Consider the following 115,394-nt stretch of genomic DNA (forward strand, 5'->3'; position numbering starts at 1 on the left):
CTGTTCATAATATCTTATTATTATCATTAGTGTCTGTACAATGTGTAGTGATATCCCATTTTAAGTGTACAATTCCATGACATCAAGTGTGTTCACAGTGTTGTACAACCATCACTCCTATCTATTTCCAAAAACATTTTCATCTTTCCAAACAGAAACTCTGTATCCATTAAACAATAACTCCTCGTTCCTCCCTCCCCTCAGCTCTTGGTAATCTCTAATTGGCTTTCTGTCTCTATGAATTTGCCTGTTATAGATATTTCAAAGAAGAAAGATCATACAACATTTGTGCTATTGTGTCTGGCTTATTTCACTTAGCATAGTATTGTTGAGGTTCACCCATGTTGTAGCATGTAGCAGAACTCTGTTCCTTTTTATGGCTGAATAATATTCCATTGTATGGCTACTGAAGGACACTTGGGTTGTTTCCGCCTTTTGGCTATTGTGAATAGTGCTGCCACGAACATTGGTGTACAAGCATTGTCTGAACCCTGCTTTCAAGCTTAGTGGGTATAATACCTAGGAGCAGAATTGCTGGGTCATGTGGTAACCCTCGGTAAGTAACTTTTTGAGAAACCACCAAACTACTTTCCACAGCAGCTGCACTATTTTGCGTTCCCACCAGCAATGCACAAGGGTCCCAATTCCTCCACATCCTCACCCCATTAAAAAAAGAAAAGAAAGCAGTCCTGCTTGAGTCGATTCCGACTCAGAGAGACCCTACAGGACAGAGTAGAACTGCCCCATAGGATTTCCAAGGCTGTAATCTTTATGGGAGCAGGCTGCATGGAGCAGCTGGTAGATTTGAACTGCAGACCTTTCAGTTAGCGGAACACTTAATCACTTGGCCACCAGGGCTCTTTACTCCCTAGCCAGCACTTGTTAGTTCCATTTTTATAACAGCCATTCTAGTGGGTGTAAACGGTATCTCATTGTGGTTTTGATTCGTAATTTCCAGAGGACTTAATAATTTTGAACCCTATCCCATGTACTTATTGGGCATTCTTCATCTTTTCATTTTTTGTAAAACATCTGTTTAAGTTTTAGCCCGTTTTCTTATTGGATTGTTTGTCTTTTTATTACTAAGTTCTAGGAGTTCATTCTTAATATACCCTGGATATATGCCTTTTGCCAGATGTCTGTATTGTGGATATTTACCCCAGTCTGTGGTTTGCCTTTTCATTTTCCTAACAGAACATTTTAATGAGCAAAAACATTTTAATTTTGATGCAGGCCAATTTGCCAATTTTCACTTCTGTAGTTAGTGCCTTCTGTGAACTAAGAAATTTTTGCTCAGCCGAATTGTGAAGATATTCTGTGTTTCAGCCTACAACCCATCTCACGTGAACTTGTGCGTGTGCTGCCAGGTCAGGGTTGTGGCTCACCTTTTCTGTGTGGCTATACAGTTCCCGCACCATCCCCTCAGACTTGCTTTGGTCGAAATCACATGGCCCCATATACGAGGGCTTTTGGAGGTCACACTTGCGGAGGAGAAGCAGGGTGGGGGGCAGAAAGTTGCAGTCTGGGCCTGTGTCTGTAATACCTGGATTGCATCTGGGCATCCTGGGGGACCGTGGATACAGGAGCATTTGGAGGGCAGGGAAGGTCTGGGGCCTGCATGTAGGAGATGCCCAGGGGTGGGGAGCATGCAAGCATGGAGGTCTGGGCCTCAGGCCCCACTTCCCCGTGGAGAGCTTGGGGAGTGGCAGTGCGCTGGGGAGAGGCGAAGCCGAAGGGAGAGAAGAGTGGCCGCCTGAGTGACCGGTGCTGCGGGAGGCCAGGATGGGGGCAGGGGACGGGTGGGAAGCAACCCATTGGCCTGGACACCCTGATTCTAGCATGTGCTGTGTCTGGTGGAGCCCGACAGAAGCGAGTTCTAGAGACAGGGGATTGGGGAGATGGATTGGGAGCTGGTGAGGTGTGTGGGTACAAAGAAGAGGTGTTTGTTTTTTAACATGGGGGTGTGAGAGGAGGGGTCTGGGAGCAGGGGCATGGTAGAAGGTAGGAGGGGGCATGGGAGGAGGTAGGAGGGCACGTGGTAGGAGAGGCATGGGAGGAGAGGCATGGGAGGAGGGGCATGGCAGGAGGGGTCTTGTAGGCTGGTGCAGACGGTGGGCTGATGGGACTGCAGGTGGGCCCTGGGGTGGGTGGTGGAGCCTCCTGAGGTCCTTTGCTCTAAAGCAGGAGGCCCAGCAGGTGGTAGGTGTGAGCTTGGGCTGAGGGCAGGGGCAGGGCAGAGGTGGGAGGGACGACGGCATCGCTTAGACCTTGGTGTCCCTGGTGTCTGGATGTCCCTCGGTTAGAGCGCTTTGATGTCCTTGCTTTTGCCTTGAAGTTTGTTTCTCTTTTGCAGGATTAAAACGAGGAACTTCCCAAGACTTGGCCTCTTCCCCCAAATTAGACAGATACAAAATAGCAAGACAGTTAACTGAAAAAGCCATCAAGGTAAATGCCCTTTAGGACGCGATGGGGACGGGGACTCTTTTAAAAACGGAAATTTGTCTTGAAATTTGGAGAGTGCAGTGGGTGCCCCCCGGGTGGGTGCCCCAATGGCCACCCACTCTGGCCTCTGCCCTGCCGCCCGGCCTGCCGGCCACAGTCACAGCCACCAAGCCAAGGCTGCGCTAGCATTATTTTTTATTTCAGTTGTACCTTTTGAAACAAGTAATACTTTCAAAATTCAGAAAGTACAGAGGCAGGAACTGTAAAAGGCCCCTTGCCCAGCCACCCAGGGGGGTGTGTCCATTGTGACACAAGTGTGCGCCCTGGGTTCCCCTCTTTAAGAAGACAGTAACCAGCTCAGCACCGTGCTTTGTAACGTGATTTTGCACTTACGGTATCCTGGGCCGCTCTGAATCGGAATCGACTTGATGGCAGTGGGTTTACCGGGTTATAGCCTGGAGATTGTTCCATATTGTTAAGCTTGTGTATCTGCATTTGTTTATTTATTCTAGCAGGAAACACGTGGTTTCTGGCTGGAGGACAACTTTTAATGACTTAGAGCATCTTGTGTCCCTTCCCTACACCCTGCCACCCCAGGAGGGGCCAACACGGTGGGGGCAGATGTCACCTGTGTGTGGGGGGGGTTTGCACCTGAGGAGAGAAACCCCAGAATTATGTCTCTTGGAGCTTATATGGATCAGCTGGTACACCTACCCCTCCTCTCCTGGAGAGAGAGACCTCACGTTTTACCCTAGGATGTGAACAGACCCCCTCTAGGGAGAGGTGGAGAAGGCCCCCACTGCAAAATGTGTGCACTTGGTTCTGGGGAAGATAAGGAAGGCACTGTTATTCTTTGATAAGGAGCCCAAGTGGTGAAATGGTTAAGTGCTTGGCCACTAACCAAAAGGTTGTCAGTTTGAACCCACTATTGGCTCCATGGGAGAAAAGACCTGACAATCTGCTCTGGTAGATTACAGCCTGGGGGCAGTTGTACTCTGTCCTACAGGGTCGCTATGAGTCGGAATCGACTTGACTGCACACAACAGCGACAACAATGTTATTCGTTGAGTGGGAGCCACCGTCTTCTCATCTACCGCTCTAAGGGACCTGAGGAGCGAATGCCCTGGGGAAAGGAGGCAGTCTGTACCTTCGTAGCACGTCGATGTCCGTCACTTGGGAGGCCTGGGCCATACCGAACACCAAGACATCCAGGAAGGGTTGCCTTCTAACTCATGTCAGGGCATGAAAAACTTCCTCCTCCTCTTAAATTTCTTCTGAAATACAACCCACAAGAAGTACCACATCCTAAGTGCACTCTCGATGACTTCATAGATTAAACCCACCCAGGCAGAGAAGCAGAACATGACTAATCCCCCAAAGCCACCCTCTTCCCATCATTCCTACCCTCCCATCAAGGGAAGCTGTCATCCTGACTTCCTCACTGGTTTTGCCTGGTTCCAGACTTCATATACATGGAATCATACGTCATGTACGTGTTTTTATCTGTTTTCTTTCTCTTAAAATTATGTTTGTGAGATTCATCCACCTTGCTGGTCATTTTCGTTGCTGTGTAGAACTCCACCCCACAGGTATCACATGGATTTAAATGTTCCACTGTTGTCAGGACCTTGGGCAGTATCCACTCTGCAGCTACTATGTATAATGCTGTTAGGTCATCCAAAATAGCCCCATAGTAGGTTGTATGCATTTCTGTTGAGTTTGTTCAAACCAGGAGTGGAATGGGTGGATCATAGGGCACGCGAGTGTCCCACTTTAGTAGTTGCATTACAACACAGTTTTCCAGGGTGGGTGTCCAATGTGCACGCCTGCCAGCAGCGCAAAAGAGTTGCTTTTGCTCCACGTCCTCACCCTCACTTGCTATTTTAGTCATTTTGTGGATGTATAATGGTACCTAATTGTAATTGTTTGAGCTACCGTCAACTGGAATTTCCCTGATGATCTGTGAGGTTAAGGACCCTTGACTGGAGATGCTTTTTCATGTTTGAGGTCTCAGAGTGTTCCAGTGCAACCGTACCAATTCACCCTTCTCTCTACAGGGTGTGAAAGTCCCAGTTATTCTGCGTCCTTGTCAACACTTGGTATTGTCAGACTTTAAAATTTTAGCCATTCTGTTGGGTATATAGTAGTATGTCATTGTGATTATAATTTACAGCTTTCTGATGACAAATAATGCCATCAGTTTGTGATAATGTTGTTGGCTATTTATGTATCCTTTTTGCAAAGTGCCTGTTCAATTCTATTCCAAGTTTCACTTTTGGCTTGTTGTTTTTTATTGATTTGTAGGATTTAAAAGTATACTTGTCTTGGATACAAGCCCTATATCAGTTCATATTTTGCACATATCTTTTTCCACTCTCCGGCTTTCTTTTTTATGCTTTAAAATGGTATCTTTTAATGAATAGACCTTCTTTATTCAATGTCATCTAATTTACCAGTTTTTCCCTTTATGCTGAGTGCCTTTAAGGTTTTGGTGATTAAATCTTTCCCGGTGCCTAAGTCTAGAGGATGTTCTCACGTTACCTTTTAGAAGCTGTTTTTTCTTTTTTTGGTTTCTACATTTAGACCTTCACGCCATACTTTTCATTAGATTTATTCCATATATATATATATATATGGATGATATTTTACAGTATTTTTATGCAAATAATGTGAGCCTTCTGCATTTGTTTGCCAGCTGAGCCCTCCCCTCACGAGGCATCCTCATGAACACCTCTATACCAGCCCTCTTCCATATGTTACCATAAAAAAAGTGAGCATAATGCGCTTACGATATCAGTAGTTCCTTCCTTTTTATTATTGAGAAGTATCCCGCTGAGTGAATATAAAACTGTTGATTCATTCAGAAGCTGATGAACATTTAGGTTGTTTCCAGTTTTGGGCTATTCTGAATAAAGCTTCTATGAACATTCAAGTACAAGCCTTTGTGTGAACACATGTTTTCGTTTCTCTTGGGTAAAAACGAGGATCATATGGTAAGTGTATGTTTAATTTTATAAGAAACTGTCAAATTTTCTTCCAAGTGGCTGCACCAATTTTCACTACCACCAGTAATATATGAGAGTTCTAGTTGCTCCACATCCTTGCCAACATTTGATATCGTTAGTCTTTAATTTTAGACGTTTAGCAATGTGTAGTGGTATCTTGTGGTTTTAACTTACATTTTTCAATTGACTGATGATGTTGAGAATCTTTTAATTCATTAGTCAGTTTACATCATCTTTGATAAAGTGTCTAGGCCTTTTGCCCGTTTTGAAAAAATGGGTTGCTTGTCTTCTTATTGATGAGTTGTAGGAATTATTATTTATTTTGAATACATGTATTGAAACCTCTTCTCCTAGTCTATGGCTTGCTTTTTGATTTTTTTAATTATGTTGAGTAGAGGTGGTGAGAATGAATATCTCTGTCTTGTTCTTGATCTTAGAGGGAAAGCAGTTGATCTTTCACTATTAATCATGATGGTAGCTATAGGTTTTTCTAAGATATCATTTATCAATGTCTTAGTTCTCTAGTGCTGCTATAACAGAAATACCACAAGTGGATGGCTTTAACAAACAGAAATTTATTCTCTCATAGCCTGGGAGGCTAGAAGTCTGAATTCAGGGCACCAGCTCCAGGGGAAGGCATTCTCTCTCGTTCGGTTCTGGAGGAAGGTCCTTGTTATCAATCTTCACCTGGTCTAGGAGATCAGTGCACTAACCCTGGGTCCAAAGGATGTGCTTCTCTCCTGGTCCTTTGGTCTTGGTGGTAGGAGGTCCCCCAGCTCTGCTCACTTTTCTCTTTTATGTCTCAAAAGAGATTGATTCAAGATACAACTTAATCTTATAGATTTTGTTCTATCTCGTTAACATAACTGCCTCTAATCCTGCCTCATTAGCATCATAGAGGTAGGATTTACAACACATAGGAAAATCACATCAGATGACAAAATGGTGGACAATCACACAATACTGAGCATCATGGTCTAGCCAAGTTGACACACATTTTGGGGGGACACAATTCAATCTATAACAATCAGTTTGAGAAAATTCCTTTCTAGGCATAATTTTCTGAGTTTTATCATGAACCATGGTTTCATTTTGTCAAATACTTTTTTCTGTATCTATTGAGATGGTTGTAGTTTCTCTCTTTTTTTTTTAATTTGTTGACTTGATGAATTGCATTCATCTTCAAATGTTAAGTCATTTTGCATCCCTAGGATGAACAATAAATGGTCATATGTATTATGTTTTTTGCATATTGCTGGATTCGATTTCCTAAAATTTTGTTAAGGATTTTTGTATCTATGCTCATGAAGAATATTGGCCTGTATTTTTCTCTTGTAATTTCCTTGTCGGGTTTTGGTGCCAGGGCAGTGCTGGCCTCATAAAATGAGTCGCGGCATGTTCCTTCCCCTACTATTTTCTGGAAGAGTTTTGTGTAGGATGGCCACTATTTTTTAAACATCTGATAGAATTCACTGGGGACGTCATTTGGCCTGGAATTTTCTTTGCTGGAAAGTTTTGAACTGAACGTTCAATTCTTAAAATAGATTTAGGGTTATCCCAGTTATCTATTTCTTTTTGAGCGAGCTTTGGAAGTGTTCAAATTTGTTCATTTCATCTATGTTGTTCAATTTACTGGCATACCATTCATGGTATTCACTCATTGTACTTCAGTATCTGTAAATTCTTAGTAATGTATTCTTTTATTCCTGATAAAGGTAATTTGGTTCTCTATTTTTATCCCTGATTAGTCTGGATAGAAGTTGATCAATTTTATTGATTTCTCAAGGAACCAGAATTTTGCTTCCTTTTTCCCTATTGTTTGCTTATGTCATTGATTTCAGCTCTGATCTTTATTATTTCCTTTCTTCTCTGTACTTTGGGTTTAATTGGTTTTTATTTCTAGTTTCTTAAGGTAGAGCTAAGGTTATTTGTTGATTTGAGACTTTTCTTCTTTTCTAATATAAATGATTCTTCTTGTTGTTGTTGTTACGTGCCATCGAGTTGGATTCAGCTCATGGTGACCCCATCCACAACAGAAAGAAACCCTGCCTGATCCCGCACCATCCTCACAATTGCTGTTATGCTTGAGCCCATTGTTGCAGCCACTGTGTCATGATATAATCAATTAGTGCCATAAATTAGTTGAAATTTATAAACAATAAAAATTTATAATTTATAAAATTGATATAGTAATGCTATAAGTTTCTCTTTAAGTACTGATTTAGGTGCATCTAATACATTCTGATGTTGTGTTTTCATTTTTACTTAGATAAAAATAATTTCTAATTTCTGTTGTGATTTCTTTTTTGAACCATGGGTTATTTTGAACGGTGTTGTTTAATTTCCAAAAATTTAGGGATTTTTCAGAGATCCTACTGTTATTAATTTAATTCACTTGTGATCAGAGAACATATAATTTGAGGAATTCTAAATTTTTTGAGGCTTGCTTCATGGCCTGGAGCCTTGGTGGCACACCGGTTAAGAACTGGGCTGCTAACCAAAAGGTCGGCAGTTTGAGTCCACCAGCCACTCCCTGGAAACCCTATGGGGCAGTTCTACCTTGTCCTGAAGGGTCGCTATGAGTCGGAATCTACTCAACAGCAATGAGTCATGGCCCAGCATGTGATCTAGCTAGGTAAAGGTTCTGCGTGTATTTGAAAAAGGTATATATTTCGCTGTTTTGGTTGAGTCTTGGAGTGTTCTATAAATGTCAGTTAGTCCAAAATGGTTGATTGTTTTTTATGTACTACATACCCTTGCTGATTTTATGTCTACTTGGTCTATCAGTTAGTGAGAGAAGGATGTTGAATTTCCAACAATAATTGTGGATTTGTCCATTTCTCCTTCTCATGTTACCAGTTTTTACCTCATATATGTTGAAGCTCTATTATTAGATGCGTAAACATTTAAGATTTTTATGACCTTATGATGAAATTGGGGCCCTGGTGGTGCAGTGGTTAAGAGCTTGGCTGCTAACCAAAAGGTTGGCAGCTCGAATCCACCAGCTGCTCTTTGGAAACTCTGTGGGGCAGGTCTACTCTGTCCTGTAGGGTTGCTATGAGTCAGAATCGATGGGAACCAGTACAGGTTTGATGAAATTACCCTACTTTATCCCTTTGTTTGTAATATTCTTTGTCCTGAAATCTGATGTTTGTTGTTGTTTAATTTTTTATTATGCATTAGGTGAAAGTTTACAGGGCAAATTAGTTTTCCATTTGGTAATTTGTACATAAAGTGTTACGTGACATTCATTTCTTTCCCCACCAAGTATCAGCACTCTCCCCATTTCCACCCCAGGTTTCCCATTTCCTTTCATCCTGATTTTCTACCTCTTCCTGCTTTTGGGCAAATGTTGCCCTTCTGATCTCATGAAATTGATTGTTCTAAGGAGCACGTTCCTCTTGGGTGTTATTGTTTATTTTATGGGCCTGTCTATGGTTTGGCTGAAAAGTGGTCTCTGGGAATGGCTTCAGTTCTAGTTCAGAAGGGTGTCTTTGGGCCACAGTCTTGGAGGTTCCTCCAGTCTCTGTCAGACCAGTAAGTCTGGTCTTTTTTGTGAATTTGATTTTTTGTTCTACAATTTTTCTCCTTCTCTGTCTGGGACCCTCTGTTGTGATCCCTGTCACAGTGGCCAGTAGTGGTAGCCGGGTACCATCTAGTTCTTCTGGTCCTGGGGTCACGTAGGCTGTGGTTCATATGGTCCATTAGTCCTTTGGACTAATTGCTCCCTTTGGTTTTCTTCACTCTCCTTTGCTCCGAATGGTAAGAAACCAGTAGTTGTATCTTAGGTGGCCACTTGCAAGTCCTTCAGACCCCAGATGCTACTCGCAAAATAGGATGCAGAACTGTGTCTTTATGAATTGTGTTGTGCCAATTGACATAGATGTCCCCCAAGTCAATGATCCTTCGCCGTTGAGCCTAGGAACTTTGTCCCATGAGGTGTTTAGTTATGTCTAAAAAGTTACATTGACTGTGGCCCTTGAGTGCTCTATATAAATATATAAGCAACACCTACAGTTATGTATGTGGAAATATCCACCACCAAACCTGTATGTGCAGGTGGGCATATTCCGTTACAGCCTCCCACACTTCTTGGCATATCTATCTACCCATGTATCCATTTGTAAATTAGCCTTTATTAATACTATTTTTGCAGAATTGTCTATGCTATGGTAATTACCGTTAGTGCCCTTTGTTCTCGTGTTCCTCTTAGTGTCCTCCCAAGCCTTGGTCATGTTTTGCTGACTTCCCCCATTTTGTGTATTTCCTCTCCCTTCACCAACATTAACATGTGTCTTCTATCTAATTAGGAATTTTCCCTCCCTTTCCCTCTCAACCCTGGTGACCATCAAAGATTTTTTTTTTCTGTGTGTAAACATTTTTTTTTTTTTTTATAATAGTGGTCTTATAAAATATTTGTCCTTTTGTGATTGACTTATTTCACTCAGCATAATGGCCTCCAGATTCATCCATGTTGTGAGATGTTTCACAGATTCATGGTTATTCTTTTATCATTGTGTAGAATTTCATTGTGTGTTATGTATTTCAGTTTGTTTATCCATTTTTTCCACTGATGGGCACTTATGTTATTTCCATCTTTTTACTATTGTGAATAATGCTGCAGTGAACATGAGTGTGCATATGTCTATTTGTGTCATGGCTCTTATTTCTTTAGGGTATATACCCAGGAGTAGAATTGTTGGGTCATATGGTATTTCTATTTCTAGCTTTTTTTTTTTTTAATTAACTTTTATTGAGCTTCAAGTGAACGTTTACAAATCAAGTCAGACTGTCACATATAAGTTTATATACATCTTACTCCGTACTCCCACTTGCTCTCCCCCTCGTGAGTCAGCCCTTCCAGTCTCTCCTTTCGTGACAATTTTGCCAGCTTCTAACTCTCTCTATCCCCCCATCCCCCCTCCAGACAGGAGATGCCAACACAGTCTCAAGTGTCCACCTGATATAATTAGCTCACTCTTCATCAGCATCTCTCTCCTACCCACTGTCCAGTCCCTTTCATGTCTGATGAGTTGTCTTTGGGGATGGTTCCTGTCCTGGGCCAACAGAAGGTTTGGGGACCATGACCGCCGGGATTCCTCTAGTCTCAGTCAGACCATTAAGTATGGTCTTTTTATGAGAATTTGGGGTCTGCATCCCACTGATCTCCTGCTCCCTCAGGGGTTCTCTGTTGTGCTCCCTGTCAGGGCAGTCATCGATTGTGGCCGGGCACCAACTAGTTCTTCTGGTCTCAGGATGATGTAGGTCTCTGGTTCATGTGGCCCTTTCTGTCTCTTGGGCTCTTAGTTGTCGTGTGACCTTGGTGTTCTTCATTCTCCTTTGCTCCAGGTGGGTTGAGACCAATCGATGCATCTTAGATGGCCGCTTGTTAGCATTTAAGATCCCAGACGCCACATTTCAAAGTGGGATGCAGAATGTTTTCATAATAGAATTATTTTGCCAATTGACTTAGAAGTCCCCTTAAACCATGGTCCCCAAACCCCCACCCTTGCTCCACTGACCTTTGAAGCATTCATTTTATCCCGGAAACTTCTTTGCTTTTGGTCCAGTCCAATTGAGCTGACCTTCCACGTATTGAGTGTTGTCCTTCCCTTCACCTAAAGTAGTTCTTATCTACTAATTAATCAGTAAAAAACCCTCTCCCTCCCTCCCTCCCTCCCCGCCTCGTAACCACAAAAGTATATGTTCTTCTCGGTTTATACTATTTCTCAAGATCTTAAAATAGTGGTCTTATACAATATTTGTCCTTTTGCCTCTGACTAATTTCACTCAGCATAATGCTTTCCAGGTTCCTCCATGTTATGAAATGTTTCACAGATTCGTCACTGTTCTTTATCGATGCGTAGTATTCCATTGTGTGAATATACCACAATTTATTTACCCATTCATCCTTTAATGGACACCTTGGTTGCTTCCAGCTTTTTGCTATTGTAAACAGTGCTGCAATAAACATGGGTGTGCATATATCTGTTTGTGTGAAGGCTCTTGTTTCTCTAGGGTATATTCCGAGGAGTGGGATTTCTGGGTTATACGGTAGTTCTATTTCTAACTGTTTAAGATAACGCCAGATAGATTTCCAAAGTGGTTGTACCATTTTACATTCCCACCAGCAGTGTATAAGAGTTCCAATCTCTCTGCAGCCTCTCCAACATTTATCATTTTGTGTTTTTTGGATTAATGCCAGCCTTGTTGGAGTGAGATGGAATCTCATCGTGGTTTTAATTTGCATTTCTCTAATGGCTAATGATCGAGAGCATTTTCTCATGTGTCTGTTAGCTGCCTGAATATCTTCTTTAGTGAAGTGTGTATTCATATCCTTTGCCGACTTCTTGATTGGGTTGTTTGTCTTTTTGTGGTTGAGTTTTGACAGAATCACATAGATTTTAGAGATCAGGCGCTGGTCGGAGATGTCATAGCTGAAAATTCTTTCCCAGTCTGTAGGTGGTCTTTTTACTCTTTGGTGAAGTCTTTAGATGAGCATAGGTGTTTGGTTTTTAGGAGCTCCCAGTTATCTGGTTTCTCTTCGTCATTTTTGGTAATGTTTTGTATTCTGTTTATGCCTTGTATTAGGGCTCCTAAGGTTGTCCCTATTTTTTCTTCCATGATCTTTATCGTTTTAGTCTTTATGTTTAGGTCTTTGATCCACTTGGAGTTAGTTTTTGTGCTTGGTGTGAGGTATGGGTCCTGTTTCATTTTTTTGCAAATGGATATCCAGTTATGCCAGCACCATTTGTTAAAAAGACTATCTTTTCCCGAATTAACTGACACTGGGCCTTTATCAAATATCAGCTGCTCATATGTGGATGGATTTATATCTGGGTTCTCAATTCTGTTCCACCGGTCTATGTGCCTGTTGTTGTACCAATACCAGGCTGTTTTGACTACTGTGGCTGTATAATAGGTTCTGAAATCAGGTAGAGTGAGGCCTCCCACTTTCTTCTTCTTTTTCAGTAATGCTTTGCTTATCCGAGGCTTCTTTCCCTTCCATATGAAGTTGGTGATTTGTTTCTCCATCACATTAAAAAATGACATTGGAATTTGGATCGGAAGTGCATTATATGTATAGATGGCTTTTGGTAGAATAGACATTTTTACTATGTTAAGTCTTCCTATCCATGAGCAAGGTATGTTTTTCCACTTGAGTATGTCCTTTTTAATTTCTTGTAGTAGAGCTTTGTAGTTTTCTTTGTATAGGTCTTTTACATCCTGGTAAGATTTATTCCTAAGTATTTTATCTTCTTGGGGGCTACTGTGAATGGTATTCATTTGGTTATTTCCTCTTCGATGTTCTTTTTGTTGATGTAGAGGAATCCATGTGATTTTTGTATGTTTATCTTATAACCTGAGACTCTGCCAAACTCTTCTATTAGTTTCAGTAGTTTTCTGGAGGATACGTTGGGGTTTTCTGTGTATAAGATCATGTCATCTGCAAATAAAGGTAATTTTACTTCCTCTTTGCCAATCCGGATGCCCTTTATTTCTCTGTCTAGCCTAATTGCTCTGCCTGGGACCTCTAGCACAATGTTGAATAAGAGCGGTGATAAAGGGCATCCTTGTCTGGTTCCCGTTCTCAAGGGAAATGCTTTCAGGTTCTCTCCATTTAGAGTGATGTTGGCTGTTGGCTTTGTATAGATGACCTTTATTATGTTGAGGAATTTTCCTTCAATTCCTATTTTGCTGAGAGTTTTTATCATAAATGGGTGTTGGACTTTGTCAAATGCCTTTTCTGCATCAATTGATAAGATCATGTGGTTTTTGTCTTTTGTTTTGTTTATGTGGTGGATTACATTAATGGTTTTTCTAATATTAAACCAGCCTTGCATACCTGGTATAAATCCCACTTGGTCGGGGTGAATTATTTTTTTGATATGTTGTTGAATTCTATTGGCTAGAATTTTGTTGAGGATTTTTGCATCTATGTTCATGAGGGATATAGGTCTGTAATTTTCTTTTTTTGTAATGTCTTTACCTGGTTTTGGTATCAGGGAGATGGTGGCTTCATAAAATGAGTTGGGTAGTATTCCGTCATTTTCTATGTTTTGAAATACCTTTAGTAGTAGAGGTGTTAACTCTTCTCTGAAAGTTTGGTAGAACTCTGCTGTGAAGCCGTCCGGGCCAGGGCTTTTTTTTGTTGGGAGTTTTTTGATTACCTTTCAATCTCTTTTTTTGTTATGGGTCTATTTAGTTGTTCTACTTCTGAATGTGTTAGTTTAGATATGTAGTGTATTTCCAGGAATTCATCCATTTCTTCTAGGTTTGCAAATTTGTTAGAGTACAATTTTTCATAATAATCTGAAATGATTCTTTTAATTTCAGTTGGGTCTGTTGTGATGTGGCCCTTCTCATTTCTTATTCGGGTTATTTGTTTCCTTTCCTGTATTTCTTTAGTCAGTCTAGCCAATGGTTTATCAATTTTGTTAATTTTTTTCAAAGAACCAGCTTTTGGCTTTGTTAATTCTTTCAATTGTTTTTCTGTTCTCTAATTCATTTAGTTCAGCTCTAATTTTTATTATTTGTTTTCTTCTGGTGCCTGATGGATTCTTTTGTTGCTCACTTTCTATTTGTTCAAGTTGTAAGGACAGTTCTCTGATTTTGGCTCTTCTTTTTGTATGTGTGCATTTATCGATATAAATTGGCCTCTGAGCACTGCTTTTGCTGTGTCCCAGAGGTTTTGATAGGAAGTATTTTCATTCTCGTTGCATTCTATGAATTTCCTTATTCCCTCCTTAATGTCTTCTATAACCCAGTCTTTTTTCAGGAGGGTATTGTTCAGTTTCCAAGTATTTGATTTCTTTTCCCTAGTTTTTCTGTTATTGATTTCTAGTTTTATTGCCTTGTGGTCTGAGAAGATGCTTTGTAATATTTCGGTGTTTTGGATTCTGCAAAGGTTTGTTTTATGACCTAATATGTGGTCTATTCTAGAGAATGTTCCATTTGCGCTAGAAAACAAAGTATACTTTGCAGCAGTTGGGTGGAGAGTTCTGTATAAGTCAATGAGGTCAAGTTGGTTGATTGTTGTAATTAGGTCTTCCGTGTCTCTATTGAGCTTCTTACTGGATGTCCTGTCCTTCTCCGAAAGTGGTGCGTTCAAGTCTCCTACTATAATTGTGGAGGTGTCTATCTCACTTTTCAGTTCTGTAAAAATTTGATTTATGTATCTTGCAGCCCTGTCATTGGGTGCATAAATATTTAATATGGTTATGTCTTCCTTATCAATTGTCCCTTTTATCATTATGTAGTGTCCTTCTTTATCCTTTGTGGTGGATTTAAGTCTAAAGTCTATTTTGTCAGAAATTAATATTGCTACTCCTCTTCTTTTTTGCTTATTGTTTGCTTGATATATTTTTTTCCATCCTTTGAGTTTTAGTTTGTTTGTGTCTCTAAGTCTAAGGTGTGTCTCTTGTAGGCAGCATATAGACGGATCGTGTTTCTTTATCCAGTCCGAGACTCTCTGTCTCTTTATTGGTGCATTTAGTCCATTTACATTCAGTGTAATTATAGATAATATCAAAATGACAACACTAAACACTTATATATATATAAGTGTTTAGTGTTGTCATTTTGATGCCTTTTTATGTGTGTTGTTGACAATTTCATTTTTCCACTTACTTTTTTGTGCTGATACGTTTTTCTTAGTAAATTGTGAGATCCTCATTTTCGTAGTGTTTGACTTTATGTTTGTTGAGTCGTTACGTTTTTCTTGGCTTTTATCTTGAGTTCTGGAGTTGTTATACCTCTTTGTGGTTACGTTAATATTTACCCCTATTTTTCTAAGTAAAAACCTAACTTGTATTGTTCTATATCGCCTTGTATCACTCTCCATATGGCAGTTCTATGCCACCTGTATTTAGTCCCTCTTTTGATTACTGTGATTTTTTACATATTGACTTCAATGATTCCCTGTTATGAGCATTTTTTTTTAATTAATCTTAATTTGTTTTTGTGATTTCCCTATTTGAGTTGATATCAGGATGTTCTGTTTTGTGACCTTGTATTGTGCTGGTATCTGATATTATTGGTTTTCTGACCAAACAATATCCTTTAGAATTTATCGTAGCTTTGGTTTGGTTTTTGCAAAGTCTCTAAGCTTGTGTTTATCTGTAAATATCTTAATTTCGCCTTCATATTTCAGAGAGAGTTTTGCTGGATATATGATCCTTGGCTGGCAGTTTTTCTCCTTCAGTGCTCTGTATATGTCAACCCATTGCCTTCTTGCCTGCATGGTTTCTGCTGAGTAGTCTGAACTTATTCTTATTGATTCTCCCTTGAAGGAGACCTTTCTTTTCTCCCTGGCTGCTTTTAAAATTTTCTGTTTATCTTTGGTTTTGGCAAGTTTGATGATAATATGTCTCAGTGTTTTTCTTTTTGGATCAATCTTAAATGGGGTTCGATGAGCATCTTGGATAGATATCCTTTCGTCTTTCATGATGTCAGGGAAGTTTTCTGTCAGCAGATCTTCAACTATTTCCTCTGTGTTTTCTGTCCTCCCTCCCTGTTCTGGGACTCCAATCACACGCAAGTTATCCTTCTTGATAGAGTCCCACATGATTCTTAGGGTTTCTTCATTTTTTAAAATTCTTTTCTCTGATTTTTTTTCAGCTATGTTGGTGTTAATTCCCTGGTCCTCCAGATGTCCCAGTCTGCATTCTAATTGCTCGAGTCTGCTTCTCTGACTTCCTATTGCGTTGTCTAATTCTGTAATTTTATTGTTAATCTTTTGGATTTCTACATGCTGTCTCTCTATGGATTCTTGCAACTTATTAATTTTTCCACGATGTTCTTGAATAGTCTTTTTGAGTTCTTCAACTGTTTTATCAGTTTGTTCCTTGGCCTTTTCTGCAGTTTGCCTTATTTCGTTTGTGATGTCTTGAAGCATTCTGTAAATTAGTTTTTTATATTCTGTATCTGATAATTCCAGGATTGTATCTTCATTTGGGAAAGATTTTGATTCTTTTGTTTGGGGAGTTGTAGAAACTGTCATGGTCTGCTTCTTTATGTGGTTTGATATCGACTGCTGTCTCTGAGCCATCACTAAGATATAAAAAAAAGTAGTGGTTTATTCTATAATTGCTCACTAAGTCTTATCTTGTTTTGTTTTCTTTCAATATATGTGGATGGGCTACTGGATTGTGTTGTCTTGTTTGTTGTAGCCCTTGACTTACTTATGACCTATTACCAGCTGGTTTGGGCTATTGCCAGATATATATGCCTGAGTCTATTCACTATTCTTGAGTAGAATCTGATTTTGGGTCATCAAGTGTGTGCTGCACCCTAACACCTATCCACCTCGAGAAGTAGTGGTGATAGTTGTGTGCACCAGTTTCTACTAGCAGCTGGGGTTCACCTTCCGGGGGGGGGCAGGATGCTGACAGGCTTCCTCCAAGTGTCAGTGAGGTAGGTGTGTCTCTATTCCTATAGCACCTTGGTGGGAGGGCACTGCAGCTGTACCTTAGGCCCCCAATGCAAGTACCTCTACTGATTGGTAGATGTCACCCTCCTTAGACCCCTGAGGCAAGAGGCTAGGTGGTCTGGGGGGAGCTTCAGCCCTCAGTTCCCTGTTGTCTGTCAGTTAGGGCTCTGTTGAATAAGCAGAGATATCAGACCTGGGAAACTTGTTTTTCCAGAAAATCTGCTAAAAAAAAAATGCAGTCAGATCCCTATCAGAACTGCCTTTGGATTATAACCGCCACCTTGTTCCTTGTAAGGATGAAAGTCCAAGATTTGGATCATATATGCTTGGCTGTAGCTGGTTCTGTGTTTTTAGTCCAATTAGGGATGGATTTCCGGTCCCTGGGTTTTTTGTGGTTCCTTCTCTCAGGCCGGAAGAATGGGTTAGGAAAAGACCAAAAATAAAAAGGGTGGGGGGGAAGCAAAGCTGCCGCAGAGCCGGAGCCATTCTACCTCTGGCTCAGGAAATTCCAATGTTAATGAAGCCGCCTGGGAAGGGTGGGGGAGGGTTCAGAGAAATAGGAGAGTAGCCCCTCGGAATATAGCCAAAGTTGCTTATCTTGCTTGGAATGACTATTGTATCTGAGATTCCCGAGGGGTGTGTCGCCTATGTGTGCTGGCTGTGTGGAGATTGCCCCTGAGGGTCTGGTCCACTGAAGCCGCAGTCAGATCCTCCGCTGCCAGTCCAAAGCCCAGCGTTAAGGTTCCACTGCTGGGACGCTGCACTTCTGGCTCCAAAATCAGTCACTGCCTCCTGGGGACTTCTCATCCCGCCAGCCCCGTCGCCGCGCCACCTCCGAGGACCGGCTGGGCCCCCTCCCAGGGTTAGTTCAGGGGAGTAGGGCCGCGCCCCGTGCTTGCGCCGTGAGGGCGCCCAGTCAAAAGCCCGGCGCCAAGGTTCCCCGGCTGGGATGCTGCACTCCTGGCTCCAAAACCGGTCACTGCCTCCCGGGGACTTCTCCCACCAACCGCGTCCCCATGCCGCCCGCACGGACCGGCTGGGCCCCCTCCCGGGGTGAGTTCAGGGGGGTAGGGCTGCTCCCCTTGTTTGCACTGTCATAGATTTTGAATTCAGCTCTCCTGGGCCCAGACCTACGCCCGGCGCCAAGGTTACCTGACTGGGACGCTCGCTCCAGGCTCCGCAAACAGTCGCTGCTTCCCCGTATTTGTTCGTTCTCCGTCTCTAAATCTGTGTTTGTTGTTCAGTGTTCGTAGATTGTTATGTAGGTGATCGATTCACTTGTTTTTCCAAGTCTTTGTTGCAAGAGGGATCCGAGGTAGCGTCTACCTAGTCCGCCATCTTGGCCCCACCTCCTATTTCTAGCTTTTTAAGGGAGTGCCATACCATTTTCTGTAGTGGTTGTACCATTTTACATTCCTACCAGCAGTGTATAAGAGTTCCAATCTCCCCATAACCTCTCCAACATTTGTTATTTTCTGTTTTTTATTAGTGCCAGTAGTATCGGGGTAAGTTGGTAACTCATTGCATTTGATTTGCATTTCTCTAATGGCTAATGATTATGAGCATTTCTTCATGTGTTTGTTAGCAGTCTGTTTTCTTTTGTGAAGTGTCTGTTCATATCCTTTGCCTACTTTTTAATTGGATTGTTTATCCTTTTGTTGCTGAGGTGTTGAAATTTTCTACCAATTTTAGAGGATAGACCCTTGTTGGATATATTGTCACCAAAAATTTTTCCCAGTCTGTGAGTTCTCTTTTTGCTCTGTTGGAGAAGTCTTTTGGTAAGCACAAGCAATTAATTTTTGGGAGATCCCATTTATCTAGTTCATCTTCTGCTTGTTGTGCATTTTAAATTATGTCTGGCATTCCATTTATGCCGTATATTAGGGCCCCTAGCTTTGGCCCTATTTTTCCTTCCTTGATCTTTATAGTTTTATAATTTATATTTAGGTCTTTGATTCATTTTGAGTTAGTTTTTATGTATGGTGTGAGGTGTGGCTCCTGTTTTCATTTTTTTTTTTCACAAATGGACATCTCATTTTCCCAACACCAGTTGTTAAAGAGACTGTCTTATTCGCACTTAATGGACTTTGGCCCTTTGTCAAAGACCAGCTGTCCATAGGTGGGTGGATTTACATATGGGTTCTCAATTCTGTTCCACGGGTCTATGTGTCATTGTACCAGTACCACGCTGTTTTGAGTACCATGGCTGTAGAGTAGGTGTGATGGTTATGGTTGTGTATGTCAACTTGGCTGGGCCATGATTCTCAGTGGTTTGGCAGTTATGATGTATTTTGGCAGCTGTATAATGATATAATCACTTCCATGATGGGATCTGATATAATGTAATTACCTCCATGATGAGATCTGTTCTGAGAAGCCAATCAGTTGAAAGGGAGTTTCCTTGGGGGTGTGGCCTACCTCTAATATAGGTGGACTCTCTGGCAAGGCCCTTGGGCTTTTGCTCACTCTGGATCCTGCAGCTGGCTCCTGTTCATCTGATCTCTGGTTCTTGGGACTTGAGCTAGCAGCTTACCTGCAGATCTTGGGATTCATCAGCCTCTGCCGTTTGTGAGCCAGAAGCCTGCCAACTTACCTGCCAGTCTTGGAATTTGTTGGACTCTGCAGCCTGTGAGCCAGAGGTCTCTTCTCTGAATTGCTGATCTTGGGTTCACCAGCCCCTGCAGCTATGTGAGTCAGGAGAAGCCTCCAGCCTGACCTATGGACTTGGGACTTTCTAGCCTCTGCAACTCCGTGAGCCATTTCCTTGATACAAATCTCTCTCCCTCCCCCCGCATCTGTCTATCTATCTGTCTGTCTATCTATCTGTCTGTCTGTCTATCTATCTATCTCTATCTGTCTATCTATCTGTCATCTATCATCTATCTATCTACCTGTCTGTCTGTCTGTCTGTCTATCTATCTATCTACCTACCTACCTACCTACCTATCTATCTACCTATCTATCTATCTACCTATCTACCTACCTATCTATAGAGAGGCAGAAGCAAAAGCATATATAGATGCTTCACTGTTTTTGTTTCTCCAGAGAACCCAGCCTAAGACTCTAGGTTCTGAGATCAGTAGTGTGAAATCTCCTACTCTGTTCTTCTTCAGTAATGCTTTACTTATCCAGGGCGTCTTTCCTTTCCATATAAAATTGGTGATTAGATTCTCCATCTCTTTAAAGAATGATGCTGGAGTTTGGATTGGAATTGCATCATATCTATAGTCACTTTGGGTAGTATGGACATTTTCACAATGTTGAGTCTTTCTGTCCATGAGCATGGTGTATTTCTCCATTTCTGTAGGCCTTTTTTGGTTTCTTGCAGTAGTGTTTTGGTAGTTTTCTTTGTATAGGTTTTCTACATCCCCGGTTAGAATTATTCCTAAGGATTTTATCTTTTGGTATTGTTTTCCTGATTTGCTTTTCAAAGTTCTCTTTGTTGGTGTAGAGGACTCCAGCTGAGTTTTGCATATTGATCTTGTATCGTGCTACTTTACTGAATCCTTCTGTTAGTTCCAATAGCTTTCTTGTGGAATCTTTAGAGTTTTCTATGTATAGGATCATATCATCTGTGAATAGGAATAGTTTAACTTCTTCTATACCAGTTTGGATGCCCATTTTTTCTTTTTCTTGCCTTACTGCTCTAGCTAGGACTTTCAGCACAATGTTGAATAAGAGTGGTAATAAAGGGTATTGTTGTCTGGTTCCCATTCTCAAGGGGAATGCTTTCAGTCCCTCTCTGTTGACAATAATGTTGGCTGTTGCTTTTGTATACCCCAAAAACCAAACTCAGTGCCGTCGAGTCAATTCCGACTCATAGCGACCGTATATGACAGGGTAGAACTGCTCCATAGAGTTTCCAAGGAGCGCCTGGCAGATTCGAACTGTGACCTTTTGGTTAGCAGCCATAGCACTTAACCACTATGCCACCAGGGTTTCCTGCTTTTGTATAGATGCCCTTTATTATGTTGAGGAATTTCCTTTCTGTTCCTATTTCCTGAGAGTTTTTTTTTAAATCATGAATGGGTGTCGGACTTTATCAAATGCCTTTTCAGTATCGATTGAAGTGATCACATGATTCTTTTTTCATTTTATTTATATAGTGGATTACATTGATTGACTTTCTAATGTTGAACTTTCTTTGCATACCTGGTATGAATTCTGCTTGGTCATAATATATTATTTTTTTGACGTGCTGTTGAATTCTATTGGCTAGAATTTTGTTGAGAATTTTTACGTCTGTATTCACAAGAGATATTGGTCTGTATTTTCTTTTTTTGTGGTGTCTTTTCCTGGCTTTGGTATCAGGGTCATGTTGGTTTCATACAATGAATTTGGGAGTATTCCTTCTTTTTCTATATTTTGAAATAGTTTGAGTAGTATTGGTGTGAGCTCTATTCTGAATGTTTGGTAGCATTCTCCAGTGAAGATATCCAGGCCAGGGCTTTTTTGTTGCTGTTCTTGGTGTTTTTTTTTTTTTAAACTACTTCTTCAAACTTTTGTTATGAGTCCGTAAAGTTTTTCTACCTCAGTTTGTGTTAGTTTAGGTAAGTAGTGTGAATTTCTAGAAATTTGTCCATTTCCTCTAGGTTTTCAAACATGGTTGGAGTCCAGTTTTTCATAGTATTCTGTTATGATCCTTTTTATTTCAGTTGGTTCTGTTGTAATGTCACCCATTTCATTTCTTATTTGCTTATCCTCCTGCTTTTCTTTTGTTAATTTTGCCAGTGGTTTGTCAATTTTGTTGATCCTTTCAAAGAACCAACTTCTGATCTTGTTGATTCTTTCTATTGTTTTTTTCTTCCCTATTTCATTTCTTTTGCTCTACTCTTTATCATTTCCTTTCTTCTGGTGACTCGGGCTTCTGTTGCTGCTCTTTTTCTATTTGTTCAACTTGTAGGGTTAATGTTTTGATTTTGGCCCTTTCTTCTTTTTTGATGTATGAGTTTATTGCTATAAATTGACCTCTGAGCCCTGCATTTGCTGTGTCCCAAAGGTTTTGGTAAGATGTGTTTTCACTCCCATTTGATTCTAGGATTTTTTTTACTCCATCATTGATTTCTATTACCCAGTGGTTTTTAAGCAAGGTGTTATTGTTTCCATGTATTTGATATTTTTTCCTTGTTGTTCCTGTTATTGATTTCTACTTTTATGGCATCATGATCCAAGAAAATGCTTCATATTATTTTGACGTTTTGGATTTTTTTAAGGCTTGTTTTATGGCCTAAAATGTGGTCTGTTCTGGAGGATGTTCCATGTACATTGGAGAAGAGTGTAATACTTTGCTGCTTTTGGGTGGAGTGTTCAGTACATGTCTATGAGGTTGAGTTGGTTGATCGTGGCATTTAGATCTTCTGCATCTTTGTTGAGTTTCTTTCTAGATGTTCTGTCCTTCACCGAAAGTGGTGTGTTGAAGTCTCCTACTGTTACTGTGGAGCTGCCTATTTCCCTTTTCATTGCTGTTAGAGTTTGTTTTATGTATTTTGTATAAGAAGAGTGCAGCGTCAGGATTGGAGGAACACTCATTAACAGCCTGCGATATTCAGATGACACAGCCTTGCTTGTAGAAAGTGAAACGGACTTGAAGCACGTACTGATGAAGATCGAAGACTACAGGCTTCAGGAGGGATTGCACCATAAAGAAAACAAGAAGACAAATCAGCACAAAGAAAACAAAAATCCTCACAACTGGACCGTTAAGCAACATCATGATAAATGGAGAAAAGATTGACGTTGTCAAGGATTTCATTTTATTTGGATCCACAATCAATACCCATGGGAGCAGTGGTCAGGAAATCAAACCACATGTTGCATTGGGCAAATCTGCTGCAAAAGACCTCATTAAAGTGTTAAAAAGCTGTCAAGGATTGAATTGTGACCCCCCTGCAAAATATGTGTCAGCTTGGTTAGACCATGATTCCCAGTATTGTGTGGCTGTCCTCCATTTTGTGATTGTAATTTTCCTGTATGTTGTAAATCCTAATCTCTGCCTGTGGTTAATGAGGCAAGACTGGATTATGTTGAAGAGAATTAGGGTGGGATGCAACACCCTTGCTCAGGTCATATCCCTGATTCAATGTAAAGGGCGTTTCCCTGGGGTGTGGCCGGCACCACCTTTTATCTTACAAGAGATAAAAGGAAAGGGAAGTGAGCAGAGTGTGGAGGGACCTCAAGCTACCAAGAAAGCAGAGCCAGGAGCAGAGCACGTTCTTTGGACCTAGGGTTCTGGTGGAGAGAAGTTCCTAGACCAGGGGAAGATTGAAGGCAAGGACCTTCCTCCAGAGCCAACAGAGAAAGAAAGCCTTCCCCTGGAGCTGATACCCTGAATTTGGACTTGTAGGCTACTGGACTGTGAGAGAATAAATTTCTGTTTGTTAAAGCCATCCACTTGTGGTATTTCTTAGATAAACTAAGACAAAAGCAAAGATGTCACTATGTGGACTAAGGTGTGTCTGACCCAAGCCATGGTGTTTTCAATTGCCTCATATGCATGCAAAAGCTGGGCAGTGAATAAGGAAGACTGAAGAAGAATTGATGCTTTTGAATTATGGTGTTACCGAAGAATATTGAATATACCAAGGACTGCCAGAAAAATGACCACTTCTTTCCTGGAAGAAGTACAGCCAGAATGCTCCTTTGAAGCAAGGGTGGTGAGATTTCATCTGACATACTTCGGATGTGTTATCAGGAGGGACCAGTCCCTGGAGAAGGACGTCTTGCTTGGTAAAGTGGAGGGTCAGTGAAAATGAGGAAGACCTTCAGTGAGATGGATTGATACAGTGGCTGCAAAAATGGGCTCAAGCATAACAACGATTGTGAGCACGCTGCTGGACTGGGCAGCATCTCATTCTGTTGTACATGGGTCACTATGAGTAGGAATGGACCTAAAGGCACCTAACAACACCAACAACATATCTTTATTACCGTTATGTCCACCTGGTGGATTGACCCTTGGGTCATTATATAATGTCCTTTCTTATCTTTTTGCCTTCAAGTCTATTTTATCAGAGATTAATATTGCCACTCCTGGTCTTTTTTAGTTATTGTTTGCTTGATATGTATTTTTTTCATCCTTTGAGTTTTAGTTCGTGTCTTTGTGTCTAAGGTGTGTCTCATGTACACAGCATGTTGATTGGTCATGTTCTTTATCCATTCTGCCACTCTTTGTCTCTTTACTGGTGTATTTAAGCCATTTACAGTCAGTGTGATTATCGATAGGTATGAGTTTACTGCTGTCGTTTTCTTATACTTTTTTTGTGGTGTTGATGGTTTCTTTGTTCCTCTTAATATTCTGTGCTGAGTTCCTTTTTCTTTTCTTTTTAATAATTTTTATTGAGCTTTAAGTGAACGTTTACAAATCAAGTCAGTCTGTCACATATAAGCTTATATACACCTTACTCCATACTCCCACTTACTCTCCCCCTAATGAGTCAACCCGCTCCCTCCTTCCAGTCTCTCCTTTTATGACAATTTTGCCAGTTTCTAACCCTCTCTACCCTCCTATCACCCCTCCAGACAGGAGATGCCAACACAGTCTCAAGTGTCCACCTGATACAAGTAGCTCACTCTTCGTCAGCATCTCTCTCCAACACATTGTCCAGTCCCTTCCATGTCTGATGAGTTGTCTTTGGGAATGGTTCCTGTCTTGGACCAACAGAAGGTTTGGGGACCATGACCGCCAGGATTCCTCTAGTCTCAGTCAGACCATTAAGTCTGGTCTTTTTATGAGAATTTGGGGTCTGCACCCCACTGATCTGCTCCCTCAGGGATTCTCTGTTGTGCTCCCTGTCAGGGCAGTCATTGGTTATGGCCAGGCACCATCTAGTTCTTCTGGTCTCAGGGTGATGTAAGTCTCTGGTTCATGTCCTTTTTCTTTTCTTATTGAACTTTAGATGAAGGTTTATAGAACTAACTAGTTTCTCATCAAACAGTACACGCATTTTCTATGACATTGGTTAACAACCCCACGACATGTCAACACTCTCCCTTCTCAACCCTGGGTTCCATATTACCAGCTATCTTGTTCCCTCCTACCTTCCAGTTCCTACCCCAGGGCTGGTGCGCCCCTTTAGTCTTGTCTTGCTCTATGGGACTGTTCAATCTTTGGCTGAGGGTGAGCCTCAAGAGTGGCCTCATTACTGAGCTGAAAGGGTGTCCAGGGGCCATACTCTCAGGGTGTCTCCAGTCTTTGTCAGGCCAGCAAGTCTGGTCTTTCTTTCTGAGTTAGAATTTTGTTCTACATTTTTCTCCAGCTCTGTCTGGGACCCTCTGTTGTAATCCCTGTAAGAGCAGTCTGTGCTGAGTTATTTTTGTTTGTGGATTTTCTTGTCATTTCTTTCACTGTTGTTGATTTTGTGTTTACTGAGTCTACGTTTTTCTTCTTTTTTATTTTGATGAGTTGTTTTGTTCACTTTCTTTGTAGTTACCTTGAAATGTACCTTTATCTTCCTAAGTTTAAACCAGTCTTTTATTTCTTCTTATCGCCTTGACTTCCTCAGCATATGAAAGTTCTATAAGTACACTGTTTATTTCCTATTTTTTGTTTTGATGTAGTTGTCATTTACAGATTGATGTTTATGATTCCCTGTTTTCAGTTTTTATCTTTGTTTTATTTCTGAGAATTTTTTTTTTTAATCTAGCTGGGTACCTGGCTGATGCTTTGTCCTTTGTCTTAATCTCAGGTTGTTGTCTGATGTTGTTGATTCTCTAACCAAAGGATTCCCTTTAATATTTCTCACAAGTTTGGACTGGTTTTTACAAATTTCCGTTTATCTGGAAATGTCCTAATTTTGCCATTATATTTGAGACGCAGTTTTGCTGGATATATAATTCTTGGTTGGCATTTTTTTTCTTTCAAGTTTTTGTATATGTCATCCCATTGCCTTCTTGCCTGTATAGTTCCTGCTGAATAATCAGAGCTCAGTCTTATTGGTTCCCGTTTGTAGGTGACTCTCTGTTTTTCCCAAGCCACTCTCAGAATTCTTTCTCTGTCTTTGGCTTTGGTGAGTCTGATTATGATCTGTCTTGTTGACTTTCTTTTGGGGTGTATCCTGTATGGAGTTCCTTGGGCTTCTTGGGTGGATATCTAATTGACTTTCATGATATCAGGGAAGTTTTCTCCCAGAAAATCTTCAACAATTCTTTGTGTATTTTCCACTGCCTCTCCCCTGTTCTGGAACTCTAATCATGCACAAATTTTTCTTTTGATGGTATCCAACATAACTCTTAGGCTTTCTTCATTTCTTTTTTTCTGATTTTCCTCAAAAAAATTGGTGTCAAGGAATTTGTCTTCAAATTCACTGATTGTGTCATCCAGTGTTTCAATTCTGCTCTTATATACTTCTATTGAGTTGTTTATTTCTGAAATTTTATTATTAATCTTTTGGATTTTTAGTTGCTTTTTTGGTATGGTTTCTAATTGTTTTGTTCTTGTTTTCACGAATTCTTCTATTGTTTTGTCTTTGTTTTCCTTGATTTCTTTCTTGATCTCGTGCAGAGCCCTGTATTTTTGTCTTTTGAATTCTTTATCAGGTAGTTCCATTGCCATTTGTTCCTCTGGAATATCTTCTGGCTCTTTATTTGGTTCACTTGCTGGAGCCAACTTGTCCTACTTTATGTGCTTTGATATTGTCTGCTGTCTCTGAGGCATCAAGAATTTATTATATTTATTTATTTATTGTATGCTTGTTTGCTACATCCTGAATTTTTCTTTTGTTTTGATAAATCCAAGTAGGCTTGGCATGTGTGCTACCCTGGTCACTAATCTGGCCCTATTGAAGCTCTCACCTCCTCTGTGTGGATGGGGCAGCAACTGGGTATGTGAGTGCTACTCTCTATTTACTGATGTTGCAAGGCTGCTAAAGGTGTAGGTGATGTTTCTGGCGAGGAGATGTATCTGTCTGGCTGATCACCTTGCCATGGGTGCAGGGGGCGTTCTCCCTGGTTGCGGGGTTGGGTGTTGTGTGTGCGCTTGGCCAACTGCCAGGTGTTTGGGGCAAGGGTGCCCTGATCGTTGGTCACTGGGCAGATAGTGTGAAAACTCTCACCAACAGTCCCAAGCATGCAGAGCTGCATGGGGTTGTTCAGAGCAGGCACAAGCCTCCACTTGTAGGGGGAGGGTGATGTAGGGATGAGGCAGGGGAGATGTCGCCTGTCCATGGGTGCCTGGTTGGAGGTCATGCCCTGTCCACTAGGGTGCGTCATGGGGGAGCTTTGCAGCCAGTCCTCAGGCTCCTGGTGGAGGTAGCTGTAGGGAATAGGAGGCACTGCCAGTCCTCGGTTCCCTCACACAGGTGGCTGGAGAGAGTGGGGGAGGTACAGCCAGTCCTTAGGCCCCTGGCACAGGCAGCTGGAGGGAGTGAGAGGCACCACTGGCCCTCAGACCCCTGGTGCTGGTAGCTGGAGGGAGTGGGAGCACTGCTGACCCTCAGGCCCCCAGTGCAGGTGACCGGAGGGAGTAGGGGACATTGTTGGTCCTCAGGCCCCTGACAAGAGTTTCTGAGCAAAGGGTGGGTGCCTTCAGCCTGTGGGTTCCTGGGTCGGGGGCAGGGCAGTGGTGGGCGCTGCTGGACTGTGATCATAGTTGGGGAGAGGGATGAACAAGAAGGGTAGGGGCCCCACAGGTCTGTGGGCTTCTGGCATGGGGTTTGGGGTGGGTGCAGTGGGCGGGGTGCATGCACTTAACTTTCTTTTGCAGGGCAGGAAGCACTCCTTCCTGGCTCTGGGCGTGAATGCAGAGTCAGTCCTGCTTGGCTGTACCAGGTGATGGGGGTTTCAGTTGGGAACACTGTTTGCTTTGTCTCAATATGGCCGTGCTGCGCAGGTTCAGCTAGCAGGGCACCAGTGATCCATATTTCTCCATGTCCACTGTTTTTATACTGCCTCTCCTTCCACTTCGTGCTCAGTCCAATTCTTCAGCATTGTCTTTGATGCTTGGGCTCCAAAGTTGTCATTTATATCTGATTCATTTGTTTTCTTGGGTCTTTGTTGTAAGAGGGCTCTTATGAAGTGTCTGAATACTCCGCCATGTTGGACCACCTCTGAAATCTGTCCTATTTGATATTAATATAGCCACTCTAACTTTCTTTTGACTAGTGTTTACATTGTATATCTTTTTCTTTTAACTTATTTGTGTCTTTACATTTAACCTGTGTTTATCGTAGACAGCATATAATTGGGTCCTGCTTTTTAAAGAACGCAGTCTGACGATCTCTGCCTTTTGATTGATTATTTTAGACCATTTACCTTTAATGTGATTTAATGTGATATGGTTTGGTTAAATCTAACATCCTGCTACTTGTTTTCTATCTGTCCAATTTCTTTGTTGTTTTCTCTTTTTCTGCCTTGTTTTGGATTGATTGAGCATTGTTTATAATTTCTTTTTACCCCTTTTATTGGATTATGTAGTATGCTTCCTTTGTTTATTTACTGGTTGCTTTAAGGTTTATGGTATACAACTTTCATTTATTATGGTATACAACTTTCATTTATTACTGCCAGCTTTTTTTTTACTTTAAATGTTATTATACCACTTCGTGTGCAGCATAACAACTTACGATAATATATATTTCCATTTTCCCTTTGCTGTTGTTAGCATTCATTTTGCTTCTATATATGTTTTAAAAAAACTACGTACACAATTCATTGTCATTATTTTTGCTTTAGACAGTCAATCATCTTTTACAAGACTGGAAAAAAAAAAAAACTTCTCAAGTTACCTGCTGTCTTAGTCATCTAGTACTGCTGTAACAGAAATACCACAAATGGGTGGCTTTAACAAACAGAAGTTTATTCCCTCACAGTCTAGGAAGCTAGAAGTCCAAATTCAGGGTGTTAACTCCAGGGGAAAGCTTTCTGTGTTGGCTCTGGATGAAGGTCCTTATCGACAATCTTCCCCTGCGCTAGGAGGTTCTCCGCACAGGAACCCCAGGTCCAAGGGATGCCCTGTGCTCCCAGCGCTGCTTTCTTGGTGGTATGAGGTTCTCCTTTCTCTCTGCCCACTTCTCTTTTACATCTCAGAAGAAATTGGTTTAAGACACAATCTAATCTTGTAGATTCAGTTTACAAAACTGTTGCTAATTCCACCTCATCAATATCATAGAGATAGGATTTACAACACATAGGGAAATCTCATCAGATGACAAAGTGGTGGACGATCATACACTACTGCGAATCATGACCTAGCCAAGCTGACAGATATTTTGGGGGGCACACAATTCAGTCCATGACACCTATATATTGGCAATGTCAAGTACTCTTCATCCTTTTTATAAATCCAGTCTGGCACTTTGCCTTTAACTGGAGCATTTCAAATTAAACTAATGCTAGTATATCTGATGTCTTAGTTCATTCATTTGTTATGACCTGTCTGCTTGGTTACTTGGTCTCCTTTTTCTCTCCTTTCATACCTTCTTTTGGACTGATTTTTTTTTCTCATTCCATTTCTTTTTCTCTTATGAGTTAGATATCATACACCATTTTTATTCTTTTTGTGGTTCCCTTAAGAATTGTATTCTGCTGACTTATTAAATTTAATCAGTTTTCTAAAGTTAATCAATTTAATTAAAACTAAGCAGAGTGTTGGGGGTGGCCAGGCAACCTTGCCAGAGCTGAAGGACACAGACACTGATCAAGTCTCTCCATATCGCTGCTGTCCACCTGGACAGCCACATTGAGGAGAGGAGACATTGGATCCCTTTTCCCAGCCATGTAAGGAGTCTCAGAGATGTCCTCTAACCTACCAGGTCTCTCTTGTGGGTGCTGGGACTTGAACTCACAGCTTCTAGCAGCAGGAACAAACTTTCTCTTGTACATGCGCCTGGGTGTGGGTGTGCAGGTCCTCCTACTGGGGCCCATGTCAGTTAGCTATTGCTGCATAACAAGTTACCACAAATACAGCAACTTAAAGCAACATCCACTTACCATTTCACAGTTTCTGTGGGTAGGAGTCTGAGCGTGACTTAACTGGGTCCTCTGTGCAGGGCCTCACAAGGCTGAAATCATGGTGTCTCCTGGGCTGTGATCTCATCTGGAGGCTCAACTAGGAAAGGATCCTCTTCCAAGCTCCCTCTGAATACTGGCAGAATTCATTTCTTTGGGAATGCAGAATTTGAGGCAGGTTGCTTTTTGAAAGCCAGCAACAGAGAGAGAGTCTCTGCTGCTTTGAGTCTGTATCATCAGGGAAGGCTTGGACCCTCGTTTAAAGGACTCACCTGATTAGGTCAGGCCCACCCAGATTACCTGTGTTTAGATTAACTCAAAGTCCACTGATTAGTGACCTTAATTACATCTGAAAAATCTTACTGCCTTTGTTCTATACTGCAATATAATCACAGAGTGATATCCTACCTCCTTTGCAATGTCCTTTTGGTCGGAAGTAGGTCACAGTTTCCATCTGCAGTCAAGGCAAGGGGACAACATGAGGGAAGGACCCATTGGGCTCCGTCAGAGTCTGTCTTGCTCACACAGACTTCCATGGTAGCTGGGCAGCTTCCCAGGACAGCTGTCCCCTAGACACCTGCTCCCACACACTTGGGGGACTCTGCTGCTGTCGGAGCTACTTCTCCTCTACTGACTCTGGACAGCTGATGACCCTCCATCTCCCTGTCCTCATATCTCAGGCACCCATACACCCCTCCCCACTCACAGAGCATGAGGGATGCTCACCCTTCACAGAGAAAAGACACCGCTCTGTGCCCGTCGCCATCCACAGGTCTCCTGACTGCATGGCCCTGCCATCTCTGCTTCCACTTCCTGCATCCAGACCTTGCCTGGAGTTCAGGATCATCTCCAGAGGTGTCAGGAGAGGCTGCATTCCTTTTTGCACCGTGGTGTCCTAGCCTTGTGTATGTGTGTGTGTATGTGTGTTTATCTGTGTGTGAGTTGTGTCTGTGAATGTATGTGTGAGTTGTGTGTGTGACTATGAGTGTGTATGGGTGTTAGCTGTGTATGAGTGTACATGTATTGGATGTGTGTGAGTTGAGTGTATACAAGCATGTATGTTTGAATGAGTGCACATATTATGTGAGTTGTGTGTATGAATGTGTGTTTGAGTGTAAGTATGTACGAGTTGTATGTGACTGTGACTGTAAGTGAGTGTGTGTGTGAACACTCCTGTGTCCAAGACCCCATGATGAAGCAGGAACACACAGAACAGAGTGACTCTCCTTCATAGCCCCTCTCCTGTCCCCTCCTGGTGGCAGACTGCCCACTGCACACCTGTGCCTGCTGCACACCTGTGCCACACACCTGTGCCCACTGCACACCTGCGCCTGCACACCTGTGCCCGCACACCTGCACCTGTGTCCATCAGATGCTTCTGGAGTTTTTCTTTTAGCAGAACCATGGTATCTTCCCATCGGTGCAAAGAGTCAATCTCATTCCTCTTTGAGAACTTCTGCAGAGAAATATTTACCTTGCTTTTCAATTCTTTAGCTTAAAATATGTTCTTATGATTGTAGGAAAAAAAGATTTTTTCTATCTATGGACACTATCCAGTGATCCGGGCAGTTCTGCGAAGGAAGGGCTGGGTGGAAAAGAAGTTCCACTTTGTGCCCAAGGTCATTCCACATGTGGAAGATGAAAGTGAAAGAGTGACTGGTAGAGTATTTAAGATGTTTTGTCTCACTGTAAGATGTGTGGTGTGTGCTCTGTCACAAAGACAAGAAGTGGACCCTGTCCGGGGTTGCGATGCTGGCCTCTCTTGGCGTGCTGTGGTCTCTTGGCTTCATGTCTGAGTCTTACTCGTCCCTTCCTTTGGGGGCAAAGCACCTTGGAGAGACCCTTTCGATCCTTAGTGTTGGCCACATCTCAGTGTCCTAATGTTCATGCCCAGGCCAGGTCTCATTATGTGTCTGGGCAATTTCTGCTGACCTCCAGACCCCCGGCCATCCTTCCTCCACCAGACACCCTTCCTCCCTTGGACACCCCTCCTCCACAGAATGTTCCCCCCATGGAACAACCCTCCTCCAATGGGATGGTTTTCCATCAGATGCCCCTCCCCCAGTGAGCCGCCTCTCCTCCATCAGATGCCCTGTCACCAGTGGTTGCCCCTCCTCCAATGGGACACCCCTCCCCTGATGGGATGTCCCTCCTCCCCATCCCATCGCTGTCCATCACTCTGGCACCGCAGGACATCTGGGCCTCGGGAGGGAGAGCGCTGCTCCAGGCAATTGCCCCAGCATGGTGTCCTCAGTGGAGTTGCCCTGAGCCCAACTTGGGGTGGTCAGGTTAGCACCATGCCCTCAGAGGGGTTCTGCTCTGAAGGGGGGGGTCTACCTGTGACCAGGTGCTCAGCCCTCACTGTCTCCGATCTCTTGCCCTGTGTTTTGTTTGCAGATAGCAAAGGCACTGAATCCAAAGAGAGCCAGAAAGGGACTTCCGAGAAGACAGAGGACATCCACGATGTGATGGTAGGTCCCCGGTTTCATACTTGTGGGGCACAGGGAATGGTGCCAGAGCCACCCCAGGACCAAGCTGAAGCCAGGAGGGTAGGCAGGATTCACCCTGTGGCTGTGGGGGGCAGGTGGCTCCCCATCACTTGTTCCTTCCTTACACCCCGACTGGTCTGAAGGATGTGAACTGAGTGCTGGGTACTGATAAAGGGTTTTTCTTGCCAGTCTAGGTTGGTAAATCATGAAATGCCTTACTTCCTTTGGACCATCAAAAGGGACGTTGTAGATTATCACAGCCTGAACTGTGACCAGATGCTGAACCACTATGGGAAGACAGCCTCATTCACCACCAAGGTGAGTGGAAGTCTGCACACCCACCAGAGAAGGTTCCAGAAGGGCCCAACTCTGCCGGGGCCAGGGGGTCTAGCACTGAGTTCCCACTCGCCCCCAGGAGGGCAGCAGACGGGCTGCTTTGAAGAACAGATACCTGTTCTCTCACAGTCTGGAGGCCAGAAGTCCAAGTCAGAGCCTTGCCTAGTTGAGTCCTTCTGTGGCTCTCTCCCAGTTCTGGTGTTTGCTGGCGACCCTTGGTGTTCCTTGGCTTGTAGACAGACCCTCACATGGGGCCTTGCCATCCACTGGGAGTGGTAGAGAGCCTCCCTCAGGGTGCGGGGTCACATGCAGTCTTGGGGATGAAGTCTCCACTCTTGCCATGTCCCAGGGGACCCACCTCGATGTTTGGGCAGAATGCCCGTCCCTGGTCACTGCCCCCACAATGCAGGGGTCAGTCCACACCCAGCTACCCCCAGGCTTCTCTGCTGCGCAGGGTTGCCCTGTGGTGGGCCCTGGGCTGATGTGTGCAGCCGTGCCCTTAGGGACCCATAAAGGGGGGCAGCCATTGGCCAGGGGTGGATGCCCTGCTGTGCTGGGGTGACCAGGTGTGGCCAGGGGTGGTTTGGCCAGCTCTCGAGGCCAGACAGGTGGGACCAGGGCCATGCCCAGACACCATCCACCCAGCCAGACTCCTTCCTGCCCCTTGCCTTACGCCCCGTTGGTGTCCTGTGTGGCCCCAAGGGCCAGGGTGGGAGGGTGTGGCAAGGAAGAGTTTGGTGTGGCTGGAGCTGGCTGGGGGCGTGAGAGTGGCGTGAGAGTCCCCAGGCTGCCTGGTGAGTGAGTGAGTGTGGGGCTAGGGAAGAGCAGGAGGCCCTGCAGGCAGGAGTGGTGGACAGGCTGAGCTAGAGGAGAGTTGTGGGGAGGCTGGTAGGCAGCGGGGGAAGCAACTGGCTTCTGAAGTGCAGGGCCGGGCATGGGCCGAGACGCCCCAGGAGCTGGGAGAGCAGCTGTGGGGACTCGCCTCCTGCTGGCCAGGCGGGCATCTGTGGCCATGGCTGCTGTCCATCATGGATTGGCACTGCCCCAGCCACTTGCCACCCCCAGGGCCCCACTGTGGCCCTCATCCTGTGTCCTGGACCCGAGTGGACTGAGTGGACATGAGGCCACAGGCAAGCCTTCCCAGAGGGGCTGCTCCTGGGCCTGGGGGTGCCGGCCTGCATGGCTGGGGGCGGGGCTGGTCTGGGGGCCTGGGATCCCCTCCAGGAGGCAGGCCCAGGGAGCACCCAGTCTGTCGGTGGAGGGCTGGCCCTCAGCTCTGTGCGCAAGGCGGCCCTGACATCCCTCTGTCTCCGGAGATCGGGCTGTGTGTGAGCATGCGAAGCCTGCCCTGGTACGTCCAGGCCAACCCGGACTCCTTCTTCCCGCGCTGCTACGGCCTCTGCACTGAGAGCGAGAAGCAGGAGTTTCTGGGTGAGTGGACGGCTGCCCAGAGCAGGGTCACCCTCACAGGGCTTCTTGGTCTATGTCCTCTGCAGAAGGGGCCGCAGGCTGCCTCTAAATGGACAGTGTGACAGGTGGGGACATGCGGGGGGCTGGTCAGAGAGGGGGGTGGGAGGCTGGGAGCAGGGCGTCTCCGTCTTGCTCTGCTGACCTCAGGGATGGCCCACGGCCCAGCCTGGCATCCAGGGAAGGTGTGTGTGTCAGAAGTCAGACAGCTGTCAGGACCCTGGTGGGGACAGAAGGGAAGGGTACCTGGTTTGACCTGGTCAGGAGGCCACAGGAAAGAAAAGGGGAAAGTCAGAGCAGGTGGAGCGGGTCTGCTCCGGGGAGGAACCCCATATCCCCCAAGCACCTGCCTGCACTGCTGTGGCCCTGACCCCGCCCTTGGGCACCTCAGGGAGCCAATAGCTGCAGCCCCACCGACCAGGTCCCCTGAGGCGCACATTCTAGCAGGGAGGGAGCAGGAGAATGACTAATGAGCAGAAGAGGGGGGCCACATGATGGGGGTGCTGGGTGGGGACAGGGAGAGAGAGGGTGGGGGAGCAGCAGGAGACCTGTGAGGGGGCTCAGAGGGGGGCATGGTGAACTTGTTCTGACTGCAGGCAAGAGAAGGATGGGGTGAGCTCTGTGTGTTTTGGGGATGGCAGCAGCATTGTTGAGGGGAGCAGATACCCGGTGCAGGCTCAACAATGGAGGGAGGGGCTGCCTCTACTTCCATGGGGAAGGAGCCTACTTGGGCAGGAGGATGGGGGCCTGGGAGCTCCACAGATGTCCAGAGGGGGCAGAGGGGGCAGCAGGCAGTGGGAAGCAGAGTCTGGAGGGGTGGTGCTAGGGGCACGAGGAGGCGTGCAGAGAGCTCTCAGTAGCCTTGCCTGCCTTCCCAGCATGCTTACCTGCTGTGTGCGGCCACCCTTTGGTCAGAGCCAGTCCAGCACTGCCTTCTGCCTTCTGTGCTTGGTGGGCATGGGCAGGAGAGCTTGAGTGTCCAGGGAGGACCTGGGGAGGGTTGGCTTCCTCAGATGGGAGCCGTTGGTCCTGGCGCTGTCAGCCAGGGAGGTTCTAGAAAGATTCCTCTGGTGCAGTGTGGAGGACAGACTGATGGGGGCGGTATCTGAGGACAGAGGACCGGGGAGAGGACCTCATGGCCGTGGCTGGGCGAGGTGATGAGAGTGTACACAGGAGAGTGGCCCTGGGAGGGAAGAGAAGAAGCAGGTGGAGAATGAGAGGGGTCCAAGCTCTGGGCCTGTTCTGTTGCTGGGGGCTGGAGGCCTGTTGGTGTGACCAGTCAAGGCAGAGCCTTCTCCAAGCCTGAGCCCCATCCAGTAGAGTGGGAGGGAGGAGGACAGAGTTTGGGGGAGGTGGGGGCCCTGGGGTAGCAGCTGGGCTTTGGAGCGGGAGTGAGGCCGATCTGCCCCTGGAGCCGCCGTGACCCAGTGGGCAGAGGGGGCGAGGCCTGGTGTCCTTCCAGATGACTTCCGGCGCACTGTGGCTTCCAGCATCCTCAAGTGGGTTGTTAGTCACCAGAACTGCAAGGCCAAGTCCAGGAACAGGCGGGAGGAGGCCAGTGACAGTGACCCCAGCCATAGGAAAGGTATGTGGGCACAGGGCAGGTGTAGATGGGACTTCCCCCGGGCATCTCCTGTCTCAATCCCAATGCCAGCAGGGTTGGTTCCTTCTGGAGGGTCTGAGGGAGAATCCGTTGCATGCCTTTCTCTCAGCTTTTTGTGGCTTCTGGTAATCCTTGTTGTTTACCGGCACAATCTACAAACTGAAGCCTTTGACTTGTAGCTGCATCACTCCTGCCTCTCCTCCACCTATACTCTCTGACGTGTCATATTCACCCTTAAAATGGCATCTGCTCAGCCTGGGTACTTTCTAGTGACCTGTTTCAAGTTCACCGATCCTGTCCATGCCTTACCCAGGCCTCTGTTAAGCCCATTGAGTGAATTTTTCATTTCTCGTATCATATTTTTCATTTCCAGTATTTTCTTTAGGAGCCCTGGTGGCACAATGGTTAAAGCACTTGGCTGCTCACAGAAAGGTCAGCGGCGTGAACCCACATCTGCTCTGTGGCAGAAAGATGTGGCAGTCTGCTTCTGTAAAGATTACAGCCTTAGAAACCCTGTGGGACAGTTCTTCTACTCTGTGCTCTAAGATCCCTATGAGTCTGAATTGACTTGATAGCAATGGATGTGGGTAGTACTTTAATTTGGTTGGTTTAAAAAATAACCTCCACAAAGATTAGACTGGACTATAAGTCATAAAACGATACTCATGAAGAGTGTGCTTCTTAGTTCAAGATGTTGTCGTTAGGTGCCATCGAGTCGGTTCCAACTCATAGCGACCCTATGCACGACACAATGAAACACTGCCCGGTCCTGCACCATCCTTACAATCATTGTTATGCTTGAGCCCATTGTTGCAGCCACTATGTCAGTCCACCTCATTGAGGGTCTTCCTTTTTTCTGCTGACCCTGTACTTTGCCAAGCATGGTGTCCTTCTCAAGGGACTGATCCCTCCTGACAACATGTCCAAGATATGTAAAACGTAGTCTCACCATCCTTGCTTCTAAGGAGCATTCTGGTTACACTTCTTCCAAGACAGATTTGTTCGTTCTCTTGGCAGTCCATGGTATATTCAATATTATTCTCCAGCACCACAATTCAAAGGCATCAATTCTTCTTTGGTCTTCCTTATTCATTGTCCAGCTTTCACATGCATATGATGCGATTGAAAATACCATGGCTTGGGTCAGGGGCACCTTAGTCTTCAGGGTGACATCTTTGCTTTTCAACACTTTAAAGCAGCAGATTTACCCAATGCAATGTGTCTTTTGATTTCTTGACTGCTGCTTCCATGGGTATTGATTGTGGATCCAAGTAAAACGAAATCTTTGACAACTTCAATCTTTTCTCCATTTACCATGATGTTGCTTATTGGTCCAGTTGTGAGGATTTTTGTTTTCTTTATGTTGAGGTGTAATCCATACTGAAGGCCGTGGTCTTTGATCTTCATTAGTAAGTGCTTCAAGTCCTCTTCTCTTTCAGCAAGCAAGGTTGTGTCATCTGCATAATGCAGGAAAAGCTCAGTGTCATCAGTCAGAACAAGGCCAGGGGCTGACTGTGGGACAGACCATAAATTGCTCATTTGCAAGTTCAAGCTGAAACTGAAGAAAATCAGAGCAAGTCCACGAGAACCGAAATATGACCTTGAGTATCAAATAGATACATGAGACTAAATGGGCAGCTTCTGTCCAGAGGCAAGATGAGCAGGCAGAAAGGGACAGGAGCTGGTTGAATGGACACGGGCAATCCAGGGTGGAAAGGAGTGTGCTCTCACATTATAGGAAGAGCAATTGGGGTCACATAACAATGTGTTTATAAATTTTTTATGAGAAACTAACTTGAGCTATAAACTTTCACTTGAAGCACAATAAAAAAGAAAAAATATATAGTCTCCATTTATCTGATCAAATTCTTATCTCTTTAAGCATGTTGCCTTTTTCCACTAGACCCCTTAGCCTTTTTATCTTAGTTATTTTAAAGTACCTGTCTCATAATTCCAGAGATCAGGGCCATTTGTAAGTCTTTCCCTTTTGACTGCATCCTTTCTTGGTACCCATTTTGTTATTTTTTTTATGTATCTTATAATTTTTGATAATATGCTAGACAGTTTGCATTAAAGAACATTAGGGACTGAAATGAACGGTATTTATCCCTGTCTAGCCTCCAGAGTGGGGATGAGCCCATCTGATCTGTAGTTGAGCTAAGTGTGGGCTTTGCAGAAGCTTTAATTTTATTCCATTCATCATTGGCTTCCAAATGTTTTATGGTGGGATCAGGGCTTTCCCTTGAACAAGACTTGGGATCTGAGCACTTGTGAGATTTTGGAGATCTGCCTAGGCTTTACACCAAAGCAGGTAGTTTCATAACTGTGGGATAACTCCCTGCCTTCCAGGTTTTGGGGTTACTGGGGAGTTCTCTTTGCTCTCAGCTGTGCCCTTCTTTCTGTACCTGGGAGATCTCTTTCAGGCCCACTGCCCTTTCCCACCTGAGCTCAATGAAGGGCTGGGATGCCTGGAAGAAATTTTTCTCATTCCTCTTGTCCTATCCCAGTCTTTCCTAGCTAAAATCCTGGAATACTTGGAGACTCCCTTCTATTCTCCTTCTCTGCTTTCCTACCCTCTTCTGGGGATTGCAAACTTGTACTCCAGGGAGGTATGTCTGGGGGTACCTCTCTCAGCTCTCTTTCCCTGGCCCCAACTTTTGGCATGTGATCCCTGATACTTGGAGAAGAGCCATGGGAGTTCCTTGGGGTTAGAAACTGTCATGCCAGCACATGTGTGTTCACTCATGATCACCAGACTCCTTATGGCCTCCTACCTGTACCTCTGGTGGATTCCTCTTTCCCCTACTGTCCCATCTGGGATGAGTGCATTCCTGCGTCTCCCCTCTCTATGAAGATCTCATCTTTTTTTTTTTTTTTCTAAACACTTTATTTAGGTTTCTTTGCCTCCTCAGTTCTTTTATGGGTTTTAAAAACCATGATTTTGTAGTATATCCAGACTATTATGATTGTTAGGGTTGGAGCCATGGTCTTTTCGGGTTTTCTACATCAGAACAGAAACAGAGCTGTCCCATTGGGCTTTTAATTTGCACTTTTCTATGATTATTAAGGTTGAGAATTTTATTTGTCATCCATATTATCTCTGTAAGGTGTCTAAGTCTTTTGCCCAATATTCTATTATGATGTTTGTCTTTTCTGATTAATTCTTAGAAATTCTTTATATAATCTGGATAGAAATCCTTTGTCAATTATATGTGTAGTAAATATTTTATCCCAGGTTGTGACTCATCTTTTCATTTATGGTATCTTTTTTTTTTTTTCTTGATGAATATAATTTCTTAAATTTAATAGAGTCAAATTTATCATTCTTTTCTGTTTGGGTTTGTACTTTGAGAGTCTTGTTTAATAAACCTTCTCCTAAGCCATAAAGATATCCTTTTATACTTCTCTAAGTTTTCAAGTTTTTCCCTCTTTGAATATTTGATTCATCAAAAATTGATCTTTGTGGATGAGGTAAGGTAAGGATCCAATAGTTTTCCTCCAAGTGGACAGCCACTTACCCCAGCACAATTCATAGAGCGATGCAGCCTTTCACCTGGAATGCTATCTCTGTCCCGTGGAAGGTTTTCATATATTCATGAACCTGTTTCTGAGTTCTGTTTTCTGCAATATCACTGCATTTGTCTACCCCTTCACCACTATCCCATAGTGGTGCTCTAGTTCCAAGGTATCTTGATATCTGGCAGGAAAAGTCCACTCGCCTTGTTCTTTCTCTTCAAAATTGTCGTTTTCTTGGCCCTTGCTCCTCAACTAGCCAAGTTCCATTAAAATTCTGTTGAAATTTTGATTGAAGTGACAATGAATCTATAATTTGAGGAGATACGGTATCTTTACAATATTGAACTTCCTCACACATAAACATGGCGTTATTTTGCATTTGTTTAAGACTCCTTTAATATTTGTCAACAAAATTTGGAAATGTTTTCCCACGAACATCTCTCACATTATTTTCAAGTTTTAGTCCTAGATACCTTTATATTTTGTTGTTGTTCAAAATACCCTATTGTTTAAGTTTTGTTGTAGATATAAAGAAATGAAATTTCTTTTCAATATTATGTACAGTATCTTCGCTGTAGAGTGTCGTTGGGTTGGTTCTGGCTCATAGAGACCCTGTGTACAACAAAAAGAAACACTGCCCAGTCCTGCACCATCCTCACGGTTGGTGCTATGTTTGAGCCCGTTGTTGAGCCACTGTATCATTCCATCTCATTGAGGGTCTTCCTCTTTTTCTCTCACCCTCTCTGTACCAAGCATGATATCCTTCTTCAGGGACTGGTACCTCCTGATGACATGCCCAAAGTAAGTGAGAAAAAGTCTCGTCATCCTTGTTTATAAGGAGCATTCTGGCTGTGCTTCCTCCAGGACAGAGTTGTTCATTCTTCTGGCAGCCCACAGTATAGTGATATTCTTTGCCAGTAACAGAATTCAAATACATCAGTTCTTCTTCAGTCATCCTTTTTTATCATCTAGCTTTGGCATATGTGGCGATTGAAAACACCGTGGCTTGGGTCACACTTTAGTCCTCAAATGACATCTTTGCTTTTTAACACACTAAAGAGGTCTTTTGCAGCAGATTTTACCCAAAGAAATATGTTCTGTGCTTTCTTGACTGCTGCTTCCAGGGACGTTGATTGTGGATCCAAGTAAAATGATCCTTGACAACTTCAATCTTTTCTCTGTTTATCATGATTTTGCTTTTTGGTCCAGTTGTGAGGAGTTTTCTTTTCTTTATATTGAGGTGTAATCCATACTGCAGGCTGTGATCTTTCATCTTCATCAGCAAATGCTTCAAGTCCTCTTCACTCTCAGCAAGCAAGGTTGTGTCATCTGCATACCACAGGTTGTTAGTGAATCTTCCTCCAATCCTGCTGCTCTGTTCTTCTTCATATAATCCACCTTCTCAGATTATTTGCTCAGCATACAGACTGAATAAGTATGGAGAAAGGATGCAACCCTGACACACACCTTTCTTGATTTTAAACCATACTATATCTTCTTGTTCTGTTCGAATGACTGCCTCTTGATCTATGTACAAGTTCTGCATGAGTACAATTAAATGTTCTGGAATTCCCATTCTTCGCAGTGTTATCTATAATATGTTACGATCCACACAGTCGAATGCCTTTGCCTAGTCAATAAAACATAGGAAAACATCTTTCTGGTATTTTCTGCTTTCAGCCAAGATCCATCTGACATCAGCAATGATATCCCTTGTTCTATGTCCTATTCTGAATTCAGCTTGAATTTCTGGCAGGTCCGTGTCAAGGTACTGCTACAACCATTTTTGAATTATCTTTAGCATAATTTTACTTGCATGTGATATTAGTGATATTGTTCGATAATTTCTGCATTATGTTGAATCACCATTCTTTGCCATGGGCACAAATATGGGTCTCTTCCAGTCTGTTGGCCAGGTAGCTGTCTTCCAAATTTCTTGACATAGACCAGTGGGCACTTGCAGTGTTGCATCTGTTTATTGAAACGTCTTAATTGATATTCTGTCAGTTCCTGGAGCCTTGTTTTTCCCCAGTGCCTTCAGTGCAGCTTGGATTTCTTTTTCACTACCATCAGTTCTTGATCACATGCTACCTCCTGAAATAGTTCAACATCGACCAATTCTTTTTTGGTACAGTGGCTCTGTGTATTCCTTCCATCTGCTCTTGATGCTTCTGTGTTGTTCAATATTTCACCCACAGAATGCTTCAGTATTGCAACTTGAGGTTTGAATTTTTTCTTCAGTTCTTTCAGTTTGAGAAATGCTGAGCGTGTTCTTCTGTTTTGATTTTCTAATTTCAATCTTTGCACATTTCGTTGTAATACTTTACTATGTCTTCTCGAGCTACCCTTTGAAATCTTCTGTTTAGATCTTTTACTTCATTTCTGCTCACTTTAGCTATTCTGCATTCAAGAGCAATTTTCAGAGGCTCTTCTGACATCCCTTTTGGTCTGTTCTTCCTTTCCAGTCTTTTTCATGACCTTTTACTTTCTTCATGTACCATGTCCTTGAGGCCATCCCACAACTCATCTACTCTTCAGTTATTAGTGTTCAGTGCATCAAATCTATTCTTGGGATGGTCTCTAAATGCAGGTGGGATATACTCAAGGTCGTATTTTGGCTCTTGTGGTCTTATTTTGATTTTCTTCAACTTCAACTCGAACTTGTGTAGGAGTAATTGATGGTTTGTTCCGCGGTTGGTCCTTGGCCTTGCTCTGACTGATGATATTGAGCTTCTCCATTGTCTCTTTCCACAGATGTAGTTGATTTGATTCCTGTACATTCCATCCAGTGAGGTTCACGCATATAGTCACTGTTTATGTTGTTGAAAAAAGGTATCTCCAATGAAAAAGTAGTTGGTCTTGCAAAATTCTATCATGTGATCTCTGGCATCACTTCTATCACCAAGGCCATATTTTCCAACTACCAAACTTTCTTCTTTGTTTCCAATTTTCGCATTCCAATCACCAGTTATTATCAATGCATCTTGATTGCATGTTTGATCAATTTCAGATTGTAGAAGTTGGTAAAAATCTTCAATTTCTTCATATTTGGTATAAGTTTTTGGTGCGTAAATTTGAATAATAGTAAAATCAGGTCTTCCTTGTAGATAATGGATATTATCCTATCACTTACATCATTGTATTTCAGCATAGATCTTGAAATGTTCTTTTTGATGATGAATATGATGCCATTTCTCTTCAATTTGTCATTCCCTGCATAGTAGACCATATGATTGTCTGATTCAAAATGGCCAATGCCAGTCCATTTCAGCTCTCTAATGCTTAGGATATCAATGTTTATGTGTTCCATTTCATTTTTGACGATTTCCAATTTTCCTAAATTCATATTTTTTTCATATTTTGTACAGACCACATTGCAATTATTAATGGATGCTTGCAACTGTTTCTTCTCATTTTGAGCTGTGCCACATCAGCAAATGAAAGTCCTGAAAGCTTGACTCCATCCACATCATTAAGGTCGACTCTACTTTGAGGAGGCAGCTCTTCCTCAGTTGTCTTTTGAGTGTCTTCCAACCTGAGGGCTTATCTTCCAGCAGTGTATCAGTGTTCTGTGGCTATTCATAAGGTTTTCACTGGCTAATTCTTTTCAGAAGTAGACTGCCGGGTCCTTTTTCCTAGTCTGTCTTAGTCTGGAATCTCAGCTGAAACCTGTCTGCCATGGTTGACCCTGCTGGTATTTGAATACCAGTGGCATAGCTTCCAGCATCACAGCAACATACAAACCCCTACAATAGGACAAACTGACAGACACGTGGGAGCTTTTCATTATAAGAGGATTAAAGGCTATGATTTTACCTCTGAGTACAGCTGAGGCCACATCCCATGGATTCTGAGTACACCGTAGTTGGTGGAGTTGTTTTCATATGTCTTCCAAGCAGCACTTCCAGCCTGTTTCTGGGTTCCTCTTCCTACTCCATAGCTACTTAGGTGGTTGGTTGTTCTTAGCCCATCCTTCACACTCCTAATATGGGGGCCAGGTTGCTTTGAACAGTCTAGGCAGTCCCAGATTTGTCTTCACCTTGATAATGGACACCTACCCTGCCAGTGTTTCCACAGGTTCTGAGTGGAGGGTGAGAGGCTGTGTGAGAAATTGGAAGCAGGGGACCCACACAGCCCACAGGTGTGAGTGCTCTGAAAAGCACTGTAGAAATACAGGAAGGTGACTCCTCCTAACAGCCCAGAGGGCTTGTGGGCATCAGTACAGCTTAGGTTTGTTCACAAACTATTCAATAAATACCAAGAATGTGCTCAGAAAATTAGAGGCTTTGTGGAGAGTTCCTAAGAAGTACTTTCTCATTCCTACCCTAGGGAGCTGAGAGTCTCTATGCAGGGCATGTGTGTGGGCAGAGAGGGGCTGTATACAAAACAGTTGGACGGCAGATTCAGGAGCAAGGAGTGAGGTTACCTGCCCAGACGCAGGTGTGATGTCCAGGTGTCTGTCCAGAGAAGCCATGTGGCACAGCTAGAGTGGGGCAGCCTCTGTCCAAGGTGTCTGGTGACCCTCTGCCCATTGACCAATGCCCAGGTGGCACCACTCCACTGGGGCAGGATGGCTTCCCCGTGGCAGTCTGCACTTCACGTGCCTGTGCTTGGGTTTCAGATGCCGAGAACAGTGAGGCCAAGATGCTCACAGGCCTTCCAGGGCAGCTCATTGATACCGCATGCAAGGTGTGCCAAGCCTACCTGGGGCAGCTGGAACATGAGGACATCGACATCTCTGAGGACACCGCTGAGGACCTCACTGAGGATGAATGGAATGACCTGACCCAGCAGTACTACTCCCTCGTCCAGTAAGATGCGCCCCGTCAGAGCCCTCAGAGTACGGCGTGTATCAGTGTGTCACTCAGGATCGGGGGGGTTCAGGAGCGGCCTAGGAAAGTGCAGCCTGTGGAGCATCTGGGGTGCCCATCTGGTCATGTGGGGTACCCAGGCCACCTGCTGGCTGATAGGAGGGTGACATTCCCTTTAGGGGTGCCTTTGGGTAATAGCCTTATGTGCCTTCCAAACCCCTTTCGAAAAAAAAGAAAAACCAAACCAACTCATAGCAATCCTATAGGACAGAGTAGAACTGCCCCATAGAGTTTCCAAGGAGTGGCTGGTGGATTCGAACTGCCGACCTTGGTTAGCAGCCATAGGTCTTAACCACTACACCACCAGGGTTTCCTCCAAACCCCTTTAGTGTCTATTATCTCATTTGAGCCCCACGACAGCCCTACAAGACAGGCAGAGCAGGTAAAACACGGCCCATTTTGCAGCCATGCCTCCTGGCTCAATCGGGAAGATCGGTGAGTGGCTGGCAGCGGTGCTGCTTGTTCCCAGGCCTCCTGGCTCCTTACCTTCCATCAGCCTTGCTGCCCTGGGGATCCAAAGGCTGCCTGGGCTTTTCTCCCCTCTCCTGAGGGCCAGGGGTCCAGTGCCCCCTTCACAGTGGCCAGCAGAGAGTGGAGCTGGGGCCAAGGGGACACAAGTCAGAAAGTGGGGCCATGTTTCTGAGGCTCTGCCTGCAGCCCACACACGCCACCTCAGTTGGTTCCTCCGGTACTGCCTCCTTTTGAACTAATCAAGCAGTTTTTTTTCTTTTCATTTTTATTGAGGTTAACATAGATACAGTTAAGTGCATAAAGTGTACAAAACATGCTCGTTCAGCGTGATGAGATTTTACCTATGTGCTCACCTGTGTATCCACCATGCCGATCAGGGTATAGGACATTTCCAGCCCCCTGGGCCCTCTCGTAGCCCTGCCCTAGCAGAACCCCTGGTAGGCGTCCTCCATCCTGATTCCTACCCGCATCGTCCTGATGGAGTTGTACAGTCTGCACTGTCTGGCTCGCCGCTGCTTTAGCTAGACACGAAGCCTGTGAGAGTACCCTCTGGTGCACGCAGCAGCCGCCTGCTCTTTCCATTGTTGTGTGGTGCCCGTTCTATCAAGATGCTGTTGTTGTTAGTTGTCATCGAGTCATGCCCGACTCATGGCGACCTTATGTACAACAGAACAAAACGCCGCCCAGTCCTGCACCATCTTCATGATTGTTGGTATGTTTGAGTCCATTGTTCTATTGTGTCAACCTGTCTCATGAAGGGTTTTCCTCATTTTTGCTGACCTTCTACTTTTTTTTTTCTACTTTACTGAAGATGATATCCTTTTCTAACAATTGGTCTTTCTTGATGATGTATCCAAAGTAAGTGAGCCGAAGTTTTGCCACCCTCGTTTTTGCTTGTTCTTCTGGCAGTTCACAGTATATTCGCTGTCCTTCACCAACACCGCGGTTCAAACACATCTATTCTTCTTCCCTCTTGCTTTTTCATTGTTCAGCTTTCACATACATATGAGGTGACTGAAACAGCCACAGCTTGGGTCAGGTGCACCTTAGTCTCCAAAGTGACATCTTTGCTTTGTAAAACATGCCCGAGTTTAGTCACCTGTTCCAAGGTGGGCGGACACATGGGTGACTCCCAGTGTTTGAACAGCTTCGAAGTGGTTCTGCAGACCTACACTCTGATGGCAGTGTACGCACTGTGTGTCACAACCCCAGACAGCACCTGGCTGCCATTGTTCCAACGTTCCGCTCTGGCCATCTCATCGTGGTTTGAGTTTGCACTTCTCTGACGACCAGTGATGCTGAACACGGTTTCACATGTTTATTGGCCATTTGACTATCTTTTGTTGTGAAGTGCTTGTTCAAATCTTTTTTTCCCATTTTAAAATCAAGTTGGTTGTCTCTTTCTTAGTGATTTGTAAGAGTTCTTTGTGTATTTCTCATAAAGTCCCTTGCTGGGTATCTGTGGTAAGAATCACTTTTCTCCATTGATGTGTGGCTTGTCTTTTTACTCTGTTAATGGTGGGTTTTCTTTTCTTTTTTGTTTTGTATTTTACATAATACATTTTTTAAAATAATTTTTATTGTGCTTTAAGTGAAAGTTTACAAATCGAGTCAGTCTGTCACATATAAGCTTATATACACCTTACTCCATACTCCCACTTACTCTCCCCCTAAAGAGTCAGCCCGCTCCCTCCTTCCAGTCTCTCCTTTCATGACAATTTTGCCAGTTTCTAACCCTCTCTACCCTCCTGTCTCCCCTCCAGACAGGAGGTGCCAACACAGTCTCAAGTGTCCACCTGATACAAGTAGCTCACTCTTCGTCAGCATCTCTCTCCAACCCATTGTCCAGTCCCTTCCATGTCTGATGAGTTGTCTTGGGGAATGGTTCCTGTCCTGGCTAACAGAAGGTTTGGGGACCATGACCACCAGGATTCCTCTAGTCTCAGTCAGACCATTAATTCTGGTCTTTTTATGAGAATTTGGGTTCTGCATTCCACTGTTTTCCTGCTCCCTCAGGGGTTCTCTGTTGTGCTCCCTGTCAGGGCAGTCATCCATTGTGGCCGGGCACCATCTAGTTCTTCTGGTCTCAGGATGATGTAAGTCTCTGGTTCATGTGGCCCTTTCTGTCTCTTGGGCTCATAGTTACCATGTGACCTTGGTGTTCTTCATTCTCCTTTGATCCAGGTGGGTTGAGACCAATCGATGCATCTTAGATGGCCGCTTGTTAGCATTTAGGACCCCAGACACCACATTTCAAAGGGGGATGCAAAATGTTTTCATAATAGAATTATTTTGCCAATTGACTTACAAGTCCCCTTAAGGCAGTCACCAAACTCCCGCCCTTGCTCCGCTGACCTTTGAAGCATTCAGTTTATCCAGGAAACTTCTTTGCTTTTGGTCCAGTCCAGTTGAGCTGACCTTCCGTGTGTTGAGTATTATCCTTCCCTTCACCTAAAGTAGTTCTTATCTACTAACTAATCAGTAAATAACCCTCTCCCACCCTCCCTCCCTCCCCCCTTCGTAACCACAAAAGTATGTGTTCTTCTCAGTTTATACTCTTTCTCAAGATCTTATAATAGTGGTCTTACACAATATTTGTCCTTTTGCCTCTGACTAATTTTACTCAGCATAATGCCTTCCAGTTTCCTTCATGTTATCAAATGTTTCACAGATTCGTCACTATTCTTTATCGATGCGTAGTATTCCATTGTGTGAATATACCATAATTTATTTACCCATTCATCCTTTGATGGGCACCTTGGTTGCTTCCAGCTTTTTGCTATTGTAAACAGAGCTGCAACAAACATGGGTGTGCATATGTCTGTTCATGTAAAGGCTCTTATTTCTCTAGGGTATATTCTGAGGAGTGGGATTTTGGGGTTGTATGGTAGTTCTATTTCTAACTTTTTAAGAAAACGCCAGATAGATTTCCAAAGTGGTTGTACCATTTTACATTCCCACCAGCAGTGTATGAGAGTTCCAATCTCTCCGCAGCCTCTCCAACATTTATTATTTTGTGTTTTTTGGATTAATGCCAGCCTTGTTGGAGTGAGATGGAATCTCATCATAGTTTTAATTTGCATTTCTCTAATGGCTAATGATCGAGAGCATTTTCTCATGTATCTGATAGCTGCCTGAATATCTTCTTTAGTGAAGTGTGTGTTCATATCCTCTGCCCACTTTTTGATTGGGTTGTTTGTCTTTTTGTGGTTGAGTTTTAACAGAATCATATAGATTTTAGCGATCAGGCGCTGGTTGGAGATGTCATAGCTGAAAATTCTTTCCCAGTCTGTAGGTGGTCTTTTTACTCTTTTGGTGAAGTCTTTAGATGAGCATAGGTGTTTGATTTTTAGGAGCTCCCAATTATCTGGTTTCTCTTTGTCATTTTTAGTAATGTTTTGTATTCTGTTTATGCCTTGTATTAGGGCTCCTAAGGTTGTCCCTATTTTTTCTTCCATGATCTTTATCGTTTTAGTCTTTATGTTTAGGTCTTTGATCCACTTGGAGTTAGTTTTTGTGCATGGTGTGAGGTATGGGTCCTGTTTCATTTTTTTGCAAATGGATATCCAGTTATGCCAGCACCATTTGTTAAAAAGACTATCTTTTCCCCAATTAACTGACACTGGTTCTTTGTCAAATATCAGCTGCTCATATGTGGATGGATTTATATCTGGGTTCTCAATTCTGTTCCATCGGGCTATGTTCCTGTTGTTGTATCAATACCAGGCTGTTTTGACTACTGTGGCTGTATAATAGATTTTAAAATCAGGTAGAGTGAGGCCTCCCACTTTCTTCTTCTTTTTCAGTAATGCTTTACTTATCCGGGGCTTCTTTCCCTTCCATATGAAGTTGGTGATTTGTTTCTCCATCACAATAAAAAATGTCATTGGAATTTGGATCGGAAGTGCATTGTATGTATAGATGGCTTTTGGTAGAATAGACATTTTTACTATGTTAAGTCTTTCTATCCATGAGCAAGGTATGTTTTTCCACTTAAGTAGGTCCTTTTTAGTTTCTGGCACTAGTACTTTGTAGTTTTCTTTGTATAGGTCTTTTACATCTTTGGTAAGATTTATTCCTAAGTATTTTATCTTCTTGGGGGCTACCGTGACTGGTATTGATTTGGTGATTTCCTCTTCGATGTTCTTTTTGTTGATGTAGCGAATCCAAGTGATTTTTGTATGTTTATCTTATAACCTGAGACTCTGCCAAACTCTTCTATTAGTTTCAGTAGTTTTCTGGAGGATTCGTTAGGGTTTTCTGTGTATAAGATCATGTCAGCTGCAAATAGAGATAATTTTACTTCTTCCTTGCCAATCTGGATGCCTTTTATTTCTTTGTCTAGCCTAATTGCTCTGGCTAGGTCCTCTAGCACAATGTTGAATAAGAGCGGTGATAGGACCTCTAGCACAATGTTGAATAAGAGCGGTGATAAAGGGCATCCTTGTCTGGTTCCCGTTCTCAAGGGAAATGCTTTCAGGCTCTCTCCATTTAGAGTGATGGTGGCTGTTAGTTTGTATAGATGCCCTTTATTATGTTGAGGAATTTTCCTTCAATTCCTATTTTGCTGAGAGTTTTTATCATAAATGGGTGTGGGATTTTGTCAAATGCCTTTTCTGCATCAATTGATAAGATCATGTGGTTTTTGTCTTTTGTTTTATTTATGTGGTGGATTACATTAATGGTTTTTCTAATATTAAACCAGCCTTGCATACCTGGTATAAATCCCACTTGGTCGTGGTGGATTATTTTTTTGATATGTTGTTGAATTCTGTTGGCTAGAATTTTGTTGAGGATTTTTGCATCTATGTTTTCATGAGGGATATGGGTCTGTAATTTTCTTTTTTTGTGTGATGTCTTTACCTGGTTTTGGTATCAGGGATACGGTAGCTTCATAGAATGAGTCATTTTCTATGCTTTGAAATACCTTTAGTAGTAGTGGTGTTAACTCTTCTCTGAAAGTTTGGTAGAACTCTGCAATAAAGCCGTCCGGGCCAGGGCTTTTTTTTGTTGGGAGTTTTTTGATTACCTTTTCAATCTCTTTTTTTTTGTTATGGGTCTATTTAGTCGTTCTACTTCTGATCGTGTTAGTTTAGGTAGATAGTGTTTTTCTAGGAATTCATCCATTTCTTCTAGGTTTTCAAATTTGTTAATGTACAATTTTTCATAATAATCTGATATGATTCTTTTAATTTCAGTTGGGTCTGTTGTGATGTGGCCCATCTCGTTTCTTATTCGGGTTATTTGTTTCCTTTCCTGTATTTCTTTAGTCAGTCTGGCCAATGATTTATCAATTTTGTTAATTTTTTTGAAGAACCAGCTTTTGGCTTTGTTAATTCTTTCAATTGTTTTTCTGTTCTCTATTTCATTTAGTTCAGCTCTAATTTTTATTATTTGTTTTCTTCTGGTGCCTGATGGATTCTTTTGTTGCTCACTTTCTATTTGTTCAAGTTGTAGGGACAGTTCTCTGATTTTGGCTCTTTCTTCTTTTTATATGTGTGCATTTATCAATGTAAATTGACCTCTGAGCACTGCTTTTGCTGTGTCCCAGAGGTTTTGATAGGAAGTGTTTTCATTCTCATTGCATTCTATGAATTTCTTTATTCCCTCCTTAATGTCTTCTATGACCCAGTCTTTTTTGAGCAGGGTATTGTTCAGTTTCCAAGTATTTGATTCCTTTCCCCTAATTTTTCTGTTATTGATTTCCACTTTTATGGCCTTGTGGTCTGAGAAGATGCTTTGTAATATTTTGATGTTTTGGGTTCTGCAAAGGTTTGTTTTATGACCTAATATGTGGTCTATTCTAGAGAATGTTCCATAAAATGTGCACTAGAAAAAGAAGTATACTTTGCAGCAGTTGGGTCGAGAGTTCTGTATAAGTCTATGAGGTCAAGTTGGTTGATTGTAGCATATAGGTCTTCTGTGTCTCTATTGAGCTTTTTATTGGAAGTCCTGTCCTTCTCCGAAAATGGTGTGTTGAAGTCTCCTACTGTAATTGTGGAGGTGTCTATCTCACTTTTCAGTTCTGTTAAAGTTTGTTTTATGTATCTTGCAGCCCTATCATTGGGTGCATAAATATTTAATATGGTTATATCTTCCTGGTCGATTATCCCTTTTATCATTATGTAGTGTCCTTCTTTATCCTTTGTGGTGGATTTAACTTTAAAGTCTATTTTGTCAGAAATTAATATTGCTACTCCTGCTCTTTTTTGCTTGTTGTTTGCTTGATATATTTTTTTCCATCCTTTGAGTTTTATTTTGTTTGTGTCTCTAAGTCTAAGGTGTGTCTCTTGTAGGCAGCATATAGACAGATCGTGTTTCTTTATCCATTCTGCCACTCTCTGTCTCTTTATTGGTGCATTTAGTCCATTTACATTCAGTGTAATTATAGATAAGTATGTGTTTGGTGCTGTCATTTTGATGCCTTTTTATGTGTGTTGTTGACAATTTCATTTTTCCACTTACTTTTTTGTGCTGAGACGTTTTTCTTTGTAAATTGTGTGTTCCTCATTTTCATAGTATTTGACTTTATGTTTGCTGAGTTGTTATGTTTTTCTTGGTTTTTATTTTGAGTTATGGAGTTGTTATACCTCTTTGTGGTTACCTGAATATTTACCCCTATTTTTCTAAGTAAAAACCTAACTTGTATTGTCCTATATTGCCTTGTTTCCCTCTCCATATGGCAGTTCTATGCCACCTGTATTTAGTCTCTTTTTTTGATTATTGTGATCTCTTACATATTGACTTCAATGATTCCCTGTTTTGAGCATTTTTTTTTTAAATTAATCTGAATTTGTTTTTGTGATTTCCCTATTTGAGTTGATATCAGGATGTTCTGTTCTATGACCTTGTGTTGTGCTGGTATCTGATATTATTGGTTTTCTGACCAAACAATTTCCTTTAGAATTTCTTGTAGCTTTGGTTTGGTTTTTGCGAATTCTCTAAGCTTGTGTTTATCTGTAAATGTTTTAATTTCACCTTCATATTTGAGAGAGAGTTTTGCTGGATAACTGATCCTTGGCTGGCAGTTTTTCTCCTTCAGTGCTCTATATATGTCATCCCATTGCCTTCTTGCCTGCATGGTTTCTGCTGAGTAGTCTGAACTTATCCTTATTGAATCTCCTTTGTAGGAGACCTTTCTTTTATCCCTGGCTGCTTTGGAACTTTTCTCTTTATCTTTGGTTTTGGCAAGTTTGATGATAATATGTCTTGGTGATTTTCTTTTTGGATCAATCTTAAATGGGGTTCGATGAGCATCTTGGATAGATAACCTTTTGTCTTTCATGATGTCAGGGAAGTTTTCTGCCAACAGATCTTCAACTATTCTCTCTGTATTTTCTGTTATCCCTCCCTGTTCTGGGACTCCAATCACACACAAGTTATTCTTCTTGATAGAGTCCCACATGATTCTTAGAGTTTCTTCATTTTTTTAAATTCTTTCATCTGATTTTTTTTCAGCTATATTGCTGTCAACTGCCTTGTCCTCCAGATCCCCCACTCTGCATTCCAGTTGCTCGAGTCTGATCCTCTGACTTCCTATTGAGTTGTCTAATTCTGTAATTTTACTCTTAATCTTTTGGATTTCTGAATGCTGTCTCTCTATGGATTCTTGCAGCTTATTAATTTTTCCACTATGTTCTTGAATAATCCTTTTGAGTTCTTCAACTACTTTATCAGTGTGTTCCTTGGCTTTTTCTGTAGATTGCCTTATTTCGTTTCTGAGGTTATCCCTGATGTCTTGAAGCATTCTGTAAATTAGTTTTTTATATTCTGCATCTGGCAATTCCAGGACTGTATCTTCATTTGGGAATGATTTTGATTCTTTAGTTTGGGGAGTTGTAGAAGCAATCATGGTCTGCTTCTTTATGTGGTTTAATGTCGACTGCTGTCTCCGAGCCATCACTAAGATATTGTAGTGATTTGTTCTATATTTGCTCACTAAGTCTTATCTTGTTTTGTTTTCTTTCAATATACGTAGATGGGCTACTAGATTGCGCTGTCTTGATTGTTGTAGCCCTTGAATCACTTATGTCGTATTACCAGCTGGTTTGGGCTGTTACCAGAAATATAAACCTAAGAGTCCATTCACTATTCTTGAGTAGAATCTGATTTTGGGTCATCAAGTGTGTGGTGCAGACTGTCACCTATCCACCTAGAGAAATAGTGGTGAATGTTGTGTGCACCAGATTCTAGTAGCAGCAGGGTTTCACACTCCGGGGGGGCAGGATGCTGACAGGCTTCCTCCAAGTGCCAGTGAGGTAGGTGGGTCTCTATTCCTAAAGCACTTTGGTGGGTGGGCTCTGCAGCTGTACCTTAGGCCCCCAGTGCAAGTACCTCTACAGATTGGTAGGTGTCACCCTCCTTAGACCCCTAAGGCAGGAGGCTAGGTGGTCTGGGGGGAGCTTCAGCCCTCAGTTCCCTGTTGTGGGTCACTGAGGGCTCTGTTGAATATGTAGAAATATCAGACCTGGGAAACTTGTCTTTCCAGTAATCCACTAAAACAATTACAGTCAGATCCCTATCAGAATTGCCTTTGCATTATAATAGCCACCTTGTTCCCTGTAGGGATGAAAGCCCAAGACTGTGGATCACATATGTTTGGCTGGAGCTGGTTCTTTGTTTTTAGTCCAATTAGGGAAGGATTTTTGGTCCCTGGGTTTTTTGTAGCTGCTTCTCTCAGGCCAGGAGAATGGGTTAAGAAAAGACCAAAAAAAAAAAAGAAAGAAAGAAAACCCGCAGCGCACTTCACTCTCTGGTTCAGGAAATTCCAATGTTAATGAAGCCGCCTGGGAAGGGGAGGGGAGGGTTCAGCTAAAATAGGAGAGAGTAGCACCCCGGAATATAGACAAAGTTACTTATCTTGTTTGGCGATGACTGTTTTATCTGAGATTCCCGAGGGGTGTGTAGCCTGTGTGCGTTGGCTGGGTCGAGATTGCCCCCAAGGGTTAGGCCCGTGTCCCGTGCTTGTGCTGTCTCAGAAGCCGTGGTCAGTTCCTCTGCTCCCAGTCCAAAGCCCAGTGCCAAGGTTTCCCGGCTGGGATGCTGCACTCCAGGCTCCAAAACCAGTCGCTGCCTCCCGGTGACTTCTCCTTCTGTCAGCCGCGTTGCTGCACTACCTGCGTGTACTGGCTGGGCTTCCCCCAAGGTCACTTCTGGGGGCTAGGGCTGTGTCCCATGTTTGAACCATCTCAGGATGCCGTGCTCAGCTCCCCTGCGTCCAGTCCAAAGCCCGGCGCCAAGGTTTCCTGACTGGAACGCTAGCTCCAGGCTCCGAAAACAGTCGCTGCTTCCCCATGGTTGTTCGTTCTCAGTCTCTGTCACTCAGGTCAACTCTTTAGATCTGTGTTTGATGGTCAGGGTTCGTAGATTGTCATGTATGTGATCGATTCACTTGTTTTTCCGAGTCTTTGTTGCAAGAGGGATCCGAGGTAGCTTCTACCTAGTCAGCCATCTTGGCCCCCTCCCCCCACATAATACATTTTTACTATAGTGAAAATATACATAATGAAATAATTTCTACACGTACAATTCAGTGACACTGATTAGATTCTTCAATTAATGGTGTTTTTTGTGAAGTCCAGTTCATATTTTTCCATCATAGTTAGTGCTTAGAGTGCCTTGTTTAAGAAATCTTTGTCCAAGATTGTGAAGGTGATATTCTGTGATTTTTCTCTAGAAAGTTTACTCTCTCCCTTTTCATATTTAGCTTTTCATGGCTTATCTTGAATTAATTTTTGTGAGAGTGGGGAGTAGGGATCAGGTCCTTTTTTTATACAGATAGCCACTAAGGATAAAGAACAAACATGAATTTTGTTGAGACTTGCTTTTGGCTCAGCACATGATCTGTTTTGACAACTGTTTGATGCACACTTCAGGAGACGGTGTTTCCTACAGTTGCTAAGGGGTGTGCTCTGTTCTGAAAATGTCAGTTAGGTCAAGTTCATTGATAATATCACTCACGTCTACATCCTGATTATCCTGCCTGCTTGTTCAAGGAGATGTCGAGAGAGTTAAGTAAAAATCCCCAGCTATGTTGGAGGATTCTCTGATTTCTCTTTCTAATTCCCTGAGTCCCTGGGTGGTGCAAACAGTTGGCACTTGGCTACCAGCCAAAAGGTTTGCTGTTCGAACCCACCCAGAGGCACCTCAGAAAAAAGGCCTGGCAACCTGCTTCTGAAAGGTCACATAGCCTTGAAAACTGTATGGAGTAGTTCTTCTCTGCATACATGGGGTCACCATGGGTCAGAATCAATTAGTGAGCAACTAACAACATGTGCTTTAGATATTTTGATGCAGTGTTATTCAGTACATCCAATTTTGGATTGTTTTGTTTTCCTTTGATTGAATCATTTTATCATTATGAATGTCCCTTTATGTCTATTAATACTTCTTGCCTACATTTTACTTTTCTGATATTAGCTTTCTTTTGGTTAATGTTTGCAAGGTGTCTCCATTTCCACCGTTTACTTTCAACCTATTGGTGCCTTTATATTTAGAGTGGGTCTGATATAGAGGGCACATGATAATGTGGAGTCTTGTTTTCATTGTCCAATCTTACAGGCTTTTTCTGCTCTTTGTTGGAGTGTTTGTCCCATTTTTTTTCTGTACATCTCACATCTTTTTGGTTCCTCTATTTTTTAATGACTCCTTTTTTGTTGTTGTTAAATAGATATTTTAGTGTATCATCTTCTTTGTTATTTCTCTATGGTATTTTTGGGTTAGTGGTTGCTGAAAGGATTACAATATGTATCTTCACTTACCAAAATCTACTACTTAATTCTGGTAAAATATGGCGACTTTGCTCCAGTATAACTCTGTTCCTCTCATCTCTTTGTGTTATTACCATCCCATATGTTATATCTGTGTATGCTACAAATCCAACAACACAATGTTATAAATATTGTTTTACGGTTTTCAAAGACTTTAAAAGACTGTATGTATCCCAAACCCAAACCCACTGCCGTTGAGTTGATTCTGACTCAGTAACCCCTTAGGGGTTGCAAGGCTATAAATCTCTACAGAAGCAGACTGCCACATCTTTCTCCCACGGAGCAGCTCGTGGTTTTGAACCACCAGCTTTTGAGTTAGCTATGGATAACTTTAACCACTGCACCACCATGGTTACAGTGATTGACTGTGTATTGACTGTGTACACGTATACAGTCTTTTAAATTTGCCCACATGTTTACTGTTTCCTGTGTTCTTCATTTCTTCCTGTGAATTTGAGTTACCATCTGGTGTCATATCTTTTCAACCTGAAGAACTTCCTTTAGTATTTCTTCTGCCATCTCACCTCTGCTGTTGAACCCTGTAGTGAATTTTTTAATGATTATACTTTTCAACTCCAAAATTTCCATCTTGTTCTTTTTAGTAATTCCTACATTATTGAAATTCTATATTTGTTTAATCATTTGCATCATAACCTATAACCCATTGCCGTCAAGTTGATTTTACCTCATAGTGACCCTATAGGGCAGTAGAACTGTCCCATAGGGTTTCCAAGGAGTAGCTGATGGATTGGAACTGCTGGCCTTTTGGTTAGCAGCCAAATGTTTCACCACTGCACCACCAGGGTTCCATTTCCATCATAAAAAACCAAAAACCCATTGCAGTCCAGTTGATTCTGACTCACAGTGACCTTCTAGGATACAGGTGAACCTCGCCATAGGGTTTCCAAGAAGCAGCTGGTAGATTTTAACTGCTGACCTTTTTGTTAGCAGTTGAGCTCTTAACCACTGTGGCACCAGGGCACCATTTCCATCATACTTTCCTTTAATTCTTTAAAAACATGGTGTCCTTTAGTTATTTCAACATGTTTATAATAGCCAGTTAAAGACAATATCCGGGGCACTCAGAGATATTTCCTATTAACTGCTTTTTTTCCCTCAGTAGGGTCATACTTCACTGTTCTTTGCATGCCTCATAATTTTCTGTTGAAAATAGGACATTTTAAGTAATATACTGTAGTAAGTCTGAATTCTGACTCTGTCCACCCCCTGCCGAGGGTGTTTGATGTTATTTGTTTGTTTAGTAACTTGCCTAAATTAAATCTGTGGAATCTGTCTCCCTGTATTGTATGGGCACTATTGTCTCTGCTCAGTTTTAAAAAAATTCTTATGTTTATTTTTAAGCCTGGCTTCCTAGGGCTTGACCCTGTGTCCACATAGCCTGGTAGGCAGCCAGTGATTGGCCAGCAGTTGTGCCCAAATGCCTCCAGCCAGTAAGGTTCCACCCAGTGACACAGAATCTACTGTGGGTTGGGGAATGCACTCAAAACTCAAGAAGTATCTAAGTCTGTGCAAGCTTTCACTTTCCCCTGTGCCCTCTTGCATCTCCCGTGTGTGTGCATGGAGCCTTCCAATCAGCCAGGAGGATGTGGAGAGCTTATCAAAGGCCCTTTGTGGCTGTCTCATTTATTGACTCTTCCTGTGAAATTTCTGGCTACTCATGTGGTCCATTGCTCCCCCTCACCAGCACCACAACCTCAGACTGAGCTGAGGCATTGATCCTCTCATTCATTTGCCACAAAGATTGCTATTACTACATACAACTCCACTAAGCATGGGATTTCTGTACTCTGTTCCAAGTCAAGTGAGCCCCTCCAGCAGAGTTTGTCTACCATAATTAAACTACTGCACCAGTCAGTACAGGGGTGTGGGAGAACAGGAAAATGCCCTGGCAAGAACACCACAGATTCCCACTATTCTTACCACAGGCCCAGTACTTCATCATGAGTAACTGCTTCTCACTTTGTCATATGCCTTTGGTTGACTTTCAGAGCCCTGAAATGACTGTTTTTGACAATTTTATCCAGTTTCATCATTGTTTTATGGGAAGAAGATTTGCTGAGCTTCTCACTCCACCACACTGGAAGCCTTGCCTCTATTGTTTGTTTTGCCTTGGTGATTGGTCATAAGGTCCTTTCTCTTTGCATGCCAAGTAATTTTTCACTGGAGTGCTGACTTTACATACTAGTGGCACAGTGGTTAAGAGTTTGGCTGCTAACCAAAAGGTCGGCAGTTTGAAGCCACCAGCCACTCCTCGGAAACTCTATGGGGCAGTTCAACTCTGTCTTATAGGGTCGCTATGAATCAGAATCCACTCGATGGCAATGGGGTTCCCCCCCCCCTTGGTGCTGACATATGTTCTGTGTAGAAACTTTACCTTTTCCTCTACTTTGCAGATAGAGTTGGAAGAATTATAAACTTACTTCAGGCATGGACTGAGGGCTGTTGAGGCAGTGTTGCGGCTTTGGAGTGTGTGTGTGTATCATGTTCAGGTTCGTGGCTTGGAAGACTCAATAGTGTAGAGATGTTAGTTCTTCCCAAACTATAGATTCAGTGTAATACCTTCAGGAATCTTTTGGGGGAGGTGAGAGGAATTGACAAGCTGATTCTAAAATTTGTATGGAAATTTGTATGATTCAGAAGAGCTAAGACAGTCTTGATTTAGAACAACAAAGTTAGAGGATTTATGCTCCATATTTCAATACTTACTATAAACCTACGATAATCAAGGCAGTGTGGTATGGAGATAAGATAGACAAGTATGGCCTTGTAACAGAAGAGAGAGTCTAGAACTAGATCCTCGCGTATATGGTCATTGATTTAAGACAAAGGCACCACTGCAGTTCAGTGGGGAATGGTTGGTCTTTCCAGTGAATGTTGCTGAAGAGATAGGCACCCATATAAAACAAACAAAAAAACCCCTTGAAACCTGCCTCACAAATACAAAAAAATTAATTTGAGATATATAGTAAACCTAAATGTGAATGTCATAAAAATAAGAAAACACCACCAAGTAGAAGACAAAGAATTTTTAAAGAGTTCACAAAAAGTACCAATGATAACAAAATTGACAAATTGGACACCAGTGACATTAAGAACTGTTTATGAAACAATACTATTGAGAGAAGGAAGGCATCTTCACATGTGTATACAACAAACACCACTTGTCTGTCAGTTTGTCTTACTGTGCTGGCTTGTGTGTTGTGATGCTGGAAGCTACGCCACCAGTATTTCAAATACCAGCAGGGTCACCCATGGTGGACAGGTTTCAGCTGAGCTTCCAGACAAGACAGACTAGGAAGAAGAATCTGGCAACTTACACCTAAAAAAAATTGGCCAGGGAAAACCTTATGAATAGCAGTGGGACATTATCTGCTATGATGGAAAAAAAAAAAAAAAGAAACACGGAAAATCAACTCCTCAGGTTGGAAGGCACTCAAAATTGGCTAGGAAAGAGCTGCCTCCTCAAAGTAGAGTTGACCTTAATGAAGTGGATGGAGTCAAACTTTCAGGACCTTCATTTTTTGATGTGACAAGACTCAAAATAAGAAGAAACAACTGCAAACATCCATTAATAATCGGAACATGGAATGCATGAAGTATGAATCCAGGAAAACTGGAAGTCGTCAGAAATGAAACGGAACGCATAAAGATCAATATCCTAGGCATTAGTGGCCATTTGGAATCAGACAATCCTGTGGTCTACTATGCCTGGAATGACAAATTGAAGAGGAATGAGGTCACATTCATCACCAAAAAGAACATTTCAAGATCTGTCCTGAAGTACAACTTTGTCAGTAATAGGGTAATATCCACACACCTACAAGGAAGACCAGAATATACGATGATTATTCAAATTTATGTACCAACCACTAAGGCCAAAGATGAAGAAATTGAAGATTTTTACCAACTTCTGCAGCCTGAAATTGATCCAACATGCAATCAAGATGCATTGATAATTACTGGTGGTTGGAATGCAAAAGCTGGAAACAAAGAAGAAAGACTAGTAGTTGGAAAATATGGCCTTGGTGATAGAAACAATGCCAGAAATAGCATGGTAGGATTTTGAAAGACCAACGACATCTTCATTGCAAATACCTTTTTCACCAACATAAACAGTGATTATACAGATGGACCTCACCTGATGAAATACACAGGAATCAAATTAACTACATCTGTGGAAAGAGATGATGGAGAAGCTCAATATCATTAGTCAGAACGAGGTCAGGGGCCGACTGCGGAACAGACCATCAATCGCTCATATGCAAGTAAAGTTGAAACTAAAGAAAATTAAAACAAGTCTACGAGATCCAAAGTATGAGCTTGAGTATATCCCACCTGAATTTAGAGACCATCTCAAGAATAGATTGAAGCACTGAATACTAATGATCAAAAACCAGACAAGTTATGGGATGACATCAAGGACATTATACATGAAGAAAGGAAAAAGTCAAGACCAAAACGAATGTCAGAAGAGACTCTGAAACTTGTGCTTGAACATAGAATAGCTAAAGCAAATAAAGAAATGTTGAAGTAAAAAAGCTGAACAGAAGATTTCAAAGGGAGGGTTAAGAAGACAAAGAATTATAATGAAATGTGCAGAGACCTCGAGTTAGAAAACCAAAAGGGAAGAACATGCTTGGAGTTTCTCAAACTGAAAGAACTGAAGAAAAAATTCAAACCTCAAGTTAAAATATTGAAGAATTCTATGGGCAAAAAATTGAATGACGCAGGAAGCATCAAAAGAAGATGAAGGAATACACAGAATCACTGTACCAAAAAAAATTGGCTGATGTTCAGCCATGTCAGGAGGTAGCATATGATCAAGAGGCAAGAAATGATAGTGAAGTAAGAAGTCCAAGCTGCACTGAAGGCACTGGTGAAAAACAAGGATCCAGGAATTGACAGAATACCAATTGGATGTTTCAACAAAGGGATGCAGCGTTGGAAGTGCTCACTGGTGTATGCCAAGAAATTTGGAAGACAGCTAGTGGGCCAACTGACTTGAAGAGATTCATATCTGTGCCCATTCCAAAGAAAGGTGATCCAACAGAATGTGGAAATTATTGAATAATATCATTAATATGTAAATAAAATTTTGCTGAAGATCATTCAAAAATGGTTGCAGCAGTACATGGACAGGAAAGTGCCAGAAATGCAAGCCTGATCAGAAGAGGACATGGAACCAGGGATATCGTTGCTGATGTCAGATGAATCCTGTCTGAAAGCAGAGAATACCAGAAAGATGTTTAGCTGTGTTTTATTGGCTAGACAAAGGCAGTCAACTGTGTGGATCATAAAATTATGGATAACATTGTAAAGAATGGGAATTCCAGAACACTTAATTGTGCTCATGAGGAACCTGTACACAGATCAAGAGACAGTCATTTGAACAGAACAAGGGGATACTGCATGGCTTAAAGTCAGGAAAGATGTGCGTCAGGGTCGTATCCTTTCACCACACATATTCAATCTGTATGCTGAGCAACTAATCCGAGAAGCTGGACTGTATGAAGAACAGAGCATCAGGGGTGGAGGAAGACTCATTAACCTGTGAAATGCAAATGACACAACCTTGCTTGCTGCAAGTGAAGAGGACTTGAAGCACTTACTGATGAAGATCAAAGGCTACAGCCTTCAGTATAGATTACACTTCAACATAAAAGAAAACAAAAATCCTCACAACTGGACCAATAAACATCATGATAAACAGGAAATACTGAAGTTGTCAATGATTTCATTTTATTTGGATCTACAACAACGCCCATGGAAGAAGCAGTCAGGAAATCAAATGACCCATTGCATTGGGCAAATCTGCTGCAAAAAAAAACCTCTTTAAAGTGTTAAAAAAGCAAAGGTGTTGCTTAAGGACTAAGGTGAGCCTGATGCAAGCCCTGTTGTTTTTAATGGATTCACATACATGCAAAAGCTGGGCAAGGGGAATAAGGAAAACCGGAGAAGAATGATGCGTTTGAATTATGGCGTTGGTGAAGAATATTAAATACAGTATGAATTAACTGCCAGAAGAACAAGTCTGCTGTGGAAGAAGTACCGCCAGAGCGCTCCTTGGAAGCGAGGATGGCGAGACTTCGTTTCATATACTTTGGACATGTTACCAGGAGGGGCCAGGCCCAGGAAAAGGACATCATGCTTGGCAAAGTTTTTATTGTTGTTAGGTGCCATCGAGTCAGTTCCAACTCATAGCGACCCTATGTACAACAGAATGAAACACTGCCCGGTCCTGCGCCATCCTCACGATCCTTGTTGTGCTTAAACCCATTGTTGCAGCCACTCTGTCAGTCCATCTCATTCAGGGTCTTCCTCTTTTCCACTGACTCTGTACTTTACCAAGTATGATGTCCTTCTCCAGGGACTGATCTCTCCTGCTAACATGTCCAAAGTATGTGAGACGTAGTTTCATCATCCTTCCTTCTAAGGAGCATTTTGGTTGTATTTCTTCCAAGACAGATTTGTTCATTTTTTTGGCAATGCATGGTATATTTAACATTTTTCTCCAACCCCACAATTCAAAGGTGTCAATTTTTCTTACATTTTCCTTATTCATTGCCCAGCTTTCATATGCATATGAGGTGATTGAAAATATTTTTTGGGTCAGGCACACCTTAGTCCTCTAAATGACATCTTTGATTTTTAACACTTTAAGGAGGTCTTTCACAGAAGATTTTCCCAATGCAATACGTCTTTGGGTTTCTTGACTCCTGCTTCCATGGGTGTTGATTGTGGATCCGAGAAAGATGAAACCCTTGACAACTTCAATATTTTCTCTGTTTATCATGATTTTGCTTATTGGTCCAGTTGTGAAGATTTTTGTTTTATGTTAAGATGCAATCCATACTGAAGGCTGTAGTCTTTGATCTTCATCAGTGTTTCAAGTTGTCTTAAGTCATTTCGTGCTGCCATAACAGAAATATCACAAGTGGATGGCTTTAACAAAGAGAAGTTTATTCTCTCACAGTCGAGTAGACTACAAGTCCAAATTCAGGATGTCAGCTCCAGAGGAAGGCTTTCTCTCTCTGTCTGCTCTGGAGGAAGGTCCTTACGATGCAACAGCCTTCCTTTGGTCTGGGAGTATCTCGGAGCGGTAACCTCAGGTTCAAAGGATGCGCTCTGCTCCTGGCACTGCTTTCTTGGTGGTATGAGGTCCCCAACTCTCTGCTTGCTTCCCTTTCCTTTTATCTCTTGAGAGAGAAAAGGTGGTGCAGCCATACCCCAGGGAAACTCCCTTTACATTGGATCAGGGATATAACTTGCTAAGGGCGTTACAATCCCACCCTAATGTTCTTTAACATAAACTTACAATCACAAAATGGAGGACAACCACAGAATACTGAGAATCATGGCCTAATCAAGTTAATACATACATTTTTGGGGGGACATAATTCAATCCATGACACCAGTCCTCTTTACTTTAAGCAAGCAAGGTTGTGTCATCTGCATAGTGCAGGGTGTTGATAAGTCTTCCTCCAATCCTGATGCCCCGTTCTTCTTCATATAGTCCAGCTTCTAGGATTATTTGCTCAGCATACAGATTGAATAAATCTGATGAAACGATACAGCCCTGATGCACACCTTTCCTGACTTTAAACCACGCAATATCACCTTGTTCTGTTCAAATGACTGCCTCTTGATCTATGTACAGGTTCCCATGAGCCCAATTAAGTGTTCTGGAATTCCCATTCTTTGCAGTGTCATCCATAATTTGTTATGATCCACATAGTTGAATGCCTTCAGCCAGGATTCATCTGACATCAGCAATGATATCCCTCTTTCCATGTTCTCTTCTGAATCCAGCTTGAATTTCTGGCAGTTGCCTGTCAATATACTGCTGCAGCCACTTTTGAATGGTCTTCAGCAAAATTTTACTTGCATGTGATATTAATGATATTGTTCTATAATTTCTACATTCAGTGGGATCACCTTTCTTAGAAATAGGCGTAAATATGGACCTCTTCCAGTGGGTTGGCAAGGTAGCTGTCTTCCAAATTTCTGGCATAGACGAGTGAATACTTACAGTGCTGCATCCGTTTGTCGAAATATTTCAGTTGATATTCTGTCAATTCCTAGAGCCTTGTTTTTCACCAATGCCTTCAGTGCAGCTTGGACTTCTTCCTTCAGTACTGTTGGTTCCTGATCACATGCTACCTCCTGAACATCGACCAATTCTTTTTGGTATAGTGACTCTGTGTATTCCTTCCATCTTATTTTGATGCTTCCTGCATCTTTTAATATTTTCCCCATGGAATCCTTCAATATTGCAATTCGAGGCTTGAATTTTTTCTTCAGTTCTTCTGGTTGAGACATGCTGAGCGTGTTCTTCCCTTTTGGTTTTCCATCTCCAGGTGTTTGCACATGTCATTATAATACTTTGTCTTCTTGGCCTGCCCTTTGAAATCTTCTGTTCAGCTCTTTGACTCCCTCATTTCTTTCTTTTGCTTTAGCTATTTGACATTCAAGACCAAGTATCAGAGTCTTTTCTGACATCCATATTGGTCTTTTTTTTCTTTCCTGTCTTTTTAGTGACCTCTGGCTTTCTTCACATATGATGTCCTTCCACAACTCTGGTCTGGTCTTTGGTCATTAGTGTTCAACACATTAAATCTATTCTTGAGATGGTCTCTAAATTCAGGTGGGATACACTCAAGGTTATACTTTGGCTCTTGTCAACTTGTTCTGATTTTCTTCAGTTTCAATTTGAACTTGCATATGAGCAATTGATTGTTCCACAGTTGGCCCTTGGCCTTGTTCCGACTGATGATATTGAGATTTTCCATCGTCTCTTTCCACAGATGTAGTCAATTTGATTCCTCTGTATTCCATCTGGTGAGGTCCATGTGTATAGTTGCCATTTATGTTGATGAAAAGATATTTGCAACGAAGAATTTGTTGGTCTTGCAAAATTCTATCATGCGATCTCCAGCATTGTTTCTATCACCAAGGCTATATTTTCCAACTATCAATCCTTCTCCTTCGTTTCTAACTTTTGCATTCCAATCACATGCAATCTTGATTGCATGTTTGATCAATTTCAGACTGCAGACATTGGTAAAAATCTTTAATTTCATCTTTGGCCTTAGTGGTTGGTGCATAAATTTGAATAATAGTCGTATTAACTGGTCTTCAGTGAAAAAGAGGAAGGCCCTCAACGAGGTGGATTGACACAGTGGCTGCTGCAATGGGCTCAAACATAACAACGACGGTGAGGATGGCGCAGTATTTTGTTCTGTTGGACACAGGGTCACTATGAGTGGAAACTGACTGTACCACACCTAACAACAGCAATGTATCCAAGTCTCATGCCCAGAAAGTATAAAGAATGCCTATAAGTCAGTATGAAAATATAAGCAATCCTATTGAATATGGTCCAAAGACTTGTGTTGGTGCTTCCAGAAAGATGTCCAAATAGCCGAGAAGCACATGGATAGGGCACTGTCCCTCAGGACAGGATCTTATCCCTCAGTGAAAGGGAAGAAGTGCCCAGAGCCACCGCAGGGTGGCAGCATCAGGCCCTGCACACTTCCTTATGGCAGCCACATCCCAAGTCCTTTTGGACGAGCTCCCTGGGGCCCTTTCTGCCTTTGCCTGCTATGGCTCTTCCTTGGAGCCCGCTGGGTTACTTAGGGCCCCATTCAGGTCAGTCCGTTCCCAGCTCCTTTACCCATGGAGGCACAGGGCCCCCCGTGGTCTGTATTGGTCAGAAAGGACCCAGAGGGCCCTGGGATGCTGTGGCCATTTACCCCAGGATCTGACGATTAGTCGATATATCTGACGGTGTTGGCTCAGGTTATTCCAGAAACGTGCCTGCTAGCTCCTGAAACTTGGCCGGCTCGCACCCGCCTTGCTGTTCTTAGAAGGCATCATGGCTCTGGAATGCTCCATCATCTTCCTCTCAGGCAGAGACCAAAGGCAGTACATGAGCTGCCGTGGCGTCCGCTTTGACTCCTGGCAACCCCGTGTGTGTCAGAGTAGAACTGTGCTCCACAGGGTTTTCAGTGGCTGATTTTTCACAAGTAGATTCCCAGGCCTTTCCTCCCAGGCTACTCTGGGTGGACTCAAACCTCCAGCCTTTTTGTTGGCAGCCAAGCATGCTAGCTGTTTGCACCACCAAGGGGCCCCAAAGCAGAAACTACACCATGTTTACTAATGCGATGGTGCTCACATCCGAACATCATCTCTGCTGGGACCTCTTCCAGGCCTGGGGACTTTAGGTGTCCTTGGGGAGGGACTACGGGGACACTGTATTACCTCCCACATGAAGGCAGCTGCATCTCTTCTGAGGGAGCTCAAGAAGCAAGCCCTAGCTAAGGCCATGTTAGCATCCAGGTCAGCTTGAGCTCGAGGGACCCCTCGGGCAGCTGTGTCGTGACCAGCACATGGACACTGTCAGTGGCTTACCAGAGCTGAAATCGTTGGCAGCCAGGCCTCACAACCAGGTAGGGCTGCCAGAAAGAACCAGTGGGGACGGGTGCCCCCTCCGCCGTGTCCTAGCAATGGATGAGCACTTGCCCTGTCCTGGGGTCAGACCCTGCTGGGCAGTTGCTGCAGAGGGAGGCTTGGCAACCCTAGGGGCCCCTCTCAGCATGTTCAGTTAGAACCAGGGAGAGTGGACCAACCTGGCCTGGCCTCTGCTCACACGCCCAGGGAGGGCTGTGTGCCCTGGCAGCTCTTATATCTTTTCACAGCCCAGCTTTGTGGTGCCATGGGGCCTCCCCAACAGCAGGGTCCCTTCATGCCTCACTGGTCCTGTCATATTCTCTCCCACCCCCAGCAGATGTGGTGGAGCGCCCCCCTCCAACCTTGTCATCCCCGTTCCAGGGGTGCAGTGCAGCCTGTAGCCTTGGAGCTAGCCACGACACCCATCTGTTGCTTCAGTGCTTTGTCCAGCAGCGTGGACTTAGCCCTGTGTGGCTGGGTTTCTCCATGAATGGGCTGGGTCCAGTGGGGCCCTGTGGGTGGCTGATGGTGCTGGGCAGGTTTCCCTGTCCCAGGCAGTGACAGTGCACCCCGAGCAGCACAAAAGCTGCTGAAGCAGCTACACCGGCAGCCTTTTCTTTATCCCCCTAAATCCATCATGGCCTCGTGAGTCATCCTCATTGAGGTATGGTCAACGTGGCCACTAGCAGGGGCCTTGAGTCCCACTGAGAATCAGATTGGAGGGACAGCAAGTGGCTAAAGAGACACAGGGCAGGCCAGCACAGGCAGTACCACCTGTCTCAGGGGAGACTCTCACGGGATGAGGGTAGCTGTGAGCCCAGGTCAGCACCTGGGGGCAGGGACCCTCACAGGGACCCCTGGCCTTGCTCCCAGGGCCTTTCACGGCCCCCGGTACCCAGCTCCTTGGGTCTGTGCACAGCCCACAGCTACAAATAGGCATTCTGTGCACTCTCCCTGTTATCTCAATGCAGTGGCTGGGAAGTGGACTCAGGGCATGTTTCCGGGTGTCCCCAGGTTGGTGGGGGAAAGTTCTAGGGCTGCCGTTCCCCTGTTCCCACTGGGCCGTCTCCTGGTACATTCCTAAGCAGCCGGCCAGGGGCCCGCACCCTCCCCACCTCACACTGACACTGCTCTCTGACTCTTGCCTCCTAGCGGCGACGCCTTCATCCCCAATTCCAGGAATTACCTATCGCAGTGCCAGGCTCTGCTGACTAGGATCACGGCCGTTAGCCCACAGACGGAGATCGATGGGGTCCGTAACATTTGGATCATCAAGCCTGCTGCGAAATCCCGGGGCCGAGGTAAGTCCCTGTGGAGTGGGCTTTCTCTTGGCTCCGGCCCAGCGATGCGTTCAGGTCAGAAGGTCAGTCGTTCGTTCATTCGTTCATTCGTTCATTCGTTCATTCGATCATCAAAGGTTTTGGACGCCCACTGTATGCTTTGCACTGCCATATAGACTAGAACGGTCTCAGAGGCCACAGCTCTGAGGGAGCAGACACCTGACGGGTTAGAACAGAGTGCTGAATGCCAAGTTCTAGGCAGGCTCGGGGCCCCAGGACAAGCAACTGAACACTTCAGGGCGTCAGGATTATGTCCTGGAGGAAGAAGTGTCTAAACTGAGACTGGTCTTCAAAGCTGATGCTCCAAACAGTGCTGGATACAACTTTGGTAATATTTAATTAGGATTTTCCACCTTCAGTGTTATCTGTTGTCGGTAGCTGCCATCAAGTCAGCCTTTGACTCATGGTGACCCCACGCACAACGGAATGAAACAGTGCCCAGTCCCGCGCCTCCTCCATGATCAGTTGCAGATCAGACCTTTGTGATCCATGGGGTTTTCACCACCTGGTTTTCAGAAGTCCAAGCTGCACTGAAGGCATTGGTGAAAAACAAGGCTCCAGGAATTGACAATACCGACTGAGATGTTTTAACAAACAGGTGCAATGCTGTAAGTGCTCACTGGACTATGCCAAGAAATTTGGAAGACACCTACTGGGCCAACTGACTGGAAGAGATCCATATTTGTACCCATTTCAAAGAAAGGTGATCCAACAGAATGCAGAAATTATCAAACAATATCACAGGCAAGTACAATTATGCTGAAGATAAATCAAAAATTGTTTTAGCAGTACAGCGACAGGGAACTGCCAGAAATTTAGGCTGGATTCAGAAGAGGATGTGGAACCAGGGATATCATTGCTGATGTCAGATGGATCCTGGCTGAAAGCAGAGAATACCAGAAAGGTGTTGGCCTGTGTTTTATTTACTGTGCAAAGGCATTCGACTGTGTGAATCATAACAAATTATGGATAACATTGTGAAGAATGGGAATTCCAGAACACTTAATTGTGCTCATGAGGAACCTTTACCTAGATCAAGAGGCAGTCATTTGAAAAGAACAAGGGGATACTGTGTGGTTTAAAGTCAGGAAAGGTGTGTGTCAGAGCTGTATCGTTTCGTCAGATTTATTCAATCTGTATGCTGAGCAAATAATCCTAGCAGCTGGACTATATGAAGAAGAACAGGGCATCAGGATTGGAGAAAGACTTGTTAACAACCTGTGTTACGCAGATGACACAACCTTGCTTGCTGAAAGTGAAGAGGACTTGAAACACTTAATGATGAAAATCAAAGACCACAGCGTTCAGTATGGATTGCACCTCAACATAAAGAAAACAAAACTCCTCACAACTGGACCAATGAGCAACTTCGTGATAAAGAGAGAAAAGATTGAAGTCGTCAAGGATTTCATTTTACTTGGATCCACAATCAACAGCCATGGAAGCAGCCGTCAAGAAACCAAAAGATGCGTTGCATTGGGAAAATCTTCTGTGAAAGACCTCTTTAAAGTGTTAAAAAGCAAAGATGTCACTTTGAGGACTCAGGTGTGCCTGATCCAAGCCATTGTATTTTCAGTCGCCTCATATGCATACGAAAGCTGGGGGCAATGAATAAGGAAAATCGAAGAAAAATTGATGCATTTGAATTATGGTGTTGGCGAAAAATATACTAAAATAGACTACCAGAAGAGCAAACAAGTTTTTCTTGGAAGAAGTACAGCCAGAATGCTCCTTGGATGCAAGGATGGCGAGACTTCTTCTCATGTACTTTGGATATGTTATCAGGAGGGCTCAGTCCCTGGTGAAGGACGTCGTACTTGGTAAAGTAGAGGGTCAGCAAAAAAGAAGAAGACCGTCAACAAGATGGATTGACACAGTGGCTACAACGATGGGCTCAAGCATAATAATTGCGAGGATGGTGCTAGACTGGGCAGTGTTTTGTTCTGTTGTGCATGAGATCGCTGTGAGTCAGAACCAACTCGATGGCACCACCACCGCCACACAACAACATTTATTCCAGATACGAGTCTGTTGTGGGAGGTGATTTGCGGCTCTTCTTCCCAGTCTTCTCGTCCTCCTCACAGGGTCTTGGCAGAGCATTCTTTGCATTTTGAACCCTTTCAATAACTTCACATTGCTTCTAGAATTAGCCCAAAATCCTTGTCACAGCCCGAGGCCCTCTGTGGAGCCTATGACTTCCCTGGCTTTCTGCTTTCCTGCCCTGAACTCACTGTCTATCTTCTGGCTCAGGCTCTTCAACTTGAGTCCTCCTGGGGAGAGAGTCTTGTGGATGCCGGCTGCCACCTCCTCCGTCGTGTAGCCCAAACTTGTGAGGCCCAAACCACAGGACACATCCCCCAGGTGAAAGCCCTAAACCAACGATGGGTGTAAATGGAATACAACGGGTATGGATGCCATTTGGAGCCTGTGCTGGGTGTTGCCAAAGCCACAGGTCTCCAACTCTCTCCCCTTCCCAACCTTCTGGGAAACCTGGCTCATGCTGGGCTCTAAATACAACTGGCCCTTGCTTGGCAGGGAGGCTGCTGCCACCTCAAGTTGCCTCTGTTTTTTTCTGCTTTAACTCAGGAGGGTGACCCTTGGTATGCACCTGGATGTCCGGCCTGTCAGTGAGCAAGGGCTGCAAGGGCAGGCACATCATGAGAACCATTTTAGCCTCACTGACCAATATCTAACGGACCAGCCTCTACTTGCCCAGCCTCTACCAGAACAGCCTCACCTGACCAGTCTTTTCCTGACCAGCCTCACCGACCAGTCTCTAATAGACGGTCTTCTACCTGGCCAGCCTCACCTGACCAGACTCTACTGAACCAGTGTCTACCAAACCAGCCTCTACCAGCCAAGTCTCTACCTGATGAGCCTCTACCTGGCAAGTCTCTACCTGATGAGCCTCTACCTGGCAAGTCTCTACCAGACCATCCTCTACCTGACCAGCCTCACCTGACCAATCTCTACTGGACCAGCCTTTATCTGACCAGCTTCACCTGACCAGTCTCTACTGGACCAGTCTCTACCTGACCAGCCTCACCTGACCAGTCTCTACGTGACCAGTCTCTACCTGACCAGTTTCTACCTGACCAGCCTCAACTGACCAGTCTGTAATGGAGCAGCCTTTACCTGACCAGCTTCACCTGACCAGTCTCTACTGGGACCAGTCTCACCTGACCAGCCTCCACCTGGCTGATCTCCCTGGCTGCAATGCAAACTGCCCACTTCCTTTGAAACAAGTCAGAAACAAACCAAGGAGTGAATTCCTTTCATTTGTTGCCCCTCCCCCTGACCTCAGCCCTCTCTTCTGAGGGGTCCTGGGCATTGGTCAGGTAGAAACCCAGGAGCTGTGCCAGATGGGAGTGCCACCTGGCCCCTACTCCACTTCCTTGCCTTCCCCTCTGTCCTCCAGTCCCTCCCATGCCTCAGTTTACTGTTCTCTCCATTATTCCTTGCAGCATTCAGTGACACTTAGAGTCTCCAAAGGCACAGCATGCCAGGAGGCCTGAGAGTGCCCCTCCCTGTCAGCCATCAGCCAGTCCAGTGCCTGGGGCTCTCTGCCAGCCATGTGGACGTGGGAACCTCAGTGGTTTGTTGTTTTGCGCTGAGCTCCTATTTCAGGATGACCAGGTTGCAACCAACCACAACTTAGTACACTAACGTCTTATACTATGGGGCATCTTTAATTTCAAATCATTGCTGCAGAGGGGAGTTTGACTTTATAACGGGAGAAGAATCTAACCCGAGAATGGTGTCACACTTTCACGATAGAAATTGCTGGTCTGACACTGGAGCAAGGACGGAGCATGCTCATGCTGATGTTTGGGATTTGTAGGTCCTGGAGAAGCACATGGTCTTCTTGCACGTGAAAGCTGGACAATGAAAAAGAAAGAGCAAGGGAGACTTGAGTGCATTAGAACTGTGGTCTTGGCAAAGAATATTGCATATACCAAGGACTACCTGAAGAACAAACAAATCTGTTTTAGGAGAAATACAACCAGAATGCTCCTTACAAGCAAGGATGGTGAGATTTCAGTTTGTTTTCTTTGGACACATCATCAGGAAAGACCAATCACTAGAAAAAGACATCACAGTTGGTAGAGGGTCAGCAAAAATGAAGGAAACCCACAATGAGATGTGTTGACACAGCAGATACAATGGACTCAAACATACTAACGATCATGAATATGGCATAAAACAAAAAAAACCAAACCCACTGCCATTGAGTCGATTCCAACTCACAGTGACCCTATAGGACAGAGTAGAACTGCCCCATAGGGTTTCCAAAGCTGTAAATCTTTAAGGAAGCAGTCTTGCCCATCTTGCTCCCACGAAGCAGCTGGTGAGTTTGAACCACTGACAATTTGGTTAGCAGCTGAGCACTTTAATCACTGTGCCACCAGGGCTCCTTGAAGACAGCATACGAGCAGGCAGTGTTTTGTTCTGTTATACATAAGGTCACCATGAATCTGAGCCAACCCAGTGGCAACTAACAACAAAAACGGGAAAGCACTTGAGATATCTGAGCAGGGAGAGCTCGATGCGTCCTATACCTCTGGGCCTCTGGGCCTCAGCGGATGGAGCTCCCCTCCACCCCTGCATCAGCCAGGAGAAGCTAGATTGTGCCACATAACAAACAGCCCCAAAGTCTGGTAGCTTTCACCAAGTTCATGCTTGTCATCCGTTGTGGGTTGGCAGGGGAGGATGGCGGGGGGGCTTTTCCCATCTCAGTCCCCCCACACCATCTGTGATCCTTCCATTGAGACTTCAGGTTGTCACCATGGGGGAGGAGAGGGCTGAGGGTCTGTCGCTGGCGTTAAATGCTGCAGCACAGAGATGCTCCTGCCACGTGTCACCAGCTACCATTCACCACGCGGCATGTCTGAATCTGGGGGGGAGGGTACAGAGGGTTGGGAAGTTGTAAGCCTCCTGTGCAGGTGAGGGAGAGCAGATGTGTGGGACAGTCATGTGCCCGCCCAATCCTACCCTTCCTCCCACTCGTCAAAGCACCCTTTGTTGCCAGGCATCATTGGACCCCAGGGCCCCTAGGTCCCCCAACCCTGCCTGGTAGCCATTTTGTGAGCCCCGTTAGAGCCCCTGTCCCTGTTCACACCACGTCCCAGAGTGTGGCATCCAGCTGGCGCTCAGCCACTGCTCCCATCTCTGAGTATATGTGTGCTTTGGAGCTGGCCTCAGTGGTTAGCCTCCCCACCGCCAGCCCAGCTGTCCTGCCTCCTAGTCCCTGAACGAGCAGGTGTTTGGTGCTGGGTGCAGGGTGGGCCGCCCCAGGAGGCTGCATGCTTGGCTGACAGCGATGTCTCACAGACATCGTGTGCATGGATCGTGTGGAGGAGATCCTGGAGCTGGTGGCTGGAGACCAGCTTTCCACCAAGGACAACAGGTGGGTGGCCCAAAAGTACATCGAGACGCCGCTCCTCATCTACGACACCAAGTTTGACATCCGGCAGTGGTTCCTGGTCACCGACTGGAACCCCCTGACCATCTGGTTCTATAAGGAGAGCTACCTGCGCTTCTCCACGCAGCGCTTCTCCCTGGACAACTTGGACAGGTAGGTAGGCCAGGCCACTGCCCAGGTGCCGTTACATCCACCACAGCAAGAGGAGCGCAGAGGGGGAAACTGAGGCTCCAAAGCCGGTGCTCCACACCCCACACCGTGTACTTCCCAGGGGACGTGTGTTAGAGGCGCCAAGACCCTGTGACAGGCCAGCCTCATGCTGCACAGCTCAGCAAGGCTCGGGCCACCCTGGTGGGAGATACCATGTCCTTGCTGGAGAGCGAGTGACCAGCCGCTGGCCCTGGGTCTGCATGCCCTGTGGGCTGCCCTGTGCTCCCAGGGCCCATGGGGCTCAGGATGCCCCACGGAGTGGGAGGGGCCGGTTCCTGCGGAGCATCAGGGGGACACAGCCCCTCTGCTATTTGCAGCCCCTCTGGCCTCTCAGTAGCTGGGTGTGGCCTGTAGTCCCTGTAACAGACTGTGCATCAATCAGACCCTTCCCTTGGGAAGCCCAATGACCTCTGGGGTCGGGCCACAGCAGGTGTCAGCTGTCTGAGCTGCTGAGCAGTAGGGACAGCCTCTGACGAAGTGGCCTGTGGGACCAAGGAAGTGGCTAAGGTGGCCCCCAGGGGGCCTTGGCCAAGCCCTGGGAGCCCCACCCACCGCCACAGCCCCCAAGATGTGAGGGGGTGCCCGCCCAGGCCAGGACCAGAGGTGCCGAGACAGGGCTGGCAGTACTGGGGCTGAAACCCTCCAGATGGGGAAACTGAGCCTTGAGGAGGTCGTTACTTGCCAGAGGCCTCTAGTTGGTTGCACCAGCCTAATAGGCTCCTAGGAGTCCCTGGGTGGTGCAGACGATTACCATGTTCGGCTGCTAACTGAAAGGCTGATGGTTCAAGCCACCCAGAGGCACCTTGGAAGAAAGGCCTTCAGCCACTGAAAACCCTGTGGAGCACATTCTACTCTGATGCACACGGGGTCATCATGAGTCAGGGTTTGGCAACAACTGCTCCATCTCCCTCCCTGGTACAGTCCCTAGCATCCCCCAGCCAGACCGAGGGCTGTCCTGGGCTGATTCCTGGGCATGGGAGCTGATGGGGGCCTGCTTCCCTCCGCCTGAGCCCTCCTGGGGCAGGTCCCCCATGGGGCAGGTCCCTGATGCTCTGTCCCCCACAGCGCCATCCACCTGTGCAACAACTCCATCCAGAAGCATTTCAAGAACGCCAAGGACCGCAGCCCACTGCTACCGTGCCACAACATGTGGACCAGCACCAAGTTCCAGGAGTACCTGCAGCGCCGGGGCCGTGGTGCCCTGTGGAGCAGCGTCATCTACCCGTCCATGAAGAGGGCCATCACCAACACCATGAAGGTGGCCCAGGACCATGTGGAGGCCCGCAAGAACAGCTTCGAGCTCTACGGCGCTGACTTCATCCTCAGCAGGGACTTTAAACCCTGGCTGATTGAGATCAACTCCAGCCCCACCATGCACCCCTCCACGCCTGTCACTGCCCAGCTCTGCGCCCAGGTGCAGGAGGACACCATCAAGGTGGTGGTGGACCGCAAGCTCGACCGAAACTGTGACATCGGCAACTTTGAGCTGCTCTGGAGACAGGTGAGTGGTAGACAGGTGAGTGGGCACCTGCCCCAGGCTCTGGACCCCTGAGGCTCCCTTTCTGGGGCTCCGTCTTGCAGCTCACATGGTATGGATGCCTCTGTCCCCTGTCACTGGGACAGGACAGATCTGCCAGCTGCCAGCTGGCTGGGCCATGGAGGACATGGACCATGTCACATCCTGAGGGGTGAGCACTGAGTGTGACACCAACCCCTCTCACCATCAGCCACGTGCCTCAGCAGAAATGAGTGGAGGGATGGCCCCAGATCCCTCAGGCTGCCTGGGGGCCTGGTCATCATCCCAGCCACCTGCATGCCTGCCAGCCGCCTGACTCCACCTTCTCCACTCATCCCAGCCGCCTGACTCCATCTCCTCCACTCGTCCCAGCCGCCTGACTCCACCTCCTCCACTCGTCCCAGCCGCCTGACTCCATAGTCAATGGGACGGGGGTCCCCTGGGCACACCTCGGCCTCCGGGCCTTCTGGACTGTCCATTCCAGACCCACTGGTCCTATCCATGTGTGAATACCACATCCACCTCCAGGGTGAGCCCAGGTCCCTCCCCTCCCTGGAGCCCTGCTTGGGGCACGGCAGCTACCTTACATAGCCTTTGAACCCTATGCTATGCCACTGGACCACGAGTCCTTGGGGCTGGCTCTGCTCCTGGAGGACACTTTCAGGTCTCCTTGCCGGAAGCCCCCGCAGGCAAACGAGCCTTCGAGAGTGTGGACAAGCCTGTTTGTGACCTTTATAAACTGGCCCCTCAGAGCTACAGGGAGGGGCATGTGGTCCCTGGGTGTGGGGCCACACCTTTGGCTGCAGGAAACCTGCTTGGTTTCCACCTGGAGGGAGGGCTTCCTCTTTACATAGGCTGGCTTGGGATCAGGAGTCCCTGGGTGGTGCAGTTAAGCTGTCAACTACTAACTGAAAGGTTGGTGGTTCTAGTCCACCCAGAGGGACCTCAGAAGGAAGGCATGGCAATCTGTTCCAAAAGATCAGCCAAGGAAAACCCTGTGGAGCACAATGGGGTCGCCAAGAGTCGGGGTTGACTCCACAGTAGTTTAGTTTGGGATGGGCAGGTGTCCCCCTGTGGGGCCCCCTCCCCCACCCGGTCACAGCCAGCGCCCTTGACTGCTGCCCCCTCCCCAGCCGACCGTGGAGCTGCCGCCGTTCAACGGGTCGGACCTCTGCGTGGAAGGCGTCGGCTTCAAGAAGGCCAAGAAGCAAACCTCTCCCATCTCCAACTTTAACTTCGCTGTGCCGCTCTCAGGTACTCAGCTTCTAAAGGGGAGGTGCCCCTCGGCCGTTCCGGACCAGGCGCGAGGACTGCCCCGAGCCACGCCACCGCAGGACTTGAGACTGAAAGACTGCAAGGTACTTCCGTGCGCCTTACCTGCGCCCCTACGGCGGCCGTCCGAGCGGAGCTGCGCTGCGCGGGCCTGCGGCCCCGAGCCCGGCGACAGGGTAGTGCTCCCCGCCTTCCACTTCCAGCGCGTAGACGGTCGGGCCCCGAGGGCCTCGGTGGCCAAAGCCGCGTCCGTGAGGCCCCCGGAGCCAAACGCATTAAAGGCGCACCCACTGGCGGCCACGCCCCGCGGCTGGAAGGCTGTGGAGGGCTCTTTATTTCAGCCACCCAGAGCGCCAGGTAACAGCCGCGGGGGCGCTTGGGGGTTGTCGCGTCGTGTCTCCCGAGGGGCTGAGACCCTCCGTGTCCTGGGCTCTGGTAGCCAGCCAGGAGCGTCCCCGTCCGGGCGCTTGCCTGAACTGGGGCAGGATTTGGATGCGCGCACCTGTCTGGGCCGGCACAGGGCTTCCGTCCCCAGTGTGATTCGGCCAGCGTGGACTGGCCGCTGGGATTCAGGGACCTGGGCCCTCCGCAGCAGTCCCAGAGACCGGCCGAGCAGCCGTGGGCTCTTCACTCTTGGGGTCTCAGGGTCCCCTCTGACGAACCAGGCGGTCGCCTCCGCATTGCTGCCTCCCGGCGGCTAGTGCAATCAGGGGGTTGAGTAGCCATTCCAGCACAGCCCAGGGCCACGGGGGGCGGGAGTGGGAGTAGGGGCCGGGGGCAGCGACCGCTGGGCTGTGTGTTCTGTTTTCTGAAGCTTGATGTGGCCGCTGCCCGCCCCACGCCCCCGCCCCTCCCCGCCCTTGGGCTGGGCGGCTCAGCCCCGACCCAGGTGAGGGGCGCTGGTGCCAGCTGGGCTGCAGCCGGGATGCCGAGGTCAGGCTAGGCATGTTTGCAGCAGCAGAGAGCGGGTGTGATGGACAAGTGCAAACCCACCCTCCACCTTGTCTGCCCCAGGAGAGGGGGTATGTGCACTTCCATCCCTCCCTCAGACACCCTTCCCCTTTCACTGTCACCCTCCCCGACCCAACTGCCTCTGCCTGCTTTGCGTCTTCTGGGAAGTATTCACCCACACTTTGTCCCTCTGTGGGTTGCCTGTACCACCTACCACACTGTCCACCTGTCAGTCTGTGGGCTGTCTGTACCACCTATCACTCTGTCCATCTGTCAGTCTGTGGGCTGTCTGTACCGCCTACCATGCTGCCCACCTGTCAGTCTGTGGGCTGTCTGTACCGCCTACCACGTTGTCCACCTGTCAGTCTGTGGGCTGTCTGTACCGCCTACCATGTTGTCCACCTGTCGGCCTGTGCACTGTCTGTACCGCCTACCACGTTGTCCACTTGTCAGTCTGTGCGCTGTCTGTACCACCTATCACTCTGTCCATCTGTCAGTCTGTGGGCTGTCTGTACCGCCTACCACACTGTCCACCTGTCAGTCAGTGGGTTGTCTGTACCGCCTTCCACGCTGCCCACCTGTCAGTCTGTGGGTTGTCTGTACCGCCTACCACGCAGTCCACCTGTCAGTCTGTGGGCTGCCTGTACCCCTAGACTGTAAGCTCCCTGGGACAGGGGCCCCTGAAGCTCTCTTCACCTGGCATTCCAGCACCTGGGGCCGTGCTTGTAGGTAGCAGATGCACAGCCCATGGAGGACGGTATGAATAGATTGTCCTGCCAGAGGCTGAGACCAGCCTGGCTGCCTCTCACCCCAGAACCTCCGATGACCGAGGTCTATCGCCTCTTCCTCTGGGCACCCACCATCCCCATTCAGGTAGTTTCCAGTTGTACTTTCATAAAAAGGTGTCTCCTGGAACACTGGGCAGACTTCCTACGGGCCCATCCTAGAGCGGAGCGTCGGGGTCACAGGGGCACACCTGTGCAGCGGAACTGGGTGATTGCTCATTGTTTTTGTCCAATTATATTGTCTACGTGGGCCTATTTTCAGGCTTTCATTGGCTATCGGGGTTCCCTTTCCTGAAAAGTACCTGCTGAAATCTTTTGTCTAGTTGCCGTGGCGTCGTCTGTCTCAGTAGGCATGCTCTCTGCCCTGGATTCTTGTCCTTTTCAGTTAATTTTGTGTTGCACATATTGTCTCCCACTTTGTGCAATAAAGCTGATTGCTAATTTGGGGTGTTTCTACTTTTTAAGGAGAGCATCATCTTATGCACTGTTTGGGACCTCGGGTTTTCACTACCTCTCACATGGCTAAGATTCTCCTGTGTCGTCGTAGGTCACGCTGTAGCTGATCCTTTTGTGTGAATGTATCACAGCTGCTTTCCTTGGCTGTGCGTTAGGTTGTTCCCAGGCTTTGCTGTTGTGAAGAGTGTTGCTGTGAACGTTCTGATGTGTGCCCCTTGTTACACATCGCGAGAGCTTCTCTTGTGAACGCACCTAGGGATGGAACTCCCAGATCATGAGCTATCTCAATGCTCAGCTGGAGGAGGTAACAACCCTTTTCCAGTCTTTGGAACAATTTCTACTCCCACCGAGAACGTATGTGCTCTCGGATGGGTCCACAGAATCATCCGCCCTCGCAGTGGTCACACCTTCCAATTTTCGCCAGTCACATGGGTCTAAGAAAACATCTTGTTGTGGCCTTGAACTGCACTTTATTGATTCCTGGTATTAAATATCTCAGCACTTGTTTGTTGGTTATGCAAATTTTTTTCTCTGTGAAATGTCAGTTCATTTTTGCCCATTTTTCTGTAGGGTCTCTGTACTCAGAGTATCTATTGTGAATAGCCCCTCCCAGTTTGTAACTCATGCTTCCAGGTTTTTAAAGGTGTCTTATACAAAACAGAAATTGTTCATTTTAATATGGCCAATGTTATCAATCTATTTGTTTTAGTCAATGCTATTTTTGTCTTAAGAAATTTTTCCTTGCCCCAACACCTAAACGATTGCAAATTTTTGTTTTTGACATGTAAGTCCTCACTCCATCTGGAGTTGATTTTCATGTATGGTGTGAAGTATAAATTTTTTTTTCTTTTTCTATATGGATAACCATTTTTTCCAGTCATTTATTTTAAAATCCTTTCCTTTTACCCACTGCACTGATATCCCACTTCTGTATAGTTGTACGACTATTTCTGGAGTTTCTATTCTATTCCACTGGTGGATCTGTAGATCCCTGCACCAGTGCCAGCTGTCTTAATCACCACATATTTATATCCTATATAGATCCTGGGTGGTGCCAACAGTTTGTGTTCAACTATTAACCTAAAGGTTGGTGGTTCAAACCCACCCAGTGGCACCTTGGAAGAAACACCTGGCAACCTGATTCTCTAAAGATTACAGCCAAAAGAACATTACGAAACAATTCTTTAACATGGGGTCTCCTTGAGTCAGAATCCACTTGACAGCAATGGATTTCATATCTGGTAGGTAAGTTGCCTGTCTGTGCTTGTCTTCATAATTGTCCTGGTTCTTTTTGTCTTTATTATTTTCTACATAAATTTCATACTTGTCTTATCGATTCTGCACACACACACACACACACACACACACACTCACAGATCCTATTGAAGTTCTGATTGGAATGGCACTGAATTTACATATAAATAAATTTGGGGAGAATTGACAAATTAAGGAAACTATGTTTTCCTATCCATGAACATCCAGAGTTTGTCACGGTTGTAGCCTTTCACCATACCTATTCAATCTGTATTCTGAGCAAATAATCCAAGAAGCTGAACTGTATGAAGAAGAACACAGCATCAGGATTGGAGGAAGACTCATTAACAACCTGCATTATGCAGATGACACAACCTTCTTGCTGAAAGAGAAGAGGACTTGAAGCACTTACTGATGAAGATCAAAGACCACAGCCTTCAGTATGGATTGCACCTCAACATAAAGAAAACAAAAATCCTCACAACTGGACCCATAGGCAACTTCAGGATAAATAGAGAATTGAAGTTGTCAAGGATTTCATTTTGCTGGGATCCACAGTCAACACCCATGGAAGCAGCAGTCAAGAAACCAAAAGACGCATTGCACTGGGAAAATCTTCTGTGAAAGACCTCTTTAAAGTGTTGAAAAACAAAGATGTCATCTGGAGGAATAGGGTACGCCTGACCCAAGCCATGGTATTTCAATTGCCTCATATGCATACAAAAGCTGGATGATAAATAAGGAAGACCAAAGAACTGACACCTTTGAATTGTGATGTTGGTGAAGAATATTGAATATACCATGGACTGCCAAAAGAACGAACAAATCTGTCTTGGAAGACGTACAACCAGGATGCTCCTTAGAAGCAAGGATGGTGAGATTATGTCTCACATATTTTGGACATTTTATCAGGAGGGATCAGTCCCTGGAGAAAGACATCATGCTTGGTAAAGTGGAGGGTCAGTGAAAATGAGGAAATCCCTCAATGAGATGGATTGACACAGTGGCTGCATCAGTGGGCTCAAGCATAACAATGATTGTGAGTATGGCACAGGACTGGGCAGTGTTTTGTTCTGTTGTACATGGGGTCACTATGAGTTGGAATCAACTCAGCAGCATCTAACAACAACAATCCATGAACATTTCCTTTCTTGCCTGTCCTTTTTTAATGACCTTTTGTTTTGTTCATGTATGATGTCCTTGACGTCATCCCACAACTCTTGTGGCCTTTGGTCATTAGTGTTCAATGAGATGGTATCTAAATTCAGGTGAGATATACTCAGTGTCGTACTTTGGCTCTCGTGGACTTGTTTTAATTTTCTTCAGCTTCAACTTGAACTTGCACAGGAGCAATTGACAGCCTGTTCCACAGTCAGCCCCTGGCCTTGTCCTAACTGATGATATGAGGTTCTCTGTCATTTCTTTCCACAGATATATTTGATTTGATTCTTGTGCGTTCCATGCAATGAGGTTCATGTGTATAACCGATTGCTGTCAAGTCAATTCTGACTCATAGTGAATCTATAAGACAGAGTAGAACAGCCCCATAGAGTTTTTAGAAGCAGACTGCCACATCTTTCTCTCGTGGAGCAGATGGTGGGTTCAGACTATTGAACTTTCAGTTAGCAGCCAAGTGCTTAACCACTGTGCTACTGAGGCTTCTCGTGTGTATAGTCGCCATTTATGTTGTTGAGGAAAGGTATTTGCAATGAAGAAGTCGCTGATCTTGTAAAATTCTATCATGCGATCTCTGGCATCGTTTCTGTTACCAAGGCCATGTTTTCCAACTACTCATTCTTCTTTGTTTCCACCTTTCACATTCCAATTGGCAGTAAGTATCAATGCATCTTGATTGCATGTTTGATCAATTTCAGACTAAAGAAATTGGTGAAAATTTCTTCATCTTTGACATTAGCGGTTGGTGCATAAATCTGGATAATATTCGTACTAACTGGTCTTCCTTGTAGGCATATGGATATCATCCTGTTGCTGACTGTGTTGTACTTCAGGATTGATCTTGAAATGTTCTTTATGATGATGAATGTGATGCCATTCACCTTCAATTTATCATTCCCAGTATAGTAGACCATATGATTTTATGATTCAAAATGGCTAATACCAGAACACTAATGCCTTGGATTTTTTTTCTTTCTCTAGGTATTACTGAGCTGTAATGGACTGGTCTTGCCCATTTTGAATCAGACAGTCATATACATGTGAAAGCTAGATAGTGAATAAGGAAGACTGAAGAAGAATTAATGCCTTTGAATTATAGGGTTGACGAAGAATATTAAATATATGATGGACTGCTAGAAGAACGAACATATCTGTCTTGGAAGGAGTACAACCAGAATGCTCCTTACAAACAAGGATAGCAAGACTATGTCTTACATACTTTGGACATGTTCTCAGGAGGGGGCAGTCCCTTGAGAAGGACATCATACTTGGTAAAATAGAAGGTCAGCGAAAAAGAGGAAGCCGCTCAATGAGATGGATTGACACAGTGGCTGCAACAATGGGTATAACAACAATTGCGAGAATGGCAAAGGACCAGGCAGTGTTTCATTCTGTTGTACATAGGGTCACTATGAGTTGTGTCGTGTCCTGGATTGAACTGTGGTCCCCCCAAAATACCTGTCAGCTTGGCTAGGTCATGATTCCCTTGTATCACTGTATGATTGTCTACCACTTTATCATCTGATGTGATTTCCCTATGTGTTGTAAATCCTATCACTATGATGTAATAAGATGGATTGTTGTTGTTAGGTGCCACCAAGTCAGTTCCAACTCGTAGTGACCGTATGTACCACAGAATGAAACACTGCCCAGTCCCATGCCATCCTCACAAACGTTGCTATGCTTGAGCCCATTGTTGCAGTCACTGTGTCAATCCATCTCATTGAGGGTCTTCCTCTTTTTCACTGACCCTCTACTGTACCAAGCATGATGTCCTTCTCCTGAGACTGATCCCTCCTGACAACATGTCCAAAGTATGTAAGATGCAGTCTCGCCATCCTTGCTTCTCAAGAGCATTCTGGTTGCACTTCCTCCAAGACAGATTTGTTCATTCTTTTGGCAGTCCCTGGTATATTCAATATTCTTCACCAACACCATAATTCAAATGTGTCAATTCTTCGGCCTTCCTTATTCATTTTCCAGCTTTCACATGCATGGGAGGCGATTGAAAACCCCATGGCTTGGGTCAGACACACCTTAGCCCTCAAGGTGACATCTTCGCATTTCAACTCTTTAAAGAGGCCCTTTGCAGCAGATTTGCCCCATGCGATGCATCTTTTGATTTCTTGACTACTGCTTCCATGGGTTGACTGTGGATCCAAGTAAAATGAAATCCTTGACAATTTCAATCTTTTCTCCTATTATCATGACATGGCTTACTAGTCCAGTTGTGAGGATTTTTGTTTTCTTTATGTTGAGTTGTAATCCATACTGAAGACTAGTCTTTGATCTTCATCAGTAAGTGCTTCAAGACCTCTTCACGTTCAGCAAACAAGGTTGTGTCATCTGCATAGTGCAGGTTGTTAATGAGTCTTCCTCCAATCATGATGCTGTGCTCTTCTTCATATAGTCCAGGTTCTCAGATTATTTGCTCAGAATACTGATTGAATAGGTATGGTGAAAGAATACAACCCTGATGCACACCTTTCCTGACTTTAAACCATGCAGTATCCCCTTGTTCTGTCTGAACAACTGCCTCTTGATCTATGTAAAGGTTCCTCATGAGCACAATTAAGTGTTCTGGAATTCTCATTCTTCGCAATGTTATCCATAATTTGTTATGGTCCACACAGTCGAATGCCTTTGCATAGTCAATAAAACACAGATAAACATTCTTCTGGTATTCTCTGCTTTCAGCCAGGATCCATCTGACACCAGCAGTGATATCCCTGGTTCCACGCCCTCTTCTCAATCCAGCTTGAATTCCTGGCAGTTCCCTGTCGATATACTGCTACAGCCACTTTTGAATGATCTTCAGCAAAGTTTTGCTTGCGTCTGGTATTAATGATATTGTTCGATAATTTCCGCATTCGGTTGGATCACCATTCTTGGGAATAGGCATAAATATGGATCTCTTCCAGTCGGTTGGCCAGATAGCTGTCTGCCAAATTTCTTGGCATAGATGGGTAAGCACTTCCAATGCTTCATCCATTTGTTGAAACATCTTGAATGATATTCTGTCAGTTCCTGGAGACTTGTTCTTTGCCAATGCCTTCAGTGCAGCTTGGGCTTCTTCCTTGAGTACCATCGGTTCCTGATCATATGCTACCTCTTAAAACGTTTGAACATCGACTAATTCTTTTTCATATAATGACCCAGTGTATTCCTTCCAACTTCTTTTGATGCATGCTGCATCATTTAATATTTTCCCCATAGAATCCTTCACTATTGCAACTTGAGGCTTGAAATTTTTCTTCAGTTCTTTCAGCTTGAGAAATGTGGAGGGTGTTCTTCCCTTTTGGTTTTCTATCTGCAGTTCTTTGCACTTGTCATTATAATACTTTTTCTTCTCAAGCCGCCTTTTGAAATCTTCTGTTCATTTAGTTTACTTCATCATTTCTTCCTTTTGCTTTAACTGCTCAACATTTGAGAGCAAGTTTCAGAGTCTCCTCTGAGATACTTCTTGGTCTTTTCTTTCTTTCCTGTCTTTTTAATGACCTCTTACTTTCTTCATATATGATGTCCTTGATGTTATTCCACAGCTTGTCTGGTCTCAGTCGTTAGTGTTCACCACATCAAGTCTGTTCTTGAGATGGTCCCTAAATTTGGGTGGGATATACCCAAGGCCATATTTTGGCTCTCATGGATTTGCTCTGATCTTCTTCAGATTATCTTCAATAAGATGGATTAGCAGCAGTTATTTTGATGAGGTCTACAAAATTAGCTAATGTCTTAAGCCAATCTCTTTTGAAATACAGAAGAGAGAAGTGAGCAGAGAGACATGGGGGCCTCATACCACCAAGAAAGCAGTGCCAGGAGCAGAATGCTTCCTTTGGACCTGAGATGCTCCCAGACCAGGGGAAGACTGATGACCAGGACCTTCCTCCAGAGCTGACAAAGAGAGAAAGCCTTCACCTGGAGCCGGTGTCCTGAATTCAGACTTCTAGCCTACTGGACTGTGAGAGGATAAACTTCTCTTTGTTAAAGACATCCACTTGTAGTGTTCCTGTTATAGCAGCAGTAGATGACTAAGACAAGTTGGAATCAATTCCATGGCACCTAACAACAACAAAAACAATGCCTAAGATATCAGTCATCAAGCATTTCATTTCATTTTTGACAACTTCCAATTTTCCTTGATTCATACTTCATACATTCCACATTCCAGTTACTGTGAACATTGGCAGCTCTTTTTCTCATTTTGAGTCATGCCATATCAGAAAATGAAGGTCCCAAAAGCTTTACTCCATCTATGTCATTAAGATAGACTCATTTTGAGGAGGCAGCCCTTCCTCAATTGTATTTTGAGTACCTGGGGGGCTCATCTTCCTGCACTCTATTAAGACAATGTCCCACTGCTATCCATAAGATTTTCACTGGATAATTTTTTCAGAAGTAGATTGGAATATCATCATTCCCAATCTTAGAAAGTTTCACTGAAACCTTTTCAACACAGGTGACCTTACTGGTATTTGAAATACCGGTGGCACAGCTTCCAGCATCAAAGCAACACTCAAGCCACTGCAGTATGACAAACTGACATGAAGAAAGCAAAAAAGTCATTAAAAAGACAAAAAAAAAAAAAAAAGACCAAAATGGATTTCAGAAGAGACTCTGAAACTTGCTCTTGAACATAAAGTAGCTAAGGTGAAGAGAAGAAATGATGAAGTAAAAGAGCTGAACAGAAGATTTCAAAGGGCGGCTCAAAAAGGCAAAGTATTATAATGAAATGTGCAAAGACCTAGAGTTAGAAAACCAACAGGGAAGAAGATGCTCGGCATTTCTCAAGCGGAAAAAATGAAGAAAAAATTCAAGTCTCAAGTTGCAATATTGAAGGGTTCTCTGGGCAAAAAAGTTGAACAACACAGGAAACATCAAAAGAAGATAGAAGGAATACAGAGTCACTGTACGAAAAAGAATTGGTCGACATTCAGCCACTAAAGACGGTATCAGATGATCACGAACTGACGGTACTAAAGAAGAAATTCCAAGCTCCACTGAAGGCACTGGTGAAAAACAAGGCCCCAGAAATTGAACAAATACCAACTGAGATGTTTCAACAAATGGATGCAGTGCTGGAGGTGCTCACTCATCTATGCCAAGAAATTTGGAAGATAGCTACCTGGCCAACCAACTGGAAGAGATTCAAAGTTATGCCTATTCCCAAGGAAGGTGATCCAACAGAATGCAGAAATTATTGAACAATATCATTAATATCACACACAGGAAAATTTTGTTATCATTCAAAACCAGTTGCAGCAGTGTATCGACAGGAAACTGCCAGAAAGTCAAGCTGGATTCAGAAGCGGACCTAGAACAATTGTATCATTGCTTATGTCAGATGGATCCTGGCTGAAAGCAGAGAATACCAGAAGGATGTTTACCTGTGTTTTATTGACTAAGCAAAGGCATTCAACTGTGTGGTTCATAACAAATTATGGATAACATTGTGAAGCAAGAGAATTGCAGAATACTTAATTGTGCTCCTGTGGAACCTATATGAGTCATTTGAACAGAACAAGGGGGTACTGTATGATTTAAAATCAGAAAAGATATGCGTCAAGGTTGTATTCTTTCACCATACTTATTCAGTCTGTGTGTTGAGCAAATAATCAGGGAAACTGGAATATCTGAAGAAGAATGTGGCGTCAGGAATGGAGGAAGACTCATTAACAACATGGGTTATGCAGATGACACAACCTTGCTTGCTGAAAGTGAAGAGGACTTGAAGTACTTGCTGATGAAGATCAAAGACCACAGTCTTCAGTATGGATTACATCTCAACATAAAGAAAACAAAAATCCTCACAACTGGATCAATAAGCCACATCATGATAGAGAAAAGATTGAAGATGCCAAGGATTTCATTTTACTTGGATCCACAATCAACACCCATGGAACCAGCAGTCAAGAAATCAAATGACACATTGCATTGGGCAAATCTGCTGCAAGACTTCTCTTTAAAGTGTTAAAGGGCAAAAATGTCACCTTAAAGATTAAGGTGTGCCTGACCTAAGCCATGGTGTTTTCGATTGCCTCATATGCATGTGAAAGCTGGACAGTGAATATGGAAGACTGAAGAGGAATTGATGCCTCTGAATTATGGTTTTGACAAAGTATTGAATATACTATGCACTGCCAGAAGAGTGAACAAATCTGTCTTGGCTTAAGTACAGCCAGAATGCTCCTTAGAAGCAAGGATGGCAAAACTTCATCTCACATACTTTGGACATGTTATCAGGAGGGATCAGTCCCTGGAGAAAGACGTAAAATAGAGGGTCAGCGAAAAGAAGACCCTCAACAAGATGAATTGACACAGTGGCTTCAAGAATGGGCTCAAACGTAGCAACGATTTTGGGGATGGTGCAGGACTGGGCAGTGTTTCTTTCTTCATTTCCCTGGTGAATAATGAAGTTGAACATTGTTATGGATTGAATTATGTCCCCCCAAAGTACGTGTTGTAAATCCTAACTTCTATGCCTGTAGTTTTAATTCCATTTGGGAATGGGTTGTCTTTGTTATGTTAATGAGACAGGATTAGTGTGGGCTATGTCTTGAGTCAATCTCTTTTGAGATATGAAAGAGATTAAACAAGCAAGCAGGAGAAGCAGAGATGGAGGAAGAGAGATGCCAAGCCACATGAAGATTACCCAGGAGCAGAAGCACAAAGAGACAAGGACCTTCTTCCAGAGCCAACAGAGACAGAAAGCCTTCCCCTAGAGCCGGCGCCTTGAATTTGAACTTCTAGCCTCCTACACTGTGAGAAAGTAAATTTCTGCTTGTTAAAGCCATCCAGTTGTGGTACTTCTGTTATAGCAGTACTAGATAACTAAGACAAGCATCTTGTCGTATTTATGGCCCATATGTATATCCTCTTTGGACTTTCTATTTGGACAGATTTTTCTATTCACCTATTCTTTTTCATTATTAGTTTACTGTGGTAAAATATATATAACAAAAAATTGCCGTTGGACTATGTGAAGAAGAACAGAGCATCAGGATGGGTGGGAGACTCATTAACAGCTTCTGTTATGCTGATGACACAACCTTGCTTGCTGAAAGTGAGGACCTGAAGCACTTACTGATGAAGATCAAAGGCCACAGCCTTCAGTATGGATTACACCTCAACATAAAGAAAACAAAAATCCTCACAACTGGACCAATGAGCAACATCATTAAAAACAGAGAAAAGATTGCAGTTGTCAAGGATTTCTTTTTACTTGGATCCACAATCAACACCCATGGAACCGGCAGTCAAGAAATCAACTACCTGGCCAACTGACTAGAAGAGATCCATATTTATGCCTATTCCCAAGAATGGTGATCCAACCGAACGTGGAAATTATAGAACAATATCATTAATATCACACAAGCAAAATTTTGCTGAAGATCATTCAAAAATTGCTGCAGCAGTATATCGACAGGGAACTGCCAGAAATTCAAGCTGGATTCAGAAAAGGATGTGGAACCAGGGATATCTTTGCTGATGTCAGATGGATCCTCGCTGAAAGCGGAGAATACCAGAAGGATGTTTACCTGTGTTTTATTGACTATGCAAAGGCATTCGACTGTGTGGATCATAACAAATTATGGATAACATTGCGAAGAATGGGAATTCCAGAACACTTAATTGTGCTCATGAGGAACGTTCACATAGATCAAGAGGCAGTTGTTCAGACAGAACAAGGGGATACTGCATGGTTTAAAGTCAGGAAAGGTGTGCATCAGGGTTGTATTCTTTCATCATACCTATTCAATCTGTATGCTGAACAAATAATCCGAGAAGCCGGACTATACGAAGAAGAACGGGGCATCAGGATTGGAGGAAGACTCATTAACAACCTGCGTTACGCAGATGACACAACCTTGCTAGCTGCAAGTGAAGAGGACTTGAAGCACTTACTGATGAAGATCAAAGACCATAACCTTCAGTATGGATTGCACCTCAACATAAAGAAAATAAAAATCCTCACAACTGGACCAATGAGCAACGTCATGATAAACAGAGAAAAGATTGAAGTTGTCAAGGATTTCATTTTACTTGGATCCACAATCAACAGCCATGGAAGCAGCAGTCAAGAAACCAAAAGACGCATTGCATTGGGCAAATCTGGTGCAAAGGACCTCTTTAAAGTGTTGAAGAGCAAAGATGTCACCTTGAAAACTAAGGTGTGCCTGACCTAAGCGATGGTATTTCCAATTGCATCATATGCATGTGAAAGCTGGACAATGAATAAGGAAGACTGAAGAAGAATTGATGCCTTTGAATTGTGGTGCTGGTGAAGAATATTGAATATACCGTGGACTGCCAAAAGAATGAACAAATCTTTCTTAGAAGAAGTACAGCCAGAATGCTCCTTAGAAGCAAGGATGGAGAGACTACGTCTTACATACTTTGGACATGTTGTCAGGAGGTATCAGTCCCTGGAGAAGGACATGATGCTTGGCAGAGTACAGGGTTAGCGGAAAAGAGGAAGACCTTCAACAAGGTGGACTGGCACAGTGGCTGCAACAATGAGCTCAAGCTTAACAACGACTGTAAGGATGGCTAAGGACCAGGCAGTGTTTCGTTCTGTTGTGCATAGGGTCGCTATGAGTTGGACCCGACTCAATGGCACCTAACAACAACAACAACAAAGTACGGGGTCAATGAAAAAGAGGCAGACCGTCAACAAGATGGATTGACACGGTGGCTGCAACAATGGGCTCAAGCATAACGATTGTCGGCATGGTGCAGGACCAGGCAGCGTTTTGTTCTGTGGTACGTGGGGTCGCTATGAGTCGGAACTGACTTGACTACGCCTAACAACCAGTGTAAATTCAGTGACTTTAATTACATTCACCATGTTGTGCAACCATCTCCACTATTTCTAAAAACTTTCCCATTGCCCCAAACAGAAACTCTGTGCCTGTTAAGCAATAATTCCTCACGCCCCTTTCCCCGAGACCCTGGTAGAGTCTAATCTGCTTTCTGTCTCTAGAGTCAACTATTCTGGACATTTCATGTAAGTAGAATCATACAATATATGTGCTTTAGTGTCTGAATTATTTCGCTCAGTGTAATTCCTTCAGGGTTCACCCACGTGGTAGCATGTATCAAAACTTCATTTCTCTTTAGGGCAGAATAAATTGTATGTATACATCACTTTTTTTTTTTTAATCCATTCATCTGTTTTTGGACATTGTATTGTTTCCACTTTTCGGCTATTTTGAATAATGTTGCAGTGAACATTGATGTACAAATATCTGTTTGAGTCCCTGCTTTCAAGACTTGGGAAATTGAAAGTGAAATTTCTGGGTCATATGTCAATTCTATGTTTAACTTTCTGAGGAATAGCCAAACTGTTTCCCACAGAGGCTGGACCATTCTGTATCCCTACCAGCAATGCTCCAACTTCTCTACAAGTTCACCAACCTTGTTATTTGTTTATTTTTATAATAGCCATTCTAGTGGATGTGAAGTGGTATCTCATTGTGGTTTTGATTTGCATTTCCCTTAAAAAATCCAGTGCCGTTGAGTCGATTCCAAGTCATAGCGACCCTATAGGACAGAGTAGAACTGCCCCATAGAGTTTCCAAGGAGCACCTGGCGGATTCGAACTGCCGACCCTTTGGTTAGCAGCTGTAGCACTTAACCGCTACGCCATGCATTTCTCTAGTGACTAATAAAAGGAGCGCTAGTGGCGCTGTGGGTAAAGTGATCGACTGTTAACCAAAAGGTTGGCAGTTCGAAACCACCAGTGGCTCTGTGGGAGAAAGATGTGGCAGTCTGCTTCCATAAAGATTTACAGCCTTGGAAACCCTAGGGGGTCGCTTTAAGTCAGAATCAACTCAACGGCAGTGGGTTTGGTTTGGTTTTTTAATGATTAATAAAAGAGCCCTGATTGCGGCCTAGAAAAAATCCTGTGGGGCAGTTCTACTCTATCACATGGGGTCTCTATGAGTCAAAAATTGATTCAATGGCACCTAAGAACAACAATGACTAATAACATTGAGCATCTTTTCATGTGCTTATTGATCATTTGTATATCTTATTTGGAAAAATGTCTTTTCAAGCTCTTTGTCCATTTTTAAATTGGGTTTAAAAAATGTTGAGTTTTAGTACCTCTTTATTTATTCTGAATATTAAACTCTTATCAGATATGTGGTTCCCAAGTATTTTCTCCCATTCTATAGGTTGTCTCTTCATTTTCTTGGTAAAAGCCTTTGATGCAAAAAAGTTTTAAATTTTGATGAAAGCCATTTTATCTCTTTTTTTTTTTTTGCTCATGCTTTTGGTGTCATATATAAGAATCCATTAACAAGATCCTCAAGATTTACCCCTATGTTTTCTTCTAAGAGGTTTACAGTTTTAGTTCTTATATTTCAGTCATTGATCCATTTTGACTTAGTTTTTGTAGATGGTGTGAGGCAGGGGTCCAACTTCATTCCTTTGCATGTGGAAACCCTGTTGTCCCAGCACCATTTGTTGGAGAGATTATTCTTTCCAAATTGGATGGACTTGGCACCTTTGTCAAAAATCAGTTGTCTATAGATGTTGAGTTTATTGGCTGTAAAAATGGTGTGGCAGAGATATCCGACCTCCTCTAACTTCACAAGGGGGAAAGAAAATCAAGGCTGATTACTAAGAGGCAGAGGTCAGACGTACCTCCTTTCTCTGCCATCTTTACCAATTCAGACATCAACCGTCTCTCCCACAGTACTCTCTACTTCTCTGCTGGGTTAGATAATTCATCGCACTGGCCACTGAGAACTCACAGACCATACGCACAGTTATGGGATTTATTAGGGAAGTAACAGCTTTTTTTTTTTTAACAGCTTACAATTCAGGTTCAGGAATGCTCAAGATATAGTTCTTTGATCACGACAGTGTCTTCTCAGCTATGCCTGTAGGCAGGCTTCTCTTTGGCCCCTCGGCCTCTGCCCTGCTCTTCTAGCTCTGCTGATAAGTACCCAGTGGCACCCTACTCTGCCAGTAAGCCTCAGCCTGAAGGTGCTCAGCTCTAGCCCTGTGGGTCAGCAAACCTAGCTCCACCAAGTGCCCAGAAGCACCCTACTCTCCCAGCAAGCCTCCTGACCATAGGCACACAGCTTTGTTCCTCCGTGGGCCAGGAAGCCCACCACACCATCTCCTGCCTGTCTCCTGCCTCTGCTGCTGCCATTTCTCTGCCTCTACTTCTCACCGTCTTTGGTGCCACAGATTTCTCTCTGTCTCCTGGTGTCAGGAGCTTCTCAGCACAGGAATTCCCAATCCAAAGGATGTGCTCCACTCCTCATTCTTCTTTCTTGGTGGTGGTGAGATCCTCTCTCCCCGCCTTTAGGATGGCTCATTTTAAGCCTAGCGTGATGGCAAAACTGACCAATCCCCTCATTAGGGTTTCCTATACCTTATTTGGATGGCCCACTCAATCATTGTGTGTGAGTCACAAAGAATGTGGCTAGAAGGGCCATATTAAGTAATTCACTACACCACATTGGCCTATTCTTATTGACTTGTAGGAATCCTCTATGTATTCTGGATGGGAGTCCTCTGGTGGGTACATACATTGGAAATATCTTCTCCTGCTCTACAGTTTACCTTTTGCTCTCTTAAGCATAAAAAAAAAAAAAATTTTATAGAAACTGTTAATTTCAACGTAGTCCAATACACATTTTTTTTTCTTTTATAGTTAGCATTTTTTGCATTTGGCTTAATAAATCTTTGCCTACCCTGAAATTATAAAAATAGTCACTGCCATTTTCTTCTAAAAGTTGTATTGTTTCACCTTTCACGTTTGGATCTATAGTCCATCTGAAATTGTTTTTCTGTGTGATGTGATGAAGCAGTCAAGATTCATTATTTTTCCATATGGATAGTCAGCTGATGCAGCATGAAATATTGAAAAGACTATATTTTCCTCACTATGCTGTATCATTATCATAAAATCAGTTTCTGTACTCTGTTTTTGTTGTTGTGTGCCATTGAGTTGATTCCAACTCATAGCAACCCCCATAGGGTTTCCAAGGCTATAATCTTTATGGAATAGACTGCCACATCTCTCTCCCACAGAGCAGCTAGTGGATTCAAACCACCGACCTTTCCGTTAGCAGCTGAGCGCTTAACCATTGCGTCACTAGAGCTCCTTTGCTTATGACTACAAGCATCTGTTTTTCACAGGTCTGCTGGTTCCACTAGGGTAGGCTGAGCTTGGCTCCAGGCTGCAGCCTTGGCTCAGATACGCTCTGTGTGTCTCCCTCTGGGACCATTGGCTTCCTAAAGAATCTTCTTCTCATGGAAGATAGCATAGGCATGAGAGGGCAAGCCAAACTATGCAAGCAATAGAAAGCCTCTACTCCCATTATGTCTGTGAAAGTTCTACTGGCCAAACTCAGGTCAGGTGGTGGGGAAGTATAGTCTGCATCAAGGAGGAGTAGAAGAGGAGTGAATGTGTCTAAATGATCAAATATACAACAATCTAACCTCTTGGTCACAATTATTCACTTCCCTCCTGCAAGCGCAATACACTCATCTTCCTCCCACTCCAAAAGTCTTCAATCCTGGCTCCAAGTCCAGGATCTCCTGATTCTACATCAGTTCCTGATACCACTCTTGATCTGGATAACTATGAGCCAAAAAGACAAGTTGTCAGGTCTAGTGTTTGCTTTCTCTTTTCTTATAAGCTATTAACTTAGCCTGTTACTGTTTCATGGGTGCTGGCAGAGGACACAAGATTCCTGGGTCAGAGACAAAAGACTTTATGGCAGAGCAGGCAATATGAGCATCAGCTTATCTGTGTTCCATGGAAGTGACTTGATATGGTCCAGATGGATGCTACACACAATGGGTTTGCATCACACCTGAGGAACACTGACCTTGAGGAATCCACTGATTTTATAGCAAGCATTGACCAAGCCTGCTCTTTGTCCTGGGGGGAAGTATAACCTCATCCCTCAAGGTTGCTTACTGAGAAAGGGCCCAGATAAAGGGCAGCCAGGACTTTACATTCTTAGGATGCCTAACAAAATGCGTAGGAGTGCTCAAGCGACCTAAGGAAGACAGTCTTTCCCAATAGTCTACCTCTCAGTTCTACACCATCTTAACCTTTGGTGAATTTTCAAGTGAGTCGGCCACTCCTTCAACCACTCTGATTAATCTGGCCAGCAGAGGCTGGGACCAAGTCCATTCGGTTTGTGTCATGCAGCATTTTGTTTAAGGCTATTAGCAACAGGACTCCACGCAACAGGATGAAGGCAACCTGCAGCGTTGATCCCACCCATGTCCTTCAGGTCCAGACCCAGCTAGCTCTGGGCAGGTCCCGGGGGAACCAGCAGGTCTTATTTCAGACAGCCAAGATATAGTCTACTGTCAATTTGTTATCCATTGTGACCCACACAAGGGAGCTTATATGACCTCTGTTCTTTGGTGTCATTGCCAATACGAGACAATAGATGGGTTGAAACACAACCCCCATAACCAATGGAGAAACATTCCATGGTCCTCTCTCCCCCACATACAAACACATGAGCCAAAGGGCACTGAAATTTGGGACTTGCTGTTAAACTTGATTTGGCTAAACCACACAAGCAGCATTACCAAGAGTCGCAGCCTTGCTCGCCGTACATGGCGTAACACAAGCTGGTTTCCTGCGCGTGGTTGGGGGTGGGAAGCCCAGCAGTGGTCCAGTTGCCAGTGCTGCTTGATCGCTTCACAGGCCTGCATCCTGGATCCAGTGCTGCTTGATCGCTTCACAGGCCTGCATCCTGGATCCAGTGCTGCTTGATCACTTCACAGGCCTGCATCCTGGATCCAGTGCTGCTTGATCGTTTCACAGGCCTGCATCCTGGATCCAGTGCTGCTTGATCGCTTCACAGGCCTGCATCCTGGATCCACAGGACAAAGAGAGCACTAATGGCCTCCTTTCTGTCAACTCCCAGGGTCTAAGGAGTTGCCTCCCCACCTGCCGGGATTCTTGCTCTCCCTCCATGGCCACAAAATCAGCTTCACCTTTTCTTCATTCATCCCTATTCTCATCCAGATCTTTCATCTGGAAGGACCAGATGTGAGACGGTCAAGGGCATTTTTACAAAATTTACAGAGACCCACTATGCCCCCCACTTTGGCCCATAAAGATGGACTCAGTGAGCAGTGTATTTAACCAGTGGCCCCCGTCTTCATGCTCAAGGACCATGCCAATCCAACAAGAGAAACCAGGTGGCAAAGCTAGAATTAAGTGTTAATACTGTAGGTCCCTGATGGTTGAGCTTCACCAGAGGGTGCACCAACCAGACTGACCTGAGACTGTTCTTAAGGGGAAGAGAGAAACGCTGTATCCAGGAATGGTCAGGCTAGAATCACAAATACACTTTAAAATACACATTTATGACCCCCTATCCCTTTTGTCCTGAGAATTTCCCTGGAGGTGGTCAAGAGGTGATGAATCTTTTCAAGAGATGGCCATGTCCACCAGGAGGAGGTGATGGAAGTAGTTGTCATTCTGTCTAAACACTGCTCAGTCCTGCGCCATGCCCACAATCGTTGTTATCCTTGAGCCAATTTTTGCAGCCACTGTGTCAATCCATCTCATTGAGGGTCTCCTCTCTTTCGTCCACCCTGTATTTTACCAAGCGTGATGTCCTTCTCCAGGGATTGATCTCTCCTGACAACATGACCAAAGTACATAGGATGTAGTCTCGCCATCCTTGCTTCTAAGGAGCCTTCTGATGTACTTCTTCCAAGACAGATTAGTTAGTTCTTTTGGCAGTCCACGGTATATTCAATATTCTTCACCAACACCACAATTCAAAGGAATCAGTTCTTCTTCTGTCCTCCTAATTCGTTGTCCAGCTTTCACATGCATATGATGTGACTGAAAATACCATGGCTTGGGTCAGGCGCACCTTAGTCTTCAAGGTGACATTTTTGCTTTTCAACACTTTGAAGAGGTCTTTTGCAGCAGATTTGCCCAATGCAATGTGTCGTTTGATTTCTTGACTGCTGCTTCCATGGGTGTTGATTATGGATTCAAGTAAAATGAAATCCTTGACGATTTCAATCTTTTCTCCTTTTATCATGATGTTGCTTATTGTTTCAGTTGTGAGGATTTTTGTTTTCTTTATGTTGGGGTATAATCCATACTGAAGGCTGTGGTCTTTGATCTTCATCAGCAAGTGCCTTAAGTCCTCTTCACTTTCAGCAAGCAAGGTTGTGTCATCTGCATCGTCCAGGTTGTTAATGAGTCTTCCTTCAATCCTGATGCTGTATTCTTCTTCATATAGTTCAGCTTCTCGGATTATTTGCTCAGCATACAGATTGAATAGGTATGGTGAAAGAATACAACCCTGATGCACACCTTTCCTGACTTTAAACCATGCAGTATCCCCTTGTTCTCTCTGAACAACTGCCTCTCGATCTATGTAAAGGTTCCTCATGAGCACAATTAAGTGTTCTGGAATTCCCATTCTTTGCGATGTTGTCCATAATTTGTTATGATCCACACAGTCAAATGCCTTTGCGTAGTCAATAAAACACAGGTAAACATCCTTCTGGTATTCTCTGCTTTCAGCCAGGATCCCTCTGACATCAGCAATGATACCCCTGGCTTCACACCCTCTTCTGAATCTGGCCTGAATTTCTGGCAGTTCCCTGTTGATGTACTGCTGTAGGAAACCCTGGTGGTGTAGTGGTTGAGTGCTACGGCTGTTAACCAAAAGGTCGGCATTTCGTACCCACCAAAATTCTATGGGGAAGTTCTACCCTGTCTCATATGGACACTATCAGTCGGAATCAACTCGACGGGTATACTGCTGCAGCCAGTTTTGAATGATCTTCAGCAAAATTTTGCTTACATGTGGTATTAATGATATTCAATAATCTCCACACTTGGTTGGATCACCTTTCTTGGAAATAGGCATAAATATGGATCTCTTCCAATCAGCTGGCCAGGAAGCTGTCTTCCAAATTTCTTGGCATAGACGAGTGAGAACTTCCAGCACTGCATCCATTTATTGAAACATCTCACTTGATGTTCTGTCAATTCCTAGAGCCTCGTTTTTCGCAAGTGCATTCAGTGTAGCTTCCTCTCTCAGCATCATTGGTTCCTGATCATATGCTACCCCTTGAAATGGTTGAACATGGACTAATTCTTTTTGGTATAATGACTCTGTGTATTCCTTCCATCTTCTTTTGATGCTTCCTGCGTCATTTAATATTTTCCCCATAGAATCCTTCACTATTGCAACTCGAGGCTTGAATTTTTTCTTCAGTTCTTTCAGTTTGAGAAATGCCAAATGGGTTCTTCCCTTTTTAGTTTTCTATCTGCAGCTCTTTGCACATGTCATTATAATACTTTACTTTGCCTTCTCAAGCCGCCCTTTGAAATCTTTGTTCAGCTCTTTTACTTCATGATTTCTTCCTTTTGCTTTAGCTGCTCAATGTTCAAGAGCAAGTTTCAGAGGCTCTTCTGACATCCATTTTGGTCTTTTCTTTCTCCCCTGTCTTTTTAATGACCTCTTGCTTTCTTCACATATGATGTCCTTGATGTCATTCCATAATTCGTCTGGTCTTTGCTCATTAGTGTTCAACATGTCAAATCTATTCTTGAGATGGTCTCTAAATTCAGCTGGGATATACTCAAAGCTGTATTTTGGCTCTCGTGGACTTGTTCTAAGTTTCTTCAGTTTCAGCTTGAACTTGCATATGGTATAGCAGTATATTTAAATCTTCTGTTCAGCTCTTTTACTTCATCATTTCTTTCTTTTGCTTTAGCTACTCAACATTTAAGAGCAAGTTTCACACGGAAGTAGAGTCAGAAGTTTTTTTTTTTTTAGTTGATTATAGGAAGTCATTCCAACAATGGACAATACCAACCACTGTCATACTGTGGATCAGGGGTCAGCAAACTACAGCCCACAGGCCAAATTCAGCCCAAGGCCTGTTTTTGTATGATCTGTGAGCTAAAACTGGTTTCTACATTTTTTAAAGGGTTGTGAAAAAGGAACAAAGAAGAATATGTGACAGAGTCTTCAGGTGGCTCACAAAGCCTAAAAGATGTCACCTGACTCTTGACAGAAAAATTTCACTGTAGCTGTATCTGATCTGGAAAGCTGAAATATGACACAGATTAGTTTCAGGGGTCACAGTGGTGTGACCAGAGTCAGTCAATAGAACTGGAGCAGTGGCACCATAACCTGCCAGTATCAGCAGAGATGAGGCTGCACAGATAACCCTGAGAGGCATTGTGGTCCAATGTAGTCAGTCTGCCATGAGGGTGTTGTGATCTGATGTAGTCAGTCTGCTAGGTGCAGGTAGGGGTCTCCTTCACTGCAAGACAAACGAGCCATCTTTTGGCAGGAGGCATAAGTTTGGTGTGCCGTGGCAATTTCTCCCTGATAAACACAGAGTCCTTTGCTGGGTTCCCAGTCCAAGATGATGGGTGTGTTTCCAGGTATGGTATGATGATGGATCTAGGTGGCAATGGTGGCCATCCAGACAATGCAGACTTGCCCTCAGCTTAATTCCACTTGTTTTATCAGAGAATGGCTCTTACGATGAGCATCTACCAGCATGATCCCAGTTGTCCAGTTGGCAGCCACGGTCTGTTTTCACAGCTCACAGCTCCCAAAAGGAGTATCTTTAATCTGCCAGTCTGTAGTTGTCCATGTGGCAGACTAGATGGCTAGGCCATTGCCAACAGCCCAAGGGTCAGTAGAAACATAACAGGGTTTATCATGGGGACTGCTGGCCAGAGCCAAGAAGACTGACTTGAGTATTTCCCAAGGTGCCAGAGTACCACTCAGCATTTGGTTTCACACAGCAGCATGGAGGCTGAGTAGCAGCAGCCCAGCAGATACCATCAGGTTTCAACTTACCAAGCAATTAGTGATGCAGCCCAGTGAGGGCACCACTGAGACCGAGGCTTTGCTTCAGGTTGGGAGTGGGGAATAGTTTCCCCTAAAAGGGTGGCTGCCAATTTTTCATGTAAAATCAAGGTGGCCCTGGAGCTAGGTCATCTGGATTCCTGAATATACCAATTCCATTTGGCTAATAAGGCCTGTTGGGCCCTTACACCTGGTTCATCATCGGGTCTGAGTTGACCCACCTCACAGTGGGGACATCAGGTCAGAGAGTCACAAAATCTCCATGACAAGGTGTCCCATTTTAACAAGAGCTTAGGAGCAGGCTCATGGCTGCCTTGTAAGCAAGGGGGCTATGCTCAGACAGGTGGCACTGCTGCACAGGGGGGTGGCCTCTGAGTACTCCATGATCATTGAGTTTTAACTAATGCTGTACTTTCCCTTTCTCCTTCTGTGATTCCATATTGCTTCTGCTGGATCAGTCCAGAGGGGACAGGAAAGTGAGTTAGAGGGTTGACCTACAGGTTCCAGTATTACTTCTCTTCACGTGGCAGCCTTGAATGGGAGAATCCGACACTTATGGGGTGGGATAATGTAGGCATCTAACACATTAATGTCTATTATACATTCCAATGCCACAAGAGAACATTGAAAGGCACCAGAGAGCTCCAACCATAGGGCCACTTTAACTTCCCTTCCCTCCTGTAAGCCTTATCCAAATCCCATCAGTTTAAACCCCAAAGAGCTTACCAGTGTGTGAGTACAGCAACAACTGCCGGGAGAGTACATTTTCCCTGGGTGAGAGTATGAGGGGTGCAGGGTAGTGAAGGAGCCCCATGCGAGTGGAGGATGCAGGGGCAGTGGGGAAGAACCTTAATTGTCAGTCTTTTTGTTGCTTTTGGCCCCTCATTCTTGGGTTGGTTCCTGAATGCTGGTGCTGCTTCCTCCCTTGTGAACCTCCAGTGTCCAGTGAGTGCCCGGGCCCAGGGCCCTTTTTTTCTGTTCCCACCATGCCACCATGTTTTGTCCCGCAATTATCAGTGCTTTCAACTCTGATGTCATCACCAGCAAGTTGGGCTGTGATTGGGGGCAGCTATGAATTTACTTCTGGTGTTTTGGTCCAACCAAAGGTCAATATCGAATAGCAAGATTCTCACCACAGATATCATTTATTTCAGCTTTGGAGACTCCTGGGCTCAGCAGCCACAGTCACGTTGACTTTTGGCTGGAGCTCAGAACTTGCTCATGGTCTTGCTAATATTCCTTCCTCCTTCCACCCAGAGAAGAGTGGGCAAAAACAAAGCACTGCTTGGATGGCTTGTTTCAGTTGTGCCTCTTGCTGCTCAGCCTCCAAACATTTACTCAACTCTTGTTCATTAACAAAGAGGACATCACAGGGGACCTACATCCCCCCTTACCCACCACTTGAATGAGAGTATTTACTGTTGAATTCCAGGGAGTTTTTGAGTATTCTGAACCTGGCCCATTGGTTCCTCATCTTTTCTCTTCCCAAAAGCCATGTCTCTGTCAGCATCCCATCTGCATCATCAAAACTGTGAGAACTGAGTTTGCTTTTCCTTTCTTGCAAGCTATTAACTTAGGCTGTTACTGTTTCATGAATAATAGCAGGAAACTAGAGAGTCCTGGGTCAGAGACAAAAGACTTATTATTCACAGCACAGTAGGCAGCATGAGCTCCAACATATTTGCATTACTTCCCTTGTCTCCAAGTCCACAGGTGATGCAGTGTGGCCCCGCTGGCTCACACACAGAGTAGGTTTACATCACAGCTGAGGGACACTGAGATTGGGGAATTTGCCACTTCTTTTTTTTTTTTTAGAAAGCAGTAAGCAAGCTTGCTCTTAGTCATGGAGTGAGTTATTACCGCAACCTTCAAGCTTGTGTGCTATAAACACAATCCTGGAAAACGGCCCAGATAAAGGGTGGTCAGGACCTGGCAATCAGCACACCGAGGAAGACATGCAGGCATACACAAGAGGCCTAAGGAGAACAGCTGTCCTAACACAAGTTAACTGTGTCCACGTGCACGCACAGACACACAGCATGCAATGGTGGAACAAGGACAGAGTAACTTCAGTAAACACTCTCATATAGAAAGTGAAACAACAGAGGAACACAGCAGTCACTGGTCTGTAGCAATTCTAAAATCCCACCGGGCAAATGTTATGTCACCCTTCCCTGGGGTAGGGACTCTGCCTTGATTACACACAGTTCTGCTCCCCAGAGATAACGCCTTAATCTGTTTTTTTCAATATGTCTTGGCTGTGCCCTCTGGGAGGCCCTTCCCTTCCCATTACCCTCCTAAGCCTTATCTGAAGGAGAATGTGGAGCTTTGCTGGGTTCTAAGCAGTTTCCTCAGCCTGCTTCCCACCTTAGAAGGCTGAGGGCTCAGAGGTGTTCTATGAGTCAAAAGGCACAGTCTTTTTTAGTCCAGACCAGTGGTATTTTGCCAATATAACTCCTTCAAAAACTTTTTTTTTTTTTAATGAACTTTGGATGAAGGTTTATACAACAAACTAGTTTCTCATCGAACAGAATACCCATTGTTGTATGACACTGGTTAACAACCCCACGACGTGTGAACACTCTCCCTTCTCAACCCTGGGTTCCCAGGACAGGAAACAGCTGTCCTGTTTCCTCCTACCTTCCAGTCCCTGCCCCAGGGCTGGCGCACCCCTTCGGTCTTGTTTTGTTCCATGGGACTGTTCAATCTTTTGCTGAATGGTGAACCTCAGGAGTGGCCTCGTTACTGCGCTGAAAGGGTGTCCAAGGGCCATACTCTCAAGGTTTCTACAGTCTCTGTCAGGCCAGCAAGTCTGGTCTTTCTTTTTGAGTTGGAATTTTGTTATACATTTTTCTCCAGCTCTGTCTGGGCCCCTCTATTGTGATCTCTGTCAGGGCAGTCAGTGGTGGTGGCTGGACACCATCTAGTTGTACTGGACTCATTCTGGTGGAGGCTGTGGTAGATGTGGTCCATTAGTCCTACGGACTAATCTTTCCCTTATATCTTTAGTTTTCTTCACTCTTCGTTGCTCCTGAAGGGGTGAGACAAGTGGGAATATCCGCCCACAGGCTTTTAAGACCCCAGACGCTACTCACCAAAGTAGAACGTAGAACATATTCTTTATAAACTCTGTATGCCAATTGAGCTAGATGTTCCCTGATGCACACCTTTCCTGACTTTAAACCATGCAGTATCCCCTTGTTCTGTCCGAACAACTCCCTCCTGATCTATGTAAAGGTTCCTCATGAGCGCAGTTAAGTGTTCTGGAATTCCCATTCTTCGCAGTGTTATCCATAGTTTGTTATGATCCACACAGTCAAATGCCTTTGCATAGTCAATAAAACACAGGTAAACATCCTTCTGGTATTCTCTGCTTTCAGCCAGGATCCATCTGACATCAGCAATGATATCCCTGGTTCCACATCCTCTTCTGAAACCAGCCTAAATTTCTGGAAGGTCCCTGTCAATATACTGCTGCAGCCGTTTTTGAATGATCTTCAGCAAAATTTTGCTTGCGTGTGATATTAATGATATTGTTCTATAATTTCCACATTTGGTTGGATCACCTTTCTTGGGAATAGGCATAAATATGGATCTTTTCCAGTCAGCTGGCCAGGAAGCTGTCTTCCATGTTTCTTGGCATAGACGAGTAAGCACTTCATCTGTTGATTGAAACATCACAATCAATATTCCATCAATTCCTGGAGCCTTGTTTTTCTCCAATGCCTTCAGAGCAGCTTGGACTTCTTCCTTCAGTACAATTGGTTCCTGATCATATGCCACCTCTTGAAATGGTTGAATATCGACTAATTCTCTTTGGTATAATGACACTTTGTATTCCTTCCATCTTCTTTTGATGCTTTCTGCGTCGTTTAATATTTTCCCCATGGAATCCTTCACTATTGCAACTCGAGGCTTGAATTTCTTCTTCAGTTCCTTTAGCTTGAGAAATGCCAAGCATGTTCTCCCCTTTTAGTTTTCTATCTCCAGCTCTTTGCACATGTCATTATAATACTTTACTTTGTCTTCTTGAGAGGCCCTTTGAAATCTTCTGTTCAGTTCTTTTACTTCATCAGTTCTTTTTGCTTTAGCTGCTTGACGCTCAAGATCAAGTTTCAGAGTCTCCTCTGACATCCATCTTGGTCTTTTCCTTCTTTCCTGTCTTTTCAGTGACCTCTTGCTTTCTTCATGGATGATGTCCTTGATGTCATTCCACGACTTGTCTGGTCTTTGGTGAGTAGCGTTCAATGAGTCAAAATGAGAAGAAACAGCTGTGAACATTCATTAATAATCAGAACCTGGAACGTATGAAGTATGAATCTAGGAAAATTGGAAATCGTCAAAAATGAAATGGAACTCATAAACATCAATATCCTAGGCATTAGTGAGCTGAAATGGACTGGTATTGGCCATCTTGAACTGGACAGTCATATAGTCTACTATGCTGGGAATGACAACTCGAAGAGGAATGCTATTGCATTTATCACCAAAAAGAACTTTTCAAGATCTATCCTGAAGTACAATGCCGTCAGTGATAGGATAATAACCATAAGCCTACACGGAAGACCAGTTAATACGACTATTATTCAAATTTACACACCAAGCACTAGGGCCAAAGATGAAGAAACAGAAGATTTTTATCAGCTGCTGCAGTCTGAAATTGATCGAACATGTAATCAAGATGCACTGATAATTACTGGTGGTTTTAACACAAAAGTTGGAAACAAAGAAGAAGGATCAGTAGTTGGAAAACATGGCCTTGGTGATAGAAACAATGCTGGAGATCGAATGATAGAATTTTGCAAGACCAGCAACTTCTTCATTGCAAATACCTTCTTTCACCAACATAAACGGCGACTATACACATGGACCTCGCCAGATGGAACACACAGAAATCAAATTGACTACATCTGTGGAAAGAGACAATGGAAAAGCTCAATACCATCAGTCAGAACAAGGCCAGGGGCTGACTGTGGAACAGACCATCAATTGCTCATATGCAAATTCAAGTTGAAACTGAAGAAAATCAGAGCAAGTCCACGAGAGCCAAAATATGACCTTGAGTATATCCCACCAGAATTCAGAGACCATCTGAAGAACAGACATGACGCATTGAACACCAGTGACTGCAGACCAGACGAGTCGTGATTGATGAGCATAAGTGTTTAGTTTTTAGAGAATCCCAGTTATCTAGCTTATCCTTTGGAGCTTGCGTGTTTTGGTTGTGATTTGTATCCTGTTAATGCCATGTATTAGGGCCTCTAGTGTTGATCCTACTTTTTCTTCTACGAACTTTGTGGTTTTTGGCTTTATATTTAGGTCTTTGATCTACTTTTAGTTAGTTTCAAAAACATTTTTAATGCGTTTTCTTCTGGCCAACTCTGTGTACAAAAATCCACTCCTGCAATACTTTTGAAGACATGTCCCTATCTCTAAGCCTAATTATAGGTCTTTTGGGAGTGTCAGCCTTCTGTGGGACAAAATCCTTAGTCTCCTTTCTAGGAGCCATTTTTTCCAACCGAAGGGCCTGCCAGGCACCACTGCAGTCCTTTCTTAGGTCTCAACAAAGGGTGTGGCAACCGGATCTTTGACTTGGCCATTCTTCTGAGTCTAAGTCTCAGTAGGCCTTCCCAACTGAAAGCATTTCTCAGTTTTATCTTTCACTGGATTGGTATGACAACAAGTTTAATATTTCAGCTCTGCAAGTTCGAATGTTTCCGGGCTCTCTGTAGTTCCTCTCAATTCTTCCAGCTCTTGGGTTAACTCCCTCTTTCTTTTTTTTTAATTTTTATTTGTTTGTTTTATTGCGGTGAGAATATATATAACAAAACATATGCCATCTGTCTTGGTCATCTAGTGCTGCTATAACAGAAATACCACAAGTGGATGGCTTTAACAAAGAGAAATTTATTTCTTCACAGTAAGTAGGCTAAAAGTCCAAATTCAGGGTGTCAGCTCCAGAGGAAGGCTTTCTCTCTCTGTCAGCTCTGGAGGAAGGTCATTGTCCTCAATTTTCCCACAGTTGAGGAGCTTCTCAGGCACAGGGACCCCAGGTCCAAAAGATGTGTTCTGCTCCTGGTACTTGCGTTCTTAGTGGTATGAGGTCCCCAACTCTCTGCTTGCTTCCCTTTCCTTTTATCTCTTGACAGATAAAAGATGGTACAGGCCACACCCCAGGGAAACTCACTTTACCTTGGATCAGGGAAGTGACCTGACTAAGAGTGGTGTTACAATCCCACCCTAATCCTCTCAACATAAAATTACAATCACAGAATGGAGGACAACCACACAATACTGGGAACCATGGCCTAACTAAGTTGACACATATTTTTGGGGGGACACCATCTCAACAATTTCTACATGTACAGTTCACTGACATTGATTTCATTCTTCAAGTTGTGCAACCATTCTCGCTGTCCTTTTCCAAATTATTACTGCCAGTAACATAAACTAAATGCCCCTTAAGCAAACACTCCCCTTTTCCTCCTCCTTCCATCCCTGGTAACAACTGATAATTTTTTATTTCTATATATTTGCTTGTTTCATGTAAGGAAGATCATACAGTATTTGTTCTTTTGGATGCGGTCGACCGTTCAGGGTCACGCTTGCTATAAGCAATGTTGCCTACCAACATAGTTTACAGTTATCTTAATCAAGTTGCCATTGGAAGAGAGCCAGGAAATTAGCCTAAAGTGAAATCTCATGCGTAAGAGGGAAAGGTTTTTTTATTTTATCCAAATATATCAGCTCACCTTATCAACATTCTGCCTTAAAACTGGCAGTACCACACCTTTATTAGGTAAATATATTCTGCCTTCTAAGTCATCGCGTGCCGGTTAGCGTGTTGCCACTACCTAACAGGTCCATCATTTTCCCGGTGCTGTCACAGTTCCTCCCCACTCCAGCTAGTCGCCAGTCAATGTTAGGTGTTGTCACAGCACCTCACCAGGTCTAGGTACCAGTTCCTGTAGATTAGCCAGGTTTCTGCTGCAGCAGTCCCACAGAAGAACAACCTCAGCATCAGGGCTTGTGAGGAGCATTTCTCACTTGGGGGTCTTCGGCAGTATGCCCTCAGTGGGATTAACTGGGCTTGTGTCCAGGCTCCCGGCTGGGCTCTGGCTGGTACCACCTGACCCTCATTCCTGGCCAGTGACAGAGTAACATGCCCATGGCATGTTTGTTCCCTGAGAGCCATCCAGCCAGTTGTGCCAGTGTATTTAAAGCTCTGCTGTGAAGTGCTGTGGGGAGCAGACGGTCACTCGGCCAAGGCCGGTGAGCAGGCGGGAGGGACACTCAGCATCAGTAGCAGTCCTGGCCCTTTGAATTTCTGTGTATGTTTCAGAATCAGCTTGTCAACTTCAAAAAAAAAAAGCTTCTAGGATTTCAGTTGGGACCCGTTGAATCTGCAGGTCAACTTAGGGAGAATTGAGACCTTTTTTTATATACAGAATTTCAAACCTTTAATGTGATACACTACTCCTTTTACTTAGAGCTCTGATTTTTTCTGTCGTGTTTTGTGGTCTTCAAGGTAAAGTTCTGGCACAGGCATTTGGTGGTTTTTAATGTCATGTTGTTGTTGTTAGGGGCCAGTGAGTCCGTTCTGACTCATAGAGACCCCGTGTACCACAGATCGAAACACTGCCCGGCCTGTGCCATCCTCACAATTGTTACTACGTTTGAGCCCATTGTTGCAGCCACTGTGTCAATCTACCTTGTTGAGGATCTTCCTCTTTTTCACTGGCTCTCCACTTTACCAAGCATGAGGTCTTAGTAAATGTTTTGTTTTGTTTTTACAGAATATTGTTACGGTGTCCCTGAGTAGTACAAGGTGTTCAGGATAAGTGCTGCCCTGAAGGTTGGCAGTGTGAACCCATTCACGGCCCTGTGTAAGAATGGTGTGGAGGAGGCGTAGTCTGACTCATCAGCATCAACAGCCCAAGGCTGATTCCTGTGAGGCTGAGGTCTGACACATCTCCTCTCTCCGACCTTCTTACCAATTCTGACACCATCTGCCCTCCCATGGCACTCCACTTCTCTGCCGGGTTCCATAATTCATTGTAACGGGTACACGGAACTCACAGACCATACTTACGATTATGGGGTTTATTAGGAAAGTAACACGTTACAATTCAGGATCAGGAAATACTCAGGGTACAGCTCTTCAATCAGGACAGCTTCTCAGCCGTGCTTGCAGTCAGGCCTCTCTCTGCCCCTCAGCTGCTGCCCTGCTCAGGCGAATGTTGCAACGCTCTTTAGTTCCACCAGTACGTACCCAGGGGCACCACCAGGAAGCCTCTTATCCGAAAGTACCCAGCTTTCTCACTCTGTGGGCCGGGTAGCACACCATGCTGTCTCCTGCCGGTCTCCTGGTTCCGTTGCCTCTGCCACAGATGTTTTTCTGCCACTACTTCCTGCCATCTCCAGTGTTACAGGTCTCCCTCTGTCCTCATTCTGCTGTCTCTGCCGCCTCTTTGTCTTCTGCCTTGCATCTCCTCTCTCTCTCTCTCCATGTCTCCCTTTAAGCCTAGCAGGATGGCAAATCTGACTGACCCCCTAATTAGGGTTCCATAAGCCTTATTTGCATGGTCCCACCTCCACAAGCCCCCACTCACGTGTCAGTTTGTGGTACTGTGGGGGCTTGTGTGTTGCTGTGATGCTGGAAGCTATGCCACCGGTATTCAATTACCAGTGGGGTCACCCATGCAGACAGGTTTCAGCTGACCTTTCAGACTAAGACAGACTAGGAAGAAGGACGTGACAGTCTACTTCTGAAAAGAATTAGCCAGTGGAAGCCTTATGAATAGCAGCGGAACATTATCTGATATAATGCCGGGAGATGAACCCCCCCAGGTTGGAAGATATTCAAAAGATGACTGGGGAAGAGCTGCCTCCTCAAAGTAGAGTCGACCAGACCTTAATGATGTGGATGGAGCCAAGCTTTCGGGGCTTTCATTTGCTGATGTGGCACAACTCAAAATGAGAAGAAATAGCTACAAACATCCATTAATAATCAGAATGTGGAACATACAAAGTATGAATCTAGGAAAATTGGAAATCGTCAAAATGAAATGGAATGCATAAACACTGATATCGTAGGTATTAGTGAGCTGAAATGTTCTGGCCATTTTGAATCAGACAACATATGGTCTACTATGCCAGAAATGACAAATTGAAGAGGGATAGTGTTGTTATTCATTGTCAAAAAGAACATTTCAAGATCTATCCTGAAATAAAATGCTGTCAGTGATTGGGTAATACCTATATGCCTACAAGGAAGACCAGTTAATACGACTATTATTCAAATTATGTACCAACCACTAAGGCCAAAGATGAAGAAATTGAAGATTTGTACCAACTTCTGCAGCCTGAAATTGATCGAACATGCAGTCAGGACACATTGATAATTACTGGTGATTGGAACACTAAAGCTGGAAACAAAGAAGAATGATCAGTAGTTGGAAAATAAAGCCTTGGTGATAGAAACGATGCCGGAGATCGAATGATAGAATTTTGCAAGACCAACGACTTGTTCATTGCATTACTTTTTTTCACCATCATGAATGGTGACTATACACGTGGAGGAAACCTGGTGACACAGTGATTAAGAGCTACGGCTGCTAACCGAAAGGTCTGTGGTTCAAATCCACCAGGTACTCCTCGGAAACCCTGTGGGGCAGTTCTACCCTGTCCTGTAGGGTCGCTATGAGTCGGAATTGACTCAACGGTAACAGGTTTGGTTTGGTTTAATCTTTACTGGAGCACATCGCCAGGTCTTTCCTCCATGGAGCTGCTGGGTGGGCTCAAACCTCTGCCCTTTCGGTTAGTAGCCCAGCAGTTGGTATATAGTAGAATCTCCTTCTAACTTTAGTATGCATTTTTCCTGCGTGCTGAGCATCTTTTCACATGTTTATTGGCCATTTGGATACCTACCTCTGTGAAGTACCTCTTTAAGTCTTTTGCCCATTTTAAAATTAGGTTGTCTTTTTGTTATTTACTTGTAGTAGTTTTTATATTAGTCCCTGAGTGGCAAAACGGTTAAGTGCTCAACTACTAACTGAAAGGTCCGAGGTCCTCTGAAGAAAAGCCTGGCTATCTGCTCCTGTAAAGATTACCAAAACCTGTTGCCTTCCAGTCAATTGCAACTCACAGTGATCCTGAAGGACAGAGTAGAACTACCTCATAGGGTTTCCAAGGCTGCATGTAATCTTTATGGAAGCAGATCGTCAGGTCTTTCTGACATGGAGCGGCTGGTGGATTCAAACTGCAGACCTTTCATTTAGGAGCCTAGTACTTGGCCACTGCACCACCAGGGACTAGAAAATCCTGTGGGGAAGTTTTACTCTATCATATAGGGTTGCTGTGAGTCTGAATTGACTCAATGGCATACAACAACAACAACTATCAAAAAAAATGGTGGTCTGAACCTACCCAGCAGTACCTCAGAAGACAAGTCAGGTGATCTGCTTCCAGAAGGTCACAGCCTTGAAAACCCTATGGAGCAGTTCTACTCTGCATACATGGGCCACCATGAGTTGGAATTGACTCAACGGCAACCACCAATGAAAGGTCTGCAGTTTGAATCCACCAGCCGCTCCATGGCAGAAAGACCTGACGATCTGCTTCCATAAAGATTACATGCAGCCTTGGAAACCCTATGAGGTAGTTCTACTCTGTCCTTCAGGGTCACTGTGAGTTGCAATTGACTGGAAGGCAACCACCACCAAAAATTTATAAATATAAATTTTTATTTATATATCCTGTATGCCTATATGCCAGATGTGTGTATTGGAAATATTTTCTCTCAGTCTGCAGTCTTTCACTTTCTTAATGATGCTTTTTGAAGAGTAGAAATATTGTGTGAATTCCAATAATTTAATTTTTCCTTTTGTGGCTAGTGCTTTTGGTGTCCTGTCTAAATAACTTTGCCTACCCCAAGGTCACCAAATGTCCTGTTTCCTTCTAGAAGCTTTATGGCTTTGATGTTGACATTCTGGTCTATGATCCATCTTGAATTAATTTTTGTGTCTGGTATGAATGTGTCAAGACCATTTTGTTTTCATATGGATATCCAGTTTTTTCCTTACCATTTAATGAAAAGGCTTTGCTCTCCCACTGATTTGCTTTACCATTGTTGTCAAACATACATCGACTCTCCAGAATGAATTCTGAATTCTATTCTATTGCCCCATTTACCTGTCCTTATGCCAGTACCACAATGTCTTAATTCCTGCAGCTTTGAAACAAGTTTTGAAATATGTTAGTTTAAGTTTTCCAACTTTGTCTCTTCTATGAGATTGCCTTGGCTATTCTGCCTTTTGAATTTCCACATAAATTTTACAATCAAATACAATCAATTTGTCAATTTCTACAATAAGACCTTGTAGGATTTTGATTGGGATTGCATCAAATGCATAGGTCATATTAGGGAGAATTGACATCCTATAATACGGAGGCTCCAATCTACAGATGTGCTGAATCTCAACATTTACTTAGGTCTTCTTTAGTTTTTCTAAGCAATGTTTTTCATGCAGACACTTCTTATTAAATTTATTCTTAGGTATTTGATATATATTTGATGCTTTTATAAATGACATCTAAAATCTTATTTTCCAGTTTTTGGAAACCCTGGTGGCATAGTGGTTAAGAGTTACTACGGCTGCCAACCAAAAGGTCAGCGGTTCAAATCCACTCCTTGGAAACCATATGGGATAGTTCTACTCTGTCCTATAGGGTCGCTATGAGTCGGAATCGACTCATGAGCAACGGGTTTGGTTTGGTTTGGTTGTTGCTAGTATACAGAAAATGCAGTTGCTTTTCAAACACTGACGCTGTATTCCAAAACTTTGGTAAGTGCACTCTTGGTTCCAGTAGTTGGTAGAGGCCTTTGGATTAACATCACCTGCATCTGAATTCAGTTTACGTCTTCCTTTCTGATCTTTAGGCCTTTGTTTCTCATTCTTGCCTCATTTCATCACTTTGACATTCAGTGGATGAGACATCCATAAACTATGATTTCAGCTGTAGATTTTTCACAAATTACATTTATCAGGTTGGGGGAAGTTCTATTCTTTGTTTGCTAAGAGTTTTTATTATGAATGGTATTGAATTTATGAAACGTTCTTCTGCATTTATTGAGATGATCATATGACTTTTTCCCCATTATTCTGTTCCTGTGGTGAATGACATGGTTTATGAATGTGAAACCGGCCTTGCATTTATTATCTTTTCAATGTCTGTGGTACATGAGATGGTGTCTTCCTTTTTATTTCTAATACTGCTCATTTGTCCTTTCTCTTTTTTCATCTCTTGATCTGTCTTGTCGGAATTTTGTCAGTTTTATTCATTGATTCATTATTCATTTTGATCATAGACTCTGGTCTCTATTATTTTGATACTTGATCATTTGTGGTGATTTGCTTGTGTGGTCATATTTGTAAATATTCCTCAATACTTGAAAGCTATGTGCATTCTGCAATTGATGAGTACTGTCTTATTTATCAAGAGCTGCTATATAGAAATACCACAGCTGGGTGGCTTTAACAAACAGAAATTTATTCTGACAGTTTAGAGGCTAGAAGTCAAATTCAGGGTACCAGCTCCAGCAGAAGGTTTTCTCTTTGTGTCTGCTCTGGGGGAAGGTCCTTGTCATCAATCTTCCCCTGGTCTAGGAGCTTCTCCGAGCAGGAACCCTGGGTCCAAAGGACACACTCCACTCCTGGCTCTTCTTGCTTGGTGGTAGAGGAGGTCCCTCACCTCTCCGCTCACTTCTCTCTTTTATATCTCAAAAGAGATTGACTCAGGATACAGCCTAATCCTGTAGATTAAGCCCTGCCTCATTAACATAACTGCCTCTAATCTTGCCTCGTTAACCTCATAGACGTTAGAGTTTACAACACATAGGAAAATCATATCAGATGACAATATGGTGGACAACCATGCAATACGGGGAATCATGACCTAGCCAAGTTGACACACATTTTAGAGGGACACAATTTGTCTTAGTCATCTACTGCTACTGTAACAGAAATACCACAAGCGGATGGCTTTAACAAACAGAAGTTTATTCTCTCACAATAAAGTATGCTAAAAGTCCAAATTCAGGGTGCCAGCTCCAGGGGAAAGCTTTCTTTCTCTGTCGGCTCTGGAGGAAGGTCCTTGTCATCAATCTTCCCCTAAACTAGGAGCTTCTCCACACAGGAACCCTGTATCCAAAGGAAACACTCTGCTCCTGGCACTGCTTTCTGGGAGTATGCGTTCCCCCATCTCCGCTCGCTTCCCTTTCCTTTTATCTCTTGTAAGATAAAAGGTGGTCCAGGCCACACCCCAGGGAAACTCCCTTTACATTGGATCAGGGATGTGACCTTAGTAAGAGTGTTAAAATCCCACACTAGTCCTCTTTAACATAAAATTACAATCACAAAATGCAAGACAACCACACAAGACTGGGAATCATGGCCTAACCAAGTCGACACATATTTTGGGGGGGCACAATTCAATCCATAACAAGTATCATAAATTTTACCAGATTGTTTATTACATTGTCCAGATCTTTTATATTTTTACTTTTTTTTTTTTTTTTTTAAATCTTTCAGTTTTTAAATGTGAAAAGATCTTTGGAGATATATCAGTTTCTTACTGTAATTCTGTCAATTCTTCTTTCGTATTTTTTTCAGACTCCGTTATTAACTTTATTTGGTTTGACTTTTTCAGGCATATTTCTTTCTTTCATTTTGTTATCTTATGTTTTAGATGTTTCTATATATAAAATTTGGTGTTTTTAATCCAGATTGACAAAAACATGTCTTTTAACCAATGCTTAACGTTTACGTTTAATGTAACAGCACGTGTGTGGATACTGTAGTAATCAACTTTACGTAACAAATTAAATTAGACGACTGAGGCTTTGTCACCCCACCTCCCCCACCCAGGGAGTAAGAATTTGTCATGCAAATCTTCATGCAAATTCGAGGTTTCATTTTCTCAGGAGCTGCCGGTACTGCTCAGCACAGGAAACTTTCCTATCAGGGCCCCGGGGTGGGGCAGGTGTTGGCAGGTGTATTTTTGGTTTTTTTCTTCACTGAGATGTAGCCCTTTGGGGTTCTGCTTTATTGGGGATGTCTCCCACCCCTCTTGCCAATGGCCTGCCCCTGGCATCCCAAGAGCTTCGGCAGCCACGCCAGCAAAGTCTTGGAGCACAGGCTGGGCTAGTTCCCTCTCATAACGCTCCCTCCCAGCGTTTCTTATGTTTCGTCGGATTGAAGAAGACGCTTTTCAGATTTTACGCCCATGCCCGGTTGTTTCTGCCAACAGGACTGGATTAGTGTGGGTGCTGGGCACCAGAGCACTCAGCACCCCAGTGCCTTAGCCTCCTCTCCCTGGGCAGGCGTTCTTCCTCTCCTCTTCCTCCCTCTCCCTGGCCCTTCCTTCTCAGACCTGGCTCCTGGTATCCTCTCCACCTCCACACAGGAGCTGGCGCTCAGGCCTCACACTGCACTCAGGGGTGCCCAGTGATGTACATGGCTCTCAGGCCCCTGTCCCCCACAGGTGGTCCGTTCCCTCCTCCATCTGTGCCCTTGAGGCACTAGACTAGCACTGGATGACCACTTTTTAGCACCTCCCAGAGAGCTCTGTTTATGGCTGAAGGACGTGGGGAGAAAGGCCCAGTCCAGAGCTGCCTTGGGCTTGGCCCTCCTTCTGGGCCCTTTGGGAACTGCTTCCACCTGGCACCTTGCATCCCACACCTGAAGAGTGCCCCCTCAGGCTGGCTGTCTGGTAGGCCAGGCTGGCACGGCCTCTCGGACACCCACTCCGGGCTCAGGCTCTGCTCCAGGCTCCAGGAAGCCTGGGCGGCTCTGCATAGGTGCTGAGTGGCCTGCTCCCCCTCCCCACCCGCCTCCGGGAGTGACTCAGCCAGGCCCAAGTGTGCAGCTGGCGGTGGGTGTCACGCCTGCGCTCGGGGCCAAGGCAGAACTGGCTGGGGAGCCCCGACCCTAGCTTTCCGCCCGCACAGGCAGAGGGCTGACTCAGGGCCCCAGCCCTGGGAGAGGGCTTAGCAGGGCGAGGGCGGGGGCGAGGGTCAGGGGACGGGGTGGGGGGCTGGGCTGCCCACTAGAGGCCGAGACCACCCTTAAGGACAGGTGTCTCTGCCCGCTGCCGGCCTCCGACTGCCCGACACTTGGAAAGAATAGTGCGGAAGTCCGTGGGGGGCAGCATTGGGGACAGGCCCTCAGCTCCAGGGGCCGCGTCTGCCCAGGCAGGGCCGGAGCAGCTGCACCTTCCAGAACGCCCGGCCTGCGGTCTGGAGGAGGCTTAGAAGTGGGTGAGGCCGGAGGAAGAGCTGGGTGAGAACAGCTCATTTGGGCACCAGTGCAAGGGCCTGGGGGAGGGTGATGTGGGCTGGCCCTGCCGCCCTGTGCCCTCCGCCCGGCCCTGTGCAGTCCATGGCCGCCTTTTGCCTCAGCCACTCAGTCGGGGCCCGTGGCCGCTGGGGCGCGCTCTGTTCTTCCGAGTCGCGGTGACGGTGTTGCGGGCTGGGGGTGAGGGCTGGGAGGGGAGCTCGTCTGTGCTGCAGCACCCCCCACCCCGCATGGCCGGGGCTGCCCGCAGCCTCAGTGGGGTGTCAGGGTGGGGGGTCTGAGGACGTCAGGGTGCGGGGTCTGAGGACGGGCAGGCGGGCCCAGGAGCCTCCCCCTCCACGGCCTTGCCCAGACACGCGGTGTCCCCTCAGCCTGAGTTTGAGCTAGGGGCTGGTGGGGCCATGGGGGCTGGGGGGCTGGCGGGCGGCCCGCTCGCGCTGGCTCCGGGCCGGCCGCCCTGCAGGGTGAGGACCAGCGGGGACCGCGCGGGCTGAACCTCTCTCTCCCCCAAGGGCGGCCCCGGGACCTGGCCACGCCGTGCCTAGTGTGCCGCGGCCCCTTCCAGCCGGCGCAGCCCTGCAAGCGCTGCCGCTCCTTCTGCGCCGCGGTGCTGCAGGGCGCCTCCTTCGTGCCGCTGGGCGGCGGGCAGGGCGGTCTGTGCGGCCAGTGACGCGCCAATGAGGACCCGGACCGCGACGGAGGACCGGGACGAGGCGCCCGCGGCCGGCGGCCTCCGGGGCGACCAGAGCGGAAATCTACTGAGATGAAGGGCTTGTATACAGAGCTATTTTAGAGAACCATGACGCTCCGGGTGGTGTTTCTTGTGCAGCCCCCGCCCCCCCAGCACCCCGCACTCCACGCCCTGCACCCCACTACCGCACCCTGCACTGGCACCCCATCTCCCACACCTCACACACCCAACCCGAGTCCTGGCACCCCCAACCTGCCCTGTACCCCTCACCCTGCGTCTCATTCCTATACACCTTACCCCACGTCCCTGACCCTGCATCCAACGCCTGCATCCCCCACCCACACCCCATACCCCTTGCTGTGGAAGGGCCAACATAGGTCAGAGTCAGCAGGCCTCCTGGCGTTCCTGAGCTCCCCTCCACACGCACTGTGGCGCCACCTCCCCATTCAACAGCAGCGGGCAGCCGCCTTCCACCGGGCTGGACAGGGGCTGCACTGTGGACTCTGCGGTTCCACCGGACTTTGCCTCTGGGTCTCTGGGGGTCGGCAGTGTGTGTGGGAGAGCCCCAAGGCCTTTCTGGACTCAGGCTGGGGCCCCCACCACTGGGGCCTGCACAGGATGAGGGGGCCTGTGAGGAGTCGCCAGGGTGGGTCCATGCACATTTGGGGGTTCCTTGCTCCCCTACCCTCAGAGATGGGATGCAGGCTGCAGAGGGCAGTGACAGGCAGCAGTGCCAGGGCCAGCCAGGGGACAGTAAAAGGAGCAGCACCGGCCTGTCTCCCCACTGCTACCCCTCCAGTGGGAGCAAATGGATGCAGCTCCTGCTGGTGTTGGGGGAGCAGCCTGGAGAGGGAGACAGGGCAGGGCAGGAGACCGGGCAGGGCCAGTCCCCACTGTGCCCCATCCTTCCAGGCTGAAGCCCCTCACATGCTCACCACCTTGGCTTCTGACTCAAGTCTGTGTCCACATCAGACTGGGGGGCCGAGGGGCAGCCTAGCAGCCAAGGCGTTGTCTGCACGGTGGAACTCCCAGGGGCCCTGGCCTGGGGCACTGCCACTCCACTCCATGTCAGCTCTTTTCACACTTGGGGTGCTCTGTTGGGGTCCCAGGCAGGGTCCCCCCCAACACAGGACAGTGTGGGAGCCCCTGTCCTGCCCAGCCTATGGCACAGGAGAGGCTGACATGAACTGAGGGCCCAGGGCCAAGGCCCTACTCCCCAGTCAGGGTCCCCCCTCCGCTCCTGCCCACTGCCCTGCAACGCAGCCAGAGCGCTGGAGGCAAAGGGGCCCATGGCATCT

General features: G+C 44.7%; 1 protein-coding gene across 1 annotated transcript; it reads left to right on the top strand.

The window, feature by feature from the left end:
* Positions 1 to 1,654: 1,654 nt before the first annotated feature.
* Positions 1,655 to 76,273, top strand: TTLL8 (tubulin tyrosine ligase like 8). Its single transcript, XM_064283224.1, has 12 exons — positions 1,655 to 1,913; positions 2,354 to 2,445; positions 31,341 to 31,479; positions 32,218 to 32,291; positions 32,499 to 32,627; positions 33,962 to 34,076; positions 35,575 to 35,697; positions 43,853 to 44,042; positions 66,965 to 67,113; positions 72,484 to 72,727; positions 73,850 to 74,285; positions 75,434 to 76,273. Exons 1-12 carry the CDS (start codon positions 1,655 to 1,657, stop codon positions 76,271 to 76,273), a joined length of 2,790 nt encoding a protein of 929 aa, XP_064139294.1.
* The last annotated feature ends 39,121 nt before the right edge of the window (positions 76,274 to 115,394 follow it).

The sequence above is a fragment of the Loxodonta africana genome, chromosome 4 (assembly GCF_030014295.1).
Source record: "Loxodonta africana isolate mLoxAfr1 chromosome 4, mLoxAfr1.hap2, whole genome shotgun sequence".
In the NCBI taxonomy this organism is placed as follows: domain Eukaryota; kingdom Metazoa; phylum Chordata; class Mammalia; order Proboscidea; family Elephantidae; genus Loxodonta; species Loxodonta africana.

Coding starts and splice junctions, on each gene's coding strand:
- TTLL8 (XM_064283224.1), top strand. CDS start 1,655: ATGGAGGTCTGGGCCTCAGGCCCCACTTCCCCGTGGAGAGCTTGGGGA. Junction 32,292..32,498: donor AGGACATCCACGATGTGATG/GTAGGTCCCCGG, acceptor TTTTCTTGCCAG/TCTAGGTTGGTAAATCATGA. Junction 74,286..75,433: donor TTGAGCTGCTCTGGAGACAG/GTGAGTGGTAGA, acceptor CCCCCTCCCCAG/CCGACCGTGGAGCTGCCGCC.